Consider the following 137,863-nt stretch of genomic DNA (forward strand, 5'->3'; position numbering starts at 1 on the left):
CCCCGTGGAACACGTTGGGGCAGCCATGCTCTACTGCATGACGGCAGCTGGGTGCCAGCACCGGTTATTGCACAGTCCAATTGGACATTGTTTCATGAAATTCCTCTGGGGGGTGGTGGCTCTGGATGTCCCTTGTCCTTCTCCATGCTTCCCAGACCTTGCACAACCCTTCTGCCAAGTGACTCTGCCACTGAATAACTGGCCAAGGAAATAGCTCACCCATTGCAGGAGGGGAACGTACTGCCAGCCCTGACTTGACCCTGCTGGGGAGTCTGGGCAAAAACCCACGTTTTCAATGGAAGAAAAAATATATATTTTTTTATTTTTGCACTGTTCAGGCTTGCTTTTATCTATTTTATCTATTTATTTATTTCTTTATTTTTATGTCTCTTTCTGGTGAAGTGGGGGGGGAGATGGGGTGGATGAAAGAGGGGAGGAGGGTGAGAGGGAGGAAGGAAATGAAGGAAAAACAACCCAACCTCCATACAAACACTGAAGCCCACAACGTTTCTCAAAGAGGAACTGGCATCTGCTCTGAGCCGTATCACCCAGGAACACATTTTAGGCTCAGGAATGTGCTCTGAGCCAATGTTAATTTTGGTTAAAAAGAAGAAAAAAAAAAAAAGAGGAAGAAATGTCAGGGTTTTTTTTTGAGGATATCAACATAATCCTGAAATGCCAAGACCTGGATTTGTCCAAGACCCGTTCTATGGGAAACAGCTCCTAAGAGTCCCTTGGAGAGAGCTGGGCTGGGGCTCAGTGCTGCAGACAGAACTGCCCTTCTCTGCCTCAGTTTCCCCCTTCAGTAAAATGTCTCCAAAAGGGTTTGCTCTGCCACATCCCTGTGCTGCTGAGAGCATAAATGTGAGGGATGGCAACACATCCAAAGTGCTGCAGTGGGAACTTGTAGCTTCTGGTCTCTGCTTTGCATGCTTCCACTGCGAGAATTCCACACGCTTCCACTTCTTCCACAAAAGGACGAAGCGGTGGCAAATTATTTGCTGAAATTTCTGATCTTGTCCCTACAATAAATCCATTGCCATTGCTGTTCCTTATCCCCCCCCCCAGGCCTGGCTGAGTGACGTGCAGCCAAGCAGGTGCCACTGGGCCCTTTGGCCACAGTTGTGCATACCTCCCTAATAGCTGCCATAGGCTCAGCAGATGCCTGGGAGCAGAGAAGAGCTTTGAGATAAGCAAAGGAATGAGTCCCTGCCCTCATGGCCAAGGGCAGAAGAAGAAGAACCCTGCCTTGAGATTCTTCTTTCTTTGGAAATCAGCCCTGCTGTCCCTGGGGCTGAGCTGAGCAGAGAAGATGGGAAGAAGTCCCCAAGTGTGGAGGGGCTGAGAGCGATGCAGATGCAGGGTGGGCAGCAATAGGTGGCAGATGTTACAAGTGCTGCACTTGCTAAAGACAGACCCAGGACTGGGTGTTGGTGAAGCTTTCTGCTGAAGGCAGGCTTTTTTTCTTTTTTTTTCTTTTCCTTGTGAGGTTGTGCTAAGGAATAAGCAGCCAAGAGCACAAGACCTGCGTTCTTCTTTGGAATTGATAACATGCAAATATGTTGCTGGGAAACCAAAGGTCACTCTCATTATTATTTCTTCCTAAGCCAGCTCATCCCTTTTGGTTTGTAACAGCATTGCTTTTAAAGGGACACACTATAGGCAGGTCCTTCCCAGGTGCATGGAGAGAGTTCCCTCCTTGGAGAGACCTTTCCCTGCATGAGCAAAGCTGGTGGGGCTGAGACTGAGCCCACCTTGTGCTGCATGGGGGATTGAGGCATGGGGAGATGAGTGTGCAAAGGAACTCGGGGGAAAGCTGGGGGCTGGTCTTGTGCACCTCCATTTCCAGGATAAATGAGACTGCTTGAGGTCTGGGGAAAGCAGGGGAATGAAGAGCAGGATGACAGCACTGCTGTCGTGTGTTTCTATCTCTTGTGGTGTCAAAAAACTTCAGGATCAGCCCTGAAGGCTCAATAAAACCAACGCTCTGTTTATGATGTTTAATAGCCTATCTAGCAACGTCTGTTGCAGCAATCAGCAGTGAGGCCAGTTTAATAAAGGATGTTTCTAAGCCACAAATGTGTTTTCCCAGCTTGTTAATGACACTTGGTGCAAAGGACGGCAGCATTCCTCTCCTGCACCTGGCACTCCGTTTCCCTGCTGAGATGTGCTGTGTGTGGGATCCGTGCTCTGTGGGTGCTCCCCAGGACTCCAGCGCTGGGATGGGGCACAGGGGTGGGAAGGGGTTCCTAGGGGAGCCCCAACCCCTGCTCTGTGGGACAAGAGGTGCTGACGGGGAGCTCTCAGAGCTGAGATTTCAGCTCTCTCTCGGCTGCATTCCCCAAAGACCACAGCAGGGATTTACCGATGAGGGCGTTAGTTCTTCCTCCCGCACCCGTACAATCGCTGTCCGTGTATCTCGGCTCCCTTCCAAGCCCTAAGGGAACAGCCAGGTTCAAGTCACCTTGCCCCAAATTCCCCTTAATCCCTCTCTCTGGGGCGGAAGAAAGAGACACCTCCTCCACACCCTCCTCCCCTTCCCGGGGTCGGATTTGAATATCCAGGTGTGAGCATCGGCCACCCTCGTTAACAAGTTTGATAATTTACCCGGCTCGTTCCTGCCGAAGGGATCTGAACGCAGCGCGGCTCCTCCCGATCCCGCAACGCCGTTCGCAGCCCCACCGCCCCGCATCGTAACCCCGCACCATGCCGGCCCTGCGGCTCCTCGTCCTCGGGCTCCTCCTGGCTCTGGAGCCCGCGAGCTGCCAGGAAGGTAAGAGCTCCGTTCCTGGAGAAACCGAGGCACGAGGGGTAGGGGTGGCTTTTGGGACAGGAGAGTTGCTTAGGAACGGGAAAAATGCCTCGGTTCCCCCTGCAGCTCTGCCTTCCTATGTGAGCTCAGTGGTAGATCTGGCTGCAGATGGAACAGTCTTTACCTGTTTAGCTTGATGCCAGGTTACACTTTGATGCAGCAGCTCCAACTGATCCCCAGCACTTAAAGATGGGCGATGTGTTTTCTTACAAATTGCTTTCTTATTTGCCTCTGGAAGGCACTGCTCTGCTTCTAGCTCTCAAAGTGGCAGGATTTGTTAATTCGTAGCTCTGATCCCTGTGGAGGTAGTAGGGCCAAATATTTTCCTCTGCAAATCATGCTTTCATTCCCTTCCTGGAGACTTAATAGAGAAACTTCCTATTGCTCTGACATTATTTTTACGAAACTCGGGACTTGTCTGACACTTCAAATAATCAGGAGTAATTAAAACAAATCAGGTCTTGCCAAAGAGCTGGAAAATTCCCTCCCCTTTTCTCCTCCTGATGCTCTGGCCTTGACCGCTCTTCCTCTATTTGTTTACCAACTTGTGAAAGGCTGAGCAGTGTGGGGTCTCCACTGTCAGCAGGATTGGATGTTTTGCTGCTGCCTTGAAAGAAAAAAAAGAAGGGGAAAAAAAAAAAAAAAAAAGCCTTTAGTGCAGTTTCAGAGCTGGCACAGCTTCCTCGGCCATAGCAAAGCACTGGCACAGCTGCCCAGGGAGGTGATGGGGTCACTGTCCCTGGAGGTATTAGGAACCATAGGGATGTGGCACTGAGGGACGTGGTCAGTGGGCATGGTGGGGTGGGGTTGGGGGTGGTGGTCTTAGAGGTCTTTTCCGATGTCTATGATTGTATGAAAGCTCAGGGGACAGCTGATGCCTTCTAAGCACTCAGGAAAGATGGCACAGAAGTCCTGGATGTACCTTCAGCCCAGCCTTGGAGCATGGAAACAGAGTTACAGCACATGAAAGGGCTTATTTTGGCACTGGTGTTTTCCCTCGTCTTGTTTGTAGCTGCAGATGGATGTGTGTGCCTCTGCCAGGGAGTGCAGAGGCTGCATCCCATGCTGGTTAGTTGGCTGAGGAATTCCTGCGTGATGGAAAAAATCATCATTACTATGGGCAGAAGGGAGATGAGATGGCAGGGATGCTCTAGGAGGGATGCCTCCATTAAAACCTTTTTTGGGAAGGGGTCTCTCATCCTCAGGGTCATGCACCTTGTTGAGCACTTTGCCTCTGCTCTGGTTTTCTGCTCATATTTGTGCACTGTGTTCTCGTAGCCCCTGGCACGAGGCTGTGAGGCTGCTCGAAGCCAAAAGTGCCCCATTCTTGTGTACTGCTCATCCCTTTAGCTCTGGGTGCTCTGAAATTGCATGGGAACAACGGTCTGAGGGAAGCTTTGCTCGCAAAACCTGTATCTCCTGAGCACAGCTGGCTGTGGGAGGTCTCCTACCATTTATCTTCTCACCTTCCCTCTTGGAAGACCAAGAGAAGAGAACTTGGAGGTTTTGGTCGCTGCTGAATGCCATAGATAAGTTGAGGTGGGAAGGGATCTCTGGAGGTAGCCTGCTCAGCCCCAGCAGAAACACCTATGACAGGGTGCCTAGGCCCAGCTCCAGGCAGCTTTTGAAGATCTCCAAGGAGAAACATGCCCTGGTGCCCCATCACCTGCACAGCACAGAAGGACTTCCTGCTGTTTTGACAACAATGCATTCCTAAGCTGACCCTGAACTCCCTCAGTCCCATCACAAACCTCATTGCAGTCTGGAAACCATGGCCCCAGCAGGAAAATAAAACACAAATAATAAATAAATCTAGCAGAGATAACAGTCAAGGACTGAGCAAGGGAGGAAATGAAGCTGTCAGACCCCCAAGGCAGGGGGAATGTTTGTCTTTGGGGCTGCACTGCAGGGCAGGAGCATCTCCTGCCCATTAGGTAGTGCAGGTTCTGACCAAGCCCTGCTCCCTCTGCCTGCTGCCACCCGTGTGGCACTGCTCAGCGCTGATCTGAGGGGCTGCAGTTGAGGCATGTGGATACAAGAGGGAATTTCCGCCTGGATTCCTCCTGTCTGAGTGTCGATCCAAAGGCTTTGCTGTGAGCACATCTGCACAGGCAGGAGGAAGGGTGAGACAGCTGCCGGCAGCGCAGGCAGCGTGCCTGTGGGGGGCTGGTTTGCAAACACAGGTTGCATAGTCCACTTTTATTGCCTCTGGGGAAGGTTATCTGCAGTTGAGAGCAGAAATTTGTCTGGACAGCGTGTTCAGCCATGTAAGTCTCTGGAGCTGGGCTGAAGTGTTCCCACTGGTGTCTGGTGGCAGTGGCTCTGACATGGCTCTGCAGAACTCAGCTCCCTTCTGCGTGTTGCTGACACTGTGCTGGAGAATCTCACCCAAGTGGGCAAAGCACATAAATGCATTTCTAATCCCTCTTCTCCTTCTTTCCCTGCAGCCAGGGGCAAACTTCAGCCTTGGTCACAAGGTGTCATTGCTGTGGTGGTGTTTCTGGTGCTGGTGGCAATCTGCTTCGTGGTCAACAGATTCTGGTGCAAGAAGCAGCAGTGAGTGCTGGGGCCCTGGGAGTGCTTCGGGCTGTCCTGTTTGTTGCTGGATAAGGTGGCCAAGCAGTCACAGCACTGTGATGTGGACTCAACCCATGGGAGATGCAGTGTGGGGCCACTGCTCAGCTTGGCTGACCCTTGCCTGCCTGCTGGGCTATAGGACATGGTCTAGAAGCCCAGTGTTGATGAGGACAAGTGCTGGAGGGGCTTTCCCATGGGCTGAGATGTGCACACATGCACACAAACACTGTGTTGTGCCAGGGGAGGCACAGCCCTGCCTATCTTTCCCTGTCACTCCTGGCTGCGGGTGATCATTTTGCAACGGCGTACACAGAAGGCAACTGGAAAAACCAGTTAGCAGGAGAAAACAACCCTTTGTGTGTGTGGATGGATGAGCAGGAGCACCCTGCTGAGATGCCATCAGATCTTGCCAGGGTCACACGTTTCTGAGAGTCTCATATTATCCCCAGGGTGTTCCCTTCTCTCTGCTGCTCTCCCCTTACCCCTGCACAGCCCCCATTGTTGGGATCTTTCCTCTCCCATTCCAGGGATAATGTTGAGACAGTGGTGAGCATCGGGGCCAAGGAAGAGGCTGTTGTGCCCAACGGACGTGAAGGGACATACATGACCTCTGCAGTGGACTTCAGGTGAAGCATCCCTCCCTGTGACCCTCAGGCTCAGCAGTCATGTCCTGTTCTGTCCTCTGGCAGGTGTTGGGACACGATGACAGCTTGTGCTTCTCCCTCTGACAGGTCCAAGGAGAACAAGCACGCCTATGAAAACACTTTGGATCTAGAGGAGAAGGTGATCACCACTGCCATGTAGCACCAGCTGGTGGCGGGACCCTCTGCACTGACATCCCCATGCATGGCAGCTCCTCTGTCCCAGGCCTTCAGACTTCTGTCCCTTTGTTAGACCCTAGGAGAGGTCTGGGGCTGTCACCTCCCCAATCCTTTGGCCACCCTCCCACCTTCTCAGCTCAGCTGATGTCCCCCACCCCCTGGACCAGGGGATGCTGACCCACTCCAGATGCTGCTGCATGCATGGGACCCCATGTTCCCTCCCCATATCCTTTCCCCTCTGGGAAACTGTCAATGGAGAACCCACTCTCATGTCAACATCTCATCCTCCTTTTTATGAACAAAGGCTCCATGCCATGCATTTCAAACTCAGAACAAATCGCCTCCCCTGTACATATCTTCTCTGCCAGCAATAAAGAGAATTGCTGTCCATCCAGGCTCATTCTGCTGGTGATCCATAGGATTCTCCAGCATCTCATGACACTCCCAGTCCTCAGGCACTTCAGAGAGGGTAGGACAGTATGCAGAAGGATGCTCAGAGAGGGGTCAACACCTCATGGGTGGGATCCATTGCTTATTTCCTAGCTTAGATTTCCTTAGCATCAGGGGATGTAGCTTGTGATATCATGTACAAGTTGTGACCTGGTGTCACCGACTGTTGCAAGCTCCTTTTCTGCAGCCACAGCTTCTGTAGGTGATGCTGCTGATGTTCCTGATGGGTGGGGACAGAAATTTGGGTGTGGTGCAAAACAGGAGTGTCCCCATGCCAGATATCTCCCCATTAAGGTAAACATCGTGGAGCCAATGCTGAGAAATCACAACTGGCATCAGGGAAATTGAACGGGGTGGAAGATGGGGCAGAAGGTTCAGAAGGGCTGAGCCCTGTGGTGCAGCTCTCCTTTTGCAGATGGAGGCTGCATTGTGCTAGAAGTGCTTTTGTGACTGCAGGGCTGCAGCAGGATCTGGGTGTTGCTCTGAAATGAGCATCACTGACACTGCCTCATGCCCAGGTAATTTCGGGGCGTATGGCCATAGGGATGGGAAGGAGTCCCCTCCCCACCCCCCCCAGCTCACCTCCTGGCTTTTCTCTGGTGGCTGCCACACTGCACAGCTCTGACAAACAAGCTTCCCAGATCTTCCTGGTAATGATTTGCTTAGCAGAATGTACAAGGATTACTCATTTTTCAGCCTGCTGCGTCAGCACTGTGGCTCGTGGCTCGAGGAGTGGCAAAAAGATTGGAACCCATTAATTTTTTACCTCTCAGTTGCAAAAGAAGTTACAAAACAGCGGCCTTATAATGAGTAACAAGTTGTCCCCAACCGCATGCACGCCCTGGGTGAGCCATGATGGGTTTGGGATGGGCAGTGGTGGCAGGTGGATGGTTGGACTAAATGATCTTAGAGGTCTTTTCCGACCTTAATGATTCTGTGACGCAGGGTTGCTCAGTGTGTGGCATCCCATTTCTGAGGAGGGCAGATGTAGGTCTGGGCAAGGGCAGGGATGGGGATTTTGGGATGAACCCAGGCGGTCTCTAACAAACAAAGCGGAGCAAGCATAAATGAAATTTATTGTTGGAAAATCTTAATTAGACTTTAAGCCCCAAAGGGAGAAAAGTGAGGTATTATCTGACGCAGCTAATGAGTGTTAAGGGTCTATTGTTGTCTTTCTTGTTTACCTTTCTGTGCTGGTTGATATGGCCTGGATCCTCACCTGCGTTGCCATAATTAGGATATCTCATCTCCCACTGATAGGGCTGGGGATGCTGTTTGTAGCACAACGCTGCACCATCCCTTCCTGGTGGAAGAGCATGGTGAGGAAGACAGTGTCCTGGCACCCACTGCACTCCCCATGAGCTGGGGGATGCCCTAGGGCGCCCTGCAGTACCTGAAACCTTGGGGTTCATCAAATCATAGAATGGCTTGGGTTGGAAGGGACCTCAAAGATTATCTATTACCAATCTCCTGCCATGGGCAGGGTTGCCAACCATTAAAATCACCTGCTGGCCCCAGGTGATACCACTAACAAAGGCATGTTAATTCTGCCTTACCCTGAGGATATGTAAATTATTCCAGGTGGTTATTCCATTATTCCATTATTCCATTCCATTATTCTAGCAACTGAGGGGTTGCTGTATAGGGTTGAAGTGTTGCAGAATAGGAGGTTTGTTCCAGCCTTGCCCCACGCAGTGCAGCCTTGGCTTGTTGTCTTGGTGATGGGCTCCTCAGCATCCAAGCAGTGGGATTTGGACCTGCAGAGCACAAAGGGAGGTTTGGCACCACTATGGGAGTGAGTAACAGTGCTAGAGCACATGGAGGGGGCTATCACAGCCCCTTGGGGTGCTGCCTGGTGGCATCGGTGCGAATGGGAGCAGGGCATGTGAGATAGATGCGTGTGGGCAATGGGGCCACAAAGTTTTTGGTCTTGATTCAAGGTACTGAGAGCCAGGAGTAAAATACCATCCATTGTTGATTCATACACCCTTAGTAGCTAAACAAACATCCCTGGAGCCGGTCCTTATCACTTTATTACACCTGCTAGAGTGAATAGATTAAAGAGGACAGGGGAGGGGGGAGAAAGCAGAAGAATCCAGGAGAAAAAAAAAAAAGAAAAAACAACCAGGTTTGGGGATTGTTAATTATTCTCTGGGGTCTCTAATCTTTAACTGGCAAACAGCATCGCTAACTGTCTTAAAGCCCCTCCTGGAACATCCTGATAATAAGCCATCTGCATGAAGGCACCCCGTTATCTGCCCTCCTCCAGCCGTCTGTGACATGGCTGGAGTGGGAGATAATGGATGTGCGGCGTGTAATAACGACACGTCATTCATGATTATCGGCCTGATACCCAACCTTTTAGCTCCATTGTTTGTGCATTGAAAAAAAAATTTAAATAAATAAAAAAAGGAAAAAAAAAGGGAAGGGGAGGGAGGGAAAGATGGGGGGGGAAAAGGAGGATTTTTGGTGCTGTGTGTACAGACTAAAGCATCTCCCTGCTAAACAGGCTGGCTCTGGTGGCATCTCCCTGAGGGGCTGTGGTACCCGGTAAGGAATCGCCCATCCGGATGCTGTATCCATGGTGATGGATGGAGAGAGATGAGGCAGCACAGAATTGTCACTGCCTGGCAGGATGTTTGGGGACAGGGCTCCGGAGATGAGGTCTCCAGCGCTCTCTCTTCGTGCTGCTTTTGCAGTGGTGTCAGTGGAGGAGGTTGTGTTGCGCAGCCTTTTTACAGGGAAGATGTCTGATGGAGGTGGCAGAGCAGAAAGACCAAATCGTTCCCTGCACCTAAGAGCTCAGCCCCTCGAGGATGTGGGATTTTATTCTTTCAAAGCTGGGGGGAGGAGGAGAGCTGGGGCAGATCTCTGAGATCAGCGTGAGCCCATGGGCGCTGCGAGGGTGACGGCATCAGCACTTCTATCTGCGTGCAGCCCCTGTGCCTTATTCTCGATGCTCGCTGTGTCGGGAACAGGCAATGACTCGTCTTCCTGACCCTAACAACTCCGCCGCGAGCCCATAGGCAGTACCATGCTGTGCTGCACTCAGAGCCAGAAGGGCAGAATTGGATTTTTCCCGGTTCTCTCAGTGCCACCCAGTGGAGCTGCGCGGACCTGCAAGCTGAGCTGGTGAAAAGGGGGGTCCCACGGCCGCCCTCCCCCGGCCCCCAACCTCACGAGGTGCGCATAGAGAACCTCCCCGTGCCCTCCCCTAAACCCTTCCAGCACCGCTCTCTGATGGTGGTTTTTTGCCTTTCACTCCGGTACTGAGCGCTCAGTTCTCAGCCCGTACAGGAAAAGTCTTGGGACCAACCCGTGCTTTGTTTCTGCCCGTGGATTTTTGTCATTGCCACCCCTGCTTTTGTTCTGCTGCTTTAAAGGCAGCTTGCTGTGGTTGTTTCCTTACCACAGAAATGCTAACCTGGTGCAAGGCAAGGGCTTTGTGTCCTGTAGCACAAAAGGGCTGCAAGCTCTCCTCTCAGGGGATAAAATTCCTTCAGTATTTGTGGCTTGGGGAAATGCAATGCCAGGGCTGCACCCTCCTGCACTGCAGAGCAATGGGTGCAGCTCATTCTCAATGAGGCTCAATTGGCCTCTTCCTCTCCTACTGACTGTAGGTGCAAAAGCATCCAGGGATGTGCTCCCAGACCACCTCGGCAAGGCTTTATTCACAATTTAGAGGAGGATGAAGGTCATGTGGTGCTGAGGGCTTTCTCCAGGCTACCCAGTGACTAAGCACCCTCAGCTCCAGGAAGTTGAGTGTCAGGTTGGGAAAACCTGCTGGTCTTCATTTATGTAATGCCAGGCACAATGCCAGCCTGCAGCTCATCAAGGCAGGGCTCTTCCCTGAGCTTAACGTGGAGGTGCTCAGATAGAAATCCCATCAGGACAGGCTAGAGATGAGGAGAATTCAGAAGATTCCTGCTAGCCCTTCAAAAAGCCTCAGCTGTGCTTTTCCTTCTGCAAGGAGGAGACTTGAAGCTGCTGGGCACAATGGGCTCAGTGCAGGGTTAGTGTGGATGAGACATAAAGGTGGATCTGGTGGGTATAGCCCTCCCCAGCCCTGACATTCAGGAAGGCTGCAGGTTGGCAACTCTGAGAGGAGAGTGGTCTTTGGGAACTGCTTGTGCCACCTCATAAGGTCAGCGAATCTTTTTCAGATGCAGGTGGATGCCGCTGCTGGACTTGAGGATGAGCTGCTGTGTCAGGGTAGGAGGCTTGCAGGCATTAGGGAACAGCTCGAAGCGGAGCAGGGTCAGTGCCAGAGCCACCTTCATCTCGTTCATAGCAAACTGCTGCCCAATGCAGTTCCTGGGGAGAGGACAAAGGTTCAGATTGAAGCCTGCAAGTTATGAGATTTGCATCCACAGTGCCTTAGGTGTGGGAAGTGCTCTAGAACTGGCAAAGCTCAGTAGAGATTCCACCATGGAGACTTCTTGAGATGGCCAAGCCAATTTGACCCAGGGGTGCTGAGGGGATTAGGCTCAGGAGCACAACCCCATGCACCTATGAGGAGGGAAAGGGATGAAGGATTTGTTACCTGGGTCCTGCAGAGAAAGGCAGGAAAGCGTGCGAATGCCTGTGTGCTGAGTTCTCAGGAGAAAACCTCAGGGGATCAAATACCTGTGGGAGGAACAAAGGCCATTTGGTCAGCATTGGCCTAACCATGAGTGGCACCAGGTTCTCTGGTGCCCAAGGTAGGGCTGGAATGGCCTTTGCTGCTCCAGGAGAGCTGCAGCTGACATTCATTCATTCCTCTGCAAAGCCACTGGATGGATGAAAAGAGGGTGCTGGTGGCTTTGCTGATGTTCCCCTTGGAGATATCTCATCAGAGCTGCTGAAGGCAGGAAGAGTAGCTCCATTTCACCTTGCATAAAGGCAAGCTATTGTATACCCTTTTCAAAGCCTTTGGGGTGTTTGGTAACGTCACTGAACTTTACATTTGGATACAGACTGCTGGAATAAAAGGCAAAAAGAAGACCCACCCCCCAGAAAAAAATGTGGCATGGAGGTGCAAGCTGCCTTGTTCAAAGACAGTGGCAGTCTGGGCTCTGAGATCATCTCCCCTTTCTTGCTGCGAAGGTGACATACCTCAGGATCTTCCCACACGTCCCTGTTCCTGTGAATACCAAATATGTTCAACGAAACCTGGGAGCCTGGAATTGAGAAAATACTCATGATGTGAAAATACTCATCATATGAAGAGTGAAGACCAAGAGTGTTTGGAGGATGTTCTCCTTCCCTGGCCTCTGCAGGGGCTGTGACAGAAGATTAGGCAGAAACATTTCCCAGCCTGTTCACATGGGTCAGCTCTGAATCCTTCCCATGGAGGAAATAATGGTCTCAAAGCTGGGCCCCACTCTGGTACTGGTGGGTGAACCCCTACTCTTGGACATGATCAGCATTTGCAGGTCTGCTCTGAGCTCTGAACACCTGGTGCCCTGTTGCACGTGCTGAGGCCCTCGCCAGTAACCCTTCCAGGCTCAGTGAGCGTGGTGGCTTTGTGCAGCCTTTTGGAGAGAGAAGTAAAACTGGAAGCTCCCCACCCAGCCCCTCCGCCCTTGTGATGAACAGCAGCAGGAAGGATGAACACAGACCTTCAGGTAAGCTGCGCCCATCAGGAAACGTGACAGGTTTGGAGAGCCTTCGGGACACTGCAGGGACTGGTGGGAACAAGCGCAAGCTCTCCTTGATGCACATGGTGCTGTATGTCATCTTCCCCAGGTCCTCCCTGAAAGCAAACCAGGGCTCAGGCTGTGCTTGTTGGCAGCAATGGGGACATGAGATATTACATCATTAATGTTGCAAGCAAGACTTTTAAGGTCATCGAGCCCAATCCGTCCCCACCGTGCCCACTGACCACGTCCTTCAGTACTACATCCCCATGGTTCTGAAACACCTCCAGGGACAGTGACCCCATCACCTCCCTGTGCAGCCTGTGCCAGTGCATCGCTGCTCTTTTGGAGAAAAATTTATTCCTGATATCCAACCTGAGCCCCTTCTCTGGTGCAACTTAAGGCAATTACCTCTACTGAAGAAAGCTTCAGGTAAAGAACTCAGAACTGCTAGCTCACCACTCAATGGTATCCCGTTTCCCCACAATCCCCTGGATCTCCTCCCTGCACCGTGCCTGGTGCTCGGGGTGCAGTGCCATGCTGTACAGGAGCCATGAGATCCCGCTGGCTGTAGTGTCGTGCCCCTCAAACATGAACGTGTCCACCTCAGCACGCAGGTCCTCATCAGACAGGCCAACTCCATTCTCATCCTAGCAAAGAGGAGAACGTATCATTTGCATACTCTCATTAATTGGGCTAGCTCTGCTGGGTGTTAAAACAGCCCTAGATGTTGAGGAAGAAGTACCTGGTTTGGTTTCTCTTGTATGTCCCTGTATATCAAGAACTAAGCCAGTAGAAATTAAATCCAGTATATGTGAGAACAGAGCTGCTGGTTGCTGACTCTGCAGTCAACAGAGCTGGGTTTTACTGCAATACTAGCTCCTGGCCCTTCGGCAGGACAGCCTGCTGCAGGACAACCCATTTGTTCCCCCATTACATTTTGCAGTAGTTTGGGTTTTTTTGCTTTGTTTTTGCTTTTGTTTAAGATGGTGGCACAAAAGAAAGCAGAAGCCCTACAAAGAGCAGTGAGCACAGTGTCTTCATCCTCAGCACCAAACAGCAGAAACTATCTAGAGTTCCTGAAGACATCTGTGAAGGTAAAACTACAGAAGGGGAGGAGCAAAACCTCCTGAGAGGACTGCAGCCAAGGCAACCTCCTTGTAACCTCTCCAAAGGTCTTTCTTCAGGTTTCTGATAGCCCACACCTTTCAAAATAGGAACGTACTTGATGGAAATGAACAGGAAAGTGAAATTCTGAGCTATTTATGTTCAGTCACTGCATCTCACACATCTTTATTACCTTTCCTTTCTGTCCACCATTCCCCAGGCTAGGAAAAAGGGATGCTGGTTCAACCCTTGTGCCATGGAATCTATGATGTCTGACGGGATTATTTCAAACCTTCACCTTGGTACAAAGAAGAATGTCCAGAAAATCCAGGTGTCTCTTCTTCAAGATCTTGTCTAGCTCCTTCTCATTGGAGAGCAATATCTTTCTTTCTTGTATTACTTTATCTGCGTGGAAAAACGATCAATGTTAGATGCATCCTGCCAGAGAGCTCACAACTGTTAGTTCAGCCTCTTACACCCTGTTTAATTTGTAACTTTCTGATCAGTGCTTGTTGTAACCCCACTGAGCTGCTCCCAGTGTGAATGTGCAAGAGGTGCAGCTGGGAAACCAAGGAGCAGAAATACCTGTGTGGGCATGGGCCTGCTTGCAGGCGTCCTGAAACTCCCTGCTGCTGCGAGTCAGGTCATAGAAGGCATCTTGGTAGGAGAAATTCTGTATTCTCTTGTTTATGAGGGAGCCCAGGTCAAAAACAGCTTTGATGTAAGCGTCTGAGTTGCTGTAAGAGGCCAAGGTCAGAGTTGGCGTTAGCAGTGCTAACAGGGGCACTCGTTGTCCCAGAATTGGGAAGTTTGTGTGCTGACCTCTGAGTCTGGCAGTTGGTGCTGTAGCTGAAGGCACATTTCATGATGCTGTCCAGTGCCATCAGGCTGACGTCTTCAAAGAGCTCTACTGACTTCTTCTTCTCCCATTTATCCTAGTGGTGGAGAAAGTGTGAGGAGAGACAGACTTCCAGAGCAGACTCAGCCACAGTATCAGGTCATAGTTCCTGTCCCTATCTCAATCCACACAGCTAATTATTTTCTTCAAGAAAAGAGGCCCTAATTCACTGCATATCCTGTGAACATAACCATACCATTCTTTGCATTTTTTTTCTGTGTTTACCATTGCTGGGCTATGAACAGATATTCAACTATGGTTGATTTCACTGGGAAGCAGCTGAAAGAGAGAATAAGTGCAACAGCCAGAGGAAGCAATTTCAGAGAAACAAAACTAAAAAGAAAACTTAAGAAAAGAGTCCCCCCCAAATGACAGGGCTCTAGGAACCATCTAAGTCTCTTCCCTTCTCTTACCAACATCACTTTGACCGATTCTGACATCAGGGGTACGTAAGATTTCAGCACATCGTAATGAAACGCTGGAGTGAGCAACTTCCGATGCTGAAACCATTTGGTTCCACCCAAGATCAGCAACCCTTTGCCTGTAGACACCAGAAAAAGCCATCAGCTACTCCACTCTGCTCAAAACTCCAGCAGCCTCACTGCAGCTCATGGCCAAGCAGCAGGTGACGTGCAGGGCCTGGGGGGAAGACATGCTGCTCAGTGATGGGGATAACTCCAGTGCTAATCCTCACAGCCTCATCCACCTGCTTGTGTACCCTGGTTTTAGGATGGAAAAAGGTGAAATGAAGATGACAGTAATGAAATGTGTGACGTGGCTGCTAGGGTTAATGGAAGAAATTACTCACCGATCCACGGAATTAAGAAGTCATAAGGTACAGGAGGCTTGGGATCTGTAAAACGAAGCAAAGACCAGAACAGCATAAGTGGCTAATGAATTCAATGTATCAAGAAAATTCAGGATAAATTGTCAGTAAAACCCTTCCTCTTTATCACAATGTACATAGGTCGCTCCAAAAGTAATGCCTCCTATTTATTTCCATGGAAACTGTAATAGCTACAAAGAGCACAGTAACTATTTGATAGAGCAAATTCTCAGATACAAATCAGCATTTTTCAACTCTGTCACCACCACTGACTGTGCATTTTTGCCAACAGTGAACAAGAAGCCTGCATGCCATGCCTAAAAATCTGCACCAATGGAGGTGGCTGCTAGGATGACATGATTGGTTTTCATCAGCCCAATCAGCCCAAACAGATGGAAGTCAGAAGGCACCAAATCTGGACTACACAATTGGTGTGAGAAGAATGCCTGCCAAAACTGGCAATGTGCCCCTCTTGTACACTCTTCAAACAGGCATATGGCCTGTTATTGTAATGTTGCAAGAGAAAGATTGTCTTCTTCTCAGAGTTCAAACCTTCAGCATAGCATCATGATAAAGCAGTAGTAGTTTGGGTTCTGGGAAAACCAGAAGGATCTCTTCTTTCCTATTGCAAAGGACAATGCACATCACTGTACCCACTGAGGGCTGCATCTTGAACATTTTCTTTGATGGGGAATTCACTTGTTGTCAGTTGCCGCTCCATGGACTGCTGTGGTGACTTGGGCTTGTAGCTGTGAGACCATGTCTTGTCAGTGGTAATGATGTGACTCAGAAAACTAACACCTTCAGTCTCTTTTTTTGTTCAATAGGTGCTGACAAACTTGCATATGGCGTTCTTTCTGTTCCTGTGCAATCGCTCATGGGACCAACATGGTGTAAACTTTGTAATATTCCAACATTTCCACCATAGTTCCCAACGCATTGAAGCTAATATTCAGCTCTGTATGCAGCTCCCTGGTTGCAATCCAAAGATGAATTGATTGAGACAGCCTAAATGTCATGGAGTGACAGTTGTGCATGGCCATCCAGAATGTGGCTTGTCTTTCACATTGCTGTCACCACTGCTGAAATGCACCACTCAGCTCACTGTGCTCCATTGTTTGTTCTCCACAAACATTCAGCAAGTATCAGTGAATGTCAACAGGTGCCATTTTTTTCTGTATTCAGGAATTCAGTGACACACCTTTTCTTTCTGTACACACACTTCTGTGTCAAACTCAGTTTCGTCATGCTGCCTCTCTACTTTGCCATCTGTTGCATGGCAACAAAATGTAATGAAATGTTGTTGGGAAGGTTCAGCCTCTACTGCCATACCACCAACATCCTCTTCTGATTGTATGGGCCAACATAATAAAATAGGAGGCATTATTTTAGGAGCTGCCCTTGTAGAATCAGTCTTGTTTCCAAGAAACACTAGAGGTAGAATTTAAAAGTGATTTCTATGTCTATGATCTCAGTGAACAAGGGAAAAACTGGGTAAGAATATGTGTGGAAAATAAACAACTGTGACAAATCTCAAAGCTGAGAAGAATGAACGTAAGTTCTTGGGAACCCACCAAGCACAAACAACTCTATAAAAAGGAGCAGAGAGAAAGTCTTCAGATGTCTTTTGAATTGCTGTGCCCGATCATGCACGTTCCTGCATTTACCAGAAAGCATAAATATTGTGGTGGCTGATGGTGTAGGAGGACAGGCTTCCCAGGGAAGAGTAAAGGACTGTAATCCCCAAACCCAAGTGAAGAGAATTACCCCCTCTTCCAAGTATAGTCTTGGCATATTCAGGATGGTGGATTACTAGAGATGGCAGCACTGGTCCAAACCATCTGGGAAAGGCATATGGGTATTCTTCTCCCAGTGACACCACCAGACTTAACATTTTGTCACCAGTTATCTGCAATGATAGCGAAGCAAAAACTGAATTCAGGCAGAAAAACAAGAATGTGCAGGGAGAGCAGATGCTAAGTTTATCTTCCTATGAAACCACATGCAAGTTGTCTCCTGGGAAACAGAGAGAGCAGCTGCTGGCACAAAACCACCCCAGCTCTGTCCTTACCAGACGGTTGTGGCCATAGAGCCAATGTGCTGGGGGACCAGGAAATGCTTCCAGGGCTTTGAGGATCTTCTTCCTCTCCTTGTAGAATTTGACCACTTTCAGTAGGACAAAGATGACACCAAGCACCACACACAGCTGCAGAATGACTGCAGAAGGTCTGGCTATGTTGTCCAGGAGAGACACCATGCTGGCCTGAGTCTGGGGTGCCCGACACTGCCTTGTTCTGCTTCTTTTCTACAGTTCCTGCAGCAGAGCTGGCCAAGTGCTGCTGATGCAAGGTCTGGATGAGTTTTATAGCAGAAGTGTACCAGTAAGCAATGTGTCAGCTTGACCAATAGCAAGAATTCCTACACTCCCTGTTGACCCTTTTACCCACTTGCAATAACCTGGATGGACGGAAATGGCTTGTTAGCAAACACTCTGTAAATATTTACTTTTTCTAAAGGTTGTTACATCCCAACACTGAGTGAAAATGCTTGCAGCAGCACAGAACTCCAGCTCTGACACCTTCACATATACCCAGGTAGATGAAAGATCAGTGCTGGTAGTCCCCAATGCACCCACACAAGGTGAGAAGCAAACAGACTAATTCTGTTGGACTGATCCAGCCACCCTCAGCTGTAAAAACGGTGCTCTTAGTGACTGTAACAACACACCTGGACTGTAATCAAAGGAACAGCCAAAACCTGACCAGCAGACAAGGGATCATGCTTTCCAAGCGGTCCTATATAGATGAGACAGGAGACAAAAGCATTGTCTAGAAGAGTTGACTCTGTCAATATGTAAATGAAAGACTGGGAGAGCAGCAAAAAGAGCTGCAGTAACACTGAGAGACATCTAACCTGAAGGGAAGGGAAGGGAAAGGGAAGGGGTGATAATACGATGCTGTTCCCTCTGCAGTTCTGGTGAGTCTTCCTTTCCCTGCCTGCAGGAGGGCTTGGGCTGAAAATTTGCTACTTTTGGCTGATTTCTAGATGTATTGCAAAGTCAGGGATCCCAGATGGGCTGAAATAACTTCCCATTTGGGTGTTTGCATATTATGAGGATCAGACAGGTCATCAACTGCTGGACACAGGCTTCTGAGTTGTGTGGGTGTTTCTCTTTGACTTAACACGTCTCCAAAACAAGGGTCTTTGGATGGATAGACACCTTCCTTTATTATTTAGTCTGGCTTAGAACATAGCCAATTGAAACCCATGTTTTCTGCTGGTAGAATCACTGTACTAAATGCACACAGCCCTAGTTAGAATGTTTAAACATTTGCGACAGAAAGTTTGTAAGAAAATATCCCACAAGTCTCATTCTCTGGGTATTACTTGACTCCATGATAATATTTGAAGGCTAGTAAACAGGGTGACTTTTCCCTCAGCTGGCTTGTGAGCTGTTTGTTAATGATTGCAATGAATGCCCTTGGTACGGGCAGTTTCATTTATTCCTCAGAGCTATCCACCCCTTGTGAGAGCTTATAGGATAAGCCTGAGGAGGGCACTTTTGCTCTGACTTGAAAGATGTCACATTTATGAGTTACTCTACATCTGTTCCTGGGCTGCTCACACTCTTGCTTGTCTTCTGGTGTTGTACGCAACACCACAAATCTTCAGCATTTCCCTATAAAATGTGCTGGGATAACTCAAGCTAACTGGACTCTTGATAGCATGATAGGAAGATATATTGCAGAGAGCTGCACCCCTGGAACCTCCTTTAAGATGGTGCCTGTTGTTCTTCAGGCTAGGAGAAAAAAGGAGGCTTATCCCCTGGCTGGTATTTGTCATTGTGCTTTCTGCTCTGCGTCATTGCTGACATGCTGTATTGACCCAGAGCCTGGTAAATAATTACAGCCACATCAACCAACTATTCTGAAATTTAAAGAAAACACCAATACTTCTTGTAAGGCAAAGCTGAGGATTAAACTGTTGGCTTAGATAACTTCTATGACAGGATAACTTCCATGACAGAGCAGAGTGTTTTCACACACCTGGCCAGCTTCATGATGCTCAGTGTATCATCTTATCCCTAGATGGATTTGTGCAAACATCCAGAGAGTGGGAAGTTGCTCAGGAGGCCAAAGATTGCAGTATGTCAGCTCAGGCATTCCTTAGGGAAGGAATTCATCCTACATTCATCCATAGCCCAAGCAGAAGAGATGCTATTTGCTCTCATGCTCCTGAGCAGGAGTGACCAACTCCAGAGGTTTCATGGCTGTGGAAGATGCATCTTCTCTCTACCACACAGCACCTCCAGCTCTTCCTATGATCATCCTCCATCATCTTCAATGTTGTGATTAGTAGGTAATTAGGAGAGAAGCATTGTGTGCTGATTGGCAAGCTGGCTGGGAAACCAGATGAAATCACAGAGAGGATTTGGACAGATCTGTCAGGATTCTTGGGGTTAAACTTGAAGTTCTAGCAGTGCATGCTAGGGAGACCCCATTCCCAACCTCCAGTGTATCGTGGACTCTATTTCTCCTTCAGGTGTTTTTACTTCTCACCCATTTTTAAAAAAGCTTTCAGTCCTGTTCAGAGTCCCTCTAGGAAACAACCCGTCAGCATTCAGCCTCTCCTCTGGCCTTACGCATGACTATGGATGGGAGAGGGAAAGGGGCTGAGGGCAGTGGGATGGCTTCTGTGGGTCATTTGTGCTGAAAACCTGTAGCACGTGCAGAGAAGTTGGGTGCCTTGCCAGGTTTGTGTAAGGGATGAAGAGAGAGATGAGGGCTGAGCTACTGGCAGTATCAATGGAGCTGTTTTGGAGTGTCCTATGACACCTACCCCATTACCAGAGTGACTGATCTGGACCTGCAATCCCCTATAAAATAGACATAAAATAGGTAGAGAAATCACCCAAGACTCAGGGGTGATCCCCTCAGGGATCCCCTGTCTGGGGAATCACTGGTATGGAATCAGACTAAACTTTATAATCTCCTAGAAATTCTCATTGGGACAAAGTCCCTGGAACCTGTGTTTGATCATGGGTAACTGAGCAAGGTGGATTTTTACCCATCTGGTTCCCTGGTAGTTATTAAATAACCAGTATCAACGGCTGAGCGTGGAGTCAAGGATACTTGGGTTGTCTTGAAGGTGAAGTGAAAGAAGAGCCTTAAACTGATAGGGAAGACAGAGCAGAGTGACTAAAGCCTCATTCATGGGGATTTCAAGTTATGAAAGTTGCTCTTGGGCTTAGGGAGTCTTCTCACTTAATATAGACACCTCAAGGGAAGTGATGACTTGGTGCATGCTGTTAGCATCTGTTGCAGAAGGGCTGCTCTGTCAAACAGGTGAAATGTAGGTGGCAAATTAGTATTTTGCCCCTGAAATTGACATTGCAGCAGCTGCTTCCCTGGGTGTGCCTGTGTTTATTCAGGTAGGAAGAGGAACCTGAGCCATCTGTCCCTGTGTATTCCTGTAGTGCTTAGTGCTGACAGATGAGATGTAGTTGTGTTGCCAACAGAAATAACATTTCAGGCTTCCTAACACATGATATATGGGGATATGATGGAAAGAGACCAGCAAGTGTCGCAGAGTAATGTGAGCTGTCTGGATCCCATCTGACCACACACATCTCAAGGGTGAATTTATGTCTGGAAGCAATTTAATACAGCTGTCTTACAACTATGCTGCAATATTTATTTAATTTACAGGCTGCTCCCAGTTTAAAATCCCAGTGGGGGTTGGATGGGAACTGCTGGTAGCACCTGATATCAGGTTTGCAGTGAGAGCCACGTGGGTCCTGTGCAGGGACCGCATCCCCTGGGGACAACGTGGCACCCTCTGTGCTTGGTGAGAAGGTGACACCAATAGGTTGATGTGGGTTAATGAGAGATGGGGTTGTTGAACTGTAGCAATGAAAGGAGTCTAATGAATACATACCCTACTGCACTCAGCAGAGCCCATCTCTTGAGAGCCAGTTAAATTAGTTATCTAAAAGACTGAATCAGGCAGTCCAAGGTCAGTTCATCATCTCTGCAATTACTGTTTTGGCAAAAAGTAGGATTGAAGAATGAGGCAACCTCTCTGTATGTAGAGCTCAGCTGTCTTTATGGCATTGCTCCAGGTTATAAAATCTCATGTGAATGAGTCTCTTTATTACTGTCAAGTATTTTAATATCAAGCAAGGGGAAGATACCTGGGGAGGGGGGGTGGCACTGTCAGAAATCACACACTGGAAGGTGAGCCCATGGCTCACTCCCTTTCACAGACATCCTGCAGTGGGATGGGGGAGAAAATTGAAAAGTGCAGAACTTGTGGGCTGAGATGAGAACAGTTCAGTAAGAAACAAAACAAGAAAAAAAAAAGATAATAATAATAATAAAAACAGCAAAACAAGTGATGCACAATGCCTGCCAACAGTTGACCAGTGCCCAGCAGTCCCTTAGCAATGGCCATTTTACCCAGCCAGCTCCTTCAGTTTTACTGCTGAGCACAGTGTTATAGGGTACAGAATAACCCTTTGGCAGATTTGGGTTAGCTATCCTTGTTCTGTCCCCTCCCCTTCCAATACAAAAAAGTATGTTGTTTGGTTCTGGTGGCTTCAGTTATTTTGATCAAAAATTTTTCTCATTTTGTACTTCAGAATACATTGGCAAGGTACATTCTGCAGTAAATGCAATTGCCCTTATGCTTGAATCTCAGAATAGAGCTGAAGGACACTCATTTCATTTAGTGAAAGGAGATGCAAGGGAAGGTTTTGGAGAAATATTTGTATTTGCGTATCCAGGTTTGGTGTTTGCTTTGATTATAATAGGAGGATATTACTGATTCACATTACTGTTATGGTCCTCTATCTCTTCAAAATACATTTTTGTAGAGGCTGCTGCACAGCCAGCCATCTGCTTTGAGGTTTTGTGCAATGCCTGCATCTGTTGTTGTGCCTTGTGTGTGCCCTTACAGAGCTGCATCCTAACCACCTGAGCACTTCCTCCAATTTATCGAGATTATTTCAAATCTTAATACCATCCTTCAAATTGCTTGCAGACTCTCCAAGTTTCATAACATGTGGATTTTTTTAATAAGTATTCTCTCTATTCCATCATCCCCTATCAGCAGTAAATTGAGGACCTTTCAGTCCCATGCTTAACAACCTCTGTAAAACATTGGTTCAGGTTGGATATTAGGGAAAAAAATATTGTCTTGGAAAGAATGTTGATGTGCTGGCACAGCTGCTCAGGTAGGTGGTGGGGTCTCCATCTCTGGAGGTGTTCAGAAACTGTGGAGCTGTGGCAGTGAGGGATACAATCAAAGGGCATGGTAGGGATGGGTTGAAGATTGGATGATCTTAGATGTCTTTTTCCAACCTTAATGATTCTATGAGATGCTGGGTTGGCTGGTGAGACTGAGCTGGTGAGCATTAGCAATCCAAACTCAATACAGCAGCTGTTAACAGGAATCAATGGTTTATTAATGCAAAAATTACATCATATTTTGCAGCTTGAGCAAAAGTTCCAAGCCCAAGCTGTAACCAGTGCATTGAGTGCAATCAGGCATAGAGAGAGAGAGAGAGAGAGAAGAGAGGTGAGGTGAGATCAGCCCTGAGCTGACCTGCAGGCACTGGGGTGCCCACAGGGACAAGTTTGGCTGCTGGCAGCCATGCAGGAGCAGAGGAATCCTCATATCCTGAGCTGCTGTGAACCTTGTATCCCAAGCAAACATTTCGTCTCGGTCTGTTTGGTCCCTCCCACTGATGCTCAGGCCATTTTCCAGCATCAATGGATTTTCTTTAAGTACAAGTGAATGCCATTCTTGGAGCGAAGGATGATCTGAGGTATCTTACGGGGGGGATTGGTGAGGTCAGGGGACAGCTCGAAGCGGAGCAGGATCAGCGCCAGGGCCACCTTCATCTCAATCATGGCAAACTGCTGCCCAATGCAGTTCCTGACATAAAGACAGCAATCACCCAGGGGACACGAGCAGGGGACAACCGAGGGGGCTGGAGGGAGGAGCCCTTGGCACATGCTCCATTGGGCTAAGCCATTCCAGGGACATAGATTTCTGCATCCCACTGCTCTTCCCATGCCCAGTGTTTTACCTCGATCCAGCAGCAAAAGGCAGATAGGCGTGAGAGTGCCTGCCAGATACATTCTCTGGAGAAAACCGCAGTGGGTCAAACACCTGGGAATGAAGTATGTACAGCAAGAAAGAAACAGTTATTTAAGGAGCAAATGTACTGTGACTGGCACCCTCAGAAGTGCAACACCCCATAATTTCTGAACAACTCCACTGGAGAGAAGATGGACTTTCAGGTGAACTGGAACTCGTATGCCAGACTCCCTTGGCTTCCAAGGAGCAGCACAGCCAGCACAAATCAGGCAGAGCAATGATTATAACTAAGAAACTGTGGCGCATGGATGCAATTTAATTCTTCACCTACAAGCTAAGCAAAATCATCTTCATACCTGCTACTACAAGAAGCTTCCTGAAGCATTTAATTGCTACACCCAATGCAGAGGCAGCACAAATGCCACTGTTTGAGCACCAAAACTTACCGAAGGATCCTTCCACACCGAGGGATTTCGGTGAATGAGATAAATGCTTATTGCAGTGACAGTGCCTGTGAAGTAGTTGAGGAGAAGAAAAAGGCTCAGTGGCACAGACACACAATTTTACTGCTGTAATGTCGAGCAGAATCAGAATCCACAGACCTTCTGGCAGGGTGCGACCATCATGGAAGGTGATGGGCTTGCTGAGCTGCCGGGACACACCAGGCACTGGGGGGTAGAGGCGGAGGCTCTCCTTGATGCACATGGTGCTGTAGGTCATTTTCCCCAGGTCTTCCCTGCAGAGGCAGGGGATGCTGAGCTGCAAGTGCCCTCCTGCTCCCCCCTTGCAATGACTGGGGCATGGAGGGAGCATGGGCTGTTGCATGCTGGGTGCCCCAACAACATGAATAGCCATTCAGCAAGATTATGGACAACATGATGAAACACATCATGGTGAAACAAAAAGCCACGGCTACAACATGCATGCAGCTATCTGGAAAAAAACAATCCCTTAACACTCCAGCTCCCAGGGCTTGAAGGCATTGCTCATTTAGGAATGATTGCAATGGGGAAATGTGCAGCTTTACCACTGAATGATGTTCCGACTGCCCAGGATGTTCTGGATCTCCTCCCTGCACCGTGCCTGGTGCTCAGGGTGTGATGCCAGGCAGTACAGGACCCATGAGAGCCCACTGGCTGTGGTGTCATGCCCCTCGAACATGAACGTGTCCACTTCAGCACGCAGGTCTTCATCAGACAAGCCAGCTCCGGTCTCATCCTAAAAACAGAGACATCTTCAGTGGTCCCATTTAACTCAGGAGGGGACATTGCAAAGGGAGGTGATGATGGCCTTGAATAATTCTCTCCATAGACTGAACTTAGGGCCACTTTTTTTTTTTTGCTTGTAAAACCCTTTGTCTCCCTTATATTAAGACCGTGAAATCCTTCTCCAGGTTGCCTTCCCAGACAGTGCCAGCATCTCAGCGGTTGAACACTGGGACATCTCCATTCTTCCTCATCTGGGTAGGACTGGGCATGATGCTTTAAGCTGATGTAAAACAATGCCCCCGGGGATGTCTGTGAGTTTGTGGCACTGCCACAGGGACTGGATTTTGCTCCCTATGGCATGTGTCCTCTTCAGCTGTGATGAGGCATGCATCTCATTGCTCACCTTGGCGCAGAGCAGAATGTCCAGGAAGTCCAAATGCCTCTTCTGCTTGATCTTCTCAAACTCCCGTTCATCTTTAAGGGACTCCTTTCGCTCCTGGATCACTTTGTCTGTGTAAATAAGAGCAGAAGACTCAGCAGGGCAGGAGATGCTGAGTCTGGAAATCACCTCCTGAACACAAAGCTGGCCAAGAAAGTGGCTTCCTTCCTGCTCCTAATGCACTGACGTGTATTTCTACGTGCAGGTAGTTCTGCTTTTTCAGGAGTATGACAATAAGTGACATACATGTGGCTGTTGTTGCAATAGCAGATTCCTTTCCGCAAACTTATTTGTTCACCACAACTCACTTGGTCTGCAGGATCATAGTATGGGCAAGGAGGTAACTCATGTACAGAGCTCCCATGGGGATGCCTGATTCTCAGCTCTGGATAGGTTTCTTTGGGCCAGAGGCTAGAGACAGCAGATGTGGCAGACATAGCACTTTGGTCACTTCTGTTCCTTGAAGGCTCTTTCAGACACCCTATATGAAAACTTTGGGAGAGGATAATGACAATGCATACCTGTGTGGTCGTGAGCAAGCTGGCAAATCTTCCTGAACCGATATCCGTGGGGGCTGAGCCAGTAAATGAAGTCATTGTGGTAGGGAAAGATGCGGAGCCGCTGGTGTACCATCTGGCACAGGTCATAGACAGCCTGGATGTAGGTGTTTTGCCTGGAAAGAAGGGAATCCCTATTCACAGAGCTGCATACGCTGGGAGGGCACTATGCACCAGCCTGAGTCTGCACTGTCCCCAGCCTCATTGGGGTTCATCAGGAGCGACTAACCAAGTATTAAGGAATAATGGCATCAGGAAGGATTCTGCAAGCCTTCTGTAAGAAGGCTGCTGCACTACTACTGACCAAATGCTTGCCCAACAGACCCTGCAATTTGAGTCAGGTTTATTTAGGTCAAAGCCTAAATTTGGGTGTGTTTCGACAAGCAGTTTGCCTGCTTTCTCTCTGAGCTGCAAACTTTCAGCCAGGGCTTGGGCACTGACCTGTTGGTTTGGCAGTCGCTGTGGTAGCTGAAGGCACATTTCATGATGCTGTCGAGAGTCATCAAGCTGACATGCTGAAAGAGCTCCACTGGTTTCCCATTTGTGATCACCTTTTCCCAATTATCCTAGTGGGGAAAGGAGACAGAAATGAGAATGCAAAGCACAGTTCTGCACTCACCTTCCCAGTAAGCAAGTGCTCAGCATGGGATGTGTCCTGAAGGAAGGGAGAAGTTAAGAGGATTTCTTAATTGCAGTCAAAAGTCCATTGAAGGGAACCAGCAGCCAGAACAATGCGTGCTGGCACCAGGTTTCCCCAGCCTCTTTTTTCTTTATCTCTCAAGAACATAAGACTGTAGTGCCTAGGATGCAAGCTTCCAATCAAGGCTTTTCCTGCATCTCATGATTTCTGTTCCACTATGTTTTTTCAGCATAAAATACAGGAGGCTCTTGCTCAATTCTTCCCACATGGTATCCTAAGAGAAATCATAAGTGCTGCAAAATTATTTGGATCCTCTTTCCTTCTGGAACCATAAGGAACTGGTGACCAAAAAGCTGAGAAAAGGAAAAGAGAAAGGAGCATGGATGCACCTGAACTCTCACAGCATGAAACCAGGCTGGGAACAGTGCTTATGTGGACGGATTTTTGTCTTTGGTACAGATTGCCACCTAGTGGAACCGGCTGACACAACTGGCCTCCAGCTCCTTGCCCAAGTCACAGCTCATCTTTGCAGGCATTAGCAGCCAGGACACTGCATCTAGGCTCTTATTTCATGTTTACATTCAGGATCATGGGTGATAACATAGGACAGAGAGAGGTACAGACACTGCCCCTACCAGCATCACATTGGTAGACTCTGCCATGAGGGCTACATAAGGCTTCAAGACGTCGTAATGAAAGCCTGGTGTTAGGAGCTTCCGATGTTGGTGCCATTTGGGCCCGTGGAGGATCAGCAAGCCCTTCCCTTTGGAAATACAATCAGTGAACAAGGAGAATGGCTTCTGCAGACACAACACAACCAGATCTGCCTCAATAGATCATTTCCAGAGGTTGAGGTCACCTCCAGACGTAAGCAATTCTCATTTGAATGAGTGGCTATGTTTGAACTTTAATTTAAAATCACAAAAACCAGCATTATTTAGCACCTTTTCCAATAAGCAGAATAAATTCAGGACATTTTTTGGAAGGAACAAGTGCAATGCTGCTTATTTATAACGTGTTCCCAACTAACTTCAGTATAGTTCCCAGTAGGCAAGGGCCTGGGAATACTTACCAATCCATGGGATAAGGTGCTTATAGCTGAGGTTATCCTTGGGATCTGTAAAGGAAAGAGGGGAGAAGAGAAAGAGAAAGAAATGGTAAACATTTTACCAGCATCACTCCACTGGTTGGCACCTGAAAGCTCACCCTGGGGTATTGCTTTTGGTTGGGTATAGAAACTGAGCTAGTGGCACCCTCGCAGAACTGACCACTATTTCACAGCAAAATACTGTTGGGCCTGGTTGTGAGACAATGTATAAATGCAGATGCTCAGACTGGAGTAAACAAAAGTACTGGTAGTCCAAAGTCAAATGGGCATTTTGCAGGGTAAATGATTAACCCTCTCAGACACACTGTTGAGCACCTTTCTCACTGAATTCACCAAACCAACAGCTCAATGGGACTGAGCCGACACCAAAGCTCTGAGCTGCCTTCTCCTTGCTGAGATTAGGCTCTGAGAAGGGAGCTTTTCAAGGAGGACTCAATGAAGATAGATCTGCTAGTAGATTTCGAGGACCCTTGGTCCCTTGCAGCCCTCAGTGGGCCATGCAGCTGCATGCCTGGAGCACACAGCAGCCAGTTCTCTCTGTAAAATAACCCAAAGTTGGTTTCTCTAATACGACCTGTTTGTGACACCTTGCCTTGCTGAGAATTGCCATCCTGGCATGGGAAAGCTGCAGTCTGTGGCTGCTGCTCCACAGTTGAACCACTGCCTCTTACCTCCTCTGGCAAAAATGGCTTTGGCATATTCAGGGTTGGAGACCACCAGGAAAGCTGAGAAACTCCCAAACCAGACAGGGTGGGCATATTGGTACTTCAGTGCCCAGGCCTCTGCCTTTTCCAGAATTTCTTCTTCACTGAGAAACTGTAGTTGTGGAGAAGGGAAAAGAGACAGAATGCTCAGGTTTGGTGAAAACACAAAATCTCCTTAGCAGCTGTTTTCAAAAGCTGAAGATCTTTGTGTTTCACAAAGCCAAGCTATCATCAACAAGGAGCTGCCCTGGGTTTGCAGGGCAGGAGAAGTAAAGGTGCTTATTACTTTCAACCATCATATAAAATAATTATTCCTTATCAATTGATCTTAGTCAAGGAGAACACCCTTATGGGCAGAAGTGCACACTGCTTATTGCTGCATGCATGGATGTTGATACTTGTAGCAGTGGTACTCGGCACTTCCCTCTTTGAAAGCACTGATTGTTTTATTGCTTTTACAGCCAATTTTACTGTATATAAAACAGGCAACAAGCAACAAACTGGTTAGATGGGTTAGTGCAAAGAGTCACAAGCAGAGACCAAAAAGTCCACATGTACAAACTGCCTTTTCTTTAAACAAAAACTGCTCTGCCAAAGCTGCTAACTCATGCACAAACCTAGTCCAGCTATGACAATGCGGAGGGAAGGATTTTGGTGAGCTAGGGCTGAAACGGTAGCTGCTGAAGCACAACAAATTCGATAGCAGCGTAGAAATGAACTGAAATGTCACCCTATTTACTGAATTGAGTGAATGTTTGCTCAGTTCCCTTAGTGCTGACTTCTCTTGGCTCAGCTATTTGCTTGGCTAGCATTTCTCAAGTTGGTATTTGTGCCCCAGCATTGTCCCAGAGGGTCCGGCAGCAGCCAAGCCCCCACCAGGCTATACCTTAGACAATGTCAGCAGAGAGGGGACTTGGCATGGTGCCTGTGTTTCCTCCTGTTGGTGCAATAACAGAAAACATAAACATGCTGGAAGAAACTGGGGCAGCAATAAGTCTCACTGTGCTTGGCTTTTCCAGATGGCTTAAGAGCCAGCAACAGTCACTGCACCTTTAGAGCATTGGCACCCAGTTTGATCTTTGCCACAGGGAGTAATCCCAGAGCAGAAGGCAAATGAGTTCGTGTGCAAGGAGAGGCTATCGAAGAATCACTGAGGTTGGAGATCATCCAGTTCAGCCTCACCCCAACATGCCCTGACCACATCCCTCAGTGCCACAACCCCGTGGTTCTTGGACACCTCTAGGGACGGTGACCCCACCACCTCCCTGGACAGCTGTGCCACTGCATCACCTCTCTTTCTGAAAAGATATTTTTTCTAATATCTAACCTGAACCTCCCCTGAAGAAACTTAAGGCCATGACCTCTAGTTCTGCTGTGGTTATCAAAGAAAGACAGAGAGGAACATCCACTGACAGCTCCTGCTTCTTTACCAGAGCTGCAGATACAAGGCTTTGGGTAAAAAAACAACAGCAACAACAAAAAAATACAAAACAGCACTTCTGTTTCTTCCTCCCTTGGGTGTTTTGAGGGGAAAGTATAACCCCAGCTCTTCTAAGGAAGATAAGCAATAGCATGATCTCACATCGAAATGCAAGCTTTGGAATGGATCCAGCATTAAAAGCATCTGGGAAGAGGTGCCTAAGGGGACTTTTAATGACCACACACTGATAACAAATGAAGCAGAGGAAATACAGGAGCTGAAATCTGAGCACTGAGCTGCCCCACTCTTGGTCAAAAATAGGCATCCTCCACCGGATGCTGAAACAGGCAAGATGCACATGAGAGGCTGCTGAGGGACTGAGCCCTCCTGGGCCACCTCCCTCTGCTCTCCAGGAGCTGAGCCCATGAGGAAGGGTAGCCAGGAACCAATGCTCTGGGTTTTAATAGCCATGGTGATGCACTGAGACAGAGCTAGATGGAAATAGGAGCTCTCCGTGCTCCCCTGAATACAGCTGCTAGACATCCTCCATCAAGACACCTACAGATGTTACTTTCAGCACTTGTCCAGGGCACTGACAGCTTCCTTCCTGGCTCACAACTGCTGGCTTCTAGCAAAGTTAGCAGCGCTGAGTAAAACTAACAGAACTCTCCTTCAACAACAGAAGCATGCCCAACATAAAAGGTTACCTTTGTCCAAGGTGAAAGGTAAACTAAAAACAACCTAACGATTGCTGGGTGCCAGTGATCAGCATCAAAGAGTTCCACCCCAGTACAGTCTGGCACAGCTGAGAATCTGATGAACATGCTCTGTTTAATTGCAGTTTTAAAGTCTAACTGGCACTGCAACAACCCCCCAAGCTGTCCTGGCCTCATGCTTGTATTGCCAAGAGCTCATTCGTACTGTCAGACACAGAAAGACTGCAGTGTGGATGTGGTCACTCAGAGGTCTCCTATCTGGCTGAACCTTTTCACCAATTTTTCCGCCTTGCTCTTTGGGTTGCTTGTTATTTAATGTGCCAGGGCAGGGGATCAGCAGAGCCCAGTTGAGGGGTCAGCATGCTTTTAGAATCACAGCACAGCTTGGGGTGGAAGTGATCTTAAAGACCATCAGGGCCAGGATGCATTCCACTAGAACAGGCTGCTCAAGGCCAGGCTGGATGGGGCTTTGAGCGCTTCCAGCACAAATTCAAAAGCTTTTCCATTTTTGCTTTAATTAAAAAGCCTTTCACACTGCCCAGCTCACAAAGCTGCCAGCAACCAACAGCCAAGCTGATCTGCATGGAAAAATGCATAGCTTGAGGTACAGCCATGCACTCCAAGCATGACTTTTTTTTTCATATACATGCGTGTAGTTAGCCAAGATGTCAAATCAACCTCAATAAAGCCTTAAATCCCGTCTCCTCTCCTTGCCAACCTATCGCATCTTTTCCCATCGCATCCACACGCCGCTCCCAGCAGAGAAAAGGCACGGGGAGAAAACGGTCCTCCCACACATCACCCCCATGCGTCACCTCCTCCCGCAGAGCCCACCCTCGCCCCGCCGCACCTCCTGAACGTGTCCGAGCAGCCAGTGCGTGGGGTGCCCGGGGAAGGCGGACAGAGCCCGCAGCAGCTCCCGCCGCCGGTGGTACAGCTGGATGGCCTTCAGTAGCACGCACGTCAGGCAGAAGACGGCGGCTAAGTGCAGCACCCGAGCCACATCCACGCCGAACCAGGACGCCTTCATCCTTGCGGTACCCGCGGGCACCGCCGCTCTTATCCCCGCCGGCGGCCAATGCAGGGCGGAGGGGCCGGGCTCGCGGTACGAGCGGCCGCCGAATCACGGCAGCGCTTATTGAGAGCGGAGCATCCAGCCCTGCCCGGCGCCGGGGATCGGGCAGAACGGGAGGAGGAGCGCGGGCGGTGCTGGGCACTGAGGGAGGAGGGGAAAAGCACGGAGCTGCCGGGGATCCGCCTCGGGTTGCCTCCTGTCACCTCTGTGTGTGTGTATATGTGTTCCTAATTGCCCCAGTTAATTCAGTTTTCTTCTCGGGAGACTCGACGTGGATATTTGGCAAAAAATAATGTGTGTAGAATTTCAAGGCTTCACTCCAGTGATGCTCTCGTAGTGTGACTCCCTCTGCGACCTGAGCTATAATTTTAAGCTGTAGCTTGAAAACCCTTAGGACAAAATGTGGAGGTGCATTCTCCATAGTGAGCTTGGCAAGGGACGGACAAATTCTGTCAGAGGGCAAGTCACAGACAGAAAGCAATGCCCAAAGCCATGGGCTGAGCGATGGCCGGGCGTTCCTGCAGCAATTTGCACACAGTGGTACCACCAGGCTTTGGGGACCGCTCCTGTGTGGCTTCATGGGGACAAACAACGGGCACCAGAGGCGGACATGAGGGGATGCTGTGCAGAACTGGGATTGTTTAGTACAGAGAAACATAGAATCATTAAGGTTGGAAAAGTCCTCTGAGAACACCAAGTCTAACCACTGTCCCATGTCCTTCAGTGCCACATTGTCACGGTTCTGGGGCACCTCCAGGGACGGTGACCTGCCTGTGCAGCTGTGCCACTGCATCACTGCTCTTTCTCAGAAGGAAATTTTCTTTCTATACAACCAGAACTTCACCTCTCATCCTCTCACAGCTACGTGGGAGAAGAGGCTGATGTCCACCTCATCACAACCTTCTTTCACAGAGCTGTAGAGAGTAATAGGATGAGAGCATCAAATATAAAGCTATATTGGCATCAAAGTAATATTTCACTGTGCCCACAAGCGCTGTTTGTAGGGAACACCCGCTCAATGGATGCTGTAAGGGGCTGCCTCTACAACAGCAGGGCCGCCGTGGAGGAGCCGGGATTCGAACCCCAGGTGTTTCCCACCGCTATCCCCTCAGCGGCTCTGCAGGCGACGAGTTGCTCCTGGCGGAGGCGGGATTCGAACCTTCATCCCCCCACACCACTTCCACCCCAGCGGAGAGGCGGGGCGGGTTCCGCCGCCCAACGGGAGCGCGGCTTGCTGGCGGGCGAGGGGCGGGCCGCGGCGGCGCCGGCGGCTGCCATGGCGCGGGCGGGGGACCGGGACGCGGCTCCGCGGGGCCGGCGGGGGAGCAGCGGCGGCCCCGCGCAGCGCCTGTAGCCGCGGCGGGGCCCCGCTGAGCTGGCGAGTCGGGGCGCGGAGGCGGCGGGGGCCGCGGCGGCGGAAGGAGGAGGAGGAGGCAGCGAGGGGCAGCCGCCGGCCGCTCCGCCGCCCCCCACGCCGCACAAGAGGATGAAGAAGCGCAAGGAGCTGAACGCCCTCATCGGCCTGGCAGCCGACGGCCGCAGGAAGAAGCCCGCCAAGAAGGGCTCCGGGCATCGGCTGCTGCGCACCGAACCGCCCGCATCCGACTCCGAGTCCAGCTCCGAGGAGGACGAGTTCGCGACGGTGGGGGGACGGGGCCGCTGCGCCAAGTGAGAGCGGGGCTTCGGCCGAGGGCTGAGCCGCCGTGGGGTCACCGGCCCTATGGGGTGATCGGGGACCGTGGGCATGCGGCACTGAGGAGGCGGGCGCTGGGCAATGGAGGGGTGAGGTTGGACTGGTGATCTTAGAGCGCTTGTCTGCTTTCCCCAGGGCGGACTACATACGCTGCTGCAAGTTCTGTTACCCGCTCTGTGCTTTTGTCATTCTGGCCGCCTGCGTGGTGGCGTGTGTGGGCCTGGTCTGGATGCAGGTGGCTCTCAAGGAGGACCTGGATGTGATTAAGGAAAAGTTCCGAACCAGTAAGTACGTGTGGCTGCACTGCTGCCTGTTTGCTTTGGGTAGCATGGAGAGCTCTGTCTGCCCGCCTGCTCGCTCTGCACCTGTAGGCACAAAGCTGACACACTGCCGTGACTGGAGGAGTCGTCTGAACCCAAGATAACTGGAGGCTGAGCAAGCCTAAGGATGTGGCGTTGTTCTTACTGCTGGTACCTGCCAGGGAAGAGGGACACAGCTGCTTGTACATACAAGCTTCTGAAAGCTTCTGAAAGTCCTACTTGGGGTTTGGCAGTGCTCCCTTCTGAAGCCACTGCTGCAGAAGGTTCTAAGAAAGCAGCCTGGGGAATTTTGATCCTTCTTCACCCTCTCCCCACCCTCCTCACCCCCCAAAAGAAAATAAATAATGGAGGTTTGTGTTCTTATCTTGAGCTCTCTAATTGTCTAATACTTGCAGTTCTGTTACTGCAATTTAAACACTGCTTTATGTTTTTCTGATATATCTCTGGAGTGTTTATCCTGCTTTCATTAATCCACGTTTGTGCAACTTAGTGTGCTGTGTGTGGGGTTTTATCACGTTTGATACTTTGGACCGGAGGTAACTTGAAGTTTCTCAAGTTTCCTCTGTTTAAGTCAACATTTAAATTTTCAGTACGGTGACTGCTGCTGTAGTGCTGAGGTATAAGAAGTGACAAGGTTTACCTGAAGTGCTCTTTGCCTTACCTCTGGATACAAAGCATGGTACCTTATTTTACTAGTGTATAAAATGCCATCTATTGAAAAAGGCAGCAGTAAGCAGAGGAGCTGTGTGAAAGGAGCAGAAGATAGCAAAGCTTGAAGTTTTGCCTGAAGAGTATCTTTGTTCAGTGCAGATTTTGCCCCTTAACTTTTGGTCTTTTTGTTAGGATTTCTATTTTTTATTTTTTTTTTTGCTCAAGACAATCTTAAAAACAAGGCCAAAGTTCTTGGAATTGAATTGAAAAGTTTGAGGATGCTCAGGCTGGAGGCAAGTAGAGAGCTTAATTTGTTTATGGTAGAAACAGATACTGAGGAAGTGTGCTTGCTGTTCTTTGAGAAGTTCTCAGCTGTGGGTGTCTGGGGCTTCCTGTTGGGTGTGTAAAGTTGCTGCAAGGTGGGGAGGAGCTGATTGCTGAACTGTCTGCCAAGCTGGAGTCTTCTGGCTGGCTAGCACTGCCTCGTGGCTCTACGCTCTAAGCATGCTGAGCCAGGTTTTGTCCTGTTCTGGGTAAGCTAACTGCTGGTCTTCATGCACTGATATACTTGAAGCCATGGTGTGTACTAGCAGTAAAAGTTCCATATGATGCCATCTGTTGGCTTTGGTGTAGTGAAGTTTCATCATTCCTGTTGTACACAGGCATCATTGTTAAAGCAGTTGTTCGCTTCGGGCACGCTGTCTGGCTGCCACAGGTGTGCTTGTTCTCTCCTTAATAGCTCTGATAGAAAAACAGCACATTATCCTGCATGTAGTGATAAAACAGTCCTGCATTTCCTTGTTGCTGAAGTAGCATCCCTAGAAGCTGGATGAGAGAGGCATCATTAAAATCCAGAACAGCAACAACAGAAAGATGGACAGCAAGAATAACCTGGTTCCAAAAGATAAACTCTGCTTTGGTGGAACAGGTGGGTGGAAGGAGGAGGGAAGTCATGCAGGCCCATATCTAACCTTCTTAGCACTGTAGAGAAGTCTTAAATGCAGTTTTGCTGTACACAGAGAGAGTAGGAAAATGGAAAGTAAACTGTTCACAAGAGCCTCTCATGTGAGGAGACATCTGATTCAGTGCCATGTAATCGCATTAAGGTATGCAAATGCACAAGCAGCCCTGAGTTTGATTTGGCTGAAACACACCTGTAAAGGACTTTGTAACCAGAAGCATTATTTGAATCTTGGGCTATCAGTGCAGGTTACTCTGTTCCTAGAAATGACTTCAGAACTTGCTTTAAGAGAAGTGGCTTTTAGAAAATGCACACGTTCTGTGTAATTAGGCATCCACTCTGTGGGCAACGAGCACTCTTGAAGGGTTTTGCCCTATGGAATTTCCCACGTGGAAATTCATCCTGAAACACACTATCAGGTCTCAGTGCTGTCAGCAGTCTGGGCTCTGGAAGATGGCAGTTGGTGCTGGAGCGTTGCAGAGCAGAGGTGCTGGTTGTGCAGAATCCTGTCATCCCCATCTCAAAAGCTTTGCTTTCTTGTTTCTCATACCTGAGGATTTAGGGTTGCCTAATAGCACTTGCAGCTAAACAGCTTAGTCACTGCACACCTGGAAGAGCTGCATTTCTGAGGCTCACTAGAATTCATCTGAGCCACGTTTTCCCCTTCTCTGTTATTAAATGCAGTGATGACTGACTTTATTTCCAAGGCATGTGTCTGTTGATTTGTTTACTGACAGATATTGGTGTGTAAGCTTATCCGTTTTTCTCAGTGGTCTTGTTGTCATGTGGAAGAACTGTAATCACGTTGATCTCTTTGGAATTCAGTGCATCACCACTGACCTCTTTATGTGGGGCACTGAGTTTCATTTCACATGTCTCTTTTGCCCTAGTGATGTTGATAGTTTGTGTTTACTGTTGTTATTATTTTCTATCTTCCTCTCATAGCAGTGCCAAATAACAGCACTAAAAAAAGACCTGTTGAAGTTTGCCGAGGTGACAGGACTATTGCAAAGCCTTACATTCAGTAAGGTGTTGTTGGGTTTTCTCTACAGATGTGAGCTGCTGTTTCAAGCAGATATTTAGTACAGAAGTGGCAATAAACTCATGTAGAAACTGTTACTGCTGCCTTAAACTACTGTGGATGTTTCTGCTTGTTTGTTCCTCACCTGTTGGTCATTATTTACTTGGATACCTAAGTTTTATTTTTTTGTTTGTCTGTCTAGTGGAATCTAATCAAAAGACATCCTTCCAAGAAATTCCTAAACTGAATGAAGATTTGGTGCAGCAGCAAAAGCAACTGGAGCAAATTGAGACTGGAGAACTGGGGCTGGGTAAAGTTTGGATAAATATCACAGAGATCAACAAACAGGTGAGGAGAACTAAGTGCTGAATTCTGAAAAATCAATTGAATGTTGTGTTTACAGAAAATGTAAACCTGCTAGCAGGAAAAATAAAAAAGCTCATTTAGTGCAGTGCTGAGCCATTCTCTAAGGACTTCTGTGGCCAGATGCTGAACTCCTAAAGTTAAATAGTGTATTAATACTGAGCCAAAAGAAGACAGAACATCCAGTTAGACTGGAGACTTATGGCAAAGAGGAAAAGTTATGCAACTGATGGGGAGGCTTGTGGCAGACTTTTAAAAAAAAAACAAAAACTGAGAACTGTGCATTTATTTATTTTCTTGCCAAATAACTGTGTGTTTACCAGGACAGATCTGATATTTCGGATTTAAGGAGAGTATCTCCAAGCATTTTGTGTGCATAGAGGGAAGTTAATTCACATCAGTGTGAGTTGATCTTGCTATAGAGAAAGCATTGGTGTCTTGTGAATGCAAAATCTGCTAATACTCACTTGGAATCTGAGCTGGAGTAAATCTTAGCTCTGTTTACTCTGGTAGAACTAAGCCACTTAACAGAAAGCTGTTTCCTTAGCTGATGTATTAGCTCACTTCAAACAAATCATCCAGGAAGGCTCTTACTGAAGTTCTTGCCTGAGAGTTTAGTGACAGTTCATGACTGCTCACAGTTAGTGGTATCCAGAAGTACTTTCTTTTACTGTTGCTTTCTTTTCCTTTTTAAAGACCATTGGGATGCCTGCTCAGATGGGCTGTTTTCATCCCCGTGCAGTGATGGAGAGCTTAGGAGTGGGAAGTGCATAAACACATCTGAAAACTCAACTTGCTTTCTTTGGCACCTGACAATACGTGTTATCCACAGATGTTTAGGTGCTTAATGGGACTTTCAGGAGGCTATTATCTGCTTCTTGTTGTTAGAGATATACTTGGGACATGGTTCCTGCAGGCCCTTACATTACTTTGGGGTCTGGTCACAGTCTTGGCCAGAATTCAGTAGTTGTTTTTCCATGAATTGTTGGGATGCACTGCTGGGAATTATTTCAGCCAATGTCCACAGCTGTGAGGCTAGAGCCTGCACACCAGCTGGTCAAGGTTGGCCTATTTTAAAGATAGGATCTTGTCCCTTTTATCAGCATGCAAAACAACTCCTTTTCATAGCTAGAAGAAAGTGGGTTTTATGTGCTCTACTTTTCAATTCTCCAATATGAGGAAACTGATTCTTCATTTGTTTCAGCTACTGGGGGCTACAGATTGATCTTAAAATGGTAATGCCAGCAATAAAGGACCAGCTTGTGATCACTTGTAGTTTCACAGCCTTTTGATTGGAATGAATATCTTGTCTTGAAGACTTATAGAATGCTTGTCATCTGGGTGAAACAGTTGAGAGAAACCACTTCTTGACTGAATGTGTTAATGATATGTGCACATTCTTTGTCCATCACTCATCTGGAGAAGTTGCATGGTTTTGTTGGGCAGGTTTGTGATTGCTAAATGCAGAACTAGATGAGTGTTTCCTCTTTGTAAAGGCTTCTTGTGCAATAAAGAAAAAATAACAATCTTCCTTCAGCAGCAACCTGTCAATGAGGGGATGAATATAAAATGGGTAGAGGGTGCCGCATGTTTGTCATTCAGTTTGAAAAACGAACTTCTTGCTTCTATTCCAAGAGGCAGATAATTTTTAGCATAGCCTAGACAGGACTCCTCACCTAGAAACAAGATTGTTTTGTGTCTGCATGTATGTAAATATATTTTTAGTTCTATCTAGTGTTAAAGGTGAAGTCCTTAATTATGTGGAAGTTCATAATCAGGGTTAAAAGTGAAGTCCTTAGTTATGTGGAAGTTCATAATCAGGGTTATGCTGACTGATTGTAAACATTCCTCTTTGTAGATATCGCTATTGACCTCAACAGTAAATCATCTCAAAACCAACGTGAAGTCTGCTTCTGATTTGATTTCTCTTCCTGTCACAGTAGAGAAACTGCAGAAGGCAAGTACCATAGCTGTGTGTTGCTAAGTGCCTCCTGCAGTGCTGGCCTGCTGCTGGGCTCTTGGGGACACAGAGAACAGCAGGATCTACCTGAACAGTACCTGTGAAATAGTGGTTTCTCTACTGCTTTTACATTGCAGCTCATGTAATTGATAGTGTATGGTCCTAAGATAATGTGTTGCAGATGTTTAAAAAAACAATGACAAATGAAGGTCTTGGCTCTACCTTTTTGGAAATCCATATGTTTCTGATTATCCTCATGTTGTCACTTCTTTCACTTGGAGATTGCTTTTCTTCAGGCTGCTGATCCTCCTAATGTCATGTAAGATACTGGTCTGTCTGCAGTTTTGCAGTACGTGCACAGCAAAGCATACATTGTACTGGAATGTTTCCTGACAATTCCTTGAGAGACAAGCTCAAATAAGTGACACAAGCATACAAAATGACCTCTTTTAATACGATGTTTTTCTGTGCCCCATAGCTTGAGCCTTCTCTACTGGCCCATTCATTGTGGTTAAAGAAAGGCTTGTCAAAACTTACCTGAGTCTCCCACAGCACTTCTGTTACTTAGCCCAATACAAATATTTATTGCTAAAGCCAGTTGTCAGTCCAGTTCTCCTTGTGGCTTCTATAGGTTTCCATTTCTCATTTCCTATTCCTACTAAGTTATCATGTAATCAATGAGCGAATACGTAAAGCAAGCGCTGTGGTTTGGTTGACCAGGCTGCTAGGATTTCTTTTTCTGGGAGGACTATAGAGCTGTTACAAGCATGCTGGATTTCCACTGTGTCATAAGTCATACAGAAGTAGAGTTTAGATCCTGCACATAATTTATGTAGTAACTTTGGTGTTATCTTGCTGCACTTAACAACAGTACTATCAGTGCAGAGTTTTAAGGCCAACAGATTTCATCTTGCAGTGATCTGCTGAGCAGCCAGGCTTTTTTTTTGTGTTGAGATAAGTCTGCTTTGTCATACCTTGTGAAAATGAAAGAGAGTGTCAGAAACATCCAGAGTTCATTTCAGTCTCTCCTATTGAAAGAAGGAAGGTGTCAGATGTGGCATCTGTTTCCTTTCCTCTTTTGATGCCATCTTTCTTGCATGTATGTTTTACAAGGTTGTTGTTGTAATAAAAAACAACCTGGAAGCCTTCTAAGAAGTATACTGTGAGTGTTGAAAAGCTATTCTGATGCCTAAATGCAACAGTGTTAATGTTGGTGGGTTTTTTTTCCCAGTATCATGCCAATGAAAAGAAATGAATTTCAAGACTCAGGCTTCTTTTAGAACCCTGGCTGATGCTGTAGCTTCTGGGGGATGCCATAGCTGGGTGAAGCTGCTCTGGATGATGGAATAGCTTCTGTCAGAAGAGCTTTGGGTGTAGGTGGGGGAGCCCAGCTTTTGGTGAGTGCAGAGAAAATGTTCTGCCCAACATCTTGTGCCCAGCTGCGTTTGGGTCACCTGCCTATAAGAGAAGGAAAGAATGAGGGTGCAGCATCAGGAGCAGCAGTGGTGTCACAGCACATAGGCTGACCCACAGAACTCATGGGGATTTTTGTGATGCTTCAGTGCTCTTCTTCCATTAAAAAAAAAAAGACAATGCTGGCTTGGAAAGCAGGTTAGCAACCTTCAGCAGAGCAGTTCTGCGGTTTGTGGCGCATCCCCTGAACAGCCTGAAAGCTGATTAGGGCAGGGTGAACACACAGTGTCAGCACCTGTGTGTTTAATACTGATACTTCATGCAGAGAGGAAGAAAAATGCCTTTATATCAGGGCTTATTTTTTTTAATGCCAAAATGTTTGCATTGCTTTGGGAACCGGAAGGCTGTAGTTGTGGTTTCTTTGCGTGTCACGGTGTAGGGTGTGTAACTTTTTGGCCGAGATGCCATGGGCATAGTTGCTGTTTTGTTTGCAGAGGAGGTTGTGTCTGTGGCAGACTGCCTGCTGCTTCGTCAACTAAACATTGGGTTCAGGGCATTGAGACATGGGATTTTTGCTGAGATTTTTGTCTCCTTTCTTTCAGACCGTAGCGACCATAGGCAGCACTCTGACCAGTGTTTCTCACGACGTTGAAAACATACAGACAGCTATTGAAGAATACAAGAAATCCATCGAAATGCTCCAGAATGATGTGGTAAATTTGTACTGGTTTAACAGGGTGTGTTCTGAGTTTACCTGCCTCATTCACAGAGCATAAGAGCTCTGTGAAGTTCTTACCTTATGTCTTCAGAACACTTTCCAAGTCTCAGTAGATGCCAGTTGATACATTAACACACTGCTCATCCTTGCGTAGCATCTCCTGTATGATACCAAGCATGTGTTTTTTCTGGTGCCACAATTGATCAATGCTATACTTTCTGTCCTGTAGGTTTTTGCATTCTGCTACTCTAAAGTTGTAGAGCCTTGGAACTGTCTGCTTTTTGTGATGCAGAATGCTGCTTATGGTAACTGCACTGAGTCCTGCAAGTGAAACTGTTGAGATGATCTGCTGGTTGAATTAAAGATATGGGCAAGGATGAGGTTATTGATCATCCTTAGCAGAAATTGCTTGCTGTATTTATGCTGACCTCTCTTCTAGTGGAAAAACAGCAAATAAATAGTTTTTCAGTGCAGTACAACACTACTTTAAATTATATTTTATCTGTGAATATTCTCATTCTACATCTTATTAAACTAATTAGTGAGTGCTGCAAAAACTTAGTGGATGTGACTGTGGCAGTGGTGAAATGTGTGCCTTAATACTTCTTTAAAGGAGAAGAGTCAATTTGGAGGGGTTTAATTAAAAACAACACATTTGACCTTCTGTTGTATTAGCCTAGTTAAAATACTGAACACACAACAGACATGAGCAACAATAACTATCACAAAATGTCTTTAGTTGTAATCTGCCAGTTCTTAAGAGCTTAGTATTTGTTACGGTCATCCCTTTCTGCTTCTTTCTTTAGAAGGAACTGAAACAGTCCACTGCTCTGCCAACGACTGAGAAAAATCAGACAGAAAATTGCAAACAGGTATTTTTCTCCCTTGCATAAAGAATATTGATACAGCCATGTAGTAGTATATGAAAAAAGTATGGTTTTTATGAAGGCAAAACACAAATGTCATATGTCAGAACCAAGTGCAAGATAATATTACTGTAGTTTACTTCTGTGCATGTGCAAACATGAAAGTATTGTAGCCTGAAAGCACTTCCTGTGTGTGTATTAACTAAGTGAAAAGTAAAAATCAATATCAAACAAATTACGGCATACTTTGCTCATGTAAATGATTTAAAAGCTTTTTATTGAATGGATTTTATGGCAGGCATTTGCCAATCTGAGCAAGTCTAGGAGTGGCGTGTGTTGAGTCACCCTTGAAATAATGATGTGTGCAAAGAGGGGATTTAAAAAAAAAAGTATCCATGCTCACCTCAAATAGTTTGTAATGTAATGATATCGAATATATTCAATATAATTAATATATTCCTCAAAAGTGTATAAATGTGCCTAGTACCTGCTTTTTTGGGGAGAAATAATTGGTGCAGTTACTAAGCTTGCTCTGGAAGATGAGATGAATAGGCTTTGTGTGTTTGCTGGCATAACTGAATTGATTGCAGTAGCAACAAAGAGGTTAGCCTTGAGGAAAATCTCAGTCAAACTTTGTGGAAGCTTCTCTTGAATGTTGCCAGTGTTTCCGTGGTGAGGCAGCCTGAAGTGTGCCTGGTTAAACTGGGTCAGCCACCATGTTGTTGTAGTGCTGCAGAAGTCAAGTAAACCAACATCTCTTGGTTTTATATTTCAGGAAAGCCAGATATTCCACGCAGCTTTGGAGGAGCTAAATAATACTGTAGTGACAAGCCAGAAGTTGAATGACATCAAGCTTCTAAATGTGGATTCAGCCATTGGTAACCTCAGCCAGAGGGTTATGCTCTTGGAAAACACTCCTGTTGCTGTGAATAAGCTGGACAAAAGAAACAACTTGTCTACTGGTCTGGTAAGCATGACTGTGGGTGTCTGCTAATCTCAGTTTGTCCTGCATAGCACATATACTGCTTCTTAAGGTCTAACTAAAGTGAAAATAAAATGTCGGAGGCTTTATGCCTAGCAAACTTGGAAGAAAAAAGCTTTGTTACAGAAAACAGTAAGTACATGAATATACTCAGCTTTCCTCCCCTTTCACTGTAGGGGAATGATACAACTACCTCTCTAAAAGTGGAAAAAGAAGATCAACCAGATAATGAAACACATTCAAATAAAGAACTGAAGGTAAAGTAAGGAAACAGAAACTACACTGGGTTAGTAGACCCTGTTATTGTCTTACAGTCATGTTTTGAGAGAAGATCTGCAAGCAGGGTTATCTGATCTGGTTTCTTTTACAAGTACAGCATAGAAGGACAGCTTACCTACCCCATGCTGGGGAAAGGAAATGAATTAGGATGGAAAACAAGTTGGAGTTCAAAGTCTTGCCATTTTGATTATGTATGGAATAACATGGCAGAGCTGCTGTAATATCCTTTCATGCAGCTGAAAGTTTAGGGAGGTTCAGACCATTGTCTGTTGCACTGAGAGACTTCGGTAACTGCCTTAATTTGAATTCCCACTGCTATGCTTTCAGCACAGCTGGTGCAATTATTGTGGCTTTGTGCTATGAGTGGTGTTACAGCATTTACCTGCATGTGAAAATTTTCTTGGGCTTATGTTTAATCTTGATAAGCATAATTCAGCATAGGGGAAATATGAAAGGATAATGGGAAGGAAATTCAAGAAGACAGTGATGCCCAAGTTTGCCCAGTCCTCTGACTTCAGATCAGTAGCCTCAGGAGCCAGCAGCCAAAACATGACTTAGGGGAACTCTGTGCTAGTGGACAATGTAATGACTGGCTGTGATGTGGTTTAACAGACTTAATGGAAGAGTGAAGTTTTGGGTTGGAGTTGAGGGGTGGTGCTGTTAAGGTTAGTTTCCATTTTCTGGTAAGAAGACAGATGAGTGACCTGGCTGTGCTGTCAAATCAGACTTGAAATGCTGTGATCTGGAACTTTGTAATGAAAAGAACAGAAGAGATAAAGATGTAAAAGACATGCTTGACACAGTGTAGTAGTGTCAGCCGTAAGGCAGTCAGTGCTGCTGTAAACATTTGAAACAATTAGTTATTTCAATTCATGTAGAAATGTTCATTCCAAGTACATGTTAACTTTTTATAGTACCGTTTTTCTGTATTGCACCTAATTATATAAGAAATATATAAGAAATATGGAAATTAAATGTCACCTTGTTTTGAAAATAGGCAAAATACTTGTCTTCTTTTGGGGTTTAGGTTTTGGTTCTGTTGTCTTGTTATAGATGATATGAATTTAGTCCTCACGTGTTCCCATAGATATTTTATAAATTTTTTTAATTTTTAATCTTGTTAATAATTTAAAACTTGGTCAGCCTGGAAGGCACAAAGTAATTCAGAAGTACTTGGATACTTTAAACTAACTCTTGCCCTAATCTTCTCCATGTGTTGAAGGGGTATTTTGTAACAAAATTCTTTTCTGCATACAGGAAGCAGGAACCAGAGATTCTCAGGAATTAAATCTAAGGGAGAAGCTTCAGCTACTCAATGCTCGTGCAAGTAGGCCAGATGACGACGGACCCATTGAGACATCAGAGAATGGTAAGGGACTTGTGCAACAGTAGCCTCTAAAAATGAATGGATGTTCTCTCCGTAACTAAAAGAGGAAGTAATGAAGGTGAATAATGTTTCCTTGAAATTTTTGGAGATCAGTTCAGCTGAAGTCCCAGAAAGCAACTCTTAGACATGGAAAATGATGTATGAATATAAAAGTTTGAAGATGACAGTTGCTGTTATGGGAGGAGATAATGATGCATCCCTTGAGGAGGGAGGAAGTGGGGAAAGCAACCCAAGCAGGCAGATGTAGATTCAATTACTAAAGCTTGCTCAATGCTTCTGGAATGGGAAGTGAAAAGCATTTGCCAACCAGTCGTTCTGTGTGTGATGTTTACAAATATGCTTTTTCCAAGTACAGCATGAAAGCTGAAAGCTGGATAGCTCTCCAAAAATCAGGTTTTCTTTCTTCTGTTCTTCCAGTTCTTAGTAAAAGTGCATAACATTGCTGTATTCTGAAACAGTTTTGCACCATTCTTATCCAATACAGCATCTGTGTGCAAAAAAATATTAGTTCTGGAATTTTTGTTTGTTTCTGCTAACTATAATTCTGGGAAACTAACAAGACTAATAGAAATTGTTTTGCAACAGTTGAAAGTAGTCCTAGTACTATGACAAAGCCCACAGACCTTTCAAGGCTGGGTTCAAGGTCAGCTGATGACAGCACAGAGAAGAACAGACAGCTGAGACATCTGTCCTTACCAGGAGTTTCCAGCATAGAAGGTGTGTTGTCCTCTCCTGGCTGACCTTTCCTTCTTCTAAATCTTTCATGTAAATGTTTGGGAGGCGTTAAGTGTAACTGCAGTTATGGCAATGTCTGGATATTCTGTGATAAGTTTGGCAAGTTGAAAAGCTTGAGAACCGTAGATGTAACAAGCAGCAGAGGTTTAATCAGATGTGTTCATTAGAGTCAGTTGTTTGTTTTGAGCTCGTTAAGTATTGTGTCAAACGCCCAAGAGGCTGGGAGAGTAGGCAAGGTCAGAATTAGGATGCTGAAGGAAAAGGAGTTAGGTGTGAATGTGTCTGTTGTTGGTCTTTGTCCTTTTTTTCTTCTTCTTTTCCTTCTCTCTTTAAGAGGGCGCTGCCTGGCGGAATGAATGGTTTCTAGATCTTGCTGTTCTGTCTCTTCAGCTACTGAAAGGGCATTGCTTTGCATCAGAAAGTGAATGGACACTTCCCTTTATATGATCAGTGCTGTTCGTATAGCAACAGTCATTCAGAGCCTGCTTCTGTGAAAGATAGCTGCGTCTGTATGCAGTTGGTAGTGGTAGAATGGGCCATTAGCTGTGGCCAGAAATAGGGATTTCATTTTGATTTTTTTTAAGACTGAAGAAATGTTGATGGTCGTGTTTTGTGGTTTTTCTTTTTCCTCCTGAACTTATTGACAGCACAGAAGGCAAACTACACATTTAGAGATGCTTTATGTACTTAATGACTAGGTGGTAACACGTAGTGCAGTAAAACTGGTAGAGTAACTTGTTCCTGTGTGCTTCAAAGGATTACTTCTAAGTCACTGTTCTTTTTGCAGATCTTCAGGATTTGTTTGACAAAGCACATGAAGATGCTGATGGAAAACTGTCATTTGAAGATCTTCAAAAGCTGCTGGGTTCTGCAGCCCAAGACTCACAGATCTTTAAGAAATTTGACACAGATGGTGATGAGAAATACTCATTAGAAGAACTGAGATTAGCTTTGGGTGTATAGGATAGAGGTTTAGGGATGTGATGTTGAGGAAAGCTACTGTAGCTAAAGGAAACTACGGGACATGAAAAAACTGCACTTTCCCAGTGTTTTATTGACCTTTGGTTTGTACACATTGACATCTCTTCTTTCGTTTGCATTTATTGAAAAGAAATTTACAGGTTTAGATGTCAATATGGCATCATATTGGGACTGTATTACAATCCAGAAAATTCCCAAACTTGTTTAGAAGCACTTGCTGGTCTTTCTTTCCGAGGGAGTTCTTGTTTTTAATTTAAAATGTGTACATATAAAAATAAAACTATGGTTTTATATTTCACTGAAATTTGCCTTAAATTAGAGAGCTGCACTTTAAGTAAAGCAGAAAGAAATCTGTCTTGTAAAGATGGGCTTTCTCTGCTTGTAAATATCTGAAATAGCTTAAATTATGCATATTTAAGGAGAAGTTAGTGTCAGGGGTTGTGTTGGCAGTGAACTGTTTATAATGAGAGCCTAAAAGGAGTGGTTGAGAGCTTCAGCTGAATTCTAGTTTTAACTCAGCATATCCATGGATGAGTTTGGAGTTAGGCAGAGGAAGGAAGGAAAGAGGAGCCATGCACATCTATAGCAGGACTTACTTTCAGAGGGAAGAGTTGAATGTGTTTTTATATCATAAGCCTACAGGAGCAATTACCTACCAAGTGCTTGGGTTTTCACTTCAGCATTCTTTTAGCTTTGCTGTATTGCATCCAGATTACATTTTCTAAGATGAGCCTAACTGGTTTGAAAAAGAAAAAAGCTACTGAAGAACTTTAACAGATACTGAAGAGGTAAAAAGCCTGCAGTGCAGCCTGCTGGGCAGCCCAATAGCTCCAGCCCTGCTCTCTGTGCAGGTAGAGGTGCACTGAGTCATGCTGGCTGATTACTGCAGACCTTGTGATCAGGTTTGCTGATGCTGCTGGCTTCTTTCACCCACTGTTGTTGAGGTCACTGATAAAGTGCCCTGATTTAAAGCTCCTTGTCAGTAGGATTGTGAGCAGGTGGGGAAGGCTAAAGTAGAATTTGTTTTTGTTTTTTTTTTCCTGGTTAACATGCATGTGATTGCTTCTTGGTACCTTAACCTTTGTCTTCTCGACAGAAGGATTGAAAAGGCAGGGCAGGCGGTTGCATCAGCGGTCTCTGCTGACAGGTGCTTTGTGGGTGAGGTTTCCTTGGTACAGAGGAACTTAAAGTTATGTTTATGCTAAACACCAAGCATGTTTGTAATCTCCTGGAACGTGACAAAATACTTTTGCAGGAGGTGTTATCTTGCAGGCCAGGTCAGGGCCAAATCAGATGATTCTGATCACAAATCACTAATCTTGTTGGGAGGTTTTTTTGCATGATTAGTGAATTGAATGTACCCGCCTCACCGAAACATCAGTTTTATGTGGAAGTCAGTTCATAGCTGTTGAATTTTATGGATGTTTATAGCTGTGTGAATAATTGTATTCTGGAAGTATGTATCAGTGGAGGAATGTGCAAAATGAAACCCTTTTACCCATTGCCTAGGCTTCTCTCACTGCTCTTCTCTCCTATTTGGGTAATGCAGACATGACCCAGTAAGGAGATGCTTTTGATGTGACATTTTAAAGCTCAGTGTTTCAGAACAAATCCAACCAACCTTGGCTTTAAGAGGCCAAGAAGCCAATATTTGCTTCTTGCTGCTTCCTGCACCCTTTTATACACTTCCGTATAATTCCTTAACCAAATAACAATAATAAAACCCTAGCAATAAAATGTAACCATTCTGGTATTTTATTTGTACATACTGTATCATAGCCATATGCCAGAGTTTGCAAAATATTTTTGGAAGTATAATTTGTACGGAATTTACCTTAAAATTTAAGGAATTATTGTATTGCCACGTGAACCTACTGGTGTTTTGTTACCGTATGCTTTACTTTCTGAAGGCTTTTCAACAGCAATAGTGAAGTTTTTAACTAGAGCTTGTTGAGAATAGCATGAGATGGCAGTGTCCTCTGTCTGCAGCCAAGGAGCTCTGTTGGTAACCTGTTGGCATTAAGGCACAGCTGTCTGTGGTGCTGCTTAACATGAATGTCCGGAGTGCGACTGGTTGCTGTTGTTGTTGCCGTGTAGGATGGACTTAGCTTGGAGTTTAACAAAATCTGACCATGTAGGAGTGCAGCAGTAGCTTCTGTTTGGCCTAGGCTTGCTAGTAGCTCTTTGTTGCAGCCTTGGAGCACTGCTGTGATCCCTGCAGGTCTTCTGCTGTGCCTCTGATCTCTATCCCATGTGCTTCCTCTGCTCTTGTGTGCTCGTGGCAGAAGGCATAAGTGAGGGATGGTGAATGTGTTTGTCCAGATCTGTGAGGATATGGTGGGATGTTTGCGTGGGAGCCCAGTGGCACAGCCTGCCCTTGGCTGCAAGTCCTAGGGGAGATGGCTGAAACCAAGAGGTGAAATCAGAGAATCATTAAGTTTGGAGAGATCAATGAGATGATGGCAGCAGAGAGCACTCTGGGGCTGATTTGGGACTCTGAGGACAAGCAAGGTGAGCTCACGTTGGCGTGGAGGCCACAAGCACTGCCACTGGGGTGCAGCCGTGCTGGTGCTGCGGGATGGCCGTGCCCAGGCTGCAGCGGGGGCGCCGTGCGGCTCCTATGCTCTGATGCTCGGTGTCATTTCCACCTTGCGTTGTTATTTTTTGGTGACTCCCATTAGGGACCGCTTTGTATTCTGAGTTTACCGAAGGCTCGCTGCTGTGCTGTACTCGTTTCGCTAACGTACGACGGCTTCCCAGGTCCGTGCGAGCTGGCTTGTAGCTCCCGAACATCACGCGCTTTTCTCATGTAACTTTATCTCAATAAAAGCTCATTCGTAACGTTCGCCTCTCTCGTTCTTTCGGCAGCGGAACGGAACGGCGGGGCGCCGGGGGCGGGCGGAGCGCTGCTGCGGGCGGAACGGGAGCGGCGGCGGCGGCGCCATGGCCGGGCCGCTGGGGCAGGGCTGGGGGCTGGGGATCGCCATGCGGAGCCGCGCCGCGCTGCGCCCGCTCGGGCTGCTGGCCCCGCCGTGCCGGGGGGCGACGGCCCCGCAATGCCGGAGGGTGACGGGATCGGGGGAGGAGGTGCTGGAGGAGAATCCCTTCTACGGGAAATACCGGCATAAGATCCAGGAGCTGCGCAGGTTGGGGAGGAAGGGGAGGGATGGGGCTGGCGGAACGGGGTGAATCGCCTGGCGCTGTTAATGGTCTCTGTTCTGATTCAGATCCAATCCGGATGTGTTTGAATCCCGGATGGAAAAAAGAAACGAAGTGAAAAAGCAGCCCGTGGGGTGGTCGAAGCAATCAGAGTTTGTCAGACGCATGGAAGAAAAGGCAAGGCCGGTTTTCCTTGTAATTGATAGAATCAGTGAGTGCATCGTTAAGGCTGGAAAAGACTGTAAGACCATCCAGTACAGCCCGGGAGGTCCGTGGAGCTGGTCAAGAACCCGTAGATGTAGCACTAAGGAATGCGGTTTGGCGGTAGGTGAGCAGTTGGAGCAGGTGATCTCGGAGGTTTTTTTCCAACCTTAATGATGCTGTGATTCCATACCTTTGCTACTGATGGAGGATCAACAGAAAGCTACAGACACAACATTCCTGCTGGAAAGGAGTCCCAAATCTTGCTCTCTAATGGCTAAGAATATCATTCCAGCATTATTCTGCTGGTATTTCAGCCTATAGTTTCTGAGCTTAAGGGCTTTTTTAGGTGTTTAATGAGTTCCAGATTAGTTTGGCTAGATCAAACATCAGCTTGCACGGAAAGGTAATGGAGCTGTCAGGGGTCTGGAGTACTAATGTTATTGGGGAGCAGCTGAGGAAATAGGATTGTTCAGTCTGGAAAAGAGGAGGCTTAAGAGAGTTGCACCAGGGGAGGTTCAGGTTGGATATTAGGAACAGTTTCTTCTCAGAAAGGGCCATGATGCACTGGCACAGGATGCCCAGGGAGGTGATGGAGTCACTGTCCCTGGAGGTGTTCCAGATGTGGCACTGAGAGACACAGTCTGTGGGCATGGTGGCATAGCTTGGGGTTGAACTGGATGATTTTAGATGTCTTTTCCTACCTTAACAGTGCAAATGAAAGCAACAACAGTTCAGTAATATTGGATCCAAAATGAGTAATACTTTGCCTTAACAAATCTTCCCTCATCACCTGATTCATAATTCACGTTTTTGTTCTTCTTGTTGCTTCTCCAAATCAGTAGTTTATTGCAATAAAACGCACTGGAGCAATCTGTAGGCATCTTGAAGTTGAGCTCATACTCAGGAGATGTCAGCAGACATGATATGCATGGCAGGCAGGGCAAATAAGTGGTACTGCAGCTGTAAGAAAATTAACGAATGATGTTTTCTTCTAGGCAGAAGGCCTGAGCACAGGGATGTCAAAGGGAGGATTCACACGAGATAAGGTAAGGAAAATGAACCCAAGTGCTGGATCATGTGCTAGCAAGTGAAGGGTAAATGTTAATTTGGCGTATTGTTACCACCAGTGCTTCAGCCAAGAGATCTGAGGTGCAACTGATCTTCCTCACAGTGCACTTCATTAGCAGATGTTCATTTACTATTGGGATTGTGTTCAAGTCTTGAAGCTCCTGGCAGTCTGTTTTTATTATTCCATCCTTTCTCCCTGACGTCCTGCACGTTCCTGCTAGCCAAGGAATCTCAAAGCTCCCAGTAATAAATCAGAAGGGTTAAGCTACCTCCATAGACTTTAAATATATTTCCAAAGTTCAGCCAGAAGAGGGACAGGAGTATGGCTTTATTCTCTTTAACTTTCTTGTATTTTGGCAAGCTTTCTTTGTAAAGCTGCCAGCAGAGCACGTGTGAGATGGGTGAAGGGGAAAGGCTGCAGATCATTTTTCCAGTGCTTCAGAGATCTGCAGAACTGGAGTGAAGCATATTCTCTAATCTGACAGAATCTCTTGTGTTGTGCTTCAGTGTACGAATCCAATTTTCAGCATGTTACTGGTTAAGCTTAGTAGTTTCTATGGCAATTCAGAGAACTAAGATTGCAAATTGGATTAAGTTGCTCTTGTTTGATTTTGTTCTCTGTAATTGCATCCATTCATTCTGAAATCTCACTTGAATCAGAGAACTGTCACTGTGCCAGATGCCATATGCTTTGTCTTGCAGACACTTGATTCAATTCTTAACGTTGAGATGGTGAAAGAGAAATCAGCAGAGGAAATAAAGCAGGTAATGGATTTAAATGGCATGGAGTTTGCTCCACATCTGTGCTTAATAATGATATTAAGCATGTGTGTGTGTGTGTGTGTGTGTGTGTGTGTGTGTGTGTGTGTATGTGTATGAGGTGACTTACCATGTGTTTGATTGCTCAGAAAGTATCACTGCTGCAACTCACAGCTATTTAATGTGGAGCTGTTTAGTTGGGATCAGCAAGCCCCTGTGAGAGGGGAATCCTGGCAGTAGCTCATATGGATTATGCTGTGTCTGTTTTGCAGGAATATAAGCAAAGCTTTACCCATCTTCTAACTTCACTTGTGTTTTTTGTCATGCAGGAGATTTGTTCTCAAACTAAAGGTGGTTGGGGTGAGAAGGAGGAGGGTGCATTTGTTCTAAGAACAGTGTGAATCAAGTTATTCTCCTTACTGTCTTTTTAATATGCACTGTTCCCTTTTATCTTTTATTGTGATGTTGTCAGTCAGACTTGGCTGAAAAATGCCCCCTCAGAGTGCTGACGAAGCTTAGTTGACAAATGCAGTTCTTTTTAAAGCATTTAACATACCTGCTAGATGCTTGCTTTTTAATTGTAGATGATTTCCTTTGTTTCTTACAGATTTGGAATCAGTACTTCTCTGCAAAAGATACGGTTTATGCTGTTATTCCTGTAAGTAGTCCCTCAGCGAAAGAAAATGAGGTTTCAAGAAAAACTTTCTTGCCAGGAAGAGTTATTGCTTTCATTGAATAAAGGCCTTTGTTTCTGAAAACATTTATCTTATTATTTTCCCCTCCTGTTGGTTGTTGTCAAAGTTCGTACTTCTTTCTGCACACCTGGATTGAATTTCCAACCTTCTTTGTCTACAGTAACCAACGTTCTTTGCAAGGCTGTGGTATCCTTTTTTTGTAGCATTTGTATTTTCACATAATTTTTTTCTCAAGATTTCTCTTCTCTTTGCTTTCTTCCCTGCAGCACAGACTTGTACTTTTAACAGGGCAGTGTTAAAGTGCTTGTCTAATAAACTTGTACTTAATTATGACAGTTCCATGCTATTAAAGTTACTGGCAGCGCTGTTATTCATTGAAAATGTTGTGGTGCTTCCTGTGATAAGATCATATTTCTTATTCCTGATAACTTTACCAGCTGTTAATTGCTCTTATTCTGCATTAACCTGAAAGCTTGTTGTGTTTGTTGGTTGGTTTCATTCTGTGGTGTAGGCCTTTGTGAGTGGGGTCACTGTTCCTTGTTGTGCTGCTTTAAAGAAGCTCTGGGAGCTTTTTAAAGCTATAATGCAAAGCATGTTGTAGGCACAATGGGAATTAGTTTGTGATGTTATTGAGGGGGGAAAAAAGCTATGTCTTCTGCCAGAAGTTTTTTTTGTTGGCTGGAAGAAAGGCGTCACATAATTTGGAAGTGCTTGAGAGCGCAGATGGAGGAATTTGGTGTTGATGGGTAGCATGTGTTTTCTTTCCTGAGCACCTTAGAGTAGGTATTAACGCAAGATGCTGGTAGGAAGAGAGCTGGCAAAAGAGATTTGGGGGAGCACAGAAGACGTGTGAATGAGATGGCTGGGTTTCATCAAACCAAGTATGTTTGTGGTTTGAATACAAACTGAAGCAATGAGTATCTGGATAAATACCCTGTGTTTTAGTACTTGAGAACAGTAATGTAAAATCCATCGTTTGGGGCCCAGAACGCATCATCTTGCTCAACTGTTGAGGCCACACTTGCTAAGAAGGACACAACGTAAGCCTAAAGCATGGCCTCCTGCCTCCACTGAAGTTTCCTGCTGCCTCTTAGAGACAGTATTGTACAAGCAGGGTACCAATGACATTTAGGTAATGAAGCACTCGTGTAATTTTCTGTGCATTTGTTGTTAACTGTTTCCACGGTGAGACTTTCTGTGGGTGGAAGCTGGGGAATTGTGCTCTGTCAAGTTCAATGAAATGGTACTGAGTAGCAACTGCGTCCACAGCCTTGTTACGAAAAAATAATTTTTCTCTTTCCCAAAAGGCAGAGAAGTTTGATTTAATATGGAAGAGAGCCCAGAAGTGTCCATCGGTACGTCTGGCAGAGATCCACAGTGTGGTGATGTATAGTTGTAATGCATTTCTCCTGTCTAAAGCCTAATTCATAAACTTTTGACCCTCCTTTGTTCATATGCATCGTATTGGCTCACTAAGTAAAATGTAGGCGTGCAAGTATTTGTCACGGTGTTCAGATAAAAGCAGTGGCTATTCAGGTATACTGAAAAGTTGATCCAAGTGTCAGGTGTCTAGATTGAAAAATAGGGGTAGAGTTCAGAAATGTAAGCACAGAATCTCCCAAGGAATGATTTCATAGAATCATGGAACTGTGTAAGTTGGAAGGAACCTTTAAAGGCCTTTTAGTCCAACTCTCCTACAATGAACAGGGACACCCACGGCTCCATCAGGTGCTCAGAGCCCAGTCCAGCCTGACCTTGAATGCTTCCAGGGGTGAGGGCATCCACCACCTCTCAGGGCAACCTATGCCAGTGCCTCACCACTCTTACTGTAAAAACAGCAGCATGCATCTGGTTTCCAGTAACTGGTGTCTTGTGGTTAAACCTCTTCCATGCAGTTTTGTGTAGGCCAGCTTCATTGATGTTCTTCTGTATCTTTCCTTAATATTTCAAGTGCCCATGTTTTAGTCTGGAAGAAGTGTTAGCCGTAGCTACACGTCATCATAGCATTAGACTGCATCTACATAGAGAACGTGAGTTCTCTTGTCTCACAGTTGATGTTAATGGTTCCTGTTTCATCTTAGGTTTGCTTCCTGACAGTAAATAAAAGTAGAAATATTTTTAAGGGAGAGCTACAATAAATAATGGTGTTCTCTGTAAGTTCCTTTACAGAGCATTGTGATTCAAGGGTTGTGACAAGGGAAGGAAGTGGGGAGTTGGGTGTAGTTGAATCCTTTGTTACATACATAGAGTAAATATTCAGTGGGTTGTGCTATATGTGTATGACAGCACAACAATGCATGAAACACTGAGGATTCTTGAGATTGGAGTTCAGTGCTTCTCATGGGGGCTGGTAGGTATCTTGTAAGCCTCAATTAGAGAATTCCTGTTGCTTTGAAAAAGTTGAACTGCAGAGGATAGGAACAGCTAACAAGAGAATGTTTCTTCAGTTTTGTACCACGTGCTGCTGATTAGTATTGTTTTCTGGTGAAAGTACTGTGTTTTTACAGTAATTTGTGCAGCGAAGCGTGGGCTTTGTGCAGATTGCACTTGCTAAGCTAGAAATTAAATCCTTCACTGCTTCATTGAATCAGAGGATAGCTAGGCTTTGTGACATAGTAGATCTGATTGAGAAACTTCATCAGATTGATGGCTTGGTCCTGTGTGTTCTGTTTGCCAAGATCAAATATGTCTGGATTCCTGAGCTATGTGGAGCTTAGGAAGTTAGTTACAGTTTTGAGTGTTTCTGTGCAGTCCGTTGGCGTTTAGTCAAATATCCTGCTTGTTTCCTGCTCCTACACTGTCCTTCCTCTTGGTGTGGGAAAATGACCAAGTCCCAGCCCCGTGGAGCCAAGCAGACTCTAAGTCTCAAAGAGAAAATGCTTGCCTCTTGTTCTGGAACAGGTAATAATGTAACTCTACAGGATTGGCAACTCTGAATGTTCCTCATCTGATTTGTGATCATTTCTAGTACTGTTAATATCTTAGAAGCAAGCTGGCAGGTCAGTGTGAATGCTCTCTACAGTCCTTTCCTTCGTCTCATACAATACTGATAACAATGTGTCTCAATGTAGGTGATTTTCTGTTGTGGCTCTCTTAAGAGTTTATGTTGGAGGCCAGTATGACACTGGGATTTATTTTGTGCTATGAACAGGAGTCTTATTTTTTTATCCCTTCTCTACAGTTTCTGTATGCTTTGCCAAGAAAAGAAGGCTATGAGTTCTTTGTGGGGCAGTGGTCAGGAGCAGAACTTCACTTTACTTCTCTAATAAACATTCAGGTGAGTAGTTACCATAACAAGTTTAAAGATGGCTTGGGGACCAGAAATATATATAATTGTTACTGAATAATTTGATGAACACTTTGTGTAGCTTAACTTGAAAACAGTTATTAGTGAAAAACTGCCCTGAATTATGGGTATTCAGTAAATTTATGGTACTGTGTCTCTTTCTTCTAAGAGAGAATGGGGTAGAAATCGAGCAGTCTCAGAACAGAAAGAAGAGCCAAGCATTTTAGAGTTGTCTGCACAAACTGTTTAGAATACCAGCAGATGCTATGAAATGCAGTGTCTTCCTACAAATTGCAGATTATTTTGAGTGTGGCTTTTGGTTAAAAAAAACTCAAACTCTTCAAATTGCTTGTTTTCTGTAAGTACCAGAAATAATTAGAACTGACCCTTAAGCCCTGAAAAATGACCGTCTCCATAGCAGCTAATACTCAAAAATATTATATGTATAATCAAGCCCAAAAATGTGCTGTAAAGCTGAAGTTCTTTGTGGGATACCAACAGGTTTCTTTCCTCCCTTCAGACCCAAGGTGAAGCTGCTCCTAGCCAGTTGGTCTTGTACCATTATCCTGAGTTGCAGGAGGAGAAAGGAATAGTACTAATGACTGCAGAAATGGACTCCAAGTTCTTGGTAAGAGAAAAGTGCTCACTGACTTCCCTCATTTTATACTGCTTGTTCTCCTATAGTTGCCCAGAGATGTAATGGATGCTGCATCTCTGGCCACACTCAAGGTGAGGCTGGACAGGGCTTTGAGCACCTGATGAAGCTGTGGGTGTCCCTGTTCTTTGCAGGGGAGTTAGACCAGATGGGCTCTAATGGTCCCTTCCACTTCAAATTCTATGTTTCTGTGAACTGAAAACAAATTAGTCTTAAAAAGATCCCTTCTCAAATAGTACTAGATTTCTTTCATCTAATCTGTTTAGTGATCTAGGGGAACTTAGAAGGAAATTAGCTGTCTTTGGCTGCCTGGTGTTTGCAGTTCATACATTATTTTTTCTTGCTCTGGTTATTATAGTTTATTTTTGTGAAACATTAGGAAATGTCAGAAATATTTCTGATCTTGTTAATGGAAGCAAATGGAAGTGGTCGCCACCTGCCAAAGTTAAATAAGCGTTCTGAACACTTGATCTAGAAGAACTAGTCAAAGCAAGATGTATCCAGAGCTTTGCATTGAGTTCCTGGGTGCCTCTGCTCTTTCTCCTATGTGTGGTTGTACTGCTTTTTGCATATCTGTAATAATATGGCTCTAGGACTTAGGGCTCTAGAGATTAGAGTGGTAGAACAAGATAATAACCAAAGCACCCTATCTCTAATTTGACCCACTTGCATCATTTCTGAAACTATGTGGTAATACATTTGCCCTGTTGTGTCTCAGTGGGCAAATTTTGCAAAGTAAATCAGCTGTAAGAAGAGAGAGGTGAGGCTTTGAATCTCTGCTGCCTTATAGAGGGTAAAGGCCATGAAAGGTGTGGAGCATGTTTGACCTCTGAGGTACAGGTTCTGCAGGAGGCTCATTTGTAGGCACAGTGCTCAAGGGCCTGAGTAGGTCAGGAACAGGAGTGAGATGATTTGTGAAGACAGTGGGTAGGACTGCAGCCTTTCAGCCCCCAAAGAATCTTTTTCAGTGGGAAATGGCAACACTCAGCAGTGACAAATTCTTCATTTTAACTTGCAGGCGGTCCACGAAGCACAGTGCTTGGCGAATCAGGTGCAGCTCTTCTACGCAACGGATTGTTCTGAGACCTATGAATTAGTGGAGACCTTCAACCACAGATCCAGCGAATTTAAATACATGTCAGTTATAGCAAAGCTTGAGCGCAGCGGCCTTGGAAAGGCACTGAGACCTAATCAGGTTTCTGACGAGTCCTAGAGCCTGACCTGCGAGTGAAGGAGCTGGCAGCAGGCGGGGGGCTCTCGTCTGGGGTGCTGCCCATCTCTTGTTTTGTGAACTTGAGTTGGCTACAAAAGGGATCTGGAAACATGCTGGGATTGTGGTCATCAAGTGGGTCTGGCACTGATGCAAGATGAGGACTTGGGTCATTTGGGCAGTGGTAACTAATTGCTGGACTGAAGCACTGCGCTTTGGCATAACTTTGTCAGAATGAGCCATACTCTCATCTCTGATTTATGCTGCATGCTGTATTTTATTTTGAAATCTGAAATGTCAAAAGGGCAGCTCTGTAATGAAGTGTGTAGACATCAAGAGGGAGAGCAAACAATGTTTCTTCTCTGTAAATGCATTTAAAATGCCCTCTGCCATTATAATTGCATGGTCTAGTGCTTTTCATCTGTGAGGAATTTATACAGACTTGTCTATCAAGAAAAAAGAATAGGTCTGATGGTCTAAAACAGACTCCTCATTGTTACTTTGTGTGTGAGGTTCCTTGTGCAGATGTGTAGCAAGGCCCGTGCCTTTTTCAGGACTGAAGAACAAAGTGCTTGGATTTGTTCTGGGAGTGTTTTGCTTCTTAATTGATACATTCATTTCATCTCATTGGGTTTCTTAGAGACGTTTTGCTTGAGGAATAGGAAAACTTGTTTTTATTTCTGCATATTTTTGAATAGTGAAGAGGAATTACCACATGCTTTTTGGAGTGATTTTTCTCAGGCTGGCACCTACACAGCCAACTGTGCACATGGTATTTAAAGAGACAAAAAAGAAAATAGCTCCTCTCCCCATATCAGGAAAGCTGCTATCTATGATGAAATGGCATAATAAGAGAGCCACCACCCAGTTGCTAAATGACAGCTGGTGTGAGTATGTGCAGCTGCTTTAACACAGCAGTGTTTGTAGGAACCTGGCTTCATGGGCTGCAGCAGGGTAGGTTTTTTAAACCTGCTTTCAACAGAAAGATCCCAAAGCATTTGTGCTTTGAGCTTCTCTTGCTTTTGTCCCCAGCAGAGGCAGCCAGTGCATCCTCCTTTGCCAAAGAAGCAGAGGCATGAAGGATGAGCCACTTGTCTGTCTGTCAGAAGAAGAGCAACTTTTGGGGCTGTCCTTAACTGTGACCCAATACAGGTTTGATGAGTTACACAATGTGTTTGCTAGTGTAGCTACTTGTCACGCCATGTGTTCTCAGCCCATTCTTTGGATGAGAGGAATGCTCAGCTGAGTGCTGAAGGTAGATAGTGAGATTTCATCATTGAGGTCAGTTCTGGCAGTGATCTGTACACATTAATGTGAACTGTTGTCCATTCAGGGAAATAAAAGATGCCTCTAGAAGAGGTAAAACTTCACCCTGGGCTGTGCTGTGAGTAGGGAGTGCTGCTCCCTACTATTGCACTCTTTTTGTTTCTGCTCAGGTTGGATCTGTGAGTGTCTGCATAGCATGGGAAGTGTGGATAGGGCTGTTATAACCTGAACAGCGTTGAAGAGCATTTCTACTTCTGTTTTACAGCATTCATGCTCCATTTATCGTTTTCTCTTAGCTGAAATAAGGGCAATTTTGATTCATTACTCACTTCCTGCTTTGAAGAAGTCAAAGATGCTGGATTCATTTTTAATATAGGTATAATCTAACATCCCTGGATGAGTAATTGGCAACAGGAGAGAAATTCTAGGATTTCAGATCTACACCCAAGCTGCCTGTGAGCTCAAAGACCAGTTTCTAGAATGAGGCTGGAAGCAGTCACTACCTTTGAGGTTTTTTTTCCAAGTTATTAGTCACCAGCACAGTACTTCTCTGAGGACTTAAGGCAATCATGGCAAAATACAGAAGGGGAAGCATTGCGTGTACTGGGAGTGTTATTAAATAAAACCCTACTTGAAAAGGCAAAGCTGATCACACCACTTGCAGTTATTCTGCCAGGAGGATGGGGCGAGTGCCTTTTCTGGCCCTTGAAAAGGTGGAATCAATCAACTGATTCCAATGAAAAGAGCAAGAGCTTTTTTTCTTTGGGTATTTTCTTGAGATTTGATGTGTACACCACAACACGTTCCTTCCTTGTGTCAGGGTTAAATCACTTGGCATGCAGCTGATGATCTAGTGTTGTGTTGCGTGTCCCAGATAGCAGACAAGGCAAGAGCCAGGCAGGTGTGTGCATGCAGTGGTACGAAGATAGCTGAAGGCTGAATGCTGCACAACCTCCTGGGTGATATTTCCAGGTCTTCTGCTGAGAACTTCTGCTGATGCAGCCCCTAGAAGTGTTGTCCCTGTGTTTTCTCCAGGAAGCCACAAACTCTGCTATTGAAATATGCATTTATGATCAGCACTGAGCCTAAGAGCTGATGAAAATGAATCTTGTTCTGCACAGTCAGTTTCAACCACTAGAGGGAAGATGTTTCCTCATTCTGAGGTACCAGCACACAATTTACAAAGCCTGTCTTCTCAGCTTTGTGAAATCAGTGAATTTGGTACTGACAAATGCTAAGATGCCCAGGCTTCTCTTGTGTGAGCTAGTACTGAGAATATGATGGGCTGTACTGAGTTACACTGGAGGTTCCCCTAGCCTTGCATCCCAGGTGAGCTGCGTTGGCAAGGGTGCAAGGCCAGAGCAAACCCAGCAATAGCTTTCCTCAGTGTGGGAGAGACATGGATCGCTTGGAATGCCTCCAGAGGAGGGTCGCATAGAGCGGGATGGAACACCTGCCCTCTGAGGGCATGCTGAGGGCTGGGGCTGTGCAGCCTCAGAAGGGAAAGCTCCAGGAGACGTGAATGGCCTGGTGCCACGTTGTGACGTCTCTTGGAGGCACACTGCCCTGCTGCTGTGCAGCTGTGTCCTGGCATGAGGCCCTACTGCAGTGCGGCCTCTTCCCACGGCCTCCCGTGGGCCTCCTGGAGCCACCAGCGCTCCAGGCCCACTTCCTTCCCCACTTCCTTCCCCCTGATAAATTCAGCAGTGCACCTGCCTGCGTGAGCGGGGCCAGGCCGCCCTCTTCCTTCCTCTGCAGCAGACAAATGCCCCTTCAGAAAGATGGGCTTTGCCCCTGGCCCCTCTCCTTTGGCTGCTGCCTGCCTACCAGTGTTTTGGCTCTGTCTGTTTCGCTTGGATGTAAATCATGGTTGTGGGTTCTCTGTGGGATCTGTGCTGTCCATCGCAAAGCACTGGGAGCTTTATCTACTCTGCAGACATGATGTCCAGCCTCTCAGTCACAAGCTCCTGGGATGTTCTGTGTTATGGTTCTCTGTATCACTCGGGGATAAGCATGGGCTCTGGTGCCCACTGTGTCCTTGGGGAGGAATCGTAGAATCACTGAGGATGGAAGAGACATTTAAGATCACTCAGTCCAACCCCAGCCCACGCCATCGTGCCCACTGACCATGTCCTTCAGTGCCACATTCCTGTGGTGACCCCACCACCTTCCTGGGCAGCCTGTACCAGTGTATCTTGGAGAAGAAATTGTTCCTAACGCACAACCTTGACCTTCTCTGGTGCAACTTAAAGTCATAACCTCTTGTTTCGCCTCCAAATGTCACCTTTTCTACACAAACTCATGCTGCAATGGATGCCAGTTCTATGCCCCTAGCTAGACTGAATCACAACCACAGGTGAACCCTACACATCCTCGCTGTGTCCCCAGCTGCCACCCAGCCCCAAGCTGCCCTTAGCCTCATCCTGCTGGTGACCAGGGATGTCTGCAGGTGACTTGCTCTTTAAAGGCTGGCTCTGATCCTCGTGACTCCAAGTCAGATCTGTGATTGAGAACCCAACTGCAGGGAAGGGGTGCTGCAGCCCCATGCCAATGATGTGCTTCATAGCCCAACCGAAGTTAGTTTTCTCTGTGGACTCTCTGGAAATGGGTATTTTCATTTTTCCTTTCTCTTTCTTTCTCTCTCTCTCTCTCATTATTATTTTTTTTTTTCCCTTTGGAAGGCATCCAGCCCATCCTGGCACTCAACCCTGCAATGTGCCAAGTGGAGAGAGATGTTCACACGAATGTGCACATACCAGCGTGTGCCTGGCTGCAGGAGGGCAGCCTGCCGGCGTGTCCCAGGGACAGCTGTGGCTCCGGCAGGGTCAGGATGTGACATCACTGGCAGGAGAAAAACCCTCAGCCCCCGCTTTCTGCAACCAAAACCTCAGTCAGCGTGCGGCTGCTCTCTGTGCTGCAGGGCGTCCTGCCAGATTCTGGGCTTTTATTTTGAATTTTTTTTCTTTCTTTTTTTTTTTTCCCCCTCAGTAAGCGCAGAAAGTGCAGCGGGATTGTGTGCTGGCAGCCAGGCGTGCTGAGGATGAGGTGAGTGCTGGGGCTGGAAAAAGGAGTAGCATCGGTGTCCCAGCTGGTGCTGTGTTTCCTGCATTCCTAAGGATGCTCCTGGGGTGCTTTTAGTGCAGGTTGGGCAAACCCAAGAGAAGCGAAATGGGTGCTTGCAGGAGCTCTTCCCTGTTCTGTGGGTGTCCCAGTTTGTCTGCGAGCATGTAAATGCTGAGGGATCCCGGTTTGCAGCTGTGGGTTAGTGTAGATAGCTGGAAGTGAGCAGGCAGCCCAGGGTTTTGGCTGGTCAACTATCGTCCTAGGGCTGGTGGCAATCCTGGAGGTGGCTTTGCTATTGTCCAGTGGAGGGCAGGAAGTTTTGGGTAGAGAAAGCTGTGGGGATGCACTTCCAGCAGCTGGCTCGTGTCCTTCCAATCGTCTTTCTGGAGTTCCGGCACTTGGGATTGCGGCTGTGATGATGGAACGATCACCCTCAGGACTTACCTTGGCTACAAGCAAGTCCCTGTTGGCAGCAGCACCAAGAACAAGGTACCCCAAACAGCATCACCCCCAAAGTGTGCCGGGTGTCCCAGCACTGGAGAGATGAGACTTTGATTGGCTGTGGTTTGGGACATGGGGGGGGGTTGGATGAGAGGGCTGTGTGTCCTCTTAGTGAAATTGTGCTGGGTCTGCTTTGCATGAGGTGGGGATTTCCGAGTGTCAGCAGAGCTGGGAGAAGCAACAGCATAGGGAACTGAGCCTCCTTTGGGAGTTGGTCCCTCTAGAAATAGATGCTGGGGGCTTTCCTAGAGTATATCAGAAGCACACGGATTAACTCTGTGTTGGGGCTGGTGGGACTCTGCAGTCCCACTGTCTGGCGTGCTGGCCCTCGATCCCTCTCCCAGCATCGCATTTTGGCTTGTTTCCTGGAATGTTTTATCGTTTGGGTTATATTTGGGATCAGCTGCCAAGAACCCCTGTTTCTCATGGCCAGCCCAGCTGGGACTTGGCTCCAGCAGGAAGCGTGAGGAGAGCGAGAGGGACCAGAGCTCTGAAGCCATGCCCCCAGCATCTTCCTCCTGCATTTAAACCCTTAAAACCAACCTCTCTGCCTCTAAAACGAGTCTGGGCCACCACATGCTGTCAGCCCTAGGCTGGATCTCAGGGTTGTGTCACCTGCATTGTGAGGGATGCTCAGGGCAGGCCGGGTTGGGCTGTGGGGCATTTCTGCAAGGCCACCACCAAGAAGCCCCACTTGCACAGCTGCTCCAGGACAAGCTGAAAACCGAGTTTTAAGGACGTGGTTTAGTGGGCGTGGTGGTGATGATTAAACTAGATGATCTTAGAGGTCTTTTCTAACCTTAATATTTCTGTAAAAAAGACTTCTCTGCAGCGAAAAGCCAGCAGAGCTCCTGGCCAGCAGGCATCTGGAGGCTGTCTGTCTGTTTAGGGCTCTGGCTCACTGCCTTGACTCCAGGCTTGCCATGCAGGGACGTGGCAAGAGGGACTGCCCACAGAGCAGAGAAGGCATTCCCCCCCAGCACCAAGGGGGAGTCCAGCCTCTGGGGGAGCACCTGGGGAAGCACAGCGGGATGTGTGGGGTGGGCAGCTTTGAACCACAGCTTTGCTACATGGTGCTGAGCTGACTCCTCGTACTCCCCAGCATGGCTCACAGCACTTTGCTGACAGCTCCTGTGGTTCCAAGGCAGATGTTTGTGCAAGTGTGTAAGCGTCTCGGGCTGGATCCAGGGCTGGTTTGGGCATCGGACCCACTGCCAGCTGGAGGTGCAGTGTCAGTGCCTTTCTCCTTGTTAGCATTGACCCTGGTCAGTAATAATCACTAGGGGCACTCACAAAGTACTTTCTCTCCTCTGAAGCCAACTCTTGGCTTTTGCAGCCCTTAATATCAGGAGGTCCTTCAGGAGGGAGAAATTACTTTTGAAACTGGGGAAGCTGAGGCAGAGAGTGTAGCATTGTCTCTGCTGTAGCCCAGAGCTCAGCACTGCCCCAACCACTCCTCCCCACTGCTTTCCAGACTGAAGCCAATCTGGGGTCACAAAGGCAGGTCTGACCCGGTGGCTTTGCTCAGACTGGTGGGACTGATTGTGGTAGGCAGAGGAAGCTCCTCTCCCTGCTTTGCTTTTTTTCCACTCTTTTGTTTTGCTAGTTTCTAAACAGACTGTTCAGTGTTGTTCTTAATTTAAAACAAAGCCTTTGTTTGGCAGCGTTGTGTGGATTTCAAATGCTTTTTAAAAAATAAAACAACACAAAAACCCTAAAATGAAAGAAACAAAATCCTCCTCAGATTTGGAACTAGCAGCTGCCTTTGACCGTGAACTCACTTCCCTCCTATCCAGTTCGTTTCCTTTCTCCCCCAGCCCTGCCAGCCCTCTAGGAAATCAGGATTTCGCATGTCCCTGCCTGCTGCCATCCTGCAGCAGCTCAGCCCCACAGTTTAACCCTGGGCAGACTTGGCTCCCTGAGCCCTTAGTGCGTGGCTGTGGGTGCCAGCACCGCCCCGCTATGGGAAAGGCAGCACAGCAAAGCGGGCTGCAGCCATGCCAGGGCTGCTTGGGGGGGAGCTTTGATTTTGCACATGGGAACGGAAGGTGGGAGCTGCAGGCACCCACCCAGGCCCCTCGGCAGTGGGAGGTGTGCCAGCATAAGGCAGGAGCTGCTGCCTCAGCTCGCCCAGCGCTCCTATTGCAGGACTGTACCCTGAAAGCCCCACTCTTGGCCTCCTGCAGCTCCCTGTGCCTCAAGTGGATTTTCCTGCCCATCAGACCCTGTGCAGTCAGAGCTTTGGAGAGAGGTTAGGAAAGAATCTGGTTCCTGGCACATTGCCTCCGCCTGCTCCTTTTGGTTGTAAATCCCAGGATGTGTTCTTGGCTTTGCGTTAAATTGAATTTCTGGAGAACGTTTTTCTCCCTGATTCCAGTACGGATTCACGAGGCCTTTAAATGCCTCAGTAATTCAGTAGCGAAGCTGGCAGGGATCCCAGGAGCAAAACCACTCTCATTATCCAGCTGTGCCTAGCTGCAGCGAGCCTGGGGATGGGTCTGCTCTGCATTTGGGCAGCACTGGGTACTGCTCCCTTACTCCTGGGAACAGCTAACAGATGCACAGTAGGAAAACATCTGGCAGGTGTTTAGCAGGGTTCTTACTCCGTGTTTTGGTTTTTTTTTTTTAATTGATGTTTCATTGATGTTTCAAAGCATCGGTCCAGCGTAATGCAGGGATAACTGAGTTGTTCTCCCAAGCTCTGCGATGGTGGCAACGCATCACTGTATTTGTGGGGAAGGCTGTGGTTTGTCCCCACTGGCCTCTGGTGGCACCCGGCAGGGCTCTCCCATGATGCCATGTGGAAAATCCCACAGAACAGCTCCTGTATCCTGGAGAGACTCTGGGGGCAGCCCAGGCTCCTCCAGCAAGGTGGTTGGTTGATCTCTGCTGGATAAAACAGGATTTGCTTTTGACTTGGGACTGAGTTCATAAAGCAGAGTTCATACAGCAAGCTTTTGACTAAGAGATGCCTTTTTAATGACGAACACGCATCCAAGCTTCACTTGGACGCAGTTCCCTCCCACTCGTGACTTTGGGTATATCACTTCCCCTTTCTCTGAACCTTTTTCTTTTTTCCTATAACTCCTCCTCCCTGGGGGAGGCTGCCTGGGGTCTTTTGCGTCCCCAAATTTCAGCAGGGCGTTGAGCTCACTGTGGCCTTGCTCTCCCATTATTAACGTTGCAGAGGGGCACAGGGCACGTGCACGTTTCAACCTGTCCAAGAGCACGGGATTTCCACCGGAGCTTCAGGAAGGAAAAAAAGGAAATGCTGCAGACCCCATCTGCACTGGCAGCCTCAGGAAGGGATGACCTCAGCACTGCTGAGCGGTGACTTCCAGGTCACATCCCCTGTTCCCGGGGTGCTGTGGAATCGGAGCGCCATGGGGAGCGCTGGCAGCACTGGCTCCCGTGCATTGTGTCACATCCTGGCTCTGGTGTGCTTGGACGCTGTTTTCCTTCTTTGGCTGTGGGTTTTGTTCTTCTGAACAAACACGCAGGCAGAACGACAACAAGAATCCCCCCTTTTCCCATTGATCCGGGTGCTGGGGCTGTGTGAACCAGAAGCCAGCTGCAGTCACAGTGTTGTCCCTATGGCACTGGGGCTATTTTTCTGGGAAAGAGGCACAGCCCCTTCGCCAGGAAGGAAAGGCCACAGGTAGGCGAGTGCTGTTCATATCATACTTCATTGTACTTCATTGCAGTAGTTCTGGACAAAAGCCCTGGAGATAAGAAGCTCGCTCCCAGCATCCCGGTGCCATCTCATCTCAGTCCAGGTGTACATATGACCAAAATTTGTCTCCTCCTCTCAGATACCTCCAACCCTGAAGATCCTCAGTGCTAACCCTGGTGCTCTCACGCTGGCTGGGCCAACCCATGATGGCACTGTGTCTGAAGCAAGTCTTCAACAAAGACAAAACCTTCCGCCCCCGGAAGAAGTTTGAGCCCGGCACACAGCGCTTCGAGCTGTACAAGAAGGCTCAGGCCTCCCTCAAATCAGGGCTGGACCTAAAGGCTGTGGTACAGCTGCCTCCTGGCGAGAGCATCAATGACTGGATAGCTGTGCACGTGGTGGACTTCTTCAACCGCATCAACCTCATCTACGGCACCATGTCGGAGTACTGCACGGAGAAGAGCTGCCCCATCATGTCGGGTGGGCTCAAGTATGAGTACAGGTGGCAGGACGATAGCAAGTACAAGAAGCCAACCAAGCTGTCAGCCCCACAGTACATGTGTATGCTGATGGACTGGATTGAGATGCTCATTAACAACGAGGACATCTTCCCCACCAGAATAGGTGAGTGTGCTGTGATTCTAAAGGCGGCTGTTGTTGTAACGTGTGTAGTTTTCCAAGCTGTTGGTGCACCTCAGCTGTTGGTATTGCTGAGCTTTACAATCCCAAGAGCTCTGCTGATTACCTGCTTTGTCCAGGAGCTGTAGAGATTGACACTTCCCCTCCTGCTAAGCTGCTTTCTTGTATTTTTGGGGTGATGTTCAGGGGCTGGAGCTGGGGTGCTGGCCAGTGGGTTCTGGTGAAAGAAAGCTATCACCTCTCCCCTTCAGTAAGGGGAGCTGTTCTGGTTGCACAAACACATCTTTCCTTTTCCAAAGCCATTACTAGTCCATTCTTCAAGCATCTTTGTGCATCCCTGAGTGACTTCGGCCTCCTTGCTGGTGTGCTCCATTACCTTGGCTCTCATTTGTATAAGGGAACTTAGCTGGACTCACATTTCATGGCGCCATGTAGCAGGGAGGATTGCAGAGTTTGAGGACAATGCCCCAGGCACACTGCTGATTTCCATCCTTGCCATCTGCAATGCAGCTGTCCCAAGACAAAGATTTCTCTGCTAAGGCCACCTGATCACAGACAAATCAAACTTTTTTTTAGAAATGCCAAGTGTGACCCAAACTTGCTAACACTGTCTGGGGCTAACCTCAGCATCCTTGTCCCACTAAAGCCACAAAACCTGGAGCAGCGCGTGATTCAGTGGGACTCAGTCACAGTACTGTTGGCAGCCAAGGGAGAGGTGTTTTTGGGGTCAGAGTGGGAAAATCTCTCATGCTGGGTTCAGAGGCTCAGCTGGAAACGAGCAGAGACAGAGACAGAAAGGTGGAGGAGATTGGGCATCTTCCTTATCCCCAGGGAAATCCACCCACAGGGCTCAATCCCACTGAAAGGCTTTACAAATCCTTTGGAAGGAAAACTGTCTGTCTGCTGGTCATGATGAGACAGCTTCCTGGACGGGAGGAGCGTGGCTGTCATAAATCTCCAGCTCCTCCAGATGACCCGTATCAGTTAGCATGTTCTAGTGCTCATTTCCGCTCTCCCAACCAACATAGCTGGGCTGAAAAAAACAACAAAACCCTACTACATGCAGAATAAGCATTGTTCCCGTGGAGGGATAAGAATAAGTGATTCTGCAGGCATATTTTTTAGCAGCTGGTGAAACTATGTCAGTAGACCTCTTCGTGAGCAGATTACCACCTGTACAATAGCACCATCCCCAGTAATTGCTGTGCCTTCAGGAGCCTGCTGGCAGAAGTCACGTTCAGTTTCATTCAGTGTCTCAGTGGGAGCATGCCCAGCACCCAGAGTCACGGCCATTGGTAACACATGGGGAGGAGACTGTGGTGGATGGAGTTTGCAGGGCTATGTCAGCACCGACGTGTATGCCGAAACCTCTCCATTTTTAAATGAGCACAGACGTGGGGCTTGGATGAAAACCAGCATTGGAAACGCCCTGTACTCTCTGCCAAGCCTGTCTGTGGCTGGAAGGAACATCACTTGCAGCAGGCTCTGGGATGGTTCTTGGAAAACTCTTCTATGCTTAGACTCTGCTGTTCACGCATATTCCCAAAACAATGATAAAAGCAGAGAAAACTTGATGCATAATTCTTTCTCTCTATAACAAGAGAAAAATGTTCAGAATTCAGCTAATTACTGCAGTTTTCTCAACTGGCTGTTTTTAACTCAGTTTGTCTTCTATTTTCTCCCTGTTTTGTTCCAAAATTAATGCCACACCAGCTTGCAGCTGCCATCATACTATTAATTTCAAATTGCATTTGAGGGCTTATTTTTAGGAAAAGACGAATCATGGAACAATCCAGAGACCAGACTGGATGTTGGAAATAATATTAAAAACAATAATCCATCACGCAGCTCATTCAATTACTGCTTTTGGAAAGGACAAATACAATTGTAAAGAAGCAAAATAGTTTCACAGCACTGTTTCATCGTGAAAAAATGCAATTGGCTTGTGCATGAGGGCTGGGGGTGAGAGATGGTGAGGAGGATCCAAGGCCCACTCGTATTCCCTTCCCGTAAGTGCAGACGCTTTTCATTTCCTTTTCCCCACAGTCCCACATGACTTCCTTATGTTTTGAAGAGATCGGCACAGAGTGTGGAAAACAGACTTCTCTAAGTATTAAATCACACCTTGGGTTTCAAGGAAAACATCCAAGATAAACTGAAGGTGCTAATTCATTCTAGGGCAGTGAGTCACATTGCTCACCAGTGCCTTGATGAAATAGAACCTGCTGTATTTACAGCTCTTGCTCTGGCTTCCAGCACTTGTGATGCTCTGTGCTTTGCATCGCTGCTCTGCTCAGCTCATGTTGGTACCATTTCTGCTGTGCAGAAAGAGGAGGGCCAGCAGCCTCCTCACTGTAGTGGGCTGTGGACTGAGGTCTGCACGTGCATAGGGTGAGGGAGAGACTTTCTTCAGAAAACCCAGAGGATGGAAAAGAGAAGAGACTGAAATGTTGGAGAAGGGACTCAGGATGTGGTTGATTCCCACTGACCATGTTTCAAGTATTTCAGCTGGAGGAAGGTGTATGCATCTGGCAGGGGTTGGGTGGCTGGCTCTTGTCTGGAACCCTCTGGAGAGGTTATAGTTGGAGATGATCTGAGTTACAATCATAGAATCATTAAGGAACAGACCTCTGAGATAATCTAGTCAGACTGTTAACCCATCCCCAGCATGCTTGCTGAGCACGACCCTCAATGCCACATCTCCACAGTTCTTGAACACTTCCAGGAATGGACTCCACCACTTCCCTGGGCAGCTGTGCCAGTGCATCACTGCTCTTTCTGAGAGGGAAATTTTTCCTAATATCTGACCTGAACCTTCCCTGATGCAACTTGAGACCATTATTCTCATCCTATTGCTGTTACGTGGGAGAAGAGGCTGACCTACCAATCTCATCACAACCTCCTTTCAGGGAGTTGTGGAGTCTTCTGCAGTCTGAACAGTCCCAGTTCCCCCAGCTGCTCTCCGTAAGAGTTGTGCTCAAGACCCTTTACTAACTTTGTTGCCTTTCCTAGATTGTACAGATCTAGCTGTGTCATTGACCTCTCTCCCAGCCCATGTTTCCCCATGGTAGATGCTCACAGCACATCCTCAGGTTCCTGGAACAGAGTGTCACAAGAGAAGCAGACGTGGCTGCAACATGGGGAGGGAAAGCAGGGCCTGACAGTCCTGGCCACATGCTTCATGTGTACAAGAGAGGTGATGTGGGGAGAAAGAGCCCCAGCCACTCCCTTGTGTTCCACTGGGCCATAAGGACCGTAGCAGTGGTGATGTTGCAGCATGATAGGCTGAGAGGTGACCTGCTGGAGTCCATTGGTTACTACGTTGGCGGCCAGTCACCAACGCGGCTGGGCCACGTCTGCAGAGGGCGTGCACACACTGACACCTTGTGATGGACACAAGGAAGAGCAGCTCAGCTGCACGCCCTGAGTGATACTGCTGGGTTCATTTGAAGCCACAGCAATAGGTAGTCCAGAAGGGTACTGTTGGGTCTTGGCAGCCCAGTGATATCATTCATGACATCGTTTCATCATTAGGAGTAAGATGGCTTAGCAGCTCCTGTAGCTGCTATGCATCTCCATACAAGACCAGTGCCTGCTTTGAGAGGAGAAGGTATCAGGCAGAGGACAGTGACAAACTGGAGAGAGCACGTGGATCACTCCCTGCCTGCTGGCACCTTGCTGAGCTCCTGGCAGCAGCCGCTCATCCTTGGTCTCAGGACAGGCTGTTCAGAACAGCGTGTATTCCTCAGCTGTGGCCTGGGAACGTGCACTCCTGACAAATTACTTGCCATGATGGGTTTTTCTTTATTAAAAGAAATATTTTTATGGCTAGTTCTTCAGATCTGGTCTTTAGGAGCCACCCTAATGGCATGTTTCAGGCCCCCGCTGGGTGATTAGGGCTTTCCGTTGCTCAGCAAATTCTCGGTGCAGAAAGCTCAAATGAAGCCTTTGATAAAGCATGGTGTTTTTGCTGGCTGCAGGGAAGCCCAGCAGATTGCTCACTGTCCTTATCAACCAGTCATGCAGAGTAAGCCCCATAGCTAAGGGTAAGGGCAGAAGCAGATCCTTCATCAGTGGCATGGAGAAGTACATGGCAGAAAGCCCTAAGAGGAGCTATTAGAATCCTAAAGGGTGATGTCAAAGACTCCAATGGGTTTTGTCCTGCTGCAGGATGCTCATTGTTATGCAGGGCAGTGGCCATGAATCTCAGCCCCCTCTCCATGTAGGTGTGCTGCTGAGCCAAGATGCACAACTGCCTAAAGATGAATCCAAGCCATCTACCCATGGCACAAGCAGCCCAAGCTTGTGCCTTCTGCACAAAGCAAGGTGAGACCAGGCTGAGTGTGACATCGCTCCAGACTGAAGATAATTTTCTGTTACAAGTACTTTGACAATAAGCTCAGTGCTTATTGAGGAAAACTCATTACCATCTGAATTTTTTTTAGCTAAGAGATGTGCAAGCTGGCTATGGGAATTGTTTGGAAAGATTTTTAAGAGGTTAAGTGCTGCATTAGTAAGAAGCCAAGGGAGGAGACAGGTAGCACCGTGGGAAGGGAGGATTTTATTTTGCTCTATGCAAATTTGCATTGAATTGCTGGAGGGAGGAGAAAGAACCTTCAGGAAAACAAATTCCACTTGGTTCACATTCATCCTTCCAAAAAGTATATTCAGGGGCTTCAAAGCCAGGTTTTCTGTATTTTCCTTAGTTTCCTGACACTGACTGTATTACACCTCTGAGATTTTCACTGTCGTAACAATGTATCTAGATAAGGATGTGAATAGAGAGTAATAAATTGTGTCCTGGTACAAGACAAAGCCAAAAGTATATGTTGGTGCATGAACACCTTGGTGGGGTATTTCAGTAGGGAGCATCGCACAGGTGCAATCACATGACAGCCTCAAGACTGGCATTATTCTTCGTGTTTTAATGGCTTTAACTTGCTTCTGCTTTGCAGGTGTTCCCTTCCCTAAGCAGTTCCAGCAAGTTTGCACTAAGATCCTCACCCGCCTCTTCCGTGTCTTTGTCCATGTCTACATCCACCACTTTGATAGCATCATCAACATGGGTGCTGAGGCTCATGTCAACACCTGCTACAAGCACTTTTACTACTTCATCAGGGAGTTCAGCCTTGTTGACCATCGGGAGCTGGAGCCTTTGGTAAGGATGCCAAAGTGGGTTGAACACAGCTCTGGTAAATTCAGGCAGGGTCAGACTCTGCCCTGTGCAGGACATACAGCTCCAGACAGCTAATGTGGGTCTAGCAGGAGTTGCACTGCAGCCTCCCTTGGGAAGCAATTAAAGGAATTAGCCAAACAGAAAGTGAGAGACCTTGGACATAGCACGGAGGGGGGAAGTAAGGGGAAGAGATATGCAGTCCTGGCATATAAACTAGAAAATATGCAGTTTTGTAAGAAAAGCTAGTGTGTCACAGGCCATGTTGAATGTAATCTGGCCTATGGAAACCTGTTGTGTTGGGACAGTAATAGGGAACCCAGTAATTAGTATGCTGTGCAAAGGGATGGGCTGCAGAAAGGGCCAAATGCAGCGTGGGAGAGTTCAAAGACAAAGAGCTGAGAGAAGTCACAACATGAGCTGCCTGTTTATAAGTGCCACGGATGCACCTAACCCTGAGTGCTAAGTGCTTTAACTCCTTTCCTGCTTTCTTTTTTCTCTGTCGGTTTGCTGCCTCCTCTGCTCTGATTGCAATCTGGGAGGCTGGGATGATGATCCAACCAGGGGACACCTGAATGACAACAGCAGATTAATTAATTAATTACTTCATATAGTGTGACTGTGACCTATGTTATCACAATGGCCTTCAGCCACAGAAAATGACAGTTCAGCATCACTGTGTGCTCTATTATTCCTCATAACCATTCCTCATGATAAACTTCTTTAACATTGATATGTGGCCCATAGTAGTGTCATCTCCTTTGACCGATGCTTGTTAATGTAAATAATTAGCAGCTAATAGCCAAAGCAGAGGCTGACATTGCTAAAAAGGCTGTCAGTGCCAGTAACACTCATGCAATGTGAGATGATTTATGGTTCTGGATGATTCTGAGACGAACGGATTTTCCTGTGTGATGCAAATAGGGTTAAATTACAAGGAAATGAGGCACACTTCCCTCTGGTTTTGTACATCTTGTTTCCTGGTGTGCCCATTGCTTGGTATCCACTGCTTGGAATCCACATCATACAGCAGCCTCAAGCACCCGTGAGACCTCCTTCCACTCAGCAATGATGTCCTGTATGTGTGCAGGAGAGTGACCTGCAACCAGAGAGGGCTGAGTGCAGTGCTGGGCTGGGGAACTGGGACAAGGTCCTGAAGACTGCAAACAGTTTTCAAAGACAGAAAGTGGTCCTTCTGACCTGTTACCTCAGGAAGGCTGCACCTTGGCACTGCCAGCAGTCCCAAAATCTGATTGGCAAAGAAAAGCAGCCTGCTAGCTTACACAGAGCTTACTCTTGTCATCTCGTCCCTCCTGATGTTCAACACTGGTAGCTCAGGACTAGGTTTTGTAGATGAAGCATTTGGGAAATGACAGTGAGAGGAGAGAATTCTGGCTGTGGATGTTTGACCCTGAGTGGCTACTGGAAGAGCTGCTCATACTGAAAGGCTTGCTTATTTATTAGGGATATCACAAAGCAGGAGGAGACCCCAGGAGAATGACATCAAGCTAACAGCACTGAAGGCCAGAAATGTGAGTTGCCACCAGGTTTTCTGTGGCCCTTTGCTATTAGCACTCATTTGCATTACAGTGCAGCCATGGGATCCCTTGCCAGAACCACAGGCCCCTTCAGTGAGCTGTTGTCACCACCTGCAGGACAGACAGCACTTCCTGGGAGTACCTTGCATCCCCAGGCTTTGGGAGCAGCACCACTTCTCTGTCTGCTCCTTGCTGAGTCAGGACACGCAGCTCAAACATTTCAGCCCTTTCTTTGGATTGCTCTCAACACTAAAACTAACCTCTTGACATTGAGACCAAGGAGCATGCCAGGAAGGAACTGCTGGGGCAGAGAGGTTCCCAAAAGGGCCACCATGGGAAACAAGAACACTCTGAACTCCATACAGCCACCTCCTTGGATTATTTTTGGATACCTATCAAACTGCTTTGCACATCGCTTCACCAAAACCTGTGTTTTGCACTGACTGGTTCTTTTTTTTTTCCTTCCCTTCAATGCAGAAAGAAATGACAGAACGAATTTGCCACTGAAGCGATTTCAGCAGGCATACTCAGCAAGATCATTCAGCATTCAATGGGACAAGAACCCTGCAGTGGGAGATGTCTTCCCGAGGACTTGCTCTGGGCATTTCAACTGAACTATGAAAACTGCAGAAGAGCCTTTTTCTTCTTTGTCTTCGGATGCATCAATTTCCAAATGTTTTGTTAGCGAGACCTGCCCTGTAAGCAGGTGTGACCTTGACTACTGAGTCATGCCTGTTGCCTTTCTCACATGCATTGAACTATGATAACATGTGAGATCAGCTCCGTAAAGCTGGTGACATTTGATCCCAATTGACTCCATGGGGTTAGTTGCCAATGTCCCTTTTTTAACCATGAGCTATGAATGTCTCTCCTTCTGCCCTCATTTGTGCTTCACCAAAGGGACTTTTCTTTCCTCCTCCCACCCCCGGAAATTTTTCATCCTTGGAAGAAGGGACGTCAGGATGTTCTAAGATGCATCCAATATCACTTGGACTAATGGCAAAGTGGCCCCGTGACAAACGGAGGTGAAGTGGGCCACTTTTCAGAGTGATGAGCAGTCTACCTGAGTATCTTCCATACTCAGAAATTGCGATCCAACGTGAGGGAAAGAAACATGCCAGAAAACAAGTGACAATTCCTGATGTGTTGTCCTGGCTCTAAAAAGCAGATGCTGGTTGTAGAAATCATTGTCTTTCCATTACTCGACTGCAGCACAGACATTGTTCTTTTGACAAGAGTTGGATTTTTTTTTAATTATTATTATTCTGGGGGAGTTGAATTGTCTGAGCCACAGTGTTGTTATGTTTGTGTTTCTTTGCCTTTTTCTGGGAAAGTTTTATACAGAAGATACAGTTGATATGTATAAAAAGAGGTTTGCCCATTCCAGGGGAAAGGGGGGTGTGGGTAGAAAATGTAAATATTTAAGACAGCACTCAAGTTCGCAAGTGGATTTTTAGTGCTCAAAGCACTTATTTTATTGTGAAAATCTATTTTTTTTAATCTTACGTACCAGATGTATATTTTTACATGGGAAATAAAATGGGACAACATGGACACAAAACCATCCGATACATCATGCCAATATTTTCTGTGTAATACCATCATTAAAAGTCCAAACATTTTTGTTCTGTTACTAATTAAAGAAGCAGGAACGAACCTGGTGTCCTTTCTTCTTCCCTCATTTGTAGTAAGATGTCACGAGAAAGCACCCGGGATAACCTGACTGAATTTCCCTCACAGCTGTAACACCGATGGAGCTCAGTGTCGTGTCGAGACCTCAGCAACAGGCAGCTTTGCAAAAAGTTGTGCATGATGAAGAAAACTCTGCAAGTGCCTGCTGAAAACTTGACTCAGTGGAAGTCTCTGGGATTTAAGCCTGTGCTAGGGCAGGGGGCTGGCAAGTCCTGAGCGGATGGTGACAAAACCATGATGTGAGCTGGTCTGAGATATTCCTCCTCTCTTTGTGAAAGTTTTTGAGATGTAAAAGAAAAGGTGGGAAGAGAGAAAAATGAGCTAAGGGTTAAAATTCTGATCACAAAACCACTGGGGGGTAGAAAAGGATAAGATGTTAATGACATGAGATCTATTCCTGGATTGCTTTCTTTGAGGTGGGAAATGCTGATTCTAGCAGAGATTTCACAACGAGATGCAAGATTGTCTCTTGAATGCATGCAGCTTTTTCCTTCTGGAGGCTGGCAGCTTTGCTAGCACAGCTTGGCCAGCCGGATTTCCTCATGAAGGTCAGGGAAGGACGAATGACTCACAAGTGTCAAGAAAACCTTGAAGACAGAGTGTGGCATTCAGCTGCCTGCTGCAAAGAGACCCTGAGTCAGAGCTGAAATGCCAGCAGTGTGGGGAACTGAGTGCACGTCTGTGTGGAAGTAAAACAGCAACAGCAAGCAAGGCTGCTTACACGAGAGAATCTCTTACTGTAGAGAGCATGGAATGGAGGACAGTGGATTCATGATTCTTTAACATATAAGACTATTCAGCCTGTGTTAGAAGAGAAGCTTTGCTGCAATATGGGTAACACTCCAGATGCTATTTTATTAAAAACTTTAATAATGAAGATGTACCACTTGGGATTAGCCGTACTGTAACAGACCCATCTTTTTTCATTCAATATTTTACATTCACTGGGCCAGTTTCCAATTGCTTTGGACTATGCCCTAATGACAGTGTGAGCAGTAAGAGTTCTGCCATCCATTCATGTGGCTGATTTGGTAAGCAATGTAAGAGCTGGCAGTTTTGGAGCAACTCACAGTAGGCATCCCAAGGACCAGCGCTGTCCTCGTGATCTTCCTCCCTTGGGTCTTATCATCTTGCATCTTTCCAGTAATGCCAGGATTCTCTCCACTTATATGCACTTATATGTGTACTGATGGAGTGCTTTGACCAACAAGGGAGCACAAATTTGGCTGGATGAGTGCCCTATGAGTTGATCTGATTTACTCTGGAATGTAAGGCAAATAGAAAGAAAAGAACAGTATGAATGTCTGGGCATTATGTGTGCTCCTGAGGCATAAAAAGCAGTAGCAATCATTAATGAATGGTTTGTATAGTGGATAAAAGCACCTTTTTGTTTGTTTCCAGAAAGTTTGGTTAGCTCGTGTCCAGTAGACCATATATTTTCCAGGTCCCATATTACTTTGGCTTCCTATTAAATACAGTCAGTTCAGGAACTCTGCCCTCAAAGGCAGTGGACTGGCACTGTGTCAAGGTGTGAGTAGTCCTCATGGGTCTACAGGAAAAGCAAGTTTCACGTTGGCATTTGCAAACATCCATACTAGCACTTTTAACGTCCACTTTGAGAACTTTGCTTTGTCCCCTTCTGTGTACAGCTTTGGCACACAGGATCCTGGAAGTATAGAGGGAAATATGGTCTCTATTTGTAGGCGCATCCCATGTTGCATGTAAATCATCAGGTTTCCTGAGAGAAACAGCACCTTTTTTCCTGTGTGAAGAAGGGCTGCTCACAACAAAAAAAATGACACTGAAGTCTGCAGGTTTAATCACCCAAATGAGGAGTATAATTTTCAGAGAAACGGAGGCTGTGTAGCTTCCTTGAGTAGCAGAGAGAACGGTACATGCTCTGTGCTCTGAAAACCAGACTAGGGTAGATTGCAGGTGCTTAAATACAGATTTAGGTGCTTGGCTGTGGGCAGAAAACTGAGGGATAATTCTAGTCAAGGCTTAAAATCATTTTAGTAGTACATAGACTGTGATCCAATTGTAACATGGCTAAATCAAAATTACCTTTGGTAATTATTTTGGTAATTATTTCTTATGTGCTTAACAGCCAATATGGGCAGCTCCTTATGTTCTCCGTGTGTTGCAGAGGTAAAAAGCAGACACATTCTTGAAAAGGTATTAAAAGGAAAAATCATGTGGAGCCTAGTAATTTTACTGTGGTTAATACAGCAATTATAGTGTTTGAGAAGGTGCTTTTTTCTTCACTTTTTGCAAGAATTTATCCTGAAGTATTAGCTTAACCATTTCCTAGAAATGCCAAGCCTATCTCATTAAAAACAAGATGAAAACAAAAATCCTTTCTTTAATGCTTTACAGCAAACCAGGTTGAAACTTAAGTCTTGCCCTCTTGTTAAGTGTGCCATGCATTTGGGTTACCTTGCAAGTAACAAAGGGGAAAGATTCAAGAATACACATTTTGCTTTGAGAATGGATACCCACTTATACAGACAGAAAACGCTGTGCTGTGCAGGAGCCCTTTAAACCAGCAGATAAAGGTGTGACAAGAAACAACAGATGGAAATTAAAATCCAGATAAATTCCATTTGAAAATAAGCTACAAATGTTTGACATCATCTCTGAGCACAGACAGTTCTAAATGCTGAGGATTTGAAAGTGCTTGGATTTGAGTTGCTCTCCCGAACTAGCCTTTAATTCTGTTCAAGTGGAGGAATACAAAGGAAGATGCTCAAGAATTACTCCTGAGCCCTTCAAGGATAAAAGGTTTCTAAGTACTGTTAAAAGAGAGAGACTGAGGAACATCCTCAGCTAAGATGGGCTTCTAGAGGTCCAGGTGGGGAAGAGCTGTCAAGAGAGGCATCACTGTGGGTAAATCTTCAGGTAGGCTTGCCTCTTGTTAGATATCAGAGCACTGCATGAATACACACAAGCACCTCTAGGAAACAGCATCAGTGCTTATGCTGTTTGAAGGACAATGTGCTCTTTCATGTCAGTTTGGTGACAAGAACAAAACGTGCCTTTATCCTATAAGAGGATATCAAAAAGGTATCCTGGCATTCAATACACCCCATTCTGTCCTGCAGCCTTCAGGTTTAAGCAGTCTGAAGCCCTGCTCTTCTGTTTCTGGACTGTTTTCTTTGAACCTATGTGAAGAGCTGGCAGCTTTCTAAAGCTGTGATGTATCCTTCTGGCCCCTTGGCAGAGAAGGCAGCAAAAGCAAGTAGCCCATGTCTTTGCTTGCGTTAGACTTGTTGAGCTTGTGGCTTTGAGAGTTGTGGGTACCAATCTGCATGTCCAGATTGAAACCATGCCGTTCCGGCATGCTTACGGATTAAAGCTGTAAATCACTGACTGAGCTGAATTTCGTGTTTCTCTTGAGCCATTTTAACAATAGCTGACACTAGCAGAACAGAAGAGCTTTGTGTGAGAAATGCTGCTAACAACAACTTATTGGCCCTGTATGTGGCAGCAAAGTTAAATGTTGTGGTTCTTGTATAAATAAAAGTTCCTCTCCCTGCAGAGCACTTTGGAGATGCATTTGGTGCTTAGGGGAAAGGAACTTACTGTCCCCTGTTTGAAATGTGGTAGCATTGTATGCAAGCTCCTAGTTATTTGCAAATACAAGGTAAGGAATAGTACCTCACAGGAGTTTTTGCTGGACTGGATTTTCATCTTCATTTATATATATATATATATATACAGACTCCATGTTTCCCAGTTTACATCTTTTTACTTAGTCTACTACAATGAGTGGAGGATTGAAATGTCACCCAAATAGAGAGTGACCTTTTAAAATGTCAATCTGAGTTTATACGGAAGAAAGCTCTTCTTTGCCAGGGATATTTCTCTGCAAATGATTCTACCACCCTGCTCAGCCTTACTGAAATAGCACCGATAAAAAGGCTCAGGAGGAGAAAGTTAACTCCTCAGAAGCAGATCAGAGCTTCTCTTTGTAAAACTAAGAGAAGAAGCTCATCCGCCAATTCAGAGGCAAGGTTTCTGTTATTAGTGAGCCTTTTTTCTCTTGCTGCTGAAAGACTTGTTTATTCCTGAAGGGGGGTGAAAAAAATGAGGCTAGAATATGGATAAGCTACTGAAGAGTGTTTTGTGTTTGGTATCTGCATTATTACTGTACTTTCTCCTTTCATCTCTCTTAGCCTGATCTGCTTGAAGATGTATTGGGCTTACTGGGTGTCAGGAGACACAATGTCAATCCGCCTGCTTTAGCCACACTGCTTTGAAAAGCAAAGGAGGTGGAAACTTTCTCCTTGTTGCCTGAAAAACTGCAGAAATATGCAAGCCCCGAGCTTGGTCTTGAGGCTAACCTGGAAAACCCATGAAAAATCAACAGCTTACAAAGAATGCCTGTAGGAGCATAGGACAAAGACAGCAGGCAAGGAAATGACCTTTCAAACTATCTGCTATGCTGCTGGCATTACACGTGTCTACAGTATCAATCTGACAGGAAAGCCAGAACAAAACCAAAAAAATCCAAGAAGACTTTTCTATAAAGTTATCCTATCATCCCTTCTGGGCCCTAGCTCTTCACAAGAGCAAATATTTGATGAAGCCATGAGATGAGAAAGACTCTCTGGCTTTCTTGAATGCACTGGTGCGTGTGAAGCTATTGCCTTCACAACAAGCTGAATGCTGTTTGATTGCTCATTCCTGTGGTGTTTTTTTTTTCCCCACTAATCCACCCTGGGTACATTCTAGAGGATCCATGCCAGGACTCCAGGACAGATCTTCCCATTTTTGAGGACATTTCACGGTAGCCACACCTGCAGTGCCATACCTCCCATTTTCTCATACAAATGTGGGGTTACCATATATCTCGCGCCTGGGCTGGGCAAGAACAATCTTGCCAAAAGCTGAGAACAGCCACTGTGTTCACAAGGCGCTGAAGAAGCAGGCACTCAGGAAGGAGGCAGCAGCACAACAAGGTGGCCACCACAACCTCAGCCCAGGAGGGGGGGGCAGCAGCACAAGATGGCGGCCACCTCCACCTCAGGTTACCACTGTGGGGCCTTTCTGCCACAACTGGGGACACAGACGCTCATTCACACTTAAGCAAGATTGCAAGTTGGGTGACCCAGCCACCTCCACGATACCCCTTCCCTGCTGGCCTCGAGAAGAGGTGCCTCGCACCTCACCCGCACACCAGCTGCCCACTCCCCACAGGAGGAAATGGCCTCACGGCAAATGGCGCTTCGCGCATGCGCGCTTCCCCCCCCCCGTCCGCCCAGCGGGCAGGCTGTCCGGAGGCGCGGCGCCACTCCCGCCGCGGGACGCCGACGGCCGCCATGGAGGTGAAGGTGGCGGGGTGCGTGGTGGCTCGGGGTGCCGCTCCTCACATCGCTGAGGGGAGGTGTGGGAGGGAAAGGCTGAGGCAGGAGCCAGCGGGTCCGGCTGCGAGCAGGGTGCTGAGTACTGAACATCTTACTATAATGTAAGGTATCGCTGCCGTGACCTTGTGAAGTGATTGCGAGGGAATAACGCCAGCAGCAGCAGTGACAGCCGGCTCCTGGCTTCAGGACATGTGTGACAGCCAAGCATCAGCCCGTACCCCTAACAGCGCTGGTGCTGGTTTGTAAAGTGTTGAATTTGTTTGAAAGTAAACCACCAATTAGATGGCTGCTTTGTTTTTTCTTCTCTTCTCTTACGAGCTGACTGCTTCTAAAGACCTTTTTTCTTTCATACAGATGAACACTGCACAATTCGCTCGGAAAGCCTGGCACCTGTTCTGGTAACTTTGAAGGTGTACTTGTTGGCTTTCATCCGCACAGAGCTGCTCCCTATGCCTCCCAGATGCTGGATGGAAGCGGGGCAGAACACAGCTGTGGAGCTGAGCCCCTTCCACTGCACTCCTGAAGGTAACTGTGGGTGGTATTGGCAGCTTTCCTGGGAAGGTGGGGGTGTTGAGCACCCGAGAGCCCCTTGAAGTTGGAATTGCCAATGGTAACACTATTTCATGGTATGAATGCTGCTTAAGTTCTCTGTAAAGCTTACATGCACACACAAGAACTATGAGGAATTTCTTTTTTACTTTCCTGTACCTTTCCTGGTAACAAGGTATTAAAACATACAGCTTTTTGTGTGTGTTACATCAAACGTGAAGATTCACTGCAGTTCAGTGGCTGTTAATTTTAGGTGAAAGAAGAGAGGATGACAGGAAGAAAAATCACTCTTGTTTCAGGTTTTAAAAACACTTTGTGGTAAGTGAATCCCTCCAAAAAAGGCTTTTGTAGTATGGGAGTGTGTTGCGTAGCCTTTTTCCCAGTGAGAGATGTCCTTATCTGATGGTTTGTGGGGTGTTGAGTATGAGCAGGAAATCCTTATCTTGTGTGTGTTCAAAATGAAATGTTGTCTTCTAAGAAGTTATTTTCTTTGGTTTACACTTAAAAACGGACACAGGAGCTCGCTGTGTGGGGTTAGAGGAGCTAATTGGTGATGCAGAGGCAGACTGCTGAGAGTTCTTGATGCCATCAGATGTTACAGAGGGGAAGCAGCTTGCTGTTTCATAAGTGGTCCTTGGGACTTACTTGTCCTGCACAGCTCCTTAATTTAAAACAGCTCTAGGGGGTAGAGAAGCTTGGAGTAGTTGAGTCAAAGTACTGTTACAAGGACTTTTCTCATTTAAAATACGTATGATCTGGAATTTAAAGTAATTTTGCAGCTCAGGTCTTACTGCACTGTGATAGAAACTCTTAAATATGAGTTGTCTGGCAATAGTCAGTAGCATTAAATACCTTATTTGGCTGTCGAGCTCTATGTGGAAGGAAGGAAGATGGTTTTTAGTGCCCTAACGAGTATGTATGCCACGCTGTCCCAGACAACACTTACTGTTCATGAATATTTGCTAGTCTGACGGAATATTACATCCTATTTCATCCTGTTATCCACTTGGTTGCCACATAGGCAAGTTGTCCTAGAACAAGAAACCGGGGTGACTGTAGTACGTTTTTGAGCCAACTTCAGTTTCTTTTGTTATCCTTCCTTGTCAACTCGTTTTATGGTCATCATGCTTGTCTTCTTTGCCTTTGGATCTTTCCGGTGGGAATGATAAGTTCTCTTTCTTTGACTCTGAGTGATAACCAGTGCTTTTAAAATAATGCAGATGTATTCACATAGACTGATCTCAGCAGAAGTCCTCTTGTCTATAGCATGTCTGCTAAAACATACTGTTCTCTCCCTACAGGAGAGGGAAAAGTGCGCTCTCCATTCTGTTAAGGTTCTCCCTGCTTCCCCAGTAATGGTGAAGCAATAAATTGGGTAGGAGGAATCTATTTGAAGTATGTTTGTGTTATCCTGCAAAGTGAGATCCATCCATTGCTGGAGGGTTTGATTCAGGACCTCAGAAACCCCATCCTTAGTTTGCAAGGGAGGTGCCTAACTCCTTGTATGGTGTCGGACTGCAACTTGCAGAAGATGAGGTCTTCTAAAAGTGAGACTGAAGGGTATCACAGAGAGAAGCAGGGAGACAAAATTTGCTGTAACATCTGCTATATGGCAACTTTGATAGCTAAGGATGAACAACAAACTGCCATACAGATGAATGACCATGCCATGTCAGCTGAAATGATGGGAACATTGTAAACAGTGCTATAGTTTGCATTCTGTGTTTATAGATGATGAAGTCTTCAATGCAAAACTGTGCCTGACCGTGCTTTCCTGTGAAGCCCAGTGCACCAGGTTCTTGCAGTCCTTTGAGACTCTGGATGCTACCCTCATGTATATAGCAATACTTATGTGATTTTTGAATGTAAATGTGATGTGTTCCTTTTCAGTTACTGAACAACTCAGCTCAAGCAAGACACAGTGTTGAAGCAGGTGGTAGTACTTGGACTCTGCTTAAACTGCTTCCTCCCATTGAATTCAAATACATAAACAAGGTATCTGCTTCTTAATAGAAGAAGGCCATCTGTATTGTGTTTTCCAAGTGCTTCCTGGATATGTGTATGCTTGTTTTTTAAATATGCTTTTTCTTCCTTTGGGAAAGCAGATAAGAATAAGAAGGGAGTTACTTTTGGATAGTGGATTGTGGCATGTTTGTATATGGAGTGTTAGGAAGCAAAATGAAAGGTAATGGATGCGGTGTTGATTTTTCCTTCTTCAGCTGTCATTATTTGAGAGTCTTCTATATAATAAGTGCTTTTATTCATTCTTTTGGAAATACTTATAGAGGCAACAATTGCAAAAGGAGAAGGCTGTATTACTTTCCCACACAAGGCTGTGAATAATGTGTATGTTAAATATTACCTCAGCACTGAATTATGGTGATAATAACATGCAAGCCTTCAATACCACTGCAGTTAAGACAAAAACTTGCACACTTTTTTTTTTTTATTATTATTCTTGCTGTATGGATTTTGCTGGGTTGTGTTGTCCTGTGACCAGTAATCCTAACCTATCTGGAAAAGAAAGGCAGATCAGAGTTTGAATGGTGCCCTGTTTCTTCAGCTTTTGTCAGCTCAATCCATCAGCACCTTGCTGGAGAGCAGTATGACTCTGCTGTGATTGAGAGGGATGTAAGAAGTGCTCTAAGCACCAAATCCTGTTCTGCACCAGCCTCCCTGCGCTCAACCAGGGTGGACAAGTTGGTTTGGTGGAAACAGGAGTTCAGCATTGTGAGCCGTGTTGTAAAATGACCTTTAAAAGGCAGTGTTTAATGTTCCTCTTGGACCTGATGCATCTCCGAGCCTTTTTTCTCCAGGGCAGTTCTTTTTTCTTTTTTTTTTCCATGCAGTCTTTTCACTGTCATCGAAATCGTTTATGTGCAGTCATAGAAACACATTGCTTTGAAAACTTGAGGAATTCTAAGGTGTTTGCTTAGGAGTTAGAAGGAAGTTTCTTGTCATTCCAATTGTTAATTAAGATTAGGTCTAGTTTCCTTCTGCCGACGAGAATGAAGCTATTACCTATCAAGGAAAGGCTGTATTGACAGAGAAGTGAACTGTACACTGATGTGAAATAGCAAACCAGAAGGGTAAAAAAAAATAATCTAATAAAGCAAACATTGAATGTCTGTCTGGTAGGACGTTAGGTCTAGACTATGGGTTGGAAATGTCAGTTTTCATAATTTGATTTCTGTGAAGATAACTGGTGAACTTTCTGGTTTTAAGGAAGCAGTTATCTGTAATTTAGGAATTGAGTCAGACCAAAAGGAATTGAAATAATGCAGTGAGGCTTTAAACAGCAGGCTGTAAATATCATAGCCAACTGGTAGAGTGAGGGAGATGATCATGAGGAAATATGTCAGCTGTGCTAATGTGAAGGGTTTATCTCCTGTTGTTTTTGCATAGTTTTTAATCCGTTATAAGCTCCAAATCCACGTAATATTTGAACTAAGATACCTTAGGTATGACTTTTTGAATTGGGAGTGAGCCACCTCCTTCAAAAAGTCCAGCTGTGACTCTGAGCAGCTTCATGTGTGTTGTTTTAATCCCAACTCCGAGTAACTTTTCACGTAAGCTGAAGTCAGTGGGAGCTGGGACTGGCTGTCAAAGGCTGCCCTTATCTTTATTTTAAAAGCTGAACCTATCCAAGTGTCAGTCTGAGTTAAAAATGAACTGTTTCTTCAGAAGCAGGTAAGATGCATGCCCGTGTCTTTCTCATTGTATTTCAGAACTCAGAAGTGTCTTCCAGTGTGATGATTTCTTAGTGTATTCTGCTAAAGACTTGAAAATGAGGATTTGCTGCTCTCTTGAATAGATGATTGTGGCTTTGAGTGATGCGTTTTCAAGTGCTGCCTAAGACATTAGAGGGTTTTCTAAGTAACATTTGTCTATTTGAGACAGCAGGCGAGTTCTAAGTGACACTCATAATAGCTGTTACTGACAGATACTGACAAGAAAAGTAGTTTTTTCTTTCTTTCTCCTGTTTTGGTAGATAGTTGTGTAGTATTTTCTGCCTCAGAACCTCCCTGTTTTAAGAGTACTTTAGAGACAGGGGGAGTATAAAAACAGTTACAAAGTTTAAAAAAAACTTCTATTCAAAAAGGTACTCTGTTAAAGGAGAATTACCTGAGAACTTAATGGTTTTAGAACTTTTCAGTCACTGTTATAATCATACTGTTTCTAGGAATCTGGTTTTTTTTTTCCCTCTAATATAAGACCTGACTTCATATTATACTGGCTGTATAATGTCTTAGCAGTTCTTCTGCCTTGAAGACTTTGAGCACTGATTTAACTGGCAGAGCCAGGCTGGCAAGTAGGACTGAAGTGTTGGAGAAGTGCTCATGTGAGTGGGTTGTGGAATCATTTAACCTTTCTGGAAATAGGGTAGCTGTCTGAAGTGGCCCCTGGTAAAGCACTGCTTTGGATTAGGCCTTCCTTAAAAACCAGAGGATGTTTTTTATTTTTCTGCCATATTATCTTGCATCAGTGAATTGTTACCTCTGCGTAAGCTCTTGTAGTATTTGCAACTTTTAATGCAAGAGGTAAGATCTCGTGCTCATTTTGGAGCATAGGTTATCCACCAATCTGTGGTTCAGAAGGAGTCTATTGAATCTAATGAATCTATTAGAAATGTTTTGCTGGCCTGTTGTCAGCATAAACTGACCTAGATTCCTCCTCTGACCTGTGGACTTCTGTGGTTGCTGCTTTTCACTGCTGCATTTGAGACTTCCCATTCTTCACCCTTCTGTTGTCCGGGGAGCTCATTTTCTTAAGCTGACTTGAAAATGTCTTAAACAGTAGCATAACTGAAAGTACAGCACCTGTATGAGGGTTAAAAATCCTGTCCATCTTTAGCCTTCCAGCCTCCCTTCTGTGTTTCAGGGCACGTGTTATGTTGAAGGTAGCTCATGGTGGCTTTTAGTGAGGTTATTCCTGTGCTTTCCCTTTGTGTGCTGTGAGAGGAGGAGTCACAACAGATGCATAATCATTTTTTTTAATCAAACCTCCCCAGAACTGTTAATCAGCACCCAGCCTGTCTTTTTTAGGTTTCCTCTGTTTCTATGGGAGAGGCTTCAGCCTGCGGTAAGGAAGCAGAGATACTTGCATATAACTGAAGGGCATGAACACAAGTATGTGCATTTTCTCCTGAAGTAAACCACTGTGTGTTAAAAGCACCTTTATATTCTGTCACACAGAGATGGTCAGCAGTCAGCCTCTTGCCATAGCAGACAGTGGGAAAAGGAAAAAAAAGAAAAGGACCAGAGCCACAGATCACGTCCCTGGGAAATTTGAAGGTTGGTGGTAATTTCTGAGCTTCTACTTGTAATGGTTCATTTTCTCTTACAATTTTCATAGCTAAACATTGCTTTTTGGCCAACATTAAAAAGTCAGCATTTCTGTATTTCTTTAACTCTAATCTTTCAGTCTTCCGTCACTTTTTATTTCTTGTGGTTTTGAAATTGATGTGTTTTCTGTTTATACTTGATTTTTTTTTTAAATAGAATCAGTGTTTTGACTGCTAGATGTGAGCAAAAATGCCAAGGCACTATCACCAAAATACAGTTCAGTGGGACAAAACTGGCTAATACAAAACTTCTTTGGGAGGAAGTAGCATTGTAAGGTAGATTACAAGCGATGATGATAGCAGTCTTCTGGGCTTAAGCATTAAAATTTCATTTATACTTGAGATACTACATCTGCAAGTGGATTCCACGTGGTAGGCATTTTCTGATCAAGGAGGGAAGTGTTTTCCAGTTGAAAAAAAATCAATTCTGGCTTGTAAATGAAGACAGGGAAGGTGTGTTAGATCCTAGCAGTCACTGAGGTAAAATGGTGCTTGTGTGAACAAACTTGTAATTTTACTGCTGAGATGAAATCATCTTTAAATTTGCTCGGAACGTGAGGAGGAAAAAAGGTGAATAATGAGGCATAATTAATCCTGGCACATCTACTTTAATACTTCATAAATCTGTTTTTTGTGATCATTACCAAAGGACATTTTCTCTCTTATGTCATTTGAGAGATGCTCATCAGATAAATAGCTTGTCTCAGTGTTATTCACAAATGCTTTGGCTTATATTTCCCATTTGCTGGATTTCTTTGGCAGATTTGTACAAGCTGACTGCTGAGCTTCTTGGTGAGGGAGCTTATGCCAAAGTTCAGGGTGCTGTCAGCCTCCAAACTGGGAAAGAATATGCAGTAAAAGTAAGTATAGAATAGAAGCAGTATCACTACCACCTGTAACATGTTTTCCACCTCCTGCTATCTAAGTTAAAACACGAATAGAGTGTGTAATAGCAAAAGCTTTTAGGAAATTCTTAATGCATGAAATGAGTTTAACTGTTGATAGGTCTGTCATTCTAAATATCTTGCCTCTAGAATGAACTGTGATATCAGCCACTGGTAAAATTCACAGACCTTAAATGGTGTTGTTAATGGTTAGGTCTAGGGCTTGCTTTTGTATCATGTCCTGATTTAATTGCAATCCTACATATATGTGTATATATATATACATCCTACAATCCTACATATATCCCTATCTATCTATCTATCTATCTGTCTGTCTGTCTATCTATCTATCATTTACCTTTTCTTGTGTTAGAAGTGGCCAAGTCGTTATCTAGCATGATGGCCTGTGAATCTGGATGTAAAACCGGGGACCTGGCACTGCATATTGGTGGTGCTGGTACTTGCAGGAACATTGTGAGCTTTCAGTTCATGTTGCAGTCGTTCAGTCTCCACTCCTGTGGAAAGCCTTTGTCCTCTTTTGGTCTGAGGGATGTGTGAAGGAAGGTGACTTCTGATGGCACTGCAGGACTTTGAGATTATGTGTATGCTTGCTTTACTACATTAGGTCTTGCTATTGGGTCTCTGTGACATTTGTGCCGGGAGCCAATGTCTCATTCTGTGGTTAGTTTAGTACTTTTTAATTAAATGCACATAATGATGAGTCTGTTCTTTCTGTCTATTTCATGTCTGATGTGACTCAAATCTATTTTTGTTAGAACTCAAAAGGATCTCCTTTTCTGCAGAACTAAAATGATGCAAGAAAAGCCTTGTGGTAACTGATCAGTAACTGTGGTAACAGGCAGTTTTAGTTCCTTTCTTCTCTTCCTGTCCTCATTTCTCCTGTCCTTTGAATGCTTTCCAGACTCTGCTGACACTGTAAATAGACACGTGACAAATTAAACAGGCAGAAAAATGTGGAGTATCTCTCTCTGGTGGTCATATATGAGATTGAAGTTCTAGATCAGTTATCCAAATCCAGAGGCACGGGCGCAGTTCCTGCAATGATCTTTTGAATGTGAGTTCTATCTCTTCCCACAGATCATTGAAAAAAATGCTGGCCACAGTCGAAGTCGGGTTTTCCGTGAAATAGAAACACTGTATCAGTGTCAGGGTAATAAGTAAGTATAGAGTCTCTTGTTTGTTTAAAGTATCTTGAGTCTTTTTTCAAATTGAAGCCTCTCTCTTTTGTATTGTATTGTATTTTGGTTCGGAATTTTGCAGTAGTCTCCTTAAAACCAGTTGGAATTTAGACTTGATCTGTTCAAAATAAGATTTTCCTCCTATCTGGGAAATTTAGAGAAATGTTTACAAATTAAGTTGCATAATTCAGTCATCATCCAGGTCTTCAGTAATGCGTGGCTTTTGTCTAAATAAGGAATTAACATGTTGACACTTTCCCTTGTGATTTCATCACTGGCAAAAGCTGGCTTAGTAACAGCTGCTGTTGAATGCAACAGTCTTACCCTTTCTTAATGCATGCTTTTTCTTCTTTGTGTCAGTCCTCCTGCTTGCAGTTCTTAAATAAGCCAAAAGCTAATTTAGCTTTCATTTGGATGATTGTGCTGACTTCATATAGCCACAGGATGAAGCAACTTCAGAGCTGCTGCTCATGTCTGAAAAGGAAGGAGAGCTTGTGCTGCCAATGACAGCATGCTCTGTGATGAGTGTAAGCAGTTTCTGAGACTACTTCTTTAGATATCTCTGTTAAAGTGTTGCTGTATGATATATAGTGCAGCTGCTTTCTGTGCTACAGTTGTGTGGGTCACATTAAAGCCTATTTTTAAACAAATTTTAAGTGCAACTGTTAAAGATAGTCTAAGCTTGTTTATCAAACGCTTGGGTTTAAGTTGTGCTGTAGAGAAGCAGGTAAATCTTTGTTCTCTGTGTTGTTGAAAGCATATGATAATCCAGCATGTAACTGATTTAAAAAAAAATGCAGTTCTTACAGCCACATTCATCATTCAGATTTTGTGTTCCCTCTAAGTTTTGAAAAACTCTTACATGAACTTAAATGTTGGACATTTTGAAGGCAGCTTGAGGTGTTTGTGTTGCACTGTGCAAAGACTGTCCACTAATAAGCCAAAATTGGTTTTAAAGTGGCAAGTAATGTACTGGACTTAATGTCATGTTGATCGTTGCCTGTCTCCTGTGAGCCCTGTGTGTTTTGCTCTGTGATTTCTGCAGAGAAGGAATGCCAATGTAATTATTTTTTGCTCTTGCCTTCAGCACAAATGCACTCTTCCAACTTATTAAATATAGCCTATTATCAGTTATCTTCCTGTCAACTGAGCAATAGCAGAAGTCTTTCACAATTCTGTCCTATGAACATTTTGGGTTTTGGCCTCCTGTTTCCCCTGCTTAAATTTCAATATGACTTGGAAATTGATTTTAATGCGATAGGCAACCAAAACAATTTCCTTAATTAGCACTTTCATTTTTGGTTACTTCTGGCACTTCCTAATTATCCATAACAAGACATTCATTGCTCTGTTTACACTGTCTGCTTCACTCTTATAGTTACCCTTGTTGTTATTGTTTTTTTTAAAGGAACATTTTGGAATTAATAGAGTTTTTTGAAGATGACACAAGATACTACCTTGTCTTTGAGAAGCTGCGAGGAGGTACTGTACAGCAACTGTGCCTTTGCTTGTTGAGTCAGCTGGGTCCTGTTTGTCTCAGTGTTTCAAAAGAAAGTGAAGAGCTTATTTTAAATGCCTGACAATTTGAAGACAAAGAGGCAGCAGAGGGAGACAGTATGTTGAGTATTGTGCATGACTGTGGTATAGCATCTAGATATACTGGTAATGTTTTCCTTCAGTGTAGGATTGATGCTGTTTACTTGAAACTCGTGCAGTGGCTATTAGAAAAAAGACATTTTACTTTTGCCTCTCTTTGCTCCAGTAGTAAAAGCGTCTGCTTGCAGCTGTTTGAGAGCCACTAAAGTGAGCATTTGTGGTCACTGGTCACCAGGGGAATGAAGCTACATCCAAGCATTCAAGTGCACACGAAGTCTGTGTTGTGCAGTTTCTCCTGTTTGTTTGTGTAGTGCATAATTACAGTATCCATTAACTGCATGGCATGAAAAAACATGAGTTAAAAGTATGACGTGTCATTCGAAGAACAGCTGAGTTTTTGAAGGTTTGTGCTCCTGTCTGTATAACACCATCTGCTGTCACTGACCTGGAGGACAGTAGCAAACCACATTAGCAAGAAATGCAGATTATTTTAGTATAGATGCAGAACTCAATTTCTTAAGGACACTGCTTTTCACTGAGAAAGAGCTTTTATTCACTTTCCCTTAAAATTACTGTATCATCTCGTTATTGTTGCCTAGGTTTCTCTTCTTCACTGCACAGACTTCTCTGGCAAATTAGCTGTAGCAGGGCTAGATTGGAATAAGCCTGCATTTGTCCCTTTTCCAATCTTTGCGTCCTTCTGCTCGTTAATTCTCTTTCTTCATTGAATGTGAGGCTGTGTGTGTCAGTGTTCCTGCACTGCTGCTGAGTGGGTAATAGTGCTGCACTTTCTCCACTATCTTACCTACTGTTTTTCCAGCACTTAACTTAAGCTTTTCTCTTTGAAAGATGTCAGTATTTGAAACTTTTATTATGTGGGTTTGAATGATTATCAAAGAATATTGGATATCAAGGGGTTGGGCCAACTTCTGATGGGCTGCAAATTCCAGTGTTGGTGTAAACAGCACAGCTGGCTCATGAATCTTACTCTGGATCCAATCTCAAAGGTGCACTGCTAACTACAGTATTGGGTCATAGCATGGGCTTTCCATTTTTGCCTTCCTGTAGCACAGAGAGTTTGGAAGGTCAGCCGTACTCAGAAGGGTGATCTGAAATAAATCTGCTGAGTGAAGTGAGCACTTAATGTGGCTCAGACCTGCTTCCTGAAAAATCTGCAGGCTTTTCCGTAAAGATGGAGGCATTTTTGGGAACTGTTTTTACTTTGTAAATGTGTAAAGAGCCACTCTGCCAGGAAAATCCCTTGAACTCTGTGCCCTTAAAAAATCTATGGTAAGCTCAGAAGTGGCGTTATCAGCAGGGGAAACCTTGTGTCTTTGAGAACTGATATCTGATCCAAAGTGGCCTTCTTCCAGCCATCTGAAATAGTACTTTAAAGCATCTCTGAAGAGTCTTTTTGTTCATCCTTCTTTTAACTGTCTCTACCAGTGAACTTCATTATTTTTCTGTCTGAACCCTTAATGTGGCAGCAGTACTGATCGTCTAAGAGTAAGGCGTCCTACAAGAGAGGAGTGGAGGTGTCCTTCTACCTCTGGAACTTAGGAATAAAATTGAATTCACCTGATATATAGGATATATGCAGTATTTGGAGCTAATCACAAATGTCACAGTTACTTAACTTCTCTGCCTAATTGCTGTAAAAAGCATACATCTCTGAGTTAAAAAATTATATATATATTAAAAAATGCGAGTAGTAAGGCTGTTTAATGGGGTTGGATCTCCGTGGATTATGTTTAATTACTTTTTAAAGGCTTTTTTAATGTTTTGAGAAGATGACAGGATTCACTTTAAGAAAAGGAAATAAACTTCCCTTTATGCTTTGTTAAAGAGATACCAGTGGTGCTCTGACTGCCAGTCACCAATCCCTTGGTATATTCATATTTGAGAGGCCTTTTGTCAGATTTCACACCCCTAGCTCAGCGTGTGAGCCTTATCTTGATGTCAGTAGGAACAGTGTATTTAAAGTATGTATTGTCATTTTGATAATATTGAGATTTAATTTAAAAAAAAAAAAAGTGTTTACTTGATTTTCAGAGGAAGATTTCAGCTGTCAGATTACACAAAAGAGGAGAGTTAGTTCCAGGATGCCCTGCTGTGACCTGCAGATTGGTGGATTTTGCTGAAGTCCTACATTCATATAAACTGATGTTTGAGTTTTCCTAGAACTAACTTTTCTAAATAAATTCTCTCTGACTCTGTTCTCACTGCAGTCAGTTTTCCCTCTGTTGCAGACCAGTATTAGCTATTGCACTTTTATCCATGTATTGACAGAGCGTTTTCTTGGCTCAGGCAGCATTTGCACTGAGATTTTCTATCTGTTAATTCTTACAGGCTCAATCCTGGCCCATATCCAAAAGAGGAAGCATTTCAATGAACGAGAAGCTAGCAAAGTGGTGAGAGATATCGCCTCAGCTCTGAATTTTCTTCATACAAAAGGTAAAAGAGGTTTCTCTCCATCTTCACTGCTTGATATTGTGCCTTTAGGATGTGAAGCACATTTTATCTGTAAATAGTCAGCCTTAACTTGGATAGCATTTCCAGCCATACCAGATGACTTATGTTATCTTCCTCTATAACAATCGTTTCATAATGTGGTTGCTTTAGTGATCAGCTGTGTTAAGATGGTATAGCCTTTTGAAAAACAGAAGTTAAATCAGCAGCTGAGGAGAATTAACACTGAGATTGAATCCATTTGCTTGTTTGCATTACCTAAGCCACTATGCAGAGGTTACTCAAAAGGAAGCTGATTTCTTTTTAATTTCTCCCTCTTTCAGGTCTGCAGAGATGCTTTTTTTGTATTTACCCTGAGTTTCTGCTAGTTGCAAGACCTCCATATTAGCTATTGATCTCTACATTCAAGTCCCCGCTGTTGAGGGAGGGACTGACGAGTGAACCATAGCTTTTCTTTGGAGGTGCCCTCATTTCATTAGGAATGTGGTTAGATTTAAAAGCATTTCTGTTTGTGTGAAAAGTTCTTCTACTTTAAAATGCTTTCCTCCTGCTGTTTTCTACTTAAAAGTCCTCTGGTTTCATTGCAAAACATCTATGTGTGTTATGGTCAACTCAGAGCTGTGTGTTCCAGTGGAATGTGGTAGATGACTATAAAACCTTATCCTTGTCCACATTATCTGGTTCTGCCTAGATTAAGCATCTTTACTTAATGTTTGCTTTCATTGTATTGCAGTAACTACCTTTGAAGTGAATGGCATTTAATTGAAGGCTATGTTTGTTTATTTTGACAAGGTTTCCTTTCCATTCACTTTGCTTTTCTTGTTAGCCACCTTTTACAGCTGATCTGTAGGTTTGTTTCCTATCTAAATTCTTGAGTAAAATAAAATAGGTTCATTTGTAGGCTTTACTTCTAAGTCACAGGACTGCCTGTGCTTGAAGAGTTGAAATCACAGTATTTAGACCTCATGAGGTTGAACCTATCAAAAGAGTGACAATGCAGAAAGAGTAAATAAAGCAAAAACCAAGGAATATTGATCTTGCTCAATGTTGTGACTGTGATCAAAAGTTAATTCCAGTATGTGGGAAAGAGCTTAATTTGGGTTAAGATTTTTGGTAATATTCATAGCCTGGCTATGCAGTGACTGAGTTTTGAATCTGCTGAGGATGTTGTCTTTGAATACCTGTGTTCAGACTTGGCATTACGGAGTGAATAATAAACAGGAAACTTAGGCCAGACATGTGGAGAGACACACATTCATCATGTTAACAGCAGAAAGTCTAGGAATACTGCTCAAGCAAATTTAATATCTACTCAGCTAATATCTTTCAGTAGTTCTCTTAGAGTGCTTAGCCTTGATTCCCCGTTGCCCAAACAAAAGGGATGTGATTCATTAGAATGGTGCTAAAGCATCCATATACTTTCTTTCCTGCTGTTTGCTGTGAATTGGTACAGTGGGGATGTCTCACAGAATCAGCTACAGCAGCATCCTGCTTCATTTTATTGTTCTCTTTATGGTTCTTCTGTGTCACATTAAAATAATTAGTAAGTACCATACAGGATACTGAAGTAAACAGGAAATGCAAGCAGTTTTATCACACAACAGTGGAGTGCTACAGCTAGATAGTTATTCAGATTTTTTTTTTTTTTTTTTTGAGAAGAACTAGTTCTTTTGCTAGTAGTAGTTTAAAACTCAGCTGGATGATAATGCTGCCTTACACCCACTTGGGGTATGTGTGCTTTATTGCTAATAATCCACTGGAGGAGTGTTTAAAGGCAGTTGTTTTCTTTTCTCAGTGCTGCTGCAAAATAAAACATTATATAACCAGACATTTGAATTCAAACTGTAATACAAAACAAGGCTGTTAGGTTTCATCTTGCAAGCAGACCCAACTGCTGGGAGTTCTGTCAGCCTTGCTGTAAACGTCAACATGGGCTGACTTGATGGATGTTTGTCACGTTTCCCCTCTTCCATGCACAAGCAATGGAAGCTGCTCTGATTCCTTTGGGTCACTGCTATGCTACGAGTGTTAGATTTTAAGTCACATCTTGTGGTTTGTGCTGGAGAAAAGAGATTAGAACCTTGGCTAGAAGTTGGTGGCATATATTCTATCTCATAATATAGAGTAGTAGCAAATGTGCTTAAAGTGCTTTTAAACAAGACCAGAGTGCTGCTAACAGCCAAGTTGTTCATTGGATTTTTATTTTTGCTACTTGTTTTCTGCCTTCCTGTTATAGTTGATCATATTAAATTGAGGACTTCCAGCAAATATATGTTTAGGCAATCGAGGAACTGTTTTGATCATACAGAACTGTCTTTGCAACAGGTACTTTGTGTTTCCCAGGGTGGCCTACTCTGGTAGCAATTGAGTGAATGGTTCTCCTGAAGACTTTTTTTCTACCTCTGGCACAAAAGCCTTGATATTTTCTTTTGCTTCAGCAGTGAATACGTAGTTGTACATGACATTAAAGGGGCTATGTTTTCATCTGGAAGCTCAGTGTTTTCTTCTAAGGAGTGTCTCAGGTAGTGTCTATGCTGAAAGGAATTCTGCAAGCTGTTGAATGATTTCTCTGGAAAGACCTTCCTGTAGAAGGCACCAAAGTCTTTTGGCTAGGTCGTGTACACAAGTACATTTTCCTACAGCCCTGTCATCTCAATAAGCTGTTTTTAATTAGCTAATTTTAGGGTTAGCCAAAGTGTCCCAGTGTTAGCAGGTTCTTGTTTCCTTGATTGACTCCTATATGCTTTTAAAGATGATAAAGGCATAGCATGATGCAACAGTGACTTTTTACAAATAAGCACTGCAACTTAGTTAATTGCAGTGTCATTACGGGCTGTGTGTGTGTAAACTCAGGCCTAGAATATATCCTAGACCACCTTCTAAGAAAAAGAAATACAGAGAAATAAAACAGGAGAGTGTCTTTTCTAATGAGCATTTGTATTCTTATTTAGGAATTGCTCACCGGGACCTGAAGCCTGAAAACATCCTGTGTGAATCTCCAGAAAAGGTGCTGCTCTGTTCTTTTTTTTAAAAAAAATACACTTTATAATGTTAAACTTCATTTCCTAAGTCAGTGCTCACATTCAGTCTGTTCCTTTCATGAAAATTTCCAAATCTGTTGGTGAACTTCAACAGAATTCCAGTGAAGCCTGGAAGAGTCTCAGTTCTTCTGTGAGCTGTAAAAATGTAAGCGTCTGTCCAGCTGATAAAAAGCCACCTGATTTTTGACAGGACGTGGCAACTAGAACTTAGCATCTAATCTATTCTGAGATAATACCCAGATGGACAAATAATGTTTGCAGTCCAGCTGGTCGTGTTATGTTTATTTCCCAAGCTGCTCCACTGTGTACTGGCACTTGCCCAGTAAATAGAGAAGTAATGTGACAGGGTCAGATGCTGGGGATGTGGGACCAGCTGAGGGAGGTTGCTCACCAGCCCACTGACTGATGCTCACCAACCCTCCCAAGCAGTGGAAGAGAGTGAGATGAACTCCTTCTGTATGATGTCAAATGATATGGAATATCTCTTTGTCCAGTTCAAGTCAGCTGTCCTAATTCTGTTTCCTCCCAACTCCTTGTGCCCTTCACTCTGAATGGCCTTTGCTTTATACAACACTGTTTAGCAGAAACTATAAACATCTGTGTGTTATCAGTATTGTTTTCCTCCTAGAACCAAACACAGCATAATACCAGACTTTGAAGGAAAATCCATCCCAGCTGAAACTAAGACAGTCTCAGTCTTCTGAATCTGAGTATTTTTATCTTTGGTTTTAGGTCTCTCCAGTAAAAATATGTGACTTTGATCTTGGTAGTGGGGTGAAGCTGAACAGTGCATGTACTCCCATAACTACTCCAGAGTTAACAACACCGGTAAGAGATGGACTGTGGCTTTGTGCTTTTCCCTTTACCACAAAACTGGTTTTCACATCTCCAGAGTATGGCTTCCAAAGGGCTTACTGCAACAACACTGAGTGGTGGATATTTCATTTAAAGCAGGTGTATGTGTGGTAAGTACTGTCTTGGTTTCCCAGTCATAGAACGAGTAAACAAAAGAGCAGCTCACTATGTTAATTCTCCTGTGGGCCAGAATGCATCACACTGATCCTGTTTATATCTTACCACCCCAAAGATAAAGATTTTCATGGTTTGTTTTTATGGGACTGAGTTTGAACTCAATTTTGTCTACATTTCTACAAACTTGGCTTTTGTAGCTAAGATCCATGAGCTAGAGGGAATGCAACCCTGCAAGCAGTTGCTTCATGACAGATAAACTTGTAAAGCTACAGAGCTGTTCTTATGGCATTACTGTGGAAAAAATAACCTGTCAGATTGTTGCAGGAGTTTGTTTTCTAAAAATCATTTTCCATGATATACTTTTTACTTTCTGAAAAGCCCCAAATGGATATGTAAGATTTAAAAGTGTGAAATATGAATAAGTAGATCCTCTGAATAAAATCATAGATTAATATGGAGCAGTTTATAATTCTGCCAAAGAACAGTAGAATCCTGTTTGCTTTCTGTGGGGCTTAACAAAGTGAGACTTGCAGTAAAATCTAACAGCAAGTTTTAGCAGTCCCTGATGCACAGTTCTGCTTCTAGACCAAGGCATATATTGTAAAGAGAGGAAAATGTTTAATTAAAAAAAAACCACCAAGAGCACCACCAAAATAAATATTAGGCTCAAGCCTCACTTCAAAATCTCATTTAAATTTGATTTCCTAGTGTGGGTCAGCAGAATACATGGCACCTGAAGTAGTTGAAGTCTTCACAGAGGAGGCCACGTTCTACGATAAACGGTGTGATCTTTGGAGCCTAGGAGTGATCCTGTACATCATGCTCAGTGGTTACCCTCCTTTTGTGGGCAACTGTGGCACAGACTGTGGCTGGGACAGAGGAGAAGTCTGCAGAATTTGCCAGGTGAACTTGCATGTACTGGGCATACATAAGACACTGAACTTTGCCCTGTGAATGTAGGGTGTAAGGCTGGACAGAGTTCTGAGGGGTGGTGTGCATATTAATTACATGGGAAGATAAGCTCTCACTGAGAAGTGAATCTGATAATTAAGACTTGAGTTATGGCAGCCCTTTCTCATGTAATGCTTGGAAAGATACCTCTTTCTTCTCTTGATGAGATCTCAGAGCTTTCTCTTGCCCTTCCTCCACCCTCACTGTATTCTCTAATCCTTGATCTGGTTGACAATAATCACCAGAATTCCTCAGGTGAAAGTTGCGCTCCCCAGGAATTTCTATCCAGAGCCTGAATTTATTCTTTCTGAAAACAGTAGGTTGATTTCACAGTTCCTGGAGAGTGAGAGGTGTTGTCAGCAGCCAGTGTATCACAGCCATCCTAAAACGTTCTGCACTGCTCTGTGGAGCTGCCTGTCATTCTCCATTTGCTCTATAAGGAGACTAGTTGTTTTCAGCTGTCACTCACCCTATGAAGTGAATAAAACTGAGTGGAAAGAATCTCACCTGAGAAGTCATCATCAACAGGTCAACAGGTTATGTTCTAGTTGCTGTTTAAATTAAACATTTTTTCCTTTACCAGAACAAGCTTTTTGAGAGCATTCAGGAAGGCAAATATGAATTTCCTGACAAGGATTGGTCACATATATCCTCTGAGGCCAAAGATCTCATCTCAAAGTTGCTGGTTCGTGATGCTAAAGAACGACTTAGTGCTGCTCAAGTTTTGCAACATTCATGGGTTCAAGGAGTATGTATCTCATTGTATTTTTAAGGGTTATTCTTCTTCCTTAGTTGTAAACAAGCTGTTCCTTCTCTCTAAATATTTAGTAGAAATATTTCATGTTTAGTGCTCATGTCTTGATTAATTACATTATATCCAGTGGTTTTATTCTTCCTGAAGCTCTGTGTGGTAAATATTTAGATGACTCTGTCAAGCTTTAAGTATTTTTTTAATTTGCTTTATGCATTTTAAATAGCTTTCCTGTGGAAACTAGGCTCTGCAGTGCACTTATGGTGGTGCTGCTCTCTAATGCAGTGCTGCAGAATGCTGGTAGGTACTGTTTTAAAAGAACAGCAGTATGCTCTTTTGCTTCAGTTCTTAGTGCAAGAAAGAATAGATGGGCCCTCTGGTGAGCTTCCCAAGCTTTAGTATTATGCCTGCAAATGGTGGTCTCTTTTTATGATGGGAGAGGTGGATTAGAAAATCAGTCAACAGTGATTTGTAAACCTCCAGTGAAGTATTTAATGTACAGTATCCCTTAGTTGTAAATTTGAGAGAGTTACTTGTTGTTTTTTAAAATCATTCTTATGAGTGCTTGATTCCCACCTACTAATACATAACTAACTTTTCTTAACTTCTTCTTGTAGCAGGCTCCTGAAAGGGGACTACCTACTCCTCAAGTACTTCAAAGGTAATCTTTTTTTTCACTTTTTTTTTTTTTTAATATCTATCAGGTTGGCCAGGAATTGTTATTGAAAGAATGGGAGGGGTAGGAGGTGGCAAATGAGTGGGTAAGATCCGTGGTTAATAGTGGATCTACATAAGTATGGCAGCACTAATTTTGTTAAGAGCATCAGAAATGTTAAAGCTGTCATTTTTCTTTATAATCTAATCTTAGTTGTTTGTGGGAAAGGCATTGGAGAGGATTCCTGTGGAGCATGCCTAATCTTTGGCTGGAAATAATCATGGTTTTGGCAGTTTGCTGCCCAGGAGGCAAAAAAAGGCATAAAGCCGTGTGTTACCCAAAGAGACTACATTTTGATGGGTGGATAATCATATGTACAGGCTAGGATCTGACTTCCATTGGAAACGTGGTAATCACAGTAGCAATTTAACCATGAGCAGGACAAGCTTTGTATAAAGCGATTTGATGGCAGATTCTGCATGCTGTAGGGCCTGAGTCACACATCTGTTTCTGTTTCCATGTCTGCCACTGGCAATTCCAGGTTCTTCCAATCCTCAGAACTGCAATTCCTGAACCCAGATGTGCAATTCTAGTGGGATTGCAGTTCTCTGAAGAGAAACAGTATTGTCCCGCATGCCTCTGCTTTCTTAACATATAGAAACTGAAGCACGGTGTTGCAGGTGGCTTCCTGGGTTTCATGGCAGACAGAGGACTAAAACTGTGTCTGTTTCTGAAATCTCAAAGCATTTTTATTATGCACTGTTTGTTGTCCCAGCAAGGAGAGATGCAAATATTACCTGGTCTTTTTGCCTCCTGTGTCAATGTTTCGACAGGAGAAAGAAAACTGCTTGGAAATGCATTATTCTGCTGTTAGGGTAAACAGCCAAAACTGCCTCTTTGCATGCGTTCTAACTGCCTTCTCCTTTTCCCTTGAAAGGAACAGCAGCACCAAAGACCTGACGCTTTTTGCAGCTGAGGCTATCGCCCTTCACCGCCAGTTGTCTCAGCACGAGAACGAGCTCAGCGCAGAGCAGGAGAGTGTTGCCCGTGCCGTGTGCTCCATGAAGCTTTCTCCTCCGTCCAAATCCCGGCTTGCCAAGCGCAGAGCAATGACGCATGCCACCAAAAACAGTGACTTTCAGCCGGTCCCCCATAAAGCCTTTTAAACTTCTTTCCTGCTACAGATCGGCAAGATCAGCCTGTTTTATTATGTGGATTTTCTGTACTGATGAAAGCTTCTCTGCTTCTTACTCTCTGAATAGAAGCTTGGTCTTGGGATGTGCTTCTTAACTTCAAGGGGGTAGCTTTTATGTTTTGAATGTTTTTGCCTGTCAGATTTGGTGCATTAAGATAATTTAACTGATGTTTTTAAACTATAGAAGATGGTTTTGCTGCTGTATTATCTGAGGTGATACATCACAAAGCTTTCATGTTTTCTTCTTGGAAGAGCACATTTTAAAATTCAAGCTTGAAAACATTGGAAAAAAATACTTTCTTGCTTTGCCTGGCAGAGCATAAAGTTTACATATCTCTTTGCTCTCTTTGATGGCAAATCTTGCAAGGTGCTGCTGCTACTGTCAGCAGCAGGGACTGTTTTCAACCAACAGTGCCCATCTCTCTTTTTGTAGACTCAGGAAACAGAGGTGATGACTGGGGGTGGATCTTTGTCTCCACTGCCTTCCCTGGGCGTAAATGTTTTGTGGACAATATTGTAGAGGTGTAAGAAGGTCACAAGCTTGCAGAGATGATGAGTACTGTGTTGCTTTTTTTTTTTAATTATCCTTGTGGATTGTTTGTGTGTCAGCATGTGAGACAAAATCTGGAAGTGTTATTTCTTTTCCTGACACCTTGTTCTCAACCACGTTGTACTGCATATTTTACCAGTTCTTTTTGTCCATTGTCCCCTTCTCTTACAGTGATGCTCTTAAGTCTGATAACCACATTATTCCATATCATTATGCTTAGTATCTGCTTTGTTTTGTATATTAACGCTACTGTCCGTTACACCTTTCTTTCATGAAACTCTTGTTCTTCCAAATCCATTGGTGAGCATTACCTGCAGTTCTTAATGGACAGGCTTGAGTAAATTTTGGTACATGAATAATTTAGGATTGTAAAATCCAGAGGTACATCTGTTCAAAAACAGTACTGCAGCTGCACTCATGTAGTGATCTCAGGCTGAGGGACTGGATTTCAAGTTCCAGTTTTAGTACTGAGATGCACCAGGGATCAGATGTAATTTGGAAGGATACTGGCTGAAAAGCTGAAGATTTTGAGTGACCAAGTTGAGGTGTCTGTTGAGAAGGATGCAACTGTTGAGCACTTTCTGAAACATAAGCTGTGAAAATCGGGCTGAGATGCCCAACATGAAGCACCTTAACCTTGCCAGCCATTTGTGAAAGCGTTTGCTGGGGCGTTGTGCACAGGCTGAGGAGGGTAGAAGGAGGGTCCCCCAGTGCAGGCATTAAACCCTCCCAAGCAGAATGAGGAGTACAGTAGCTGATCCAACAAGTGCTTGGAATTTGAGTAGTCAAAGCTGAATGTATGTCCTATTAGAGCAGTTTTATACTCTTTTATCAGTGTGCATACAGCTATTTTTATACAACATGCTGTATTTTGTGACTAATATTAAAGTTCTATTTAAAAGGTTTTATACATTGTGACAGTGATTCTGAAATGTATTTTGCTTTGTTTTTATTAAAGCATTTTAAGCTATGGATTTAACACATTTGACAATTGTTCTGTGTGGTTTCTTGCTGATGATTTCCAGCGACTTAAAAAAAAAATAATCAGGAATTACTTACTTCTCTGTGGTTACTCTTGAGTGTAAGCATACCTTTCACTCCTGTGGCTGTATTATTTTATCAGTCTCCAGTGCAGCCAAGCAGGACTTGCACTAAATTGTTAAACTTTGTCTGCTGATTATGACAAGTCCTCCAGCTGGTGGCTCTGAGCCCTGTGAGGCTCTCCTGGTGCTCACAGCTGCCTTGTGGATGCTACCAGCAGCTGTCTCCACGTATGACCTGTGTTAGAGCATCCTTGCTCCCTGCTGATGCATACTTAGAAACTTACCTGTTCAGGGCTTGAAGCTGAGATGTTGGGCTTTTTAATCAAGAGCTAAAATCTGGAGTGCTTCTTCAAGGCAGTAACTTCTGGCAGAGAGGAAGATGAGCAGCTGGCAGCAGTTTATGCCAGAGTTGTGTAAAATTAGGAACTAAGAAAACTGCCCCAAACAAGGAAGAGGCAGTCATTTATGTCAATTGTTCTATTATCAGGTGTAAACTAGCTTCCATTACTTGCAGGGCAATTTCTATGTCTCTGGAGGTTTATGACTAGTCGTGTCTAATTGAGTTTGGATGGGGAAAGCTGTTCTTCCTGAAAGGCAATCAATGTGGGAGATGGAATTCCTGTGTGAGGTTCACCTGCAACAATCAGATCTGCATCAAACAGTGTGGGTTTTGTTTCTTTTCCTATTAAAATCTGAATAGAGCAGGAATCCCAGAACAGATGGCAGGCCCTCTGTTTGTGCTCATTGCTTTCTAAAGGAAATCCTCTTGCCATATCCAGATCAAGAGCTTTAGTTGGAAGTAGGCTTTAAAACCCTCTTTCTTGTTCCTCTCCCCCTTGTAAGAGGAGTAGCGTGAAGCATGGAAGCTCTTGTAGCAGAAAGTGATAGGAGAACAACTGCTTGGTAACACTGATGTTTAACATTTGCCTTAAAATGAAGTCAGATTCAGCTGCTGGTCTAACACTCCCCTCACAGATTCCTCCTTCCTATCTCATCTTTAACTTGCAATTGCAATTGAGAACTGAGTTTTCTGTGGGCTTTGTATTCCCAGAAGGCCCATAGCAATGCCTTTCTGAAGCTGGGAATGGCACTTCTTTGCAGGTACAAGTCACAAATCGGGGTACCAGCGCTCTGTTCTTTTGAAATACTGTTTCACAGATGTCTTTTCTGTTGTCAGCTGAACTTGGTGTGTTCATGTCTCCTACCAACCATGGCTGTGTCTCACTGCTGAATTGCACCCTCTCCTTACCAGGAAGGGCTGAATATCTTGAATATCTGTACTGCTTTATTTCAATTACTGGTTAAAACCAACCAACCAAAGAAAACATAGCAGGCAGCTTATATGGGCTTCCTGGCTTAAGAAAGAAGAGGCTACTTTGTGGTGGGGAAATGGGGCAAACCAGGGAAGAAATGGGTGAGCCAGCTGACAGAGAGGCATATTAGCATGGTTGGGGGGGGGGGAGGGAGGTAATTTTAAGGAAGCAAATGGCAGCCAAACACCACTAGTCTCAAGGTACCCTGTCTTTGTCCTTCTAGGATCTGGTGGTACCAAGTGTCTGGCAGGTATTTTGCTGACCTTCACCTGCAGGATTTCATGAAGCACGTTCAGATTTGTGTTTGCCTGTGTGTTTCAGAAATGTTTCGGTGTTGTTGGTTGTGTGAAAGGAAGCTGCAGTTTTTCAATCTGGTATTTTCTTCTCCTGTCTTCTCCTTCCTCCTGTTTATTGAATCCTTTATCAGAGATGGAAAGATGCTGGGTTTTTTGTGTTTTTTTTTTTCAGGGCTGTGGGTGGGCTGGCTCTCAAGGTAGAGAGCAGCTTGGTTAATTTGCAGAACTAATAATTTTTCTTTGGGCCACTCCACTGGCAGCAACAGGCTTCAAAATGTGGCTTCCATGGAAACATACTGCCATGGAAACGGAGAGGCTTGACAATCCTGAAGAAATATTTGCTTGTACCCTTCCTTCCCTCCACCATTCTGTTTCCCATGTGATATGTGCATGTTTGGTTATCCCTGCCAGCTTCAATCAGTGCATTCAAAATGCTCCAAGCACAGAGGTGCAATTCTCTCAGAAGAACACAAAACAAAAGTTGTAAAAGCAATGGTGGCATTTCACTGGTATTGTTTGCACAAAAAGCCATTGTAAGTCTGGAGGGAGATGTCACCGAGCCATATTCTGGTGGGAAAAAGCCCTAAAAGAAATGCTTCAGCATTAAGTTATTTTATGGGGACTGGCTGGAATGAGCTGCTTTGGGGAATCAGGCCCTGCACCCCGTCAAACAAATTGACTCATCCAATGGTTAACAGAGAGAGAGAGAGAGCAGCAGTGCTTTGCTGGGTCCCTTCCAGCTGGTTTGCTTGATGCTGCGTTTGCAGTTGCTGCCTGTCACAGCTGCTTTCACACTAAGATTGGTTAGCAAATTTTGGCAGGGTGACAAGCAGCCACAGTTCATCAACTTTGCTCTGATTCAATGTGGAGTGGGAGGGGGAATGGAGCCTTCCAAAATGTTTTGCTAAGCAAGAAGCAGGGCAGGGGCTGCGTGTGGCAGAGTGTGAGCCAAGTAGATGAGAGCGAGGCTTTCTGTGTGATCAAGAGCAAAGCTCATAACACTGTGTGGTGAGTGAGGTATGGATCCCATTTCCTCCACCATTCCCCCACCCCCCAAACCATCCTGAAATTTCAGAAGCTGTTTTTGATCAGCTGGCTTGAAAATAATGACGCTTGCAGCTCCAGGCTGCATCTAGAGAAAGCGAAATTGCTTCCTGTATTTCTTGCTCCTTTTTCTGCTCGTCTGTTTCACTCTGTGTTTCATCCAGGTGTGTACCTTATAGTAGCTTCAAATCCACTTGCTTAGCCAGCAGGCTCCAGCACAGTGCTGGGATCTGTACAAACTTGTGAAATGAAATGGGGAGACAAGTCATGGAGCTGTGTGCAGCAGGACAGCTGACAGAATAACACAGGTTGGTGAATTGGGAACGTAGGGCCAAGTCCTGTCCTCCTTGGTCAGAGAACTGCGTGATAGGAAAAATTCTAGTATGAAATGTTGTAACTTTAAAGGATCTGTAACACACAGTTAGAGGTGTACCTATGTGTCCCTGTTGTAATACTTTACATGGCCCCAAGGCAGTGGGCTTTTCTTAATTTTTTCTTCATTTTCTTTTTCCTCTGTGCTTTGTGTTTTGTTCCTGTGGCATTAGCTGTGGGAACATGCCATTTCTGGGGAAAAAAATGCATATAGTTGCCATGAAAACCTTCTGTGAATCAAGTAACTCCCAATCCCATCCTAAGCACGGAACTCCAGAACAAAGCTTCAGCAAGTGCCTGTACCACAGTGCCTAGATTCCTCTAGTGTTAAGCTGTGTCATATTACTGCTCCGCACAGCAATCTTCAAGTAGTTTGGATCCTTTCAGGCTGTGCTTGCAGCAGACTGGCAGTACTGCCCAGGCTAAGGGGGGGATGCCATCCAGCATGTTCTTTTTTTTATGAAAAGATGCTGTCACTCATGACTATGGAAAATGCCCTTTATTTGCCACACATCCTCCCACCAGCAGCTGCATGCAGATTTCCTCATGTCCTGTCTTGGAACTGCCTTGCAGTGACTCCATGCCGTCTGAAGCTGTTTCATCACAACACTTTCCCTCTCCTATCTGAAGGTGCTTCCAGCTTCATAGCGATGCACGAAGTGGAATCTACAAAACCTGTCTCCATTCTCATCAGTTGATCTCATTTTAATTAAAACTGGAACAGACTTTACCCTCCAGGTTTTGGCCACCCCATTTCTTTTCTTTGAAGCTTCAACCACTTGAGCAGCGTTGCAAGCTATCATCCCTCTCTTCATGCCAAATACCTGACTGGCATCCAATTTCCCCATGCAGGAACTCCTCGAAGTGGGGAAAGGGAGAGAAAAAAAAAAGGTATGAAGTAATTTGCAGGCATCCCATATCCACTTGTATGCAGAATGAAGAGAGGTGTCAGTGAAACCCTTCCCTTCCCTTCCCTTCCCTTCCCTTCCCTTCCCTTCCCTTCCCTTCCCTTCCCTTCCCTTCCCTTCCCTTCCCTTCCCTTCCTCTTTAATCATTGGCAGTTTCCTCTTGCTATTTTTGGAAAAATTCTTGGCGTTTTCCTCCTTTCCTGCCCTTTCTTTCTCTCCAGCCTTGTGTGGAGCCGAGCATTTCGGAGAGGAAAGGAGGCTTTGCCAGGTGCTTTGCTTTGTAACCAGTCTTGCTTCTGTCCTCAGACATCTGTGAGTCTCAGAATTGGAAACCTCTTTTGCATATAAATAAGGTCTGCTATGTTCAGGAGCTACGGTTATGAGTTTATAAGGGAAGTGATCAGATTAATAGGCAGCAATGAGAATGTTCAATTATTCTGGCTTCTGACTAACTATCTTCTGTCAGACCATGTCAGCACACCTCCTCATGTTGAAAGCATTGTCTGAGATCTGTGGAGCACTCAGGCCTTTCCCTTAACCAAAGGCAAATACAAACATGCCCCAACACTAACAGGTAATTTCTCCCACTCCTTCTTGGTTCAGTGGGAAAAAAGTTGCCATCCAAGTATTCAAAGCCGTTTTGGACAATTTGCTCTGATCTCTTCAAAAAGTCATCCCTGTTAATTGCGTTCTTTCTCAGTTTTTGCATGTAAATGCTGAGCCCTTTGGGTGGGAAAATCTCCCCATCCCAACTCCACCACATGCAGAGAGACATGTCACCATCTTTCCTGCTAGCATCTGTGCTTCTCTGCTGACCAGAAATATTTCACCTGACTGTGTTAAGGTTGCTCTGATGTCTCAGTATTTCAGCCACTAAATTGCTTCTGAACACCCAGTTCTTTCCTCTCCTCTGGGAACAATAGAGTGAAGGTCAAGTCTTTGCTCTTACAGCAGAAATTCCAGTTGCTCCCTAATGGCATTTCTGCCTGCTATTGAATTTCTGCCCTGTTATATTACTGAGGCCGTCATCATCTTGCTTCTGATACTGTAGTCCTCTTCAAAGTGGTGGCTCAGTGTCATCAGCAGATCTGCCTGCCTGGATTCTCTTTCTGTCTTGGTCACCAGATGATTTAATTGCTTGATGGATTTAATTGTTGCTGCTTTCTCCTTGTTCACTAGATCCTCTTTTGTCAGTGCAATTGCGGCATAAAAATCCTGGCTTCTGTGCAAATCCCTCTGTAAGGAAGCTAGCATGACTGAAGCTACTTGTACAGGAGTTGTATAACTAATCTCTTAACAAAAATAAGTGAAATCTGGTTGAAAGTGTTTCTCAGTGAAAGAATGAGCATGTCTGGGAATGAATGAGTGGGTGGTAGCCTGCCATGTAAGCAGAGCTGCTCTTTCAAGCTTTGGAATTGCTAAAGGACATGCTTCCCAGATCTCTAGATTCAGGTTTTATCCTCTTAATGCCAAATGACAATTAAAATAAGCAGATACCTGTTGTTGATAAAACTTCAAAATACTTAATGCCTTTTGCTTTACTATGGGAACTATACAGCTGTAAGTAAAAGCAGAGATCTCGTGTGCGTTTCTCGTCTGTTTTCTTCCCCGTTCCTGACATAATGCTGACAAGTCCAGATTTCTTCCACTTTTGATTACCAGTTGAAATCTAAATCCTGCAGATTTGATTTGTGAACCGTCCAGATAACATCCTTCCTCTCTCCACCTGTGCTGCTTCTGGAGCATAGACATTTATCCATGCATTGGAGGGGTTCTGCAGGGCTCCATTCTGATGCCCTTTATGGTTTCATCAATTACTTGGATGCAGGATTCAAAGACAAACTAAGTAAACTTGTGGATGATGCTAAACTAGAAGGAACTGTCATCTCCCTCGATAGGAGAGCAGCCTTGCAGGGAGGGCTGGCCTTAACTACCTGTGTGAAATTCAACAACAGTGTTGAAAAAGTTCTGTGCCCTGGACAAGACAAGCTCTTTCCTTTTGCTTTTCAGGTTATGTGAGGATAGAAGCCAGATTTTTCCATCAGGGTTTTGTTTTGGTTCAAAGCTTTGTGAAAAGAACAAGCTGCTACGCATCACCTCCTCTTGCCATTGGCATATGCAAGGCAACTCGTTCCTCTCTCATGGGCTGTTAGCCCTTCTGAATTACAATGTATATATTGTGTGATGGGAGCAGACACATAACCTGCTACTGGGCACCTCCATGGTGAGTTGTTTGCGTGCTTAAAGCCTGTGACTGGATGTGGAATTCTCCAACATTATCAGTTAATCACGAGCTGCACATAAACAGGTCCCTTAAATTATGCTTTTGGAAATATGTCCCCCTTGAGCTTCTTCATTATCAGTTCAAGACTGCAACAATACCTGATTGATGACTGCCAGCTTCTGGCGGCTCCCCTACACCTTTGAGCCTTGCATGAGTTCCTTAGATGGGCTTAATCCCTCAACTGAGCTTTATGGACTGCTGCCAAACTTTCCCAATAGCACCAAAGTCACTAAGCTTCCTTTCCTTTTCCACTCCTGTTGTGGCTTTCCTATTCTTGTCATGTGTTTTTTTTTTTTCCTCTGTTGAATAATTCAGCTAATACACTGGCACTTGAATGCTTGAGAGCTGTGCGTTCCCTAATGAGGGAAGCAGCTTGCCAACTTTATATCTTTCCAGTCGTTTGACTGTAAACCCAACATCGTTAACAAATCACCATGGAATAGCTGTGGAAATACAGAACAAATTGTGGTTGTCTTAACTTAAGTGTGCAAGGAATTAAAAATAGAATGAAAGAAACCCAAACCCAGCACAGGGAAAGAAATATGGGAGCAAAGTGTGCCTTGAAGGAATGGATGACAATACACAGAAATCTCATGCAACTTCCCTCTGCCTCGCAGTATCTGCAATGAGAAATGATATATGCGAGAATGGATGTTAATTCTCCCAAGAGACACAGCTGTGCTAATTTGGAAGATAGGTGCAGGTGAATCTGTTCGCAGCTCTGATTTTCTTTCATGTTTATGTGAATCAAGGTTTGTATACAAAGCGATTTTTTTCTTTCCCAGCTTGTTTTTTATTTATTGTTTTTTTAGCCTGAAGGTTTTTCAGTCCATGTGACACAGACCAGAGCATTTTGCACACAGATTAATCCCCTATTGGCTTGAGTTCGTTCAGACTAAGATTCACACCGATATATTTCAGGTGAATGTTTAGTCCTGGGCTCTCTGTGCATTTTGTCTTTCCTGGATCCCCATCTCTGCTTACTGGAGCAGCAGCTCTTGGTGCCTGAATGATCCTACAAGATCTCCAAGCAGGTGAGGATATGTGCAAGGTTTCTCATTTCCTTTTCAGGATGACAGCTCTCAGAACTTGGGAATCAGGCGGAAATGTAAGCTGGTTGGGAAGCAGGAAGCTACCTAAGGTAACATGCAAGATAAGGGCACCAAGATAGTATTCTGGGTCTGCTTTACATTAGCTTAACTGGTGCTCTGGGTGCAGGTGCTTAAACTCAGGATGAATCTCATTTTGCTGTTAGATGTTATATATGTAGTTAAAAAGCTGCCAGAGAACGAGTGAATACCATGGCAGTGCTAAAAGTCTTTGTTTTTCATTCAGATTAATGCAGAAGGCTTGTGCTTCTCTAGGCAGAAGTGAAATGTTAGCACACAGTCCTATTGCTTGCACAGAGCACAGGAGCCAGCAAAGCACAGGCAGAAACAAAGTCCTGGGTGTAGACCGTTGTCTTCTATCAAAGAGAGAGCTACAAAGATGTTGGTCAGGATGTCTGGCACATTTCTATCCCTTAAGGACTTGGCAGTGAAACCCTTTCAGAACTGTCTAGATATCCAATAGCATCCAGCTCCAAGAATACTTGCTTAAGGAAGAGCTACTTCCTTGTTAAGCAGCAGTTTAGTTGTGAGGAGGGTGCAAACAATGTCAACATCTCCATTTTTGAAGCAAAGATGTGTTCATGATGGAACAGGCAAGAGATGAGAATTTAATAAATAGAGCTTTTCATCCAGAGATGTCACCATCATTCACATTTCAGGGATGAGGGAATGGAGACCTGTGAAGCTGATGTGGCTCAGATGTTCTCATGCAAGATGTCCTCATGAGGTGGTGGTAAGGTTCCCAGCTTGCACAGGATGAGGGCCTCTTGAATCTCCTCCCAGAGAAATTCTGGAGCTGAACTTAAATTACACTGAGAGCTGCTTGAGCTTAATATCATTATCTTAACTGTGTGCACAGAAAGTAAGCTTTCTAATTTCTTTCCTGTTGTGTTGCCAGTATTCACACAGAATGCAGAGCACCGAGCTGAATGGCAGAGCTAGGCAAAACTTGGGGGTTCTGGATTGAGCTCAACTGATTTTAACTGGAAATTAAAATCCCACTCATCTGGCCTGTGATTGCTGTGATCTTTTGAAGATGCAAGGCTGGCTTCAGTCAGCATTGCAGTAGAGAAATTCTGGGAACTACACTAAAATAACATGGTTAAAGATCTAACTTCGGTTTGTTTGCACTCAAAATATGGGGAAAGGACACTAAAATGAAGATGGATAAAAATAATAAAAAAAGAAAACAGCCAAAATGAATGACTCTGAGATGCCTAATGGAGTGCTGCCTAGAGGGAATGCTGACTTAAAAAAGGTGGATTGATCCCCTTTCATTTGCACACAAGTGTCACTGAGCACCCTACCTTTTGACTCTTGCTTGTTTCTAATCTATCTTCTGTTTCCCATCAGTCTTGGTTATCTCTTAGTCTATCCTTCATCTCTTGGTGGCAGGAGCTAAAATAACCTTCTGCTTTGCATTGCTTGGATATGTGTGATATGAAGCCAGATGGCTGCAGAGATGAGCAATTGAGAGTGTCTGCACGTTATTGATTGCAGCTGCTGTTTTTGCAGTTGGAGGTGGTGGTAAGGATCCCAGCAGCAGCCAGTAACAGGTGGACAGAGAGTGATTTGGCTTGATGGTATGTCATTAATATCTTCTGGAATGGGGTTTTGTCAGCCCCGCTCTGGGCTTAGATCTCCTGCTGGTCCATGAGACCATAGGAATGGGCATATTCTATCTTGCACTTCCAGGTGCTGTTTGGGAGCTCACTTTGATGTGATCCCATTTTCTTGAAGCTGAACTCATTTTCATTGTTTCTTGCTCTTCCTCCTTTGTTTTCCTCTTACAGCTGCATTGCATTACTAAAAATACTTAAAAACGTATCATTTACTGAACTGCTTCCTCTGCTTGTTCTTGTTCCAGGCACAAACATCCACCTCTCTCTGAACACCTATCTCATTTGCTTAAATTAAATCACTGCTTCAGAGAAGATCTTCAATTTTAGGAAACAGCTTCTGTTGTTCTGTGACTCCAGCTTGTATCCTCACGTGCAACAAGAGACCAGTGCTCAAAATAAGGACCCGGTTTAACAATTAATGTAGGGAAGAGTAAGTAACGCCTCCATCCTCTAGGTTCGAGGTTGGAACCTCTTGGCTTATTGCTAAGAGTTAGAAAGGCTGTTTTGGGTCAAGGTAGCTTTGTCTGACTCTGCACTCTGGTCCTGTCAATGGCCAGGAGGAGATGCTGAAGCAAACATATAACTAGTGTATTTTCTGGACCTGTAACCCCTTGCCAGAGGCTAGGATGTTCCTTCTGGAAAGCAGTACTATCAGAGTTTGATTACTTCTTGGAAAATCTGGCTCTCCTACTCGGAATAACCTGAAATAAACCCCATGATGAGTCTCTTAAAGGATTCTGAAGGAACAACATAGACATAAAACAGCTTAGCTCTGATTATGCCCTGAAAACTATGCCAGTTCAGAGATTGAGAGGATCAGCCTTGTGATATTTGGAAGCCTGTGGTGGGGACAATGGCCTAAAGAGAGTACATAACTGGGGGCCACACAGGTGCCTGAATCCCTTGGGAACAAGCTTGAGATTTTCCTTCTCTCCATATCTTCCATTAGGGAACTTCTGCTATGCCAGCTCTGTTCATAAGGGGATTTGTGCCTCAGGCACTGCACACCTCTCTGCTCAGAGCCTGAGGCATGTTGGCATCTGCAATTCAAGAGCTTTCAGAATGAGAAGGCAGGCAGTTTGGGGCGGGATAAGGTACTTCTCTGTACACTAAGTATAGAAGTATTCCCATAGGCCAGGAAACTCCCACAAGGTGGCTCAGTTACACTCAACATGATGGCTGTGCATGCAGGTCTCTTTTTGTGTCTGAAATGGAGTCCAATTCGATTCTACTTTAAAAATTATATTCCCCACATAAAAACTTCTGGGGTTTTTTTTTGCATTTAGCCACAGCCACGTACACAATCATGTATAAATGCTGTGCATATGTTCACACATACAACTACTCTGGTTCTGTTTGTGGCTATTTCCTATCTGACGTGATCTGACTATAGCAAAAATTAAAATAAAGATCAGATTAGTTACCGTGGTAACAGCTACCCCTGCCTCATATGACGCACGGATCCTGTGAAGCGAAGGAGCACGTATCAATTTACACTCTTAATTTTTGGGACGTGCAGGGCTCAGCTCTTCCCAGGAGGTCCTCTGATGACACCAAGCACTATCCGTGCTTTCATTCAGCAGCTCATCCTCTTTGACTTTCTGTAAGTCACAAGAGCTCTGGAGCTGCTGCCACCATCTTTTGGTAGAAACAATCTTCATTTCAGTTTCTTTCTTCAAACAAACCGAAGAGAAAACACAGTGAGAAAAGTCAGGTATGGGGGGTACTGAGGCAGTGAGGGATGTTCTTGGTCTTTTAGGACATAGGCAGCACTGGGGCTGTCTTGGTTCATTTGTTTCCATGACTGTATGTCAAGGTTTTAAATGTTTCTGCCTTGTGTTGGAGAAAAACAAACAGTCTCGAGTAGGAGTAGTCAAATTAATGATGTCTTGTGGTGTGAGATTTCACTCGTTACATCTCCCAGCTATCAGATCTCTTAAGGTGTAGGATGAGACAAATTATCAGATCTGTAGGAGAAGAGAACATGAAGAGATAATACAGTTGACTGCAGTTAATGATTACTACCATGTGTCTATGTACATTACAGGGATAATATGTCTTTTTGACTCTTGCCCTCTGGACACACATCCACAGCATCTTTCATTCTGCATCCTTGGTCCCTACTCAGGACTTATTCCAGAGCTATCACGGTCTCAAAATCACACCTTTAAATGCATTGTCTCATATAACATCATTTCCTATCCAGGAAGCTTCAACCGACACAGAGTTTCTCACCATTGTGGTCAGGATTTATTGGATCTAATTAGACTGTTTCTAAAGCTGGAGTAAAGAGCCACAGGCTCTCATGAAACACCAAATCATACATTCTCCTGAGTTTCCCATGGAAAACCTTTCAGGAAGAGGTTTTGTTGTGGCCACGGTTTCATGCACTGCAAGAGGACATAATGTCCACAATGCAGTTTGAGGCATCTGTGTTTTCACAGCTGTAAGAACAGAAAAATATTACGACTGCTAATTATATTAATTGAAGCTGTGCTGCTGTTTGTGTGAACATTCACAGATTGGAATACAGATTTTTCCCATTGTCTTACTTGCAGACAGAAGCTGGGGGCCAAGCCTACAATACCCAGCCACACGTGTTGGGATTTCTGAAATACAGCAAAATACCTACTGTTCTTTAGAAATGTATTTTAAAAATGCATTCACTGAAAGCAACGTTTTTCTTTCCCAGAGGGACTCCATAGAGACTTTGACTCTTGAAATCTGTTTGCTTTCTCTAGCATCTCTAATTTGACCCATGTTCCTGTCCTCAGATCCTTTTTGTGCCCCTGCTGCTTTGTTTCTTTTTCCCCCTTCCCAGATTCCAGGGCCTTGCAGCTACCAGCTGCAACAAGGCACCGGCTCAGAAGGGCCAAGGTCCTTTACTCCGCAGTGCTCTTGCTGTGCTTATGGGAGGGCAGCTTCTGGCAGTGTGAGTGGGAATGATAGACTGCCTCTCAACACAAGTGCTCTATTTATGGGCTGTTAAGGACTCTGGCAATAATGCAGAGTTCTGAATGTCTCCTTGTGAAGACTGCAGAAGAATTGTCTTTCCTGCTTCATGGCTTACAACCAAAGCAGCTACTGTGGGATGGAGACTGTTACAAATACGAGGGTACCTGTGCCAGCTTCTGTTCTGTGCTGATGCAATTGCCTTGGCTGTGTTAGCAGTGAGCATTTGCAGAACGGTGCTCATCTGGTCTGGCCTAGACATTCACATTTTCTATGTAGGTTCACTTGACAGCAGCCAAATGTTGCCCTTCCTCCAGTTAGATTTATTTTTCACTCTCTGCTTAGCAGCTTACATTTTCAAAACCTTGTACAAACACAGCCACCCTCCCAAATTAGCTGGGAGATTTAAAAGCAGCTGCAGAGCCACGTCCTCTTCTGCTGTGAACATCGGGAAACTTAATGCAAAAGGACTGAGACAAGTGGAGGGGTGTTCGTTTCAAAACAGAACCAGTATTTGAGATGTGGTCACCCCAGAACCAAGTACAGGGGCACAGTCTCTTCCCCTGTCCTGCACACAACAGGGCTCTGTTGGCCTTCTTGCCCACCTGAGCAAGATGTATATCATATGTTTTGCTACAGAAAGAAAATGAGGACAAAGTCTTCATCAGCATGGTCTTGATGAGAGTAGTTGAAACAAGAGCAGGTTTAAGCCTCAGCCCTACCACAGCACTGTGGTGTGATCCTAAGCGAGCCACTTTGTTTTAATGTGTTTCAGTCAAAGGCAGGACAAGGATTTTCCCTGTGTCATCATCCTTTGTATGGGCTGGATACCAGTCATGCCCACCCCAATGGGTCTGCAAGACCTGAGTGTGGGATACATGCACTAGCCTTGCTAGGAAGCCAAGAAGCAGGTAGCAAGATGTCTGTTATCCTATTTGTGATCCTACCCTGCTGCACTTCCTATGCTCAGCTTTCCCTTGTTTTGCTGCTGTTTGGGGGCCCAAAGATTTGAATCTTTCCATCTTTCAGCCTGATAGTTTTCTGAGCAAATGTAATCTAACACTTAAGCAGACTTCCTCAAGCACAGTGTGTTGTACTTCCCTCCCAGTACAAGCTGTCTCTGTTGGCTCTAAGCTGCAATAACAGCTATCTTTAATCATCTTTCTCGTTCAGCTTGTAATAGGCAGCTTTACCACAGAAGATGGACTTGAGAATTTTCCCAGCCCGCATCTGGCATGATCCAGGCTGGTTTCTATTTCCTATCCCCTTATAATAATTAGTTGGTGGTGAAACCTGAGTAGAAGACGTCTGGCCTCAGAGAGCTGATATTTGCTTCCTCTGACAGATGAAAACAGGAGAGTAGGTGAAAAACGCTGGGTCACACTGCCCTCACAAGACTTACAGAAACAGCAGTTAATCTTCATCCTATAATAAATATCACTTGGAAAGTCTGAGCTTTCTGAACGGGATGTATCAGCAATCTTGGGAAGAGTTCCTGCCTACTGAATCAGTGACACAACACTGCAGCAGGTGTTGAATGTCTGTTTCTACCATCTTCTGCTTTCTATTGCCAGATCTTTAGATGCGGTACTGAAGTGGCAGTATTAGTGGAGGGTGGATGATTGGACTGGATGATCTTAGAGATCTTTTCCAACCTTAATGATTCTACCATTCTCCCATCTTCACCAAAAAAAGCATCATGAAGCCTTCCACACCCTACTGGCATGCTTTCCAGGCAGCTTTGCCCTGCTCCTGCAGCCTGGAAGACCCAGAAGGGTGGTAAAGTGAAGGAAGGAGAAGAAAACTGGATGCTGTTCTGGGGCAAGTGGTCATGTTTGATGCCAGAGAGGGGTTTAAACCTGCAGCCTCCCTGTACCTGCAAGGGTTGCCTAGAGCTTGTGGGAACTGCTGGCCACAGAATTGTCTCATTTCATTGCAAATCACATGTGGACAGACAGACTTTCTCTTGCACCTGCAGAGTTCTGGGCTCTGAGGATTGCACCTGGTTATAGGAACATTACAAGAGCGTGGTTAAAAGCTTTCACGTGGGCTGCATAGTCCCTTTACTCCTTTGTTTTCTATGGGCTCACCTGTGGGTGAGCGGAGCAGTGTGTTGTTTGACAGAGATTGCTTCTGGCACACTGAAATTGGCATTTGTCCTTGTTGGACCCAGCAGACGTGTGTAAGTACTCGTGCAGCAGGGCTGGGCGCATTAACACAGCAGGCAGTCAGCACCTGCAGTGCTGGAGCTACAGGGCTCTGCTCTAAGCAGCAGCAAAAGGAGTCAGAGAGCATCTTGAGAAGGGTCTGAATGCAACTTCCCCAGAAGCAGTGCTGCCTACCACAGTGAGTTTGGCAGAAATTAAAAAACAGGAGAAAATGGGAGCCTGGGGGGATTTTGCACCTGAAGTCATCCTCGTGTGCTTCCCTGCTGGGTGAATCACACTCGGGTGTCCAACCCCTCTGGTTTCTGGTTTTCCTGATGGAAACAGGGCACATAAGGCTTCAGCAGTTGTCAGAAGCTGATACTTCACTGAGGATCCCTTTTCTACATAAACCAAAAGCTGTTCTGCTCTAAATCTTGCCTCTTTCCTCCTCTAATAAAACATCTAAACAGCCAAATACCTTTTGTTATTTATATTCAGAGACTGTAGCTGTCCTTGAGTGTTTAAAGCAGGCTGAGAAATCCATTTCTTCGCATGGTAGAGTCATGTTTTTGCGTGAGCTGTCTGCTCTCAGGCCTGATTGCTGCTCAGTGGGTTTTGCAGTGAATCCAGTTTCTTTTAGTAGCTGCAGGAGGCTTTGGGGACCTGAAGCTGCAGCCTGGCACGCTGCATGGGTTGGGTTTTCTGACTTCTTACCTGGGTCCCCACTATGAGCTGCATTGCTGTGTTATTTCTGTGGCCTTTCATTTTTTAGTCAGCATGATGTCCTAATTGCACTGTGATGTCTTAATGTTCCAGGGAGCTCAAAGTGTTACAGGATGGAAGCGGGCCACAATTTATGTTTGGTATTTTCTCAGTGAAATCAGCAGCTCTCCTAGCTGCATTCCTAGTCTTGATGTTGATATGTTTCTTTGTGCTCCTGGGTAAGAGCAGCACATTGTATGATAGCCAACGCTGAGATGGTACCTTATGGACAGCCTGCTTAACCAATTATAGGCTGAGCAAATTAAAAACAAATGATGACAAGCAGGAGATGTGTAAGCTGGCACTCTCTCTAAGAGATCAAGGCATTTATTTCTTTGAGTAGCTCCCTAACAAGCTGCCAACTATTTTTTTCCATCCTTTACGTTGACTACCTTTCCTTCATTTCAGCTTGATGTCCTATTGAGATTCTGCCACCCCAAGAGATTCTCCTCCTCCCCAGCTTTTCCCTCCTGCCTGTTTTAGAGAGATTCCAGCCCACCCCAAGTTCTGTCTGCCAGGACCCAGCCTCAGTACTGGGAGAATAAAGTTTTGCAGCAGACCCATAAATCCATGCATAATGTTTCCTCTGAATCCTACCAGCTTTTACTGCAGGCTTTATTAATGCTTTCTAACACACATGCCACTTGTGATATAACCAGCCTATAAAGTGCTATCCGGGGAAATTTTATTGGATTAATATTTCCATTCCTCCTGCAGCCAAGCCCTGCTCTCTTCTGCTGCTCCCTCCCCACACAGGCACAGCTGCTCAAGCATTAGAGACAACTTTATGTTGCCCATAAAACTGTCTCACTGTCAGCTCAGTCCATTGGCTGCTATTTCTATTCTCTGGTCATTCAGCTGACTGGAGGCTTGAAGCAAGGTGCAGAGCAGGAGGGTTTATAGCCAAGCAGATGAGCTAGGGAGGCTCGAAATGGAATTAACTGTTTTGCAGAAGGGCTCTGAGCAAGGTGTGTAGAGGCTGTGTCACACCTAAGATGCCACGTGGGCAGATGGAGGAAGGGATGGGCACATCTCATTTCCTAAGTCACAACAACCTCTCTTCACTGAGTAAACCCAAAACACCACCAAACTGCACTTGGGCTGAGCCAAGGGTTGAGCTGCTTCCTCAGTCCCAGGGATGTTGCTGTGGACAGGGGATAAATTGCTCCATCTGAAATAGTCATGGATTTCCAGGCATTGATCTCAGACCTGGGAAACGTGCTTGAATGGCTGAAAGGTATAAATTGCTTTAAATTAATCATTGATTCAATCTGCCTCCCCAGAAGCTGGGATAACCACGCTATTGAATCAGGAATAATCTCCCGTTGCAGACAGAATTGTAAGAGGAATGCATGTATTCAGTGCTTTGGCTTCTTGCTCTTTCTGTGAGATATACACCATTTCCCACTGAGATGAGTAGATATTGTACAGTCCCCAGCAGCGAACAGAAAATCTCCAAGGGAAGTACGAGTGCATTTTCAATCCTCACAGCAACAAATCACACCCATTCAGGAATGCAGAGGAACCAACTGAAAATCTCTCCCAGGTGAGATAGGGATGGGGGGAGTGTTTCCCTGTGATTTTTACTAAATGGGGTTAAATGTGAAAAACTCCCGCCTCCTTGCTGCACCCAAGCATAAGGAAGGATCAGCTTCCTCCTGGGTAAGCTGATGTTAAAAAGCTGGAGATAGAGATGTGGGGCTTGTAAGGAAGAGAGAGGCTCTGGGGGAGATGCTCAGAGCAGCTGATGAGCAGTTTTCCCATGCCCCTGTAGACATTACTCCTGTTACAGGGAAATAAATGGGCATCTGTAAGAACATGGAGGGGAATCTAGTTATTAGAGACCACCTTACTGCTTTCAGACAGTCACAGAAACACCAGAACAAGCTGTTTCCTGCTGTTATTTTTTTGTCTTTCTCTTCTTCATTCGTATTGCTTGCATCTCTAATTACAACTGCTGATGTGGTGGTGGACGGGGTGATGAAGAAGGGGTGTCTGGCTCTGCTCCCATCTGTGTCACTGGAGGATTCGTCAGGAAAGAGCTCCTGTAAGCCAACATCAGCTTCAAATGATGCTTCGATTTCTCAGCTCCACAAGTCTTGTTAATAAAGGATGTGAAATTGAATTGGAATTTCATGTTGTGCTGGTGCTGAAGTTTAGGTGAGAGCCCAGTGCTTAATTTCTCACCTGGTCTTAATTAGTTTGTTGGGTGTAGGAGTTTGTAGGGTCTTGACAATGGTAAAGGCAGCACGTAGGCTCAGCTTTTCCCTACATGTGCATAGTCTGCACATGGGAAATTGTATTTTCCCTTTCCCATCCCATGTGCAGACTACGCACATGGAGGGAGCTGCACATATAGGGAAATGAGATGTGCCCATCAGTGACTCCTAAACCTAACAAACCATTAAAGCCTATCTACAAAATGATGCCTCTATAGCTGCCATCTCGCCCCACCAGTTGTCTACCCAAGTGCAGTGGGTGGGTAATGCTTTCTCTTAACTGTTCATAGCTGTCATGGGATCTTTTCTCCCTCTGGGTGATGCTCTTGAAGGCAAAGAGATGTTTATTATATACAGTTGATCTCAAACCTGTGGGAAGCAGTTGCTCCCTAAGTACAAGTGGGTAGTTATGGGGTCTGATGTGGGGCACTTGTGTGGCTATGTCTGCCATAGATAAACACAGCATTTCTGATCTGTTCTGTTTGAGAGCTGAATTCATCCAGACAGCAGACACTTTAAGGGAGAAGGGAACCTGTTTGCTGTGTTTCATGATTACATTGAGGTGGTGGTGTAGGAACTGAGAAACAGAAAGATTATATGTATTATGAGAGTGACTTGTGGCAGAGCTAATGGGTCAGAGTCAAGTTCTTTAACCAGATGCTTCCCCAGGCTCTATGTAAAATAAAACTTGTGCAAGCACAATGATGCTAGGAAATGTTTGACGTGATGACCTTATAATCAGTTCATTTAAGGGTGTGATTAATGATCTGTGCTGTGCCATGTTGTAACTTGATATCCCATATGGTGTCCGTGGACATCTGCTCTCTACCAGAGGATAAATATTCACAAGGCAGCATCCTGCAGACCTTGTTCACAGTTCACTCAAATCACTGCAGCCTCTTCCATGAAGAGATGTGGGATCTGTCTAAAGCACAGAATAATCCAAATAGTCTCCCTGGCTTTCTTTTTATGCACCCTGCTTTTAAGGAAATACGATATGCTTTGAAAAGGTTTCCAGAGTTTCACATAAGGACAAGTGAGGAATCCCCATTCTGACCTCTAATTTTTATAGGAGTTTGGTTTCTCTGTTCTGAAGAGTTAAAGACTTGCGAAGCTTTCTGCTGTCGTACTGCAGATTGAACCACAAGAGACCCAGCAGATTTTGCAAGGCAGAAAAACTTGTAAGACATCTCACCTTTGTCCAAGGTGTAAAACACCTTGGAGGGACCATGAACTGCTTTTCAGCATTGGCTGTATTTCCAGGTCTTACTCATCACAGTAGATGTGTAGAGCCTCAGAGGTTGGGTTAAAAAAGTTGGATGAGAAACAAGGGCATCATTGCCCTAAATAATGTTGGTCTGATTAAGGACAAGACTCTTCTCCAGAGAGAAACACCATCTGTTGACAACGTTCAGCCTGACATTCCTCAAAGCTATGTTGTTCAGGAATCAAAACTGGCTGGAGTACTGTGAATTATGCTGATGATAATTAGTGTCTCTTGTGGTCTGGTGTGCTGCGAGCTGACCATCAGGCAGATATAAGAGATGGAAATGAAGTCTCTTCTTGTTGGGCCACAGAGCTACATTAAATCTGTTTTTGGGCTTCGTATTCACAACAGCTTGAACAGGAAAGCCACTGAACCATCATTTCTGGTCTTTTTTGCCTCTTCCTGATCAACTCCTCACTGGCCTGCTCTGCCCAGTAGAGACAGCCACCTGCAACAGGAGAGCAAACTGCCTGCTGGGATAATAAAACCACACAACTTCAGGCCAGCTCTTCCAATGAAGCTTCTTGTTAATTAGTTTACCAGTGGGAACCTTTGAGAATTAAACACAGGAGACATAATCTCTCTGAAAGCTAATTACAAATATTTGCCCCTTGCTGATAAGTGACCTGCTAATTTCCTCCTGTTTGAGAAAGCTTCATTAAAAATTACTGTACTGTTTGTGTAACAGAAGAGTTGCTAGCACAGATGTTTCCCCAACAAGGATGCTGCCAGCTGATTTTCTTCAGCTCTCAGCATTTCCAGAGGTCTTCTTAGGAAGGAGAAATTGGTTTGAATATCTGGAAGACATTGTAGATGTGGTACATGGGCTAATGGGCAATATTAGTGGTAGGTGGATGGTTGGACTGGATCTTAGAGGGTCTTTTCTAACCCTCGTGATTCCATGATTCTATAAAGCCTTTTTTTTTTTTTACTTTGCCTGAAGAGAGAAAGACTCCTTTCAGTTGCAGAGAGGGGATTTGAAGCCACTGCTCTGGAGCCCATAATGAAGCACTTGAATTGCATTAGCAATCAGAAACTTGGGATGAGGGCCCCACACTACACAGTGCAACACACAGACAAACAAAAGAGACCGCTGCTCTGAAGGGCTTTGGTGTGGGGATGGGAACATCTGCAAAGAGATTTGGGAACAGCAGGTCCAGCTGCTGTAGGTCGTGGAGACAGTGGTGTGCATGATGAGAAAGCTCATGGGAAGAGCAGAGTGGAAGTATAAGCTATCCCTGCTGAGCTGCAGTGAGTGTCCTGGGGGGACACCACGCATGGGGTATGGCTGGCAAGTCTCTTCTATTCAGGAACAACAAAAGCTTCATCCCTGGTGAGATGGGACCAGACTACACATGTACCTTCCTTATTGTTCTGCCTTAGTGGCTGGAATATCAGAGCCTTAGAGAACAAGGACCATGGCAAGCCAAGAGCAAGTTTTCCCCTTTTGGCCATTGCCAGCGCTCACAAACGTAGAGACCTTGTAAGCCCAGAGCTGCACGTGTCTTCTGTGTCTGACAGGTCCAGTTGTGGCTCCCTGCTGGCTCTGAACACACTAATGCTGTTGTAGTCCACGACAGAGTCCTGTGATTTTAATTACACACTGTACACAGAGCTGCCTCCTCTGGGGGTTTAAATCTCCTGCACAGCAATTTCACAGCAGCCTCTGAGAATGACAAACACTGATCTGCTTTATTTTTGCCTCCTTCTTTCTATACATGATGTTACAGACAGGTGAACTCTGCTGCAGAAATTGGCCTTGCCCTTTTCTGGATTTCAGGGGCACTAAGCCATGAGCCAGAGCTGGATCCTGCCGCAGTGCTAACTTCCTGGCAGTCTTTCTGGGTGCAGGAGCACTCAAGGCAGATTTCAGTGTAAACCCACGCTCAGGAAACAACAATGGGAAAAAGCAAGCAGGCAAATTGTGCCTCTCATTCATAAACTTCTGACTTGATGTTGGAATTCAGCAGAAAATGAGAACAAGCCGCATCTCCAGACATATAGATCTGCATTCTGCAGAGGGCTGGGAGCTGAGCATGGCAGGGCTCCTGCTTCCTGGTAAGCCCAAAATCAGACTGGCAAAGCCCCTGGCAAATGATGAATGCTCATGAGCTACCAGAGCTCTGCAAAGCAGTGGATCTGTTCTGATTTATACCAGTGAGAAATCTAGCTTTTATTTTAGTTCTTGAATTAGCTGTTGTTTTAATCACACGAATGCAGCCTGCCAGGTTGTGAGGGCCACATATGTGAAACTCAGAACTGTTCCTTCAGTGCAGCCCTATATATGTCACATTTCTGCAAAGTCTTCCTCTTTTTATTGGGTTTATGGCCCATTAAGTTGAAAGTGTGATGAAGAGTCACACAACAGCCAGCAATAACCTGGAGGAAGCAGCCTGCTTCATCACTGCTTCATGCAATTAGGGAATGGCTCACAGGTCATTTGCTATTAATTGACCCCATTAGAAGCCTGAGCACTTTTTGATTGCTGTTATACAACGTGATAGCAGGGGACTTGAATCAATGACCCTGCCAGGATCTTTCTATATGACTATACTATTCCATCTCTTGAATGGATATATTTTATGGGGCCATTTCCATAGGGGCTCTGTGGGGCTGTGCCAGGAGTTCAACACTCCAGTTTTCACCCAGCAACAGTCAGTGAACACTCAGTGACAGTGCTGCTGCAAGAGGGACTCTCAGAGTTGCACCAAGCAAAGCCCAAGCAGCGGTGTCCTCGTCCATCACTTTTCTGCTGGGGATGAGTGCACTGAGCCATTCTGAAGCTCGCATTGCAGAGCCAGGGAATGCCTACAAGAGATGCTGCATGTCTGTAATTAGTTTTCCCTGTTGTTTCACTCAAGAAGGCTGGGCAATGTGTCTGAACAACGCTGTTCTCCTGGTTCCCCAATGCCCTCAGCCAAGCCCCTGGGGTATGCTGACAGCACTGCCATGGGCAGGGAGAAGGCAGAGCTGCCTACCTCAGCAGGGCTGAGCCCAGCTTCTGCAAAGCTTGTCTTTGCCTAGATTTCAAGGCCAACCTGTGAGATGGGATGCAAAAGAAAATGCTGTTTGATTAAGAACGTGCAGGCTGGTGTAGTGCCTGGAGAACAAAGAGAAGTGTGTGTTTGTTCCTCTTCAGCAGTTTCTCCTTTGACCTTTGTTTTTCTCCATCTCTGTGCTATCTTTCCTTCTCTCTCTCTCTTGAGCATGAAAGCAATCATTTTAAAAAGGAGAGAATGAATCATGTTCGATTTGGGTAGGTTTTTTTCTGCAATAAGCTGAAGAAGAGCCTTTGTTGAGTTGCTGCTGGCAGCATCCAGGCTGCTTACAGCAGTGTGGGCACAGATGAGGGCATGTGAGTGTCTGCACAGCTGAGGAAGGACAACCTATGCTCTGTGCAGCTCACAGCAAGCAGCCTTCCTTCCTTCTGTGGGTGCCAGCTCTGCAGGCTGGCTAGTTTATTAATGTGGGAGCCAAGACGTTGGCTGTGCTTGCAGCAGGGTCTAGCATATTTGCAGAAAGATGCCAGCAGTATCTTTGGGTGTACACAAGGTCTGATAGCCGTGTTACCGCGAAGATGCTCTTTGAATTCACCAGCTCTTACACCCTGAGTATTTCCACCTCTCAGAGGCTCAGCACCCTTCTGCGTTCCCCCCAAGCCAGGAATTAGCCCCGCATCCCTCCACTATGCTCAGCACCTAACACCAGGTATTTGTTCCATTCGCAAAGCGCGCTTCCAGCCTTTAGCATTTAAGTCCCCGCGCAGCGAGCACAGCCGTTCCCAAATCTTTGCAGGACGGCTGCGAGCCGCGCACCGGGGCTCGGGGCTGCCCCTAGCGGGGTGCAGCCTTCCTCTGCTGAGGAAAAGGGGCTGTTCTGCTTCGGGCACCTCCGGCGGCTGGAGGGGCGGAGGCTGCAGCTTTCAAGTAGGAAAAGGAGAATAAAAAGGAGGCAGGGGGAGAGGCGGGGAGGTTGCCGGACAGCGGGCGGGGCTGGAGAGGAAGGGGAGGCAGCGACGATGCGGAGCTGCGGCTGAGCCCCTCCTGACCAAGAAGGAGAGCATCAGCTCGGCTGGACGGAGGGAAGCGGGAAGATGCTGCCGGGCTCGTACGGCACCTGCTGAGTTCTCATCCAGCAAAGTTTCCACAGCTCTGGAGGAAGAGAAGGAAGGCGGTCATGGGAGAACCTGCCGTCCTCATCCCGGCCTCGCCGGGACCCGCTTTGGCTTGGGCGCTGCTATCTGAAGGCTGAATGGGACCTCCGGGGCGCCTCCAGGTAACCATCCCAGCTCCCATGCACCGCGGCTCCCCGTGGCACCGCAAGGGGACTTTCCCGAGCGCTTTGCCCAGGGAAAAGTCCCGTGCTTCCCCTAAAGGCTTTTCCTGCTTGTGTTCGTGAGTCTGTGTGCGCAGGGGGCGGCTGGAGCTGTCTGACTGGGATTTCTGTGTGCTGCTCACAGCCGCTCCTTCGCTGCCCCTTTGGAAAGGGGACTCCTTGGGGGTCTGTTCTGCTGTGGTGGAAAGATGACAGCTCCATCCCCTTTGCTACAGCTAAGAGGGAACCGAGCGTGCTGCTGGTGTGGCTTTAAACGATAGTCATAAAATGCTGCCTGGGTATGTCAGAATGTCCTCAGAGCTCTAGGAACTCGCAGAGCTATGAATAAAACCTTCTGTTTGGCCCCATGAGGATATAGGGAGGGATGAATATTCCCCTAGAAGGAATCACTCTATCCTTTGGATTTCTGGTTTTGATATGCAGCTTTTTTTTTTTTTTTCCTCATCTTTTTTCCTTTTTCTATTTCACTCTCCCCAATAGCAATGCTTGCCACCAATGCATTTCAAGCTGAGATGTTTGGAGTAGAACCCCAGACTCTAACTGATAAGAAAGAACTTGTTTCACACAGTTCCCAAAAGAACTTTTCCTAAAGGAAAAGAAGTTCATCAGTCTGGACAGGATAATGGAAAGAAAGCTGTTTATTTTGGAGCTGGTTGATTTGGCTGAAGTGGAAGCAGGAAGGTAAAAGCTGCCAGATTTCCTTTGGAAAGATAACAGTGAGGGCAAATCCCCATCAGTGTGTTCCTGTGACTGTATAGGAGATGGGGGAGAGAGGGGGGGGGGACACCCTCTCCCCACGGTATCAAATCTGAGCTCTAGAAGGTGACAGAACTCAACCACAGCCATCAACACACATGGCCAGGCAGAGGAACTGGGCTGTTAAGGGCAGTGCTGGTTGCTATCAACGCAGCCTTGATAGCAGCCAGAAACCAGCACGATCCCTTTGGAGTAGCTACAGGTGACAGCTGCTGTGTGATGGGTGTTTTTTACCCATCCCATTAGAGCCCAGATAGCTCACCTGGGATCAGGGATATTCTCACAGGAGCCAGGAGAAAGCAAGCCCTGTGGAGTGAACCTGTGATATGATTTGAAGTTTGTGGATGCTTAAACAGAAGCTGCCTTGCTGGTGAAAGGGGCAAAAATGGTGCTCTAGCTCACAGCCATGTGCTGAGGTTCCCAAGCAGAATAAAAGGATGCTGCTGGAGAAGCACAGACGTTGTTAGCCTGTCTGATGAAGAAAATGCCTTTCCACTCTCACACATCTTCACTTCTGAAACGTTTTTGCCTGCAGACTCTTCCCCAGATGAGGAGGAGCTGCATCCTTCAGTGTGCCCATCCTTGTCAGCTCCAGGTGATGTTTCATTGAGCAGGAACTTCACTGAAAGTTCACTGCTGCATTTCCATTCAGCTCTAAACGAAAGCCTGAGCAGAGGCAATGAGATATGGCACTGGAGACAGCAGCAGAGAGCTCTGCCTCAGCTGGAGGTATGGGAAAATGTGATTCCCTGGGAAACGTGCTGGAAATGGCTGGCTGATCCCACTGGCATGTTGGTGGGTAAGGGTTTCTATTTCCTTATTCATTTTTCTGTTACTGGTGATTTGTTTGTTTGTATTTTAATGTAGTGGCTGCAGAGTGTTAATAACACAACAGTGATTTTTGGGCTCTTGCATTAGAAACCTGTGTGGTATCAGTTTTCTCTCTGCAGTCTTTATGAATGTGACTTGACAGCAAAGGAGAAAAGAAGCTAAGGAACCAGGCAGGGGAAGTATGAGAGAGATGAGAGAGCAGACTGTTGTTGTTTGCAATCAGGCTGGGATGAGAATTGCCCTCCTGCCTGTAAAATCAAAGGCATCACCAGCAAACTGCTGGCAATTTGGCTTCTGAAAATTTGGCTTCCCAGCAAAGTTCAGTGAACTCAAAACCAGCTCCCATCATATCCAATAACCTCTTCCATGGACAAACTGCTGTTGTCAGTGAAGGACATGTATTCCTGCCTGGGAAAGGGTAGATTCCTATGCAAGTTCTCTTCTAACTTAACTTTCTCATTTGCTATGATCCTGCATCCAGGAGATGGTGGTGCTCCTGCAGGAAAACTGCATCAGTTTGGTTTTACACTTGCTGAACAGACTACCTGACCCCTTCTGCATCATCTCCTGTGATCACACCCAATGCAGTGTGATGCAAGGTAGAAAAAGAAGTCTAGCAGACTAAGCCCCACAAATGCCCTAGGGACACAAATTCATTTTTCCACCTCATCATTGACTTCTGTGACTGTAGATGGAGTTAGTCTTGCTACACATTTAACCATTAACTCAGGTTCTCTTAAATAGTTGACTCAAGCTGTGTATGCTGGGCAATTTGGAATGTCCTGAATTGCCTTCTGGTGCTTTTTATTCTCCACTAGCCAGAATACTGGCCTGAATACAGGACAACTGAATGATGGAGCAACAACCCCGCTTCTTGTTGTAACTTGGTACTCTTATCCTCCTCTAGTATATTGCATTCACACTGTGGTGAGGGCTGTTCCCAGCAGTACTGGGGTTTGCTATTTTGGACAGGTGTTGTCTGGGTGATGATGAGCAGTGTGAGGCCGAGCCAAAGCCCTGGCTGTGGGCCATCATGTGCTTAGATTCAGTTGGACTTCATCCACATGGATGGCTAAAGCCATTGGGTCAGGGAGAGCACAGATTTGAGAGCAGGTTTGGATTTGTGCTTTGTTGTTGCTACCAGCAAACATGGAGAAGAGCTGGTGGTGGAAAGTTGCTCTTGGTCTCTTGCTGTAACAGTTGCATGCTCTTTTTCTTCCTCTGTAGTGATTTCAAAGGAGCAGAAGACCAGAAATATCCTTCTCAGCATTGTATATACCCTGTAAGGACTGAAGTGACCTCCAAGACTCACCGCAACATGTTCAGTGAAAAGAGCAGCGCCTCTTTGACCCAGAAACCCAGCCAGAAAAAGACACGACCTCAGGGCCTCCCCTCCCCTGCCCTCTGCTGTGCGTGTGGACTTTGCATCATGCTGGCAGGGATCAACATCACCCTAGTGGGAGCATTTGCATTTGGGACCTTCCTCCCCATGAACAACCCTCCCATCATCATTGGACCCATCTTGCTGGTCGTGGCCTTCACGTTCTTTGGTGCCTGCTGCATCTGCAGCCGGAGGCCGCCTGCTCACGGGGCCAGAAAATCCAAACCGGGTTCCAACATTGGTCTCATCAAACCTGGCAACACTGCCTTTGAAATTGAAACTAGCGAGCACACGGTGCAGGATACCACTGCTGTTCAGCTGAGCCCCACAAATTCCCCCATCTCCTCAAAAAAGTCCACACCAGTCCATGAGAACGCGAAGACTTGCAAACTCTTCACCATGGAAGGCAATGGGCCAGTGGCCAAGTACACACCAGGAGGAGAGGCAATACAGCTCAACCTGCCCAGGGACCTGGCCACATCCTAAACCCAGGCAGAATTTTGTTAGCAGCCAGACAGATGCTGTGATGGGTGGGCTGGAATCTGAGGTCTACCACTGGTCAGAGGTTTGGGGGGAAAGTGCTTGTGACAAGCCAGCAGGCAGACAGGCTTCTCTGAATCAATTGAAGGAAGAGGGATGAAACAGCATGACAATTCCAGATTTTTTGCTGATAGGAACATGCCCCCTAGTTGGCTTTGTGAAGAAAACTGCTAATGATGTCACTGTGAAAGGGTGAACTGGACAGTTCCTGGGAAAGACTGGCTTTTGGGAGAAGAGATTGGAAGACAAGGATGAAATAATTCCTCTAGCAGGAGGCAGCAATGTGATGGCTACACGGGGCTGACAAATGACAGCTCTTTCTCTTCAAAAGTGAAGCAATTCTTGGATATAATAGAAGCAGGAATGCAGTAAATTACATCTTGCTGCCACTCGGTCACAAGAAGATTTCAGCATTTTAGGGCCAGGCTTTGTGGCAGTAGGGACATAATGTATGTGTTTACTATTGAAAAAGCAGTGTGAAGCAGTCTCCCTTCCTTTGGAAATCCTTGCCCCATTTTTCCTTCGTTTGGGTGACTTTACCATCTGTTATAAGAGACAATCATAGGGATCACTGCTAGAATTGGCATTTTCCTTGTTTTGATCATGCTGGATTGCAGTGATGCTGCTCAATGCAGGGTGTATCTTAGAAGGTCAGCATTGCTGAATCCTTGGTAACAAACTCCTGGGGTAAACGGAGATTGGGAGGGCCCTGCAAATGAAATCTTTGGGCAATGCTTGTGCCCTGAGTGCTGGGGGAGGCATCTTCCTTCCCATCATTTTATGGAAGTTGGGCCTGATGGGACACATCAGCTTGGAGCAGGGGACAAATTGCTGAATGGGTTTTAGTAGAGCTGTGCAGGAAGATGCTGATGGTATCTTCTTTCCTGAGGAGGCTGCCAGATCTACTGCATGCAGTGAGCAACCAGGTATGGAACTCCTTGCTGCAGGAAACTGGCTGCTGAAGGTGCTCCTGGGCTTGCAGGTCAATGGGATGAGTTTGCAGAAGAGAATTCTTGAAGAGCCACTCAACACAAAGGTACCTTCAGCTCAGAAAGACTCTGAGCTGTGCACAGGGTGCTGATTATTGCTGTTGTATTCTTCCCTGGTAAGAAGTGCTGTGCTAATGGACCTCATTTTTTCATAAAAATTCATGTATTTGATGAGATGTGGGACCAGTGAGGAAGGAGACCTCTGGGAGGCAGCAGCAGGAGGATGGATTTTTGAGTGTATCTTGTCTAAAGTGCTCCCCAGCCTCCAACACATAATTGCTTAGAGCTTCTTGAGCTGGAAGTGATGCCTTGTATTAAGCAGCTCTGAACGGATTCCTTCTGTCAAACTGTATCATCCACATTCCTGCAGCATGGAGTTGCACAACTTAATGAGAGGCTGTGCAGATCCCTGTTCTTGTTTTATTTTCAGCATGCACCCTACATCTCCCCCTTGAATCCCCAAGCTTCTGGATTAGAAGGGCCAGCAAACAGCTTATGCCTCCCCAATGCACTGAGATTTTTCTGGAGTCTTTATCTCATTTCTTTCAGGCATCTGTTTCCTATGGTACTTCACATCACTTGCTGTTAGAGGGAGGCAATGCTTCTCAGCTTGACCAGCAACTCATTCAGCCCAGAATCAGTGCTTTGCTAGACTGAGCCTGAGGCCAGCACATAGGTATATGAGGGGCTGAAGGGAAGATGCTAGAGGAGAAGGGAAGGCTGTGATGTGCCCAAGGTTCTCCTGGGCCACCAACAGAGCTGCAAAGCAGACAGCAAGGGCCGTATGTGTTGGGATGTGTCGGACTGTTGTGTTGGGATAAGTGATGGCAAATGGGGATCACAGAGAAGCTGTGGTGAATTCCAAGCATGGGGTCCTGGTTGCTCTGGGGAGCCATCATGGAGCTGATGGCTGAATTTCATTCTTCTACAAGAGGGAAGTGAGAACTCTGGCTTGAATGCTCCAACAGTTTGCTGCCACTGTCAGTTTCTTCTACATCATGGAATTACACTCGTGATTTTTAGCCTGCTGGCTAGGGGGAGCAGAAGCAGAAGGATTCATGCCTGGGAAGATGTAGGCTCAAATCTATGCTTTAGCCTCCAGGTCCTGGGCAAATCATTTAATTGCTGTGCGCCCAGCTGCCTGCCTGTGCAGGAGGGAAAACAGCTGCTCCCAGCTCTCTAGAGCTGCTATACTGATGAGCAACATTGGGAAGCAGGAGGGTTGGTATCAGCACACCTGAATCTGCAGACTGCTTGAAGGTGGGGGGGTCTGCCTGATCTGATTTCTGCATGATTTCCTTCAGAGCTTGTCTTCACAGGTGATCTCTGTTTCCAGCACTGACTTCTGTTTGGCTTGTGGGAACTGTAGCACTGAACTAAAGGCTTCAGTGGTTTTCACCTGCTGGTGATTGCTATAGGAAATAAGCAGAATAACTTGTTGGTCCAGGTTTGGCTCCTAGGTTGCTGGCTCACTAGCATTTTGGAATAGCATACAAAGCTCTGAAGGTCCTTCAGAAGCATTGCCCACATGAATACAGTTACTGCAGTGCTTTTTCTTTGGGCACATGAAGGCAAAAAGTAGTAAAATCAAGTGGTAACCATGCAAATTCCTCTTCTACTCATTGGAGGCTTGAAAACTGAGTCTGGAGTATGTGTACTGCTCCTTATTGTGGTTGCACCATGAAATGCTATCAGTGATGGATAAAACAATGGCAGATCCCACACAGGAACACCTGCTGCTTTCCAAAGCATGGAAGCTCTGCTTTTTCCTTTTGATATCTTTTTGGGATTTCCATGTCTGTTTGTAGCTGTGATTGCCTGTACTGATGTCATTGTGAATTTGTGCCTCCTTCTTGTGTAGCAGGAGACAGGGAGGCTTTCTTGTGCTCCAAGTCACAGTTTCTATTGTGAGAGTTTTTTAAAAAGGAGAATACTATTTATATATGTGCAATGTGGATTTTGGAAAAGACAGACTCATTAAAGTAATTGCGCTCATTAAGCATTTGGCTTGCCTGCTCTTCCAGTCTGTTGGTACCTTATGGGTGTGCCCTAAGGTAGCTTCTTTGTTTTTATTGTGCACAATGCTGTCCTGCTTGATTCTCCAGCCTGGGCAACTGACTTCAAGACAAGGGCATCCTTAGGAGTTCATGTTACCTCTGCTCTGAATTCAGCTTCTCTGGCAATGGGGTAGAATGGAAAAGAGCTCTAAGATCACCCAGTCCAACCCATCCCCACCATGGCCACTGACCATGTCCCTCAGTGTTGCATCCTCATGATTCTTGAACAGCTCCAGGGATCCTTTCCAGGCCTGATTATAAATGTCTAAGTTGTGTTATGGGGAAGGGTTAGAATGTGTGTGTGTGTGTGTGTGTGTAGGATGGGTGCTGTCAGCTTTCTGTGCTCCTTCTGGGCTTAACCCAACGTGGTGTCCTGGAGATGAGGCAGTGAGGGACAGCATGTGGGAATAAAGAAGATTTCAGAGTTTTCCAAATTCTCCCTGTGAAAGGACTTCTCTCCCATGTGCAGCCAAGTGATTTGACACGAGAAGAAATCTCTCTGCTCCAGGCAGGCTGGCTGGTTAAAGACCTGGGAAATGAGCTGGCTAAGAAGGCTCCGCTGACAATGTGTGTAAAATGCAAACCTGCTCCCTTCAGAGGGGATTTTTTTTGACCTTTAGAAAGAACTTCCTGTAAGGGTTTTTCTTTTCTTAAAGTAGCACCAGAGAGAAAAGCACAGAGAAGGGTTTGCTGATCATCTGCTGGTTCTCTCCAGGACCTGCAGCATTCTTGCCACCTCCCCATTGCCAACCCCAACCCTGAGCTTCTCTCTCTACCTGGAAGTATAACCTAGAACCATTACATAGACTACAACTAAGCTTTTCCAGTTCTGAGCCCAAATTTATTTGTATTTTATTTTTTGTTATCCTTGTGCCAGCAATGTCTTTTGTCCAGGATACCTCCAGGAAATGCCTGTCTCTGAAACATTTTAGATCTGTTGCAGATTTCCTGGAGCCTCTCTGTGATAGGGCTGAGCTGACTGTCTCCCTCCATCTTTCTCTCCTGTGGGCCGTCTGCTGTTCTCTGAAGCCCTTGCCTCCCTCTGCAGCCCATTGCTCCATAAATACTCATGAACTGCCATTCTTTTGCAGAACTCACAGTGAAATTACAAACCTTCCGGGATTAGAAATGGGGCTCTTTTTTTTCCCCTAGGCAAATCCAAGAAGAAAAAAAAAAAATAATCCATGAAAATGCAGAAATATCCATGAAAATGTGAAATTTGTATTTGCAAATTCCCTCTTAAAAGAAATATATAACTGAGCTTTTATGTCATTAGTCTCCAGTGCATCCACAGCAAACGTGCTCAGCACAGAGGCTGAAAGGCTGCTTCTCTCCAACTGCCAGATGCTGTCAGTGTGCATCAGAGTGATCCTCAAACATGGAACGTGGGTGACTGTCCAGCTTACGGCACGCTGTGCCCTTTCGGGGAGATCTCTCCTGCTGAAATCCTTGTCTGGATTTCTGGTATTCACTTGCTGTGCCAGAGAACACAGCTATGCGTGCAGCTCCCTGGCCTGATGGATATTTGATGGAGATTGTCTCCGAGATATTGTGTAAGAACAGAGATGGGTTCCTTCTGCAGGAGCAGCGTGCTCACTGGATGACCCTGCTCTCTTCGTTTTCCTGAGAAATGATGATTTCTGTAGCATAACACTGAATTTGGCTCTGGGCCATGCATACGTTCATGCAGACTCATTAAAACCATGTCTTTGATTCTTAAACTCACATTCGTTCTAGAGAGGAGCTGTCTGCTGGGAGAATTAATTCCTTTGACTCCAGTCATCTCCCTGGAAGTGCTGCTGTTGTCTTTGATTTCATGGCTCGGGTGATTACTCTTTTCCAAAGCCCAAGAATAACAAGATTAGGGAATTCGTGGCAATGAAGGCACAGAAGGGGCATTGATTAAAAAAAAATATATATAAATAAAAAATTGAATTTTCCTTTGAAGAGAAAAGAATAGGGGTATTTTGGGGAATTCCATTACTGGTGTGATTTTGGTTGTGTTGCAACTGAGTGACAGCTGACTTCTGCTCCTCAGGTGTGGGCAGGGCTCTTCTGGAAGATTTACAGTTCTGCTTGCACTGCTGGATTGAAACACTGCCATCAGAAAGGTGAGTGCAGCCCTTGAGAACAGGCTGCCCAGGGAGGTGGTGGGGTCACCATCCCTGGAGGCATTCAAGAAATGTGCAGATGTGGCACTGGGGGATGTGGTCAGCAGCCACAGTGGTGATGGGTTTACTGTTGGACTGGATGATCTTAGTGGTCTTCCCTAAAGTTAATGATTCTATGAAAACTAATTCAAAAGCATTGGGCTTTTGTCTGAAGGTGAAGGTGCTGGGGGCAGAAGCATCCAGGGTTTGAAATTCCACCATCCACGAGGGGCTGGGCATCCCCTGATGCTATACAAGGGAGAGAAAGTCAGGAAAGTGGTGAAAATGGGGCACTTTTGGATGAGCCAGGTGGAGGGAGATGGGATAAAGAGGGCCATCCTTGGGTGTCAGTCTACAGGAATGCACTGAAACTGTGGATTCTGAGAGTTTGCCCAACTGGAACGGGGATGTTCAGAAATGCAGGTGGGTACTGTCGCATCCCAAAAGAGGCATGAGCTGCTGTGTGGGATGGGGTGGAAAAGGCCCCCTTGGGGGGTCACATGCTAAAAGGAAAGGCTCTTTTCTCATGATACCGGCAGCACTTCAGCAGGGTAACACTCACACCATCATTAGGCTTAATGCTTCTGTTATTTGTGCTGTCAATTCTCTTAATGGTGCTCCAGCAGCATGGAGTGGAGTGAGTCATGACGGTAATTATTAACCAAGCTACGACACTGAAAAGGCACCCGAAGTTCAACGCTGCACCAGCCCTGCTTGATGTGGATGGAGAGTGTTCATTAATGAGCAGGTGCTGGGGGGAGAAAAGGAGAAACGCCATGCGATGTGAGGTGTTTTGTCTTATTATTCTCACAGCAAAATGCATAGCAGCAGGTGGAGCCAAGGTCTTGCCTCTTGCTTCCACTGTCCCCGTGCTTCTAGGGGCACTTGTGATGCAGGGTTTTGCCTCACTAGCAATATGATGGGATCATGGCTCAACCCCACCCAGCAGCGATTGTCTGACTGGGAGAAACCCCATCTGCACAACAGCTGGACACATGTGTCTCTGCTGGCCAGTTGTGTGCAATCTTCCACCCTTAAACGAAGCCATGTAAAACCATCCCATGGCCTTCAATCATTTCCCAATTAATTCCCCTGGCTCCAGACCTTGTTTAAAGCTTAAATTTATTTTTGCAAATGCTATTTGCTACTCCAGAAGGTGGAAATTAGGAGGTTGCAGTGAGGAAAAGAGCAGTCTTTTGTGCACACTGCTTACTCTGGCTGGCCTACCATGCAGGAGGAGTAAACCACCTGAAATGCCTGTATAGCTCTATGTCCCAGCAGGCGAAGATATAATTTACTGTCTGCTCTGCCCCGAGCTTTGACTCCACTGTGGTTCTGCCCCTGCTGTACTTTGCCAACATACTCCAACTGGATCTGATGAGAAATTCTAGACAAACTCTGAAGTGGGTTTTGTGTTTTACTTTCAGTTTATTAGGCAATCAGACAATGGCTGAGGCTGGAAGGAACCTTAAACATCGCTGAGATTCAACCTCCTGCTGTGGGCTATGCACTCCCACCAGGTCAGGCTGCACAGAGCCCCTTTCAACCTGGCTATGGGCTCCTCTAGGGATGCCGAGTTGGACCTGCAGTGATAGCTCTGCTCCTGAATGGAAATAGCTCTGCGCAGGCTCCTTGCATTGTGCCTCCAGCTTCCCCAAAATTGAAGTTCCACAGCAGCAAAAATGAAAATAATCATAAAAAAAAAAAGAACTCTCTATATTCTTGGCTTTAATTCACTCCCTACAACGAGAGCTACTTTGGCTGAGGAGGATGAGTGGCTTTCAGATGTGCTATTTATCAGCTCCCTGAATGTAATCAGAGCCAGTGTGATCTGATTAGATGGCAGCAGGGCAGGACAGTGCCATACATCCTGCATGCAGTGCTTGGGAGGAGGAGGGGATGCAGTGCTGTGCAATCCTCCCATCTAGGTCATAATGTCGCCCTCCCTTATGTTTCTGTGAACAAGGTGAAAGTTCTTGATGAAACTTTCTATCTATCAAAGACTGAGCCTTTAGCTGCTGCCTGCCGGCTGTGCTGAGGCTCAGGGGACAGAGACCTTATTGCTCTACAATGCCCTGAAAGGAGGTGATGGTGATGTGAGGATCTGCCTCTGCTCCCAGGTAACAGCGATAGGATGAAAGGTAATGGCTTTAACTTGCTCCAGAGGAGGTTCAGATTATTAGGAACAGCAACAACTCAGAGCAGTGATGCAGTGGCACATCTGCCCAGGGAGGCTGTGGGGTCACTGTCCCTGGAGGTGTTCAAGAACCATGGAGATGGGGCACAGAGGGATGTGGTCAGTGGACATGGTGCCGTGGGACTGGGTGATCTTGGGGGTCTTTTCCAACCTTAATGATTCTGTGTGCTGGAAGAAGGCACAGCAGAAGGGTTATGTCAGGGCTGGGAATTAGAAGAGAAGCATGGAAATAAGGTGGCTGAGGAGCTTCATGCTGCTCTCTCCATTACTTATAATTCTGTTTGTTTCCTTTTTCTCTCTCAGCTAAATCAGCCAGTCTAATAAAAGAGATTGCCTCTCCCTATAAACCTTCCCTCTGGAGACTTCACCACGCTGAGGTTGCTATAACAACACCCGAGCTCTCCACTTAGGTGGAAGGGATGAGGTGCTGGGAGGACTGGGAGAACATAGCAGAGCTGCCAGGATGTGAGCACCATGCATGCAGGGTGGAAGCGCGCCTTGTTCACAGTGCATTTCTATGAATGTGGTTTGGCATTGCTGTGCTTCACCTCCCCTGATGCTGGGGTCTCCTTCAAGGGGTTAAATTCCCATCCTGTTCCCATCAGAGAGGAAATGGGTGCCACCTTCTTTCTGGCTGCAGCTTGGAAAGGTCCTACCCTACTCCTGGCTGGAAAGAGCCAAAGAGGGCTCAGGAGAGGGAAAGGAAGGAAGAACTGCCAGTAGACACGAGTAGGGAACGTTTGTGCTGGGAAATGGTTTAATGGGCGTGTTGGGGATGGGTAGGGGTTGGACTGGATGACCTTAGAGATCTTTTATGACATTAATGTTCCTATGAAATAGTAACTCATAAGCAGGCAAAAAAAAAAAAGAAAAAAAAAAGGCAGGAGAGCTCATTTGGGGTATCTACAGCCACCTACAGACAGGGCACTTATCTCTACCCTTTGTGTTCTGTTCATCTGATTGCAAATGCCACGGCAAAGCTCTGCTAACTCTGTCAGCTGAGGGTTTATTGGAACCAAATCTTCGTTTTTCCCTCCCAAGTTATGGATTAGAGGCTCTGAATTGTTAAACAGCAGAGGATTGCCAAGAATAGGGAGACTGTTAAGCACTCCAAGAGCAGGGCATTAGAGAAAGTTAAATTATTATTCATGGATCCACTGCAGAGCTGAATATTTATGGCTCAATATCGTTTTCCAGAGTCTCATCATTTCTTATGTCAACTATACTTTATAGAAATGTCCATGGGGAAAGAATTGGCTTTTGTCTCAGGCCCAAACTAAACAAGCTCAGGCAGCAATTATTTGGGTTTTGAAATAGCTGGATAATTTAATCTCAACATCTATTGATCCCCTTCTACACTGGAATCCTGTGGCTAAGCATCTGCAAGGCAATTAACAGCCTCGAGTACAAATTCATTACAAATTTATCAATAGGCACTGAGTTTTAGTCTGAGAGAAAATTGTCTTTTAGTCTGCTTACTTTGAGATATGTATGTATGTATATATATGAAGGAAAGCAGCTGAAGGTAGATTGGAGGTCAACCTGCATCAATCCACATGGTGCCTGATATGGAGAAGAGGAGGGAAAATGGGAAGATTCTTCAACAAGACAGCTACCATTTCCCCTAGAAAATGTATGTTTTTAAATTGGGGGGAAAAAAAAAAAAGTTAAAAATTCAAAAGTTTCAATCAAAGCCCAATGGTGATGGCAACATTGGCACTGGTTTGTGGCTGTGCTCCTGGCTGCTGGCAGCTGCTGCCCGCAGTTAGCAAAGTGATTCCCACACTGGGTAATTAATTGGCACAATCTGTTAATGAGGTTTACAGTGTACTTTGTGGGCCATCTGGACAAAAGATGATTTGCGAGGATGACTGCAATGTATCCCTGCCTTTTTTCCTCAGTAATGATTAAATATGGACTAATTACCAGGGGAACAAACCAGTTACAAAGAGCAGGGGCTCACAGCAATGGCTCTGCATCATTGGGCAGGAACTGCTGCTAACAGGAAAACCTGTGTCCGTAAGGCACAGATCCTGTGGTGAGCTTGGCCATGGCACTGCCCAAGGCAAAGCCTGAGGAGTGCTGGGGATGCTGTGATGCTACAGGATCACACAACAGGTGCTTTTCAGAGAGGTGGTGGATGCCCCGTCCCTGGAGACACTCAAGGTCAGTCTGAATGGGGCTCTGAGCAACTAATGGAGCTATAGATGTCCCTGCTCATTGCAGGGGAGTTGGATCAGATGGCCTTTAAAGGCCCCTTCTAACTGCTATGATTCTGTGATTCTATGCTTTGCCTTTGCCAGTAGCTCCACAGGATCATCCCCAGCCAAAATTTGACTCACTCCTTGCCAACGTGGCTGTAAATACAAGACAGAAGATTTTCAGGTTTTTTAAGCACTGCAATTCATCACCCCTTAATACAATAATCACCAGGTGTCTGGGGGATTATTTTGGTGGAAACAAGGATTATTCCAGTGTAGAGGGTGAGAAAAAAGTGAAAGACAGCACCATGCCCCCCACCCTTCTCTCAGACCCAAAATAACGTGATATTTGTGTCATCACCATTTGTCAGAGCTCATTTGCCTTGCAAGGAAATAAAAAGTACTCAGCTCCAATTGATGCAGCAGGGGATACATGAGTGCCTGGAATGGAATCAGCTCAGTCAATCATGTGCAATGTAAACCCTCTGTGAAAACACCCCGGATCCACTTTGCAAAATGACTCCAATAAATGACAAAACAATATGCATGCACTCATAAGGAAGGAAGAGATTAAACAAAGACCTGGAGCTTATCACCATCTCTGCTCTAGGGTAGCAATAATATACAGCAATAGAAGCCTGACTAATGTATGTTTTAGCAGCTTTTGCAGTCAATGTTTCAAATGCATTTGTATCCAAAATGGTTCCCAGTGCATAAATCTGCATGCGTGCTCCATAAGAGAACTGACTGCAGAGTGATGGCCCACAATCAGCATGTATTTATTTCCTCTAACAACATGGCTTTTTCCACTGCATCTGAGCTGGGCAACCTCAGTTCCTCTAGTAAGCACTCTGGTTATGTACTTTTGTGTAAAAGTTTTTATTGTTATTTTTTCAATGTCAGAATGCTTGGCTGCTGGGAAAAAGACAGAGCAGCCCTTCAGCAGATGGAGTCAGGGCAGAGTTATACAATCATAGAGTTGTTTGGGTTGGAAGGGACCTTTAATGACCATCTGGTCCAACCCCCCTGCAGCTCACAAGGCCACCTACAGCTTGATCAATGTAAATAGAAGTGACTGCACACCTCTGGCTCTAGCATTGCCTTCCCCTGTTCACTGGGTACAAGCCTCCAGTGTAGAGAGTTTGTGCATGTGACCAGTGCTCTGCAAACACAAGCTCTACATTTGTACACACTGCAGCTCTAATGCTTATTTTACCCTCCTGATTCCCTCCAGGCTTCCTGTTAAAGCAATAGGATTGCTTAATAAGGGGAGCTCATTGCTGCCTCCTCCCACTGTTCTGGGATTGAATGCTGTTTTATTTATAGGCAGGACACAAAGCTGAAGGCCCAGGATGAGGAGCTGCCAGAGCTAGAGATGGAAATAATATCTGTGATTGACCTAAATGTTCAAGGCAACCGCTGACAGCCCAAACATAGCACAGGAGCAGAGCTTTGACGGGTAAATGGAAAGAAATTTATACCCAAGGCTGCAGGAGGAAACCTTGGGGAACAAAACAGCCCTCAGCCTTTCAGCAGCAATCACTGGCGGTGCTCAGCCAGACTGCATCCCACTGCT

General features: G+C 45.4%; 8 protein-coding genes and 1 long non-coding RNA gene across 20 annotated transcripts; 7 read left to right on the forward strand and 2 right to left on the reverse strand.

Moving 5' to 3' along the window:
• Positions 1-2,560: 2,560 nt before the first annotated feature.
• PDZK1IP1 (PDZK1 interacting protein 1) lies at positions 2,561-6,600 on the forward strand. The gene is made up of 4 exons (XM_052666000.1): positions 2,561-2,773; positions 5,260-5,368; positions 5,917-6,015; positions 6,121-6,600. The coding sequence occupies exons 1-4, from the start codon at positions 2,707-2,709 to the stop codon at positions 6,191-6,193; spliced, it is 348 nt and encodes a 115-aa protein (XP_052521960.1). The 5' UTR covers positions 2,561-2,706; the 3' UTR covers positions 6,194-6,600.
• A 3,704-nt stretch (positions 6,601-10,304) lies between these two features.
• Positions 10,305-17,489, reverse strand: LOC128072308 (cytochrome P450 4A6-like). The gene is made up of 12 exons (XM_052665963.1): positions 17,181-17,489; positions 16,877-17,018; positions 15,092-15,136; positions 14,697-14,824; positions 14,208-14,320; positions 13,971-14,122; positions 13,684-13,790; positions 12,738-12,928; positions 12,261-12,394; positions 11,755-11,819; positions 11,204-11,286; positions 10,305-10,974 (listed from the first exon to the last, which is right to left on the reverse strand). The coding sequence occupies exons 1-12, from the start codon at positions 17,364-17,366 to the stop codon at positions 10,806-10,808; spliced, it is 1,515 nt and encodes a 504-aa protein (XP_052521923.1). The 5' UTR covers positions 17,367-17,489; the 3' UTR covers positions 10,305-10,805.
• A 5,063-nt stretch (positions 17,490-22,552) lies between these two features.
• LOC128072307 (cytochrome P450 4B1-like) lies at positions 22,553-31,085 on the reverse strand. The gene is made up of 12 exons (XM_052665962.1): positions 30,855-31,085; positions 27,836-27,980; positions 27,129-27,173; positions 26,692-26,819; positions 25,858-25,982; positions 25,381-25,532; positions 24,824-24,930; positions 24,240-24,430; positions 23,815-23,948; positions 23,659-23,723; positions 23,202-23,284; positions 22,553-23,047 (listed from the first exon to the last, which is right to left on the reverse strand). The coding sequence occupies exons 1-12, from the start codon at positions 31,032-31,034 to the stop codon at positions 22,879-22,881; spliced, it is 1,524 nt and encodes a 507-aa protein (XP_052521922.1). The 5' UTR covers positions 31,035-31,085; the 3' UTR covers positions 22,553-22,878.
• Positions 31,086-32,450: 1,365 nt separating this feature from the next.
• EFCAB14 (EF-hand calcium binding domain 14) lies at positions 32,451-48,254 on the forward strand. Its single transcript, XM_052666001.1, has 11 exons — positions 32,451-32,747; positions 32,908-33,056; positions 35,928-36,073; positions 37,947-38,045; positions 40,064-40,174; positions 40,986-41,051; positions 41,821-42,012; positions 42,204-42,284; positions 43,564-43,675; positions 44,279-44,410; positions 45,216-48,254. The coding sequence occupies exons 1-11, from the start codon at positions 32,566-32,568 to the stop codon at positions 45,389-45,391; spliced, it is 1,446 nt and encodes a 481-aa protein (XP_052521961.1). The 5' UTR covers positions 32,451-32,565; the 3' UTR covers positions 45,392-48,254.
• Positions 48,255-48,327: 73 nt separating this feature from the next.
• Positions 48,328-57,027, forward strand: ATPAF1 (ATP synthase mitochondrial F1 complex assembly factor 1). Of its 3 annotated transcripts, none has more exons than XM_052665989.1 (9): positions 48,328-48,555; positions 48,637-48,745; positions 49,768-49,818; positions 50,543-50,605; positions 51,207-51,257; positions 52,602-52,676; positions 54,476-54,571; positions 55,101-55,208; positions 56,254-57,027. In XM_052665989.1, exons 1-9 carry the CDS (start codon positions 48,353-48,355, stop codon positions 56,446-56,448), a joined length of 951 nt encoding a protein of 316 aa, XP_052521949.1. In that variant the 5' UTR covers positions 48,328-48,352; the 3' UTR covers positions 56,449-57,027. The 3 variants fall into 3 exon arrangements, with proteins under 3 accessions (XP_052521949.1, XP_052521950.1, XP_052521951.1); XM_052665990.1 differs by having other exon boundaries at positions 48,331-48,555; positions 52,602-52,649; XM_052665991.1 differs by lacking the exon at positions 52,602-52,676 and having other exon boundaries at positions 48,332-48,555.
• A 3,495-nt stretch (positions 57,028-60,522) lies between these two features.
• MOB3C (MOB kinase activator 3C) lies at positions 60,523-73,954 on the forward strand. Of its 6 annotated transcripts, none has more exons than XM_052666567.1 (5): positions 60,524-60,756; positions 61,128-61,263; positions 65,088-65,572; positions 70,543-70,745; positions 72,776-73,954. In XM_052666567.1, the coding sequence occupies exons 3-5, from the start codon at positions 65,152-65,154 to the stop codon at positions 72,803-72,805; spliced, it is 654 nt and encodes a 217-aa protein (XP_052522527.1). In that variant the 5' UTR covers positions 60,524-60,756; positions 61,128-61,263; positions 65,088-65,151; the 3' UTR covers positions 72,806-73,954. The 6 variants fall into 6 exon arrangements, with proteins under 6 accessions (XP_052522529.1, XP_052522527.1, XP_052522528.1 ...); XM_052666568.1 differs by having other exon boundaries at positions 61,131-61,263; XM_052666570.1 differs by having other exon boundaries at positions 61,164-61,263.
• A 5,274-nt stretch (positions 73,955-79,228) lies between these two features.
• Positions 79,229-100,495, forward strand: MKNK1 (MAPK interacting serine/threonine kinase 1). 4 transcript variants are annotated; one of them, XM_052666518.1, is made up of 14 exons: positions 79,312-79,331; positions 79,711-79,881; positions 81,796-81,900; positions 85,103-85,199; positions 86,012-86,109; positions 87,232-87,311; positions 88,741-88,814; positions 91,278-91,382; positions 94,349-94,404; positions 95,171-95,266; positions 96,119-96,313; positions 96,945-97,109; positions 97,730-97,773; positions 98,705-100,495. In XM_052666518.1, exons 4-14 carry the CDS (start codon positions 85,103-85,105, stop codon positions 98,931-98,933), a joined length of 1,239 nt encoding a protein of 412 aa, XP_052522478.1. In that variant the 5' UTR covers positions 79,312-79,331; positions 79,711-79,881; positions 81,796-81,900; the 3' UTR covers positions 98,934-100,495. The 4 variants fall into 4 exon arrangements, with proteins under 4 accessions (XP_052522479.1, XP_052522478.1, XP_052522477.1 ...); XM_052666519.1 differs by lacking the exon at positions 81,796-81,900 and having other exon boundaries at positions 79,229-79,317; positions 85,101-85,199; XM_052666517.1 differs by lacking the exon at positions 81,796-81,900 and having other exon boundaries at positions 85,101-85,199.
• Positions 100,496-107,646: 7,151 nt separating this feature from the next.
• Positions 107,647-111,877, forward strand: LOC128072521 (uncharacterized). Its single transcript, XR_008202324.1, has 4 exons — positions 107,647-107,806; positions 108,541-108,614; positions 109,397-109,464; positions 109,749-111,877. It is a non-coding gene; the product is annotated as an uncharacterized LOC128072521 (long non-coding RNA).
• A 10,930-nt stretch (positions 111,878-122,807) lies between these two features.
• TMEM275 (transmembrane protein 275) lies at positions 122,808-129,681 on the forward strand. 2 transcript variants are annotated; one of them, XM_052666644.1, is made up of 3 exons: positions 122,808-123,125; positions 124,477-124,740; positions 126,000-129,681. In XM_052666644.1, the coding sequence occupies exon 3, from the start codon at positions 126,091-126,093 to the stop codon at positions 126,637-126,639; it is 549 nt and encodes a 182-aa protein (XP_052522604.1). In that variant the 5' UTR covers positions 122,808-123,125; positions 124,477-124,740; positions 126,000-126,090; the 3' UTR covers positions 126,640-129,681. The 2 variants fall into 2 exon arrangements, with proteins under 2 accessions (XP_052522604.1, XP_052522605.1); XM_052666645.1 differs by having other exon boundaries at positions 124,477-124,736.
• The last annotated feature ends 8,182 nt before the right edge of the window (positions 129,682-137,863 follow it).

Source organism: Tympanuchus pallidicinctus, unplaced genomic scaffold (genome assembly GCF_026119805.1).
Source record: "Tympanuchus pallidicinctus isolate F22 unplaced genomic scaffold, pur_lepc_1.0 scaffold7, whole genome shotgun sequence".
Lineage (NCBI taxonomy): Eukaryota > Metazoa > Chordata > Aves > Galliformes > Phasianidae > Tympanuchus > Tympanuchus pallidicinctus.

Excerpts from the sequence above, each read along its gene's own strand:
- MKNK1 (XM_052666516.1), top strand. The coding sequence starts at position 79,546 with ATGTGTGACAGCCAAGCATCAGCCCGTACCCCTAACAGCGCTGGTGCT. Across the intron at positions 79,595-79,710 it reads CCCTAACAGCGCTGGTGCTG|ATGAACACTGCACAATTCGC; the intron begins GTTTGTAAAGTG and ends TCTTTCATACAG. Across the intron at positions 87,312-88,740 it reads TATCAGTGTCAGGGTAATAA|GAACATTTTGGAATTAATAG; the intron begins GTAAGTATAGAG and ends TTTTTTTTAAAG.
- ATPAF1 (XM_052665989.1), top strand. The coding sequence starts at position 48,353 with ATGGCCGGGCCGCTGGGGCAGGGCTGGGGGCTGGGGATCGCCATGCGG. Across the intron at positions 49,819-50,542 it reads GAGGATTCACACGAGATAAG|ACACTTGATTCAATTCTTAA; the intron begins GTAAGGAAAATG and ends TTTGTCTTGCAG. Across the intron at positions 54,572-55,100 it reads CTTCTCTAATAAACATTCAG|ACCCAAGGTGAAGCTGCTCC; the intron begins GTGAGTAGTTAC and ends TCCTCCCTTCAG.
- PDZK1IP1 (XM_052666000.1), top strand. The coding sequence starts at position 2,707 with ATGCCGGCCCTGCGGCTCCTCGTCCTCGGGCTCCTCCTGGCTCTGGAG. Across the intron at positions 5,369-5,916 it reads TTCTGGTGCAAGAAGCAGCA|GGATAATGTTGAGACAGTGG; the intron begins GTGAGTGCTGGG and ends CTCCCATTCCAG. Across the intron at positions 6,016-6,120 it reads ACCTCTGCAGTGGACTTCAG|GTCCAAGGAGAACAAGCACG; the intron begins GTGAAGCATCCC and ends TCCCTCTGACAG.
- MOB3C (XM_052666569.1), top strand. The coding sequence starts at position 65,152 with ATGATGGCACTGTGTCTGAAGCAAGTCTTCAACAAAGACAAAACCTTC. Across the intron at positions 65,573-70,542 it reads CATCTTCCCCACCAGAATAG|GTGTTCCCTTCCCTAAGCAG; the intron begins GTGAGTGTGCTG and ends TCTGCTTTGCAG. Across the intron at positions 70,746-72,775 it reads ATCGGGAGCTGGAGCCTTTG|AAAGAAATGACAGAACGAAT; the intron begins GTAAGGATGCCA and ends CCTTCAATGCAG.
- TMEM275 (XM_052666644.1), top strand. The coding sequence starts at position 126,091 with ATGTTCAGTGAAAAGAGCAGCGCCTCTTTGACCCAGAAACCCAGCCAG.
- LOC128072308 (XM_052665963.1), bottom strand. The coding sequence starts at position 17,366 with ATGGTGTCTCTCCTGGACAACATAGCCAGACCTTCTGCAGTCATTCTG. Across the intron at positions 14,825-15,091 it reads CTTCTTAATTCCGTGGATCG|GCAAAGGGTTGCTGATCTTG; the intron begins GTGAGTAATTTC and ends TGGTGTCTACAG. Across the intron at positions 10,975-11,203 it reads CCTTTCTCTGCAGGACCCAG|GAACTGCATTGGGCAGCAGT; the intron begins GTAACAAATCCT and ends TCCTCTCCCCAG.
- LOC128072307 (XM_052665962.1), bottom strand. The coding sequence starts at position 31,034 with ATGAAGGCGTCCTGGTTCGGCGTGGATGTGGCTCGGGTGCTGCACTTA. Across the intron at positions 27,981-30,854 it reads TGCTCGGACACGTTCAGGAG|TTTCTCAGTGAAGAAGAAAT; the intron begins GTGCGGCGGGGC and ends CCACAACTACAG. Across the intron at positions 25,533-25,857 it reads AGCGACTGCCAAACCAACAG|GCAAAACACCTACATCCAGG; the intron begins GTCAGTGCCCAA and ends CCTTCTTTCCAG.
- EFCAB14 (XM_052666001.1), top strand. The coding sequence starts at position 32,566 with ATGAAGAAGCGCAAGGAGCTGAACGCCCTCATCGGCCTGGCAGCCGAC. Across the intron at positions 33,057-35,927 it reads TAAGGAAAAGTTCCGAACCA|TGGAATCTAATCAAAAGACA; the intron begins GTAAGTACGTGT and ends TTGTCTGTCTAG. Across the intron at positions 41,052-41,820 it reads AGACAGAAAATTGCAAACAG|GAAAGCCAGATATTCCACGC; the intron begins GTATTTTTCTCC and ends TTTATATTTCAG.